The sequence below is a fragment of the Drosophila innubila genome, assembly GCF_004354385.1.
Source record: "Drosophila innubila isolate TH190305 chromosome 3R unlocalized genomic scaffold, UK_Dinn_1.0 2_E_3R, whole genome shotgun sequence".
Lineage (NCBI taxonomy): Eukaryota > Metazoa > Arthropoda > Insecta > Diptera > Drosophilidae > Drosophila > Drosophila innubila.
The window spans coordinates 19,623,482-19,764,470 of NW_022995380.1; the positions used below are offsets into that span (position 1 = coordinate 19,623,482).

At 37.9% G+C, this 140,989-nt stretch overlaps 16 protein-coding genes and 3 non-coding genes across 27 annotated transcripts; 6 read left to right on the forward strand and 13 right to left on the reverse strand.

Annotated features, from left to right (window-relative positions):
- Positions 1–3,660: 3,660 nt before the first annotated feature.
- On the reverse strand, positions 3,661–6,253 carry LOC117791391 (sodium-coupled neutral amino acid transporter 1). Its single transcript, XM_034631126.1, has 5 exons — positions 5,607–6,253; positions 5,434–5,543; positions 4,679–4,819; positions 4,233–4,439; positions 3,661–4,180 (listed from the first exon to the last, which is right to left on the reverse strand). The coding sequence occupies exons 1-5, from the start codon at positions 6,251–6,253 to the stop codon at positions 3,705–3,707; spliced, it is 1,581 nt and encodes a 526-aa protein (XP_034487017.1). The 3' UTR covers positions 3,661–3,704.
- Positions 6,254–6,784: 531 nt separating this feature from the next.
- On the reverse strand, positions 6,785–10,648 carry LOC117792372 (nicotinamide/nicotinic acid mononucleotide adenylyltransferase 1). Of its 3 annotated transcripts, XM_034632489.1 has the most exons (7): positions 10,206–10,643; positions 9,120–9,374; positions 8,645–9,042; positions 8,485–8,586; positions 8,121–8,272; positions 7,107–7,380; positions 6,785–7,045 (listed from the first exon to the last, which is right to left on the reverse strand). In XM_034632489.1, the coding sequence occupies exons 2-7, from the start codon at positions 9,220–9,222 to the stop codon at positions 6,998–7,000; spliced, it is 1,077 nt and encodes a 358-aa protein (XP_034488380.1). In that variant the 5' UTR covers positions 9,223–9,374; positions 10,206–10,643; the 3' UTR covers positions 6,785–6,997. The 3 variants fall into 3 exon arrangements, with proteins under 3 accessions (XP_034488380.1, XP_034488381.1, XP_034488382.1); XM_034632490.1 differs by lacking the exons at positions 6,785–7,045; positions 7,107–7,380 and adding an exon at positions 7,441–7,906; XM_034632491.1 differs by lacking the exons at positions 6,785–7,045; positions 7,107–7,380 and adding an exon at positions 7,956–8,050 and having other exon boundaries at positions 10,206–10,648.
- Positions 9,408–21,339, forward strand: LOC117792371 (protein phosphatase Slingshot). 4 transcript variants are annotated; one of them, XM_034632485.1, is made up of 9 exons: positions 9,408–9,982; positions 11,668–11,910; positions 11,979–12,385; positions 12,559–12,624; positions 12,686–12,880; positions 13,350–13,619; positions 13,674–15,804; positions 18,328–19,932; positions 19,994–21,339. In XM_034632485.1, the coding sequence occupies exons 1-9, from the start codon at positions 9,926–9,928 to the stop codon at positions 20,741–20,743; spliced, it is 5,724 nt and encodes a 1,907-aa protein (XP_034488376.1). In that variant the 5' UTR covers positions 9,408–9,925; the 3' UTR covers positions 20,744–21,339. The 4 variants fall into 4 exon arrangements, with proteins under 4 accessions (XP_034488376.1, XP_034488378.1, XP_034488379.1 ...); XM_034632486.1 differs by lacking the exon at positions 9,408–9,982 and adding an exon at positions 11,516–11,569; XM_034632487.1 differs by lacking the exons at positions 18,328–19,932; positions 19,994–21,339 and adding an exon at positions 16,839–17,005 and having other exon boundaries at positions 9,415–9,982; positions 13,674–16,103.
- Positions 21,340–22,693: 1,354 nt separating this feature from the next.
- On the forward strand, positions 22,694–24,790 carry LOC117789964 (oxysterol-binding protein 1-like). Its single transcript, XM_034629184.1, has 2 exons — positions 22,694–23,673; positions 23,944–24,790. Exons 1-2 carry the CDS (start codon positions 22,762–22,764, stop codon positions 24,691–24,693), a joined length of 1,662 nt encoding a protein of 553 aa, XP_034485075.1. The 5' UTR covers positions 22,694–22,761; the 3' UTR covers positions 24,694–24,790.
- Positions 24,791–24,888: 98 nt separating this feature from the next.
- On the reverse strand, positions 24,889–27,332 carry LOC117789963 (oligopeptidase A). The gene is made up of 2 exons (XM_034629183.1): positions 27,165–27,332; positions 24,889–27,094 (listed from the first exon to the last, which is right to left on the reverse strand). Exons 1-2 carry the CDS (start codon positions 27,242–27,244, stop codon positions 25,003–25,005), a joined length of 2,172 nt encoding a protein of 723 aa, XP_034485074.1. The 5' UTR covers positions 27,245–27,332; the 3' UTR covers positions 24,889–25,002.
- A 604-nt stretch (positions 27,333–27,936) lies between these two features.
- LOC117791358 (inactive non-canonical poly(A) RNA polymerase protein Trf4-2) lies at positions 27,937–29,241 on the reverse strand. 2 transcript variants are annotated; one of them, XM_034631086.1, is made up of 2 exons: positions 29,225–29,241; positions 27,937–29,155 (listed from the first exon to the last, which is right to left on the reverse strand). In XM_034631086.1, exon 2 carries the CDS (start codon positions 29,134–29,136, stop codon positions 27,991–27,993), a length of 1,146 nt encoding a protein of 381 aa, XP_034486977.1. In that variant the 5' UTR covers positions 29,137–29,155; positions 29,225–29,241; the 3' UTR covers positions 27,937–27,990. The 2 variants fall into 2 exon arrangements, with proteins under 2 accessions (XP_034486977.1, XP_034486978.1); XM_034631087.1 differs by having other exon boundaries at positions 29,229–29,240.
- Positions 29,242–29,603: 362 nt separating this feature from the next.
- LOC117791357 (CDP-diacylglycerol--glycerol-3-phosphate 3-phosphatidyltransferase, mitochondrial) lies at positions 29,604–31,818 on the reverse strand. Its single transcript, XM_034631085.1, has 2 exons — positions 30,525–31,818; positions 29,604–30,200 (listed from the first exon to the last, which is right to left on the reverse strand). The coding sequence occupies exons 1-2, from the start codon at positions 31,602–31,604 to the stop codon at positions 29,781–29,783; spliced, it is 1,500 nt and encodes a 499-aa protein (XP_034486976.1). The 5' UTR covers positions 31,605–31,818; the 3' UTR covers positions 29,604–29,780.
- Positions 31,819–32,426: 608 nt separating this feature from the next.
- LOC117790947 (serine/threonine-protein kinase svkA) lies at positions 32,427–35,000 on the forward strand. Its single transcript, XM_034630566.1, has one exon. The coding sequence runs from the start codon at positions 32,860–32,862 to the stop codon at positions 34,954–34,956; it is 2,097 nt and encodes a 698-aa protein (XP_034486457.1). The 5' UTR covers positions 32,427–32,859; the 3' UTR covers positions 34,957–35,000.
- Positions 35,001–35,627: 627 nt separating this feature from the next.
- Positions 35,628–38,711, forward strand: LOC117791942. Its single transcript, XM_034631880.1, has 2 exons — positions 35,628–35,785; positions 35,848–38,711. Exons 1-2 carry the CDS (start codon positions 35,708–35,710, stop codon positions 38,611–38,613), a joined length of 2,844 nt encoding a protein of 947 aa, XP_034487771.1. The 5' UTR covers positions 35,628–35,707; the 3' UTR covers positions 38,614–38,711.
- A 228-nt stretch (positions 38,712–38,939) lies between these two features.
- Trnak-cuu lies at positions 38,940–39,012 on the forward strand. Its single transcript has one exon. It is a non-coding gene; the product is annotated as a tRNA-Lys (tRNA).
- Positions 39,013–39,151: 139 nt separating this feature from the next.
- On the reverse strand, positions 39,152–39,223 carry Trnaq-uug. Its single transcript has one exon. It is a non-coding gene; the product is annotated as a tRNA-Gln (tRNA).
- Positions 39,224–39,416: 193 nt separating this feature from the next.
- On the reverse strand, positions 39,417–39,488 carry Trnaq-uug. The gene has a single exon. It is a non-coding gene; the product is annotated as a tRNA-Gln (tRNA).
- Positions 39,489–39,814: 326 nt separating this feature from the next.
- Positions 39,815–41,752, forward strand: LOC117792827 (sperm-associated antigen 1; the record flags this gene model as incomplete). The annotated part of the gene is made up of 5 exons (XM_034633113.1): positions 39,815–40,126; positions 40,190–40,617; positions 40,727–40,854; positions 41,061–41,188; positions 41,243–41,752. Coding segments are annotated over 5 exons (1,449 nt in total), but the record flags the coding sequence as incomplete, so codon positions are not given.
- A 1,413-nt stretch (positions 41,753–43,165) lies between these two features.
- LOC117792110 (uridine phosphorylase 1) lies at positions 43,166–45,321 on the reverse strand. Its single transcript, XM_034632097.1, has 7 exons — positions 45,211–45,321; positions 44,452–44,486; positions 44,249–44,369; positions 43,842–44,183; positions 43,631–43,772; positions 43,378–43,571; positions 43,166–43,319 (listed from the first exon to the last, which is right to left on the reverse strand). The coding sequence occupies exons 2-7, from the start codon at positions 44,460–44,462 to the stop codon at positions 43,230–43,232; spliced, it is 900 nt and encodes a 299-aa protein (XP_034487988.1). The 5' UTR covers positions 44,463–44,486; positions 45,211–45,321; the 3' UTR covers positions 43,166–43,229.
- Positions 45,322–45,947: 626 nt separating this feature from the next.
- Positions 45,948–47,580, reverse strand: LOC117789945 (uridine phosphorylase 1-like). The gene is made up of 4 exons (XM_034629158.1): positions 47,463–47,580; positions 47,202–47,404; positions 46,455–47,138; positions 45,948–46,218 (listed from the first exon to the last, which is right to left on the reverse strand). Exons 1-4 carry the CDS (start codon positions 47,512–47,514, stop codon positions 46,066–46,068), a joined length of 1,092 nt encoding a protein of 363 aa, XP_034485049.1. The 5' UTR covers positions 47,515–47,580; the 3' UTR covers positions 45,948–46,065.
- Positions 47,581–48,560: 980 nt separating this feature from the next.
- LOC117789944 (uridine phosphorylase 1-like) lies at positions 48,561–57,657 on the reverse strand. Of its 2 annotated transcripts, none has more exons than XM_034629157.1 (4): positions 57,586–57,657; positions 50,564–50,687; positions 49,554–49,901; positions 48,561–49,493 (listed from the first exon to the last, which is right to left on the reverse strand). In XM_034629157.1, the coding sequence occupies exons 1-4, from the start codon at positions 57,645–57,647 to the stop codon at positions 48,978–48,980; spliced, it is 1,050 nt and encodes a 349-aa protein (XP_034485048.1). In that variant the 5' UTR covers positions 57,648–57,657; the 3' UTR covers positions 48,561–48,977. The 2 variants fall into 2 exon arrangements, with proteins under 2 accessions (XP_034485048.1, XP_034485047.1); XM_034629156.1 differs by lacking the exon at positions 57,586–57,657 and adding an exon at positions 52,108–52,394.
- Positions 57,658–64,738: 7,081 nt separating this feature from the next.
- On the reverse strand, positions 64,739–68,343 carry LOC117791895 (tetraspanin-13). Of its 2 annotated transcripts, none has more exons than XM_034631822.1 (4): positions 68,146–68,341; positions 67,842–68,009; positions 66,707–67,072; positions 64,739–65,963 (listed from the first exon to the last, which is right to left on the reverse strand). In XM_034631822.1, exons 1-4 carry the CDS (start codon positions 68,203–68,205, stop codon positions 65,868–65,870), a joined length of 690 nt encoding a protein of 229 aa, XP_034487713.1. In that variant the 5' UTR covers positions 68,206–68,341; the 3' UTR covers positions 64,739–65,867. The 2 variants fall into 2 exon arrangements, with proteins under 2 accessions (XP_034487713.1, XP_034487714.1); XM_034631823.1 differs by lacking the exon at positions 64,739–65,963 and adding an exon at positions 66,475–66,633 and having other exon boundaries at positions 68,146–68,343.
- Positions 68,344–78,506: 10,163 nt separating this feature from the next.
- On the reverse strand, positions 78,507–80,653 carry LOC117792828 (membrane metallo-endopeptidase-like 1). The gene is made up of 2 exons (XM_034633115.1): positions 79,508–80,653; positions 78,507–79,442 (listed from the first exon to the last, which is right to left on the reverse strand). Exons 1-2 carry the CDS (start codon positions 80,651–80,653, stop codon positions 78,507–78,509), a joined length of 2,082 nt encoding a protein of 693 aa, XP_034489006.1.
- Positions 80,654–81,425: 772 nt separating this feature from the next.
- On the reverse strand, positions 81,426–92,145 carry LOC117790905. The gene is made up of 7 exons (XM_034630516.1): positions 91,781–92,145; positions 90,602–90,762; positions 89,794–89,995; positions 88,700–88,951; positions 87,688–88,631; positions 87,375–87,596; positions 81,426–82,612 (listed from the first exon to the last, which is right to left on the reverse strand). The coding sequence occupies exons 1-7, from the start codon at positions 92,143–92,145 to the stop codon at positions 82,350–82,352; spliced, it is 2,409 nt and encodes an 802-aa protein (XP_034486407.1). The 3' UTR covers positions 81,426–82,349.
- Between the last annotated feature and the right edge of the window lie 48,844 nt (positions 92,146–140,989).

The window sequence follows — 140,989 nt, forward strand, 5'->3', positions numbered from 1 at the left end:
ACAGTTTGGCTGCGGCCTTGCAGCTTCTGCCGCCCCTTTTGGCTGCCCCTGATCAAATTTATGGGCCAGCATCAATCTGTTGGCTTAATGCTGCTGCGTCTTGATTAGCATGACCAGCTTAGACGGGGAATGGGAAAGGGGGATGAGGAAAGGAGGAGGGCGAAGTTCACAACCCCCAAAAAAAAAAATCACCGTTGAATGGCCTTCAACGTCCTTGACGTGTGCATTCAACTATCAAAACGGGTCTATAATTATATTTATTTATTTGCCTATTATTGAACCTCTCAATTGCTGTTATTGTTGTTGTTGCATTTATTATTATTATTGCTTTTGCTGTTGTTGTTGTTATTGTCATTTGTTGTTGCTCACGTTTTTATTATTTTTCTTGCGCTCGCCAAATATTGTAATTTATGTGAATAATGCGATACGAATCTCCGAGAAGATTCGTCTACGTTTGTCTGCGTTCAGGTGTATTAGCAAACAATTTGTATTGTCTGATAGTTAATCATTGCTAACGTCATCGATTTATTTATAAACAAACACATTAGTTTCAATGATTATGTATGCTTTTGTGTATGCGTTTTTTGCAAATTTGCCACTACCTTTTTACTAAATGGGTCAAGTTGGTAGCAAGGACAAAACAATTACTGTTAAAAGGGGCGACTGTTAACCAAAAAGAAAAATACACAAAAAATATCAAAGTAACAAAATAAAAAGTAGGTAAACTTGAAAAGCACTTCATGGGCTGATTCTGTAAGTCAAAGATAAAACCAAATCAAAAAGTCATCATCGTGCGAGAGAATAAAATTCGTTGAGGGATCTTAGACAGTTTTTTTTTTTTGCACGTGTGAATGTGCCTAATGAGTATTCAATTGATGCAGAAAGATTGAACATAAATTATATTTCGATAGAGCGAGTGCCCGATTCCCAAATTCGATTAGCAAAAAGAGAATCCAAAATACAAAACAAAATAAAAATCAAAAAAATTATTGAAGAACTGCGGGGCACTTGAAGAAGCATGCTCAGCAAAAAAAACAAAAAATTAGAAAGAAGTGCGCCAATCAAATGAGGTCAATAGGAAATGAAAAGTGAAATTTTCAGCTTAAAGTTTTGACCAAAGATCAATTGTTCATTGTTGTGCACACACACACACACACATTGGCAAAAGGAACTTGCTATTTAAATATCATTAATTTCTGGGTTAAGCCTTTGTAGCGAGCACTTGAAAATTGCCACCGTGTAATCAGTCTTTGACAGCAGCCACAGCCTCGAGGCACAACTGTTGGCCACGTTAATAACCTATGAATTGTTTGACGAGTTGCAGAAAATATAATGTTAAAGCTATAGCTCTATAATCACATTTGACATGTGCCAAATCAGTAGAAAATGAAGAGCTCCTTTAGTAAAAATATCAACATACTGAAGAATGTTCGTTAGATTATAGAAATTCGCGCTTCAAAGGAAGCACGTAGGAGAATTACATAATAAATATTACTGATAACTTACTAAATATTTTTAGTATACATACACGTATATATTTAGACATCACATTTTTCTTAAGGAAATTCTTTAGACTTAAAGGTTCCTGACTATGACTCTATGACATTCTTTTAACAGCTTGCTTTAAATATATAAACACATTCAATTAAATATAATTTTAATAACAGTAATTAAATTTAATTAAATCTAATCATAGTTTTGTTAATTGAAATCACAAATGCAACTGATTTTAATATAAATACTCTTTTCTAGAAAATACCTCAAGCATATACTCATATCTTAATGCTTGTCAATTGTTTTAGGCAAGGTTATGTATTTGTTAAACTCTAGTAATTTTCAACATAAATTTGAATAAACAATAAAAGTTAATAACTATTAATTATGCTTGTTTTGTGTAAATTGTAAAAGAATGCTTGTCAAATGCTTTACGATATAATCAATTAGCACGATTTATGTTGCAGCCACGTCTAACTTGGAAGTTGGAAGTTGGAACTTGGAAGATGCCCCTGCAGCAGCAGCAGCAGCTACAGTTCCGTCTCCAGCGGCGACTCTCAATGGAGTACTACACTTGTACTTGCCTCAAGGGTGACTCATCATCACCGCATCACTGCATCACAGCATCACAGCATCTTCCACAGTCAAAGCGAGGTTCGTGCCAAACGAGACCTTCTGCAGTTTTGGCTTGACGCATTCGAGATGAACATAAAAAACAACTAGAGAAGACCTTAACAATAATAATAGTAAGCCTGTATGTAAAGTTCAAAACTCCGACGTAATTAAAAAGGGTGCGTAGAACGGCAGTTTGGGCTTTTTTGTGTAAACATTTTGGCCATAAAATCACAACAACAGCCAAGAATGAATAAAAATAGAAATAAAAAAAATAACGAGCTAATAAATGCTCGTACAGCAACAGGTGTGAATGTTTGAATGTGTGAATACAATATTGAGTATGAGTATGAGTGTTGTTGTTTTGAGTGTGTGCTGAAAGGGCCCGCTTGCCACATTAAATATGTGTCGACTGATGACGCCAACAACAACAACAGCCACAACAACAATTGTATAAACAACTTTGCTATCAATGAACAATGAGTATTAATTTTAATTTTAATAAATAATCACATTAGAAACATTACTTATACGATTGTGGTTTTAGCATTTGTGGCTCTGATTGGGGAGGTTATCTATAGAAAATGTTTGAGTCATCTCAGCATCAGCATCAGCTCATCTCGGAACATGGTTAAAAACGTATTACTGAAGACGGAAATAAAATGCCAGGAAAAAAATCAACAACAACAAAATATTATATACAAATACGCAAATAAAAAAAATTATTAAATAAAAAAACGTTATGCATGGAAGTAAACAGCTGCCAAAGAAAGAATAAATTAAATTTATGTATACAACACATTCTCAGAGAAGAATCAATGTGGAAGAATTTTTACACATTGGAAGAACGTAGCTGTGTTTAAATTTAAACACTGAGCTCAGCCTCTGTGGCATTCCAGAAGAAAGAAGACTTCAACTAAGACGCAGACTGAGACTGAGAAGACTTAGGCGTTATCAGCTCACCGACTGTTTCTATGGAATATACTTCAACTTTCGACTGAACTGGTCTCAAATTCAGCGTATAACATTTTTTTTTTTAATATTTTTAGATTTTGGTTTTTTAAGCACACAAAACATTTGCGACGCGACCGAAAGATGATAAATGATGCGTAGTTGTGCATTTACCCAAAAAAATAAAAACAAATAAAAAATAAATTATATTTAGTTGTGTTTACGTGTGTTTTAATAAAGCTTAACTAATTAAACACACAGAGAGACTGAGAGCGTGTGTTCATCTATTATAATATACTAAATTTATTAAATTTGTAGTTTATGTTGTACAAAACACTTTAATTAAATAAATATTGCATCAAATGTTGGCAATTGAGGTGTCTGAACTTATCGAAGGTCGGAAATAGAATTAAATTATGATGATGAGCTGTTGATTAGACATACAGTATATCAAGTAATTGATTTGGCAAACGAAAAAAATTAAAAGTTGTTAAATCCAATGGATGTTAATTATTTTTTTCTTGTTCTAAGAATTATATGCAACTAAAAAACAATTTATGTGAATTTTCTTATATGTCAAAACAGTTATTTGACAGACTGTAACTATATTTATAGATGTGATGAAAGTATTCAGCTAAGATTTTTAGTTAATGCATGCTCAGGTTGCCCATGCAGGGGGAATTGTTCGCGAAGAGATCGCCTATGGTGAAGAGATTCAAATAGGTGGACAGAAAGGTGGCAAGCAGTCCGAAGATAAGTACGCCCATGGTGCAGGACACATCGCACTCGAGGCGATGCAACAGACGCACCAAACGGAGCCACAAGCCACGTGGTGTATGTGGTTTGGCTGTCACCAGCAGTGGCTCCATTTCCACCTCAACTGGATCATAGTTCAAATCCAAGGGTAGACTGCCATAACTAGCCTCGGCGGCAATGCGTTGATGCACCAGCTCCATGCGTCGTATGCGACGATACAGCAAAGGTGGCAGGATAAACACTAAAGGACCGGTTATGGTGCCACCAACCACATCCATGAGTGCATCAAAGCTGGGCACAAACTCGGCCACAAGCACCTCCAAGGCCAGGACACAGGAGCGTATGAGCACACGCTTGCAACACAGAGCTGGAAGGGATTAGAGTGAGTCTAGAGCGTATTAGCTGGGATTATGACTTACTCTCTGGCAACTTGAAGTAGTTCTCGATCTGCAGAAACATGGCTGAGCTGGCCACAGTCACCGAGAAGCACAGCTGGAGCGACATTAGGATGAGCATCACATAGAAGGGCACACTGGTGGGCAGCGACTGCAGTAGATTATTGGCCACCATTGAGCCAAATTTGTAGGCGGCAAAGACGGAACCAATGATGGCCACACTGCAAGTAACTAAATTTATTTTAATATATTGCTACAAGAATTTCCTTGAAAGTTTATATTTTTTTATTACATTTTTATTTTATTTTTTTTTATATTATAATAAACATTAAATGTTGGGCATTTTCAAGTTGTACTTGGTTATATACACTTTTAATTTGTACTATTATTTTAAATTTCTGATAATATTCTATCGACTGCTTTTAGCTGAAGTTAAATAAATAAAATAGATATATAAGTTTTTTACTTACTGGCAATGCCACCAAGTGCTGCCCAAGACACTTGCCACTTGCGCTTCATATCAATTTGCAACGTGAGCAGCACAGGATGTATATCAAATTGGAAAGCCAGAATGCTATAGCCGTTCAGGATAGTTAGAAATCCAGGCAGCTCTATAGTACAAATAAAATTGTAATAGGTATACAACAATAGGCCAACAACAAAACAAAAGAAATATTTTCTCTGTAAATTTTAAAACTAAATAAAACCTAATATTTACTTACTATTACTTTTGTAACTCTATGTAATTTTAATATTACTTTAATATTTAAATTAATTTAATTTAATTCAAATACAAATAGGTTTCCCAAAATTCATTTTATATATTAAAAAATTCCACATTATAATATGTTTCCCAAAATGCATTTTATGGGAAAAAAAATTCCATATAATATTTTCCCAAAAATGCATTATAAGAGTAAAATAATTCCAAAGCTCACTTGATAAGAAATGCGATTAGATTTCATCAATATTAAATAATCTAATTATCACTGCAATAAAAATTAATTAGAAATTTTTGAATACCTCAAGAATTTTAAATCTCAAATATAATGAGCTCAAATAATTTAATAACTGAAAAAATTAGTGTCTGTAATTACATTTATTATTTTGTATTAATTTAATACTTATATTTTATTATTAAAGTTATTTTTGCTGTAAATTAAAATAGTTAAATAATATTAATTTTTGGCCATTTGAATGGCGGTGTGATGGAAGGAATACCCACCCATCGATACCCCTTGAAATGGTGATCCAATGGCAGAGGCATCCAGGAGGCAATACCACAGCAGCGCCACAATGATAATCAAACAACAAGCGGCAATAATGGCCAGTCCACTGAATGAAGAGATTAGAGGAGGTTGCAAGATAAAGAGAGGGAATGTTGTAGCTTGGACTTACCGCATGTGCTTGGGACTGCCCAGCCACATGAGCGGGCAGATGATGAGGCCCACAATGATCGCCCAATAGCAGTAAGAGAAATTATAATGGCCAGCACTCATGCGGAGCACAACGGCCTCAAGATTCTCGGCAGCCATGACAATGCTGGGCACAGCCAAGGCAAAGATGCTCAGATCCAGCAGCACCGATACCAATACACTCACATAGGGACCAAAGGCGAGCTCGGCAAGTGCAGCATAGGGATAATTCCGTTTCTGCATTATCGAAGGATCCAAATACTCGGCCATTGTCCAGCATTGCGAGAGCAGAAATGATGTATACATCTGCAGGAAGATGATGGAAAGCACGAGGAGCACCCCAAAGTAACCCAGGCGGATTAGCAGCGCGGGCAGCGTCAGAAACGGAAAGATGCCAAACAAATCCACCACATACAGTATAGCAATAAACAGAGAAAGACTCTCGGGTTCATCGCCGTAGGCACGAAAATGCGGCAAGGCACTGAACCGGGAACGGGATAAAAACGGCAGTTGATCATGTTGATGCGAGGGCGTAAACAGCACCGGACCACGACGCTTGGGCAGGGCGAAGGATGGGGCTCGCGAAGGGCGTGGCGCCGGCTTGACATTCGAACGTCGAAAGAAAAACATTCGCGTTGAGTATACGAACTTAACACGGCGACTTGGAACTCACAACTGGGCGCTTCTAACAGACAATTCTGAAAGAATGGAAAATGGAAAATTGTAAGAACAAGTTTCGTCATCTGATACTCCAGTCAAATGTGCAACAAGGGAAGCCCTTTCGCTGCAATGTCAATGCACGTTGTGGCAACACTGCAGTGGCCAGTAAAAAGTTGCAAGTTCATTGGCTTGCGACAGCCAAAATCTTTAACATAATTTTAAACAATTGACCTATTGGCCCTGACCAATTCACTGACTCATTGGCAATTATAATTTTAAGGAGCCAAAACGGTAAGAGCTAGAAGTCTAACATTTATTTCAAATTCGAATTTTTTAACTTCAGTTGTAATTTTAAATTTGTTGTTTAAAGTTATTTTTTAATTTAATTTTAAATTAGTTTGGCTTAAAAATAAATAAATAATAATAATGGCTTCATAAAATTAATACTGACAAATTCTTTACCTCTAGCGAGCTCAAAAAATGAGAAACAATTTTTATAAGTAGTTTTCTGCTCTAATATAATAAAAACTTCAGTAACATATTTAACAACATTAAACATTTTACATCGTACTTTATCGCTAGCGAAGCTGCCTATATGTTAGCTTGTATTTTATAGATTAGTTTATACAATTTGATATCTACAATAAGAAGAAAATCAAATCTCTTATTAGGATTCATCCTGTGTCATTCTTTCGAGAATTTAGTTTCAACATTTTAGAGCTGCTGCACTTGTGCTATCTTTTGCTTCTTGGCCTGGGACTCCTGAAGAAAAATATGTTATATGATAAATATAATAATTAAATTGGATACCTTAAAACTTTACCTCGTAGGCATCGCTGGTCATGTTGCCCCTGCCCTGCACTGTGATAACCTGCACTGCTTGGCCGGGTCCTGGGCGATTCAATGGCAACTTGGTGGCGCCACGCGGCGTCTCGCCACAGCAAAAGACACGCGGCTGCTGTCTGAGTGGACTGTCCGATTCATCCATATCCTGCTCCGTTCGCTCATTGTTCAGTTGAACGGTATTCTTATTGCTGTCCATGTATGTGCGATTGAAATTCAAATGATTTGGACGCACTGCATCCGTTATATACTTACTACGTTCCGATATTTAATGTATGCATGGGTCAGTACAACAATAACAACAACAGGTTATAGCATTTTTCAAACATTGCAAAGATTAATCTTTTAAAGGAATTAAGTGCGAATTGTAATGATACGTACACTGGAATACTGTATGTATAAATATAGGTTGTCTAATTTCTAAACTGATCTGTTTATGTATTTATAGGGATTGTATAAATATACATATTTACATGCAAGAGCTACAAAAACTTGGAAAGTTTCGCAATGTTTGTTCTTTCCGCTTTCGTTCACTCACACTCCATGAAAAGATGCCACTGCACGAGAAGATTTTGATTTGCATGCTGCGAGTGGTTCAAATTCTCTTGATGGTGGTGCTGCTGATGCAGGGGGTGGTGATGGTGGTGGTGCTGCTGCTGCTGATGGTGCCGTTGTTTTTGCTCCCGGTCTTGCAGTGCTCTAGGTGCAACACCTACATCATTATGGTGCAAAGTGCATTGGTTACAGCGTCAAGCGACGGGTTTGGTCGATCTATCTTGCCTTTATGTTTTGCAAAAGAGAGAGATACAAATAGTTGGTTGTGGTGGTGCATTTGCATGATACCATGAGTTCTGGAAGTGTTTCGTGTGTGGCGTGTAGCGTGTGGCAAGTATCTAGATGCATCATGTGGCGCTAACTAAGCCCCTTCAGTGTACGTATCAAGTTATAAGCAGATGATTTATGTTTATGAAGCTCATGCAACTGTTGCACTTACGATTTCACATTGTACAAGCCCTGTCGTATAACATAATTAAGCACCAAATCATCCAGCAAATACTTGACAGATTCACCGCGTCCCAGAAGTCGACGCACCAGAGAAGAGCTGACCTCATTGGGAACCCAGTTGGTAATTAACGTTATATTACGCTATAAAATAAAATCACATTTATTCCAGGGACTGTAATCATTATAAATTTAATTATGAAACTCAAGAAATAATCTTTATTCTATAAGTTTTATTGTTTTACTTATGATTACTTTTGAGCAATAAATAAAACTCATGAACAATCATTATTTTTATCAAAAATTATTATACCCTCCACAAGGGTATAACAAATATTAAGTGTTTACAAACTTACCTGGTATTTGGTTAGAATGTCTGATTCGAATATAAACTTTTCCGGACTGGAGCCACAACGTGAAATGACCACAAGTCCGTAGTTGGCCACAATTTCCTCAATCTGAAAAGGATTCGTTTAGATATTTGTTTAAAAATAAAGCAGATGAGCTCAGACTTACATCCTCATTGGCCCACAGACCGGGTACTGCAAAAGATTCGAGTAAGTCAGCTCCACAGAGCAGTTTTAGGCGTATGGGATCCTTGCGGTCGCGTAATCCAAGTGGCAACCAACCAGGTAGTACTCCATTGTGTTCCTCATCGCCCGGCGAGTTGATAAAGTTGTTCAGGTAGTTCTGATGATACTGCAGCACGGATTGTGTACGCATCCACTGCGGCTGATGGACTTCCCAGTCGGACAGGCGAATCCAGCTGGAGGATTGCACCGCCAGTTTGATCATCGCACAGCGATCCAATGAAGGTGCCAGTCCCTTCTTGCCATAGGAATCATGCGTGGGTGAGATGATGCCGCCAACAACCTTATGCGTTGAACGCATTTCAAAGTAATCTCGGGCTATTTCTGTGTGTTTACAAATGAGATACAATGTTAATGTCATTATCGATTATCCATTATCAGAAATAAACAAATACACTTACCGAACATTCGCAGATGCATCGGCGTTGGGGGGCTGAAGCACCCACACGCTATCAATGCTATGCGTGGCAACATCCTGTCTGGCTCCTCAATGTATCCGGACATTTGTTTAATTAAATAATTTCTACTGAAGTTTGTATTATTTGTATTTATTTATTTTCTGCGCCCCGTTGATTATTTCACCATCTGTTTTTGCAGCACCGCAACCTCAACAATTCGCCGCAAATCGATAACTACATTGAGCGGGTGCTGCCAACCTGTCAAAAAAAAAAATGACCACTTGATGTGTATTCGATAGGTCTCAGAACCACTACTGCTTGTTATCGACAATAAAATTAAATATGGCGTCGTCGTGCTGAACGGTCTTTGGCTCTGGCTCTTTGACGAAAATTTTTTTGTAATAACATTTATCATAATTGTTCGTATTCGTTGTGCGGTGTCAATCGTGTGAACGGGCGCGTGCTGTTTCAGCCAGTCCGTCGATCGCCCCGCCATATTCTTAGTGTTTTAAGTTAGACAAGACGAAGTGCCGAGTGCAAAAAAAAATAAAACAACGGAGAGAGGAAACGACGTCGACAAAATGAAAATGCATTTGTGAATTTTCGCCCCAACACTTGACTCAACATACACCCATACACCCAAACATACACACACACACAGACACTTGAGCCCAACGAACTCGGAAAAGGATTGGGAAGAAAACACGCGGCCCTAAACGAAGGCCTTGGATACGAAGGAAGAGACAGAGAATCAGAATCAGCAAACATTTAACATCCAACAGAACACACAACACAACAACAACAACACAATGGCGCTAGTGACAGTGCAGCGTTCGCCAAGTGTGGCGGGCTCATGCTCAAATTCGGTGAGTTATTCTCTTGGAAAATATGTGCACAGGAAGTGGAACTTGGGAAGGTGGCAAGGTGGATGCAACATGCAGCCTGCAAAATTGTCCAAGTTGCCCCATTTATGTGTAAGGTGCAATTTTACAGCTGCAACAGCTACGCGTTTATTTGCATGTGTATGTGTGAGAGAGTGTGTGTGTGTGTATGATTGCGGTAGTGTATCACTCTCTCGCTCTCACTTACCTACTCTCTCTCTCTCTTTGATTTTGCTTTGTTTTGGTTACGCGTTGTTAACGGAGCTTTGTTGAAATAGTTGGGTGGTGAGTGATGGGGGGAAAGGGCTTGGCCACCGCCTATAAACACTTCCTGTGCGTGTTCCGTTCTAGGCAGTGATCCTTTGTTGTATGAGCGCTTGCTCCATATGGGCAATTTTGTTGAAAATTACCTATAACATGCAAAGGTGCTCCACTCTCTGCCAGCTCTCTCTCTCCCACTCTCTCTCTGTCTGTCTTCCTCTCTTACTGTCTGCTCGTCTTGTTGTGGGCGGTTTGTCAGCGTCATCATCATCAGTCGCGCCACGATTCGCGCATCTGTTTATTGTTCGCTAGAGCTGGCAGACTATCGATATTAATTCCATTCGATAGTTTACGAAAATAAATTCAATAATAAAGAAATGAGCTTAAAAACTAAACAAAACTGTTGAAAGTGTTATTAACTAGTGATGTAAATCCTATTTGAATCTAGTTTTAAGTCAAAATGTAAAATTGAAAAAAAAAAAAGAATCGAGTTGCCGATATATCGGAATAATAATACAAATCTTACTTTTTTATATCTCTGTAGTGCGTACATGACACCTTGAAATTCTTTTAGTTCATTTAATACGATCATTCATCCAAAATTTAGCGACTGAACCTAATTCTGCAAATTAACTACGTTAAACTACGATTCTTCAGATATGTCGATTTAATCGCTTCAGCAAATTCTAGTTTTCGATACTTCGATGTATTTTTACATCACATCGATATTTCGCTCGCCCGATTGATAGTTTACCATCTCTATTGCTCGCCTTCTGCTTGTTGTTGTTCTTATTATGATTATTTATTGTTGTAACTCAAGCAAATCCGAGCAGACGTCGCGACGTCGCAGCTGCCACGCCATGTCACCTCCCCTCCACTCCCCTCGTCTTGTTTCGTTGCGCGCTCTCCCATTTCCAATATAAATTGAACATTTTTGCATTGCCTTATTTGTAGTTTTTGTCAACGTCGTTGCGATTTTTTCTACTTCTTATTCTTGGTCTTGGTTCCGTTAGCGACCCCGCCCCCAAAAATAGCTCTCAAAACCTTGAACGAGGAGGGAGTGTGGGCGTGAGGGGGTCTGCCCTTGGAATTTTATTCATCAGACAAAATTATCGTTTTGAACGGGGGAATTATTGTAAACATTGGCGTCCATCACATGTAGGTGTCGCCTCTCTATCTCTCTCTTGCTCTCTTTTATTTTTGTTTTTATTGCTTTTTATAAAGCAATTCATCATCAAGTTTGTTTGGTTATGAATTTCACTTAACTCCAAAATGGCAAAATCAGATATTGTGTTTTGTGTACAGTGTTGGGTGAGTCTGAGTCACCTGCCCAAAACCTCAATGATTAAAAAAAATATAATAATAAATAAATAATTAAAATAAAAATGGTACAAATGTTTTATTTGCAGGATGGCGAAGCCGAGGACGATGAGGGTAATAGTAATAACAAAAGCGAGAGGAGTGAATGTTATTTTGCTGGCAAGGGAACTGCCTTGGTGTTGGCCCTTAAGGACATACCACAACACTCGGAGCGACGCTTAAGCACGGACTCCACACGCTCCAGCAACAGCACGCAAAGCAACAACTCGGACATTCAACTGCATTTACAGTCCATGTTCTATTTGCTGCAACGCGAGGATACCTTGAAAATGGTAAGCTACCAAACGAAATACATTTCATTTGAATGAATAATTCTTAATACTTTTATTATTGCTTGCAGGCTGTTAAACTGGAGTCACAGCGTTCGAATCGAACGCGATATCTTGTGATTGCCTCGCGCAGCTGTTGCCGCACGGCGGCTTCCGGCGAGCGACGCTCTAAAATAATGCGTCACAATTCCGTCAAGTCGGCGCCACCCAGCACACCTGTTGCCCAACGCCAACTGTCGGTGGACAGTCACAAGGCGCAGCAGGCAACGCAGGAGGAAACGGCAAAGCGTCTGTCGGTTAACGCCAATCGTCAATGCCTAAAATGTGATGCGGATAATCGGGAGTCGGGCGATAACAACAAGAATACCTCGGGCATGGAGGAGTCATGTCTCTTGGGCATTGACTGCAACGAGAGGACGACCATTGGCCTAGTTGTGCCCATTCTCGCTGATACCACAATACACCTGGATGGCGATGGGTGAGTTTCCAAAATCCACCGAAAACTTATAGGGAAATTATTTGGGGTTTTCCACAGTCCAAACAATAAATGTTGAACCAATTCTTAAAATTTTAAATTCTTCTTTATTACCTTTGGTTAAGTGTAATAACCAAATCAACAATTCTAATTTAATTTTTTTTCTTTCACTGCAGCGGTTTCAGTGTTGCAGTCTACGAGAAGACCCACATCTTTAAGCCCGTATCAGTGCAAGCGATGTGGCAAGTCCTCATTTAAATAATCCAAAATCTTTATTTAATATAATCTATGTTTAACTTACAGGTCGGCTCTGCAAACGCTACACAAAGTGTCTCGAAAGGCTCGTGAAAACAACTTCTATCCAAGCGGACCATCGCACGATTGGTTAACCAGCTACGAAAGTCGCATTGAGTCGGATCAGTCGTGTCTAAACGAATGGAATGCCATGGATGCGCTTGAGAGTCGACGACCCCCCTCACCAGATGCCATAAGAAACAAGTAGGACAATAGAACAATTAAAATAATAGCTAATTTTGATTTTATTGGGATATTTGATGTTTGCTGAAAGAGAAAATGTGCGCAAGAGGCAGTAGGAGGCATTTCTGACCCCATAAAGTATAGATTATTTATCAGTAACAATAGCTGAGTATAAACACATAGATCCCAAAGACTATAAGAGCTAGAGCTACCAAATTTATTATGTAGTTACGGAATTTTATATGCAAGATGTTTCTTAAATGAAATTAGAACAGGCCAAAAAAAATCAGATTGGCCTGATAGAAACTAAAATTTATAGTGTTTATTATTTCGTGTGTGTGCTAATCTAATTCAATTCATATTATAAATTAATACAATAGTCATAAAGTATTTAGATAAATATTTTACTTTGCAGTTTACATTTAATTATTTTCTATAAACTTATTGCTTTATTTCATTTATTTTATATCTGTGTTATTGTGTTTTGCAGACCAACCGCCAAGGAGGAAACTGAAAGTGTCATTAAAATGAAGCTCAAAGCAATCATGATGTCAGTGGATTTGGATGAGGTGACCTCCAAGTATATACGCGGTCGCCTGGAGGATTTATTAGATATGGATCTGGGCGAGTACAAGTCGTTTATTGATGCCGAAATGCTGCTGATATTGGGACAAATGGATGCGCCAACCAAAATCTTTGAGCACGTCTATTTGGGTTCGGAATGGAATGCCAGTAATCTTGAAGAGTTGCAAAAGAATGGGTACGTTGAAGATAATAAACCATACAAATTCAAACTAATCTTTTTACTCCTTAGTGTTCGGCATATACTGAATGTAACGCGAGAGATTGACAACTTCTTTCCGGGCACCTTTGAGTACTTTAATGTGCGTGTCTATGACGATGAGAAGACGAATCTTTTAAAGTACTGGGATGACACATTTCGCTATATATCGCGTGCCAAGGCGGAGGGATCCAAGGTGCTGGTGCATTGCAAGATGGGTGTAAGTCGCTCAGCTTCAGTGGTCATTGCCTATGCCATGAAGGCCTACAAGTGGGAGTTCCAGCGTGCTCTGCAGCATGTGAAGGAGCGTCGCAGTTGCATCAAACCGAACAAGAACTTTCTTAATCAGCTGGAGACGTACAGCGGAATGCTGGATGCCATGAAGAACAAGGAGAAGCTGCAGCGCAGCAAGAGTGAGACGAATCTGAAGAGCACAAAGGATGCACGCTTGCTGCCGGGCAGCGAGCCAACGCCATTGATCCAGGCTCTCAATCAGGCCAAGTCAAAGTCTAGCGGCGAGACAACAACAACAACGGAACAACAGGATAACAGCAGCATTGGCGGAATGAGCAATCGTGGCCAGCATCGAAGGGGCAGCGCACAAAAGCAACGACGCATGCTGCGACGCTCGAGCAGCACATCGCCCAAGACGCAGAGTGCCGTGGAAGTGACCAAACAACAAAGTCAATCCATGGAGAACCTGACGCCGGAGCGTAGTGTGGCCGAAGAGCCCAAAAATATGCGATTTCCGGGCAGCAATGGTGAGAACTACAGCGTCACCCAGAACCAGGTGCTGCACATACAAAAGCACACGCCGCTGTCGGTGCGTACGCGTGTTCATGATCTCGAGGCGCATCAGGAGCCACCACGTCGCAGTCTGCCAACGCAGGCCCCGCCAGCGCAATCCCAAGGACCCGTATGGACCTCACTCTCCAAGCTGATAACGCAAACATCATTTACGCAACGCGAATCCAGCACAACGGAGGTGAACGTGCCCGTCGAGGAGCGTGAGAAACGTCAACGTCGCAAAACGCAATCGTGGACGGAATCGTTTGGACCCAGCGGTGGCATCATACTCGACGCCCTGCCTCACCACCAACCGCAATCGCAATCGCATGTTGCCCCCAGTGCCGTTGCCGCCGTGGCACGCAATCGTGGTCCTCGACCGCGTGAGTTGCCTTCACGTCATGCCAGCTGGGGATCGGGTGACAATCGCAGTAGTTTGCCGCTGCGCACAAGTTCCTGCAGTTACTACGACAGCAATCGCAACACAACGGCCATTTTTGAGGGAGAAATCCAGGATCTGAAGCGCAGCAGCAGCAGCAGTTGCGGCACAACTACAACCCCAAGTAACTGCAATGCCAGTGAATCGACGACAACAACATCGACAGCATCATCACAGCTGGGCAACGTGAAGCGCACCAAGCAGAAGCTCGAAGAGAATACGGCGTTGTTGAAGAAGCGCTGCCAGCAGGCGCAGGAGGAGGAGCAGGAACAGGAGCAGCTGGAGGAACTGACAACAGCTGAAAAGAAGTGTGTCAATCTGTATCGCAGCGCATCGTCGGTGGGCAGTCCGCGTCAACGGCAGCCAATACGTTGCAACAGCGAGGAATTGATGCACACCAGCGACATTGAGAACAAGAACACATCTTCGGATCTGGTTGTTGTGTTGCGTGGTGGCCAAAGCCAGGCCGTCACGGAGGATCAACGCATTTCCGGTAATGTGCAAATACTCAAGCAGAACTTTGAAGCCAAAGCCACCGCAGTGGTGGGCGTGTCGGGGGCGGGGGGAGGCAGTACAGGTGTTGCCACAGCTGGTGTTGCAACAACAGCGACAAACAAGAAGGCGACTCATCAATCGCTGCCCTCGTCACCAGTAGCTCAGCATGCGGATCATGTGTTGATCGACAATATGCCGACAGCAGCGGCAGCAACAACAACAACAATTGCAACTGCAGCTGCAACAAACAACTGCTCGTCCAGCACATCTGCCAATTCATCCGACTCCAGCGTAAGCGAAACTTGTGATCGTAATGTAAAAGGTCTAGTGCATAAATATCAAACCACTTCTCGTAGTAACAATGCCGTTGCCAGCACAACGACAGCAACAGCAACACTGCCCCCACCCACCAACAACACCACATCAGCAGCATCAACAACAACAACCGCAATCAGCAGCATGAATTGCTTTAGACAACGCCCACGCTCCTATTACGATCGATCGCTGTCAAATAAAACTCACGACTACAGTGAGAATCGTCCTCCGCCCGCACCTGCCCGTCACAATCTTAATCAGCAGCAGCAACAACATCAGCAACATAACAACACCTTGGCACATCTACAACAGCAAACGGAGCAGCAACAAGTGCAGCATCGACGTCTGGCGCAGCATGGCAAGACACATCCACTGACTAGGCTAAGTTTACCAAAGCAAAGCTTCAACACCGCTGCATACAATACCATGTAAAGGAAATACTATTTCTATACTATACACACACACACACACACACACACACACACACAGTTACGCCCACTCATAATAGTAACTAAGCAATTCTAAAGATACACAAACACACATTTTGCTTTTCAGCTCGCCACTTGCCTATTATTATTATTATTCTCTGTATTTATTTTATGTATTTTTGCTTTTATTCTACATTTGTGTTATGTCAATCTCTCTTCCTTTATGCCTTCCCCCATTGTCGCTGTGCATATCTATAAACTATTATTGTACTGTGCGTTTGTTTGTAAAGCTTTCGTTGCAGCAATCAATCAATTCCCATATAACCCATCACAACAACTCCAAATCCAAAATCTCTATAAATGTTTTTGTGAAAAAGTGCCGTCAGGAACTAAAAAAAAAAAATGAACTATGAAAATGAAACTGTATTTTGTATTTTTAAATTACTTGTAACTATATACATATATATATTTAATTTATATTATGCAAGAACTGCCTACGAATAAATGATTTATTGTATATATACATACATATGTATACACATATGTATTTTATGTGGTGACTTGTGTATTTGTTTACATTGTTGTGTGAATCGACCTGTAGTTCTGACTCAGTCGCGTTTTATATATGTATACATATATACCCTGTGTATTATTTATTTATGTGTGTGTGCTCGCGTGTATTGTCCAAAATCACCTTTTTAACGATCGCCTTTATGACCAAGTTTATATTTGCAGCCTTTACCGCATGATAGCCACGTTTCGATATTCCTGGGCCGAGTGCAAGAAGTGAATACCCCTAAGAAATCAACTTCATATTTGTGCTATTAATCTAACTACCTGTGTTTATTATTTAATGGATATCATTATGTAATTATGTTAGTAAAATCGTGACAACAAACTAATTGACTTATTTTACTACCAGTGTGAGTCACTTTTCAAGGTCTGTTTTTTTTAGTCACATGATTTCTTGAACTTAAAAAATCAAATAAAATATACACAGAATTCAATGTAAAAATTTCACAGCATTTAGTAAAATGATATAAAAGTAAGTAAAAAAACCTTGAATATCCAGCAAACTTGGCCGTTTTATAATCTTAATTTCAGCTAATTTACTCTTTAAATCTTCCTTGTAAATTATTTCAATATGAAAAATAACGGACTAAAAACACGCATACGATGTCTTTCATCGCAAAAACAAACAGTTATGAATTTTGTAGGTTGTTAAAGTATTCTGCCATAATATCAACACAAATTTTTATTAATTACTCTAAATTCGAATGTCATAAGCTTGAAATTTTCAATAAATAAGGCACAATTTAAAATAATTACTTTAAAACTGCGCGCCATAGATATTTTCAAATTTCTCAAGATATAAAAATATAGGCAATTTTACACCTAAAATATATCAGATCATCTGGTAATTAATAAATACTGACTCAATTATCTATTAGAACGGGTTATTGGTCGCGTGCGGCCACACTGGTAAATGTAAATTGCAATCCGAAAATTTTATAGGGTGGCAGCCTTTGGACCGGGTGGCAGTCCTTGGGCCAAAACAGTGCTGCCAAGTTTTTAGGAACAATAGCTGCTTCTGGCTGGAAAGCATCTACATTTGTTTTTGCGGGCACTTTTGCACAGCTTTACTAAAAATATCAATAGCAAAACTTAGCTGAAAATATATTTAAAATAGCCAGATTTCCGACTAATAGCAAATTTTGAAATATATCTACCAAGCGAACTCTGCAACTAACCAGAACTAGCTATAAAATAGCTAAGCGGGCAACAGTGACACAGACACACACACGCACACAAATGCGCACTTGACTTCCATAGTTTCTTTATTTTGTGCAGAAAAAAAAAAAAGAAAATAAGTAGAAGAATAGCGGCTAAAGTAACGAAATTCATAGTGAACGATTGCGATTGCAAGTGCAATCAGTATATAATGCAAACAGCTGCAGCCAGCTGCAGCTAATAAAAAAAACATTTGGTTTCTGGGGCCTGAATTCAATTTTGGAGTTGTTGTCATTCCCTTGCCCCCTCGCATTCCCCCGCTGTGTAGATTGTACGTGGCGTTTGCGAAACCGAAACAGACACGGAAAACGGAATAGAAACGGGGAATCATTTACAGAAGTAACTTTCAACAAGCGAGTGCTAATAAATATACATATATATATATAAAAATTATCACGGTGGGTACGAGAACGGGAACGGGAACATGGCTGAGGCAGCAACAACAACAACAGCAGCTGAAAAGGGAGGCGGCGATCCAGAAATGAAGGGTTGGCTCTTAAAGTGGACAAACTATATCAAGGGATACCAACGCCGCTGGTTTGTGCTCTCCAAGGGCGTGCTCAGCTATTATCGCAACCAGTCGGAAATCAATCACACCTGTCGCGGCACAATCTCGCTCCATGGAGCACTCATCCATACGGTGGACTCGTGCACCTTTGTCATCTCAAATGGCGGCACACAGACGTTTCACATCAAGGCCGCCAACGAGGTGGAGCGTCAGTCGTGGGTGACCTCATTGGAGCTGGCCAAGGCGCGTGCCATACGTGCCATCGAGAGCGAGGAGGAGGAGGCCGAGGAGACGGCTCAAGTGGTGCCAAGCCAGGAGATCAACACGGTGGTGCGGGATCTAACCGAACGACTGGAGAACATGCGCACCTGCTACGATCTGATAACGAAACATGGAGCAGCTCTGCAGCGTGCTCTCAATGATCTGGAATCGAACGAGGAGGAATCGCTGGCCAGTCGCACAAAGATTGTCAATGAGCGGGCCACGCTCTTTAGAATCACATCGAATGCGATGATAAATGCGGGCAATGATTATCTGCGCTCGGCGGAGTCCCAGGGCCACAAGTGGTCCAAGATGCTGCATCACGAGCGCGAGCAGCGACAGCGGCTGGAGGAGATCATAGAGCAGATGGCCAAACAGCAATCTCAAATGGAGCAGGCTGCCGTAAGGGTGCGTCGTACGAAACCCACGACACAATCCTCCGGCGCAGCCACAAATCCAAATCCAGGTGCGATACTCACCTCGGATGATGAAACGGAATTCTTTGATGCGGAGGAGCATGGATATACGGGTGAGCCGGGTGAATCGCCGTCGGATGGCACGTTTATCCTAAAGCTTAACAAGCGCCGGAGCAGCTCCGAGGATCAGGTTGGCTCCGAGGGTCAGACGGGCAGCTCCTCGGAAAGCGATGAGACGAAGCGCACCGTCCAGACCGTGCAGCAGGTTTGCCTTATAAGCGCCGCCCGCATGTTATCCGGTAAGGAGGATGAGGATCACGTGGATCGAGTCTCGAATCAACGGCAGGAAGACAACATCCAGCATAATCCCGGCCCCAGCAGCACAGAGCAGAAGGTGTCAGTCCGACGTACACGTGTCCCGGATAAACCAAATTATCCCCTTAGCCTGTGGTCCATCATGAAGAACTGCATTGGCAAGGATCTGTCCAAAATCCCCATGCCCGTCAATTTCAATGAGCCGCTTTCGATGCTGCAGCGCCTGACGGAGGATTACGAGTACGCGAATATACTGGACATTGCCTCCGCCTGCACGGATGAGTGCGAGCAGTTGGCCTATTTGGCCGCCTTCACCGTCTCCACCTATGCGACGACCACGAATCGCACGGGCAAACCCTTCAATCCGCTCCTGGGCGAGACCTTCGAGTGTGATCGCATGGACGATCTGGGTTGGCGCTCCTTGGCCGAGCAGGTTTCACATCATCCGCCCATTGCAGCGCTGCACTGTGAGGGCAGGAATTGGACGTGCTGGCAGGAGTTCTCCATGACAAGCAAGTTCCGTGGCAAGTATGTGCAGGTGAGTACTCCACATAGACACCTCCACCAGTCTTATTCACTTGTACTTTATTATCTTGTAGATCAATCCCCTTGGCGGCGCCTATGTGTTGTTCCCCAAGAGCGGATCTCGCTATTCCTGGCGCAAGGTGACCACGACTGTCAACAATATAATTGTGGGCAAACTGTGGGTGGATCAGCACGGCGAGATGGAGATCAAGGGCACCAATGCAGCCGAGGGCAACAAGTGCATTCTAAACTATATACCCTACTCCTACTTCAGTCGGGAGGTGCAGCGGACGGTGAAGGGCGTGGTTATCAATCGCAAGAACGAGGTCAAGTGGGTGGTGCGTGGCACCTGGGATGATAAAATCGAAATAGCACCTGTACTGAGGACGAATGGGTCAATGGACAGTCCGACCTACATAACTGGCGATTACAAGATCGCATGGAAGCGTCGTCCAGCTCCACCAGAATCGGAAAAGTTTTACAATTTCACCACATTGGCCTGTCAGCTCAACGAACCGGAGGAAGGTGTTGCGCCCACAGATTCACGTATGCGTCCGGATCAACGGCTGATGGAGGAGGGCGCTTGGGATGCGAGTAACCAGGAGAAATTGCGACTGGAGGAGAAGCAGCGAACGGTGCGTAGAGAGCGTGAGACCGAAGCCGAGCAGGCCGCTGCCGAAGGACGACCCTATCCGGCCTATGAGGCCATGTGGTTCAAGCGGGAGAAGGAACAGGGCAGCGATGAGTACGTTCATGTCTACAAGAATACATATTGGCAGGCCAAGGCAGCCCAAGACTGGAGCGGTTGTCCGGATATCTATTAATTCTAATTGCTACACCGTTATGCTAACAACAAATTAAAAACAAAAATGATTTCAAATATTGAAGATGAATCCTCGAAATCGCATCCGAAATCCCCGAGCACAGTTACAGTCAACTAAAACTAGAACTCTTTCCGAACTATCAACTCTAATCAATGTAATAACATTTTTCAACTACTTAGCGCATACAGATTTATTATATATACATATATATCTTTATATATATATAAAATTATTGTAAATTAGCTGCAAATGTTGGAACTGAAAATGTTTTTATGATGACGCACTGAGAGCGTTTATCAAATTGTTTATCATTGGTTCTTTATTTTTTTTTATTTTATTCAATCTATGCTTTTATCAATTAATTATGAATATGGCACATACACCTTACCATCCAGCATACATACATACATATATCTAATCTATATACTAAATATGTAGACGATGTGCAAGTGAAAAGCGATCCAAAACTTTTCACTCTAAACAAAAACACACAAAACAAGTTTTCCTCTTTGGCCGCAAAATGTTTATTGCCTTTGTTGTGTACATAAAAAAATCAAAAGCAAATAAATGGAAGAGAAGAATCTAAAAAAATGCAACGAGAATATGTTAAATGTTATAAATTTATGCAATTTATTATTAAAGTATTATTTTAAATAAAGCAAAACCAATGGTGTGTAGTTTAACTACTCAACGTTCAGAACCCAAAAATCCGTGAGCCGAAAATAATAGTGATGCATACAAATCTTGACTAATTAAATCAATGTGAAGGGGAGATATGGAAACATGGATTATAAGACGACAATATTGATCTTTCTTTTAGCATGAACCAAACACAACTTTCGATACAACTTTATAAATTGTCCTTGGTTAAACTAATTTGTTTAAAGAACATTTTTAAAACTGGCTTATATACCCGCTGAACCTGAGGTTTTGATTCTAAACTTGCTTAAATTTAATACAAAATAAAATTTTTATTGCTTGATTTTTAAATGAGTTCAATCTTTTAATACAAAGTATGCATTTAAGTGAAGAGTTTAAACTAATTTTAAGATTTTAATACGAAAAATTTTATTTATTTATTTATTTTATTCAAAGTCTGAAATACTTGTGCGATATAAGAAAACCACGAGCCCTAGGAAATATTTCTGTTTTCAACCGTGTACCTTTAAATTAAGAAAATTGTTAAGTAAGGCTCGCGGATTAAATAATTTTAAAGTTTCGGTTCATAAACAGTTTTAAGTAGCCCAAAAATCCGAGAGGGATAATGATAGATTATTTATATTGGAAAATAATTAGGGAATTCCTAAAAAATACTCAGATTAGATTTTGATTATGTAATTAAAACAATGAAAATTTTGTAAATGATGACTTAAGCCCATTTAATTTAAATTAATTGGAAACCCCGTTGTAAGAGATTTTGATTATGTAATTAAAATATTTAAATTTTGTAATTAGCCTATTGAGGCTATTACATTGTAAAAAAAATTTAGTTGATATTAATTGGCAAATTGGAAAAAGAGAGATATAGAAAGAGAGATTATAAAAATGGAAAAATTGGGCATTCCTGAAACTGATTTAGATTAGATTCTGATTATATAATTAAGAAATTAATATTTTGTAAATAATCTCTTGAAGCTATTAGGTACACTGTAATTAAACAAAAAAGATATTAAGAAAAAAATAATAAACCAAAAAGGTTAATTGGCAAACCCGTTAAGAGAGCGAGAGAGAGAGGTAAAGGCCCTAACCTAGGGTTCGTTTACTCCCAATTGTCCAAATTATCACAACAGCTTTCTCAGCACCCGCGATAATGCGCAATCTCTACTGACTCACAATCTAAAAGCACTGAGACTACTTTAATACGGCACTGTCAAACCTTATCGCGATGTATGGCTAATAATGTGTGTGACTGTGTGTGGTGATAAGAGCTCGAAATGTGGTCACAATCAATGGCAATGGCCCAGCTGAAAGAGTGAGTGAATTTTCAATAGTGCTTTGTAATTCGCAAGGGATTGAGCATGTCGAGCGAGCGAACACTACGTGGAAATCCCACAAACGGAAACGAGTCCAACAATAATAACAACAACAACAACAACAAATTGAAAGTCACCCAGAAGATCAAGAAACGAGATCGTGCTGAGCCGATAATGAAAGGTTGGCTCATGAAGTGGACCAACCTGGTCAAGGGATTCCAGCGACGTTGGTTTGTGCTCTCCAGTGGTGTGCTCAGCTATTACCTCGAACCGTCGGAGGTGAATCAATCCGAAGCTCGTGGCACCATCAAGCTTAAAGATGCTCTCATCGAACACGTTGATTCCTGCACATTTGTTATCTCAGATGCGAGCGGGAACATCAGTTTTCGCATCAAGGCAGCGTCAGAAGTGGAGCGGCAGTCTTGGATTATGTCATTGGAGCTGGCCAAGGGAAGCAAGCCCAGAGAAGCTACTGAAGATGCAGGAAAGGGCCAGCAACTGAGAAGACGACGCTCCCGAGTGCCAGATAAACCAAATTATCCACTCAGCCTCTGGTCAATTGTGAAGAACCTCATTGGCAAGGATCTGACCAAAATCCCCATGCCCGTCAATTTCAATGAACCGCTTTCGATGCTGCAGCGACTGACGGAGGATTACGAGTACGCCGATATACTGGACATTGCCTCTGCCTGCACGGATGAGTGCGAGCAGTTGGCCTATTTGGCCGCCTTCACAGCCTCCTCGTATGCCACGACAACGAATCGCAGTGGCAAACCCTTTAATCCCCTCCTGGGTGAGACCTTCGAGTGTGATCGCACGGAGGATCTCGGCTGGCGTTGCTTGGCGGAGCAGGTCTCCCATCATCCACCAATTGCAGCTCTGCACTGCGAGAGCAAGGAATGGGTTTGTTGGCAGGAATTCACCATGACTAGCAAATTTCGTGGCAAGTATTTGCAGGTGAGTGGTCTCCTAAATACCTTATAGGTTTTCTCATGCAGACTCCGAATACTTTTGGAAAAATTAAAATATTTAATAAAAAAGTAAAAGTAAAATGTAAAATAATCAAATAACCTTATTTATATTATTATAAATTAGCATTAAATTTTCAGAGTAAAAGAATAAGGTTACAAATCTAGTTAGTTAATACGAGTACTTATTAGAAAAAATGTATACCATATTAATTCCATTCTTATAGACTTTTCTCACGCATCTGCATTTGTTTTTTAGATAATTCCCCTGGGACTTGCCTACGTTTCCTTCCGCAACAGCGGGAATCGTTATTCCTGGCGCAAGGTGACCACGACTATAAATAATATTATAGTAGGCAAGCTCTGGGTGGATCAGCATGGAGAGATGGAGATTGTGGACGCCAATTCAGCGAATGGCAACAAGTGCATCCTCAACTATGTGCCCTACTCCTATTTCGGCCGTGAGGCGCAACGCACCGTCAAGGGCGTGGTAATCAATCGGAACAAGGAAGTGAAGTGGTTGATTCGCGGCACCTGGGATGACCAAATCGAAATAGCACCCGTGTTGAGGACCCATGGCACTCTGGATAATCCCAGCTACACCACCGGCGAGTACAAGACTGCTTGGAAGCGTCGTCCGGCTCCCGAAGACTCTGAGAAGTTCTACAACCTCACCACATTGGCCTGTCAGCTCAACGAACCGGAGGAAGGCGTTGCGCCCACAGATTCCCGTCTGCGACCGGATCAGCGACTGATGGAGGAAGGCGCTTGGGATGCGAGCAATGATGAGAAACTGCGTCTGGAGGAGAAGCAGCGTGGTGTGAGAAGGCAACGTGAGGCGGAGGCAAAACAAGCAGCTGCCTCCGGCAGAGATTATCCAGCCTATGAGCCATTGTGGTTCAAGCAACAGAAGGTGGAGGGCACCGAGAGTTCAATGCATGTGTACAACAATAAATATTGGGAGGCAAAGGCAGCCCAAGATTGGAGCGGTTGTCCGGATATCTATTAATAGCGACAATATACAATCATCAATAATATCTAATCAGGTTTTTGTTTGCTTTTTGAAATAAAGAAACGAACAATGAGTTTTCCGTTGAGCTGAGTAATTCAATGATAAATGTTATAAATTTATGCCAATTTTTATTATTAAAGTAATTATTTAAATAAAGCAACAATTGTGTGGTAAACAGTAAATCCAGGGGAATCACTTTTAGTTAAAAGTATTAATGCCAAACGTTATCTAAACTATAAAAAAATACAGCAAATAGATAACCACATTTGTTGGTCATCGGTTGGCATTGGTTGAACAGTAAATGATTCAATTGTTTTCTGTTGTTTGCGATGGTTTGAATATGTCCAGGGATTTCAGCAAGGCCTCCACAGATGGATCGCGTCCCTGGAAGCGTCGGAATACCTCGGCAGTGGGCACAGATCCGCCATAACTGAGGAACGTTTGCTTATAACGCTTTCCCACCGCCACATAGTGCTCGTCATTGTGTTTCTCCGCAAAGCTGCTCGAGATGTCGGCCGCAATCAGCTTGGAATACAAATGACTAAAGTGTGCGGCCGCCCAGTCGCCGGCAAAGATGTCCGTTAGGGAGCAGGGATGTGCATCCTTCTTGTCCAGTGGCATGCACTGATAAACTGGCCACATTTTCTTAACCACATCCAGCCAGAAGGCGTCGGAGCGATGCAGCTCTACATCGAGATCCGCCAAGTACAATTCCTGACAGAGATTGTAACCAGCCAGCTGAGTTTTCAGCAGACGCGTCTTCTGCGCCAGCTGCGTGTCAATAATTTGATCGTTACTAAAGTGCCCGGATACGGTTTGTAGAACAGCAGGATCATCCAGAAAATTGCTCATCACATAGCCCGACACCTGAGAGGCGTCCCATTCAATATTGGATAAGCCGGCCAGGTCACTGTATCCCGCCTGGGTCAACAGATGCTGCAGACCCGTGCCAAAGGTCTTGAATACCATTTGCAAATCATCGTAGCCCAAGAGCGGAAACTTGCCCTGCTTTGGCTCTGTAAAGTTGAAGATGAGGGCACAGAGAGGCGTCAGATTTGCCGTTTTGTTCCTGTTCCTAATGCCCACCATCCAGCCGTTGTTCTTGCCAAACTTGTGCTCCTTGGAGAAGCAATCCATATAGAAGCCACCCACTGGCGTCGAGCTGTTGCTGCTGTCGCCATCGTAGACATTGTAGAACTTGACAGCGGGATGCCAGACCTCCGTCTTGGGTTGCTCCAAAATGCGTATGTTGAAGAGTTTCTCGCTCAGCGCGAATAATCCGGAGAGCACGCGTGGAAGTGGGAAATACTCGCACAGTTTATCCTCCAGCAGCTGGTGCTCGGCAATGAGCTGCTTGCGCCGCCAGTAGCTGACGTCGTAGGCCTCCAGCTTATGATTAACACCGCTGGCAGTGGCGAATTTCTGCAGCTCCTCAAGCTGCACACTCTGCGCTGGACCTGCGAACTTGAGCAGCTTGGCAAAGATCTGCTTTAGATTGTCAACGCTGCCAATCATCTTCGTCTGCATGGACATGTCGGCAAAGTTCGAGTAACCCAGCAGATTCGCCTGCCGCTTGCGCAACGCACGAATCTTCTCCAGATGCGTGCTGTTCTCAAGAGATTTGTCCTGCTGCTGTGATGCCTTTATCGCATTCGCTCGCCACACGTTCCAGCGTTGCAGGCGATCGGGACAGTATTTGAGGAATCCCTCGACAATCTGCGGTTGCAGCGTCACCTTCCATGGACCCTCCAACGGCTGGCTGGGGTCACGCGCCGTCGCCTCCATCAGCGTGGGTGGAAAGTCACGCACCAGCTGGAAATCGTTGACCACATGGGCAAACGCATGCACCGCCATGTTGACCTTGTTTTTGTAGTTGCCACGCTCACGTCCCATCTGTGTGAGCACTTCCTTTAGTCCATCCTGTCCGTCCTGGCTTAAAGCCAGTCCATTTAAATTGCCCTCTAGCAGAAACTTTTGACGCAATCGTTGCTCTGCCTCGCCAGAGCCAGATGCTTCTTCTCCCTGCTCCAGCAGCGCCGTGTAAACAGTCTTGTTGCAGAACTTGGAGGCACGTGCATTGCGAGCACGTTCATGTATATTCATATATGACTTGGTGGGTATCAAGGTGCTGTTGCCGAGGTAGAGCGCTTTGGCCACACCCCACGTGGTCTCCAGCGGTGCTGTCACTGCATCCAGTTCGCCGTAAATATCGAAGCTATTCAACTTCTTGCCACTCTGAATGTCCTGCTCCAAAGCTTTCACGGATTTCTCCACGGCCGCTGCCTGTTGGCCAATCGCTCCCAGGCACATCTCGATGGTAATGTCACTGAATGCCGGCAAGCCATTTGGCGTCAGCAGCCCCTCCCCTAGTGGACTATCCTCGCCAATCTCAGGCACGCTATAAACCGCATAACACACAAAAAAAAAAGAGTTGACAATTTCATTCATAAATTTAATTCCATACTTACAGCACAATATAGCCCGGTCGACTTGTGGTCGTGTGTAGGAATCGTTGAGCCGCATGGCGTTGTCGCAATATATTCAGCATCTCTTAAATATCAATTAAAATCTACAATTATTTACAACTCGGGAAATGCGTGCGGCCAAATTTTTTGATGGCCTGCGTTTACACAACACTCACAGCTGTTAAGAGTAGGGTCGTTTCGTTCTGAAAAAGTTCAAATGAACGGGTCATTGAAATGACCGAGTGAACTTATTCAGCACAATGAACTAGAAATCCCAACTCTACAGCTGTTGTGCTTCTTCTTCCGCAGCAGCAGGCAAAGCTATTGTTGCGATTAAGTACTTGCAAACACTGCGATTGAGCAGTTCATGTAAAACAATTGAATTATTTAATTGTTGCATAGTGAAATACAGCTATTGCACGCTTAACTTGATTCATAAAATGCATTATTAACAGTGGCAATTGGCAAGCTAAAATTTAAAATTGATAACCTGTCTTACGCGCAGATTACTACACAATTATCGAAAGCTATCGGCCAATTGGGAAACTGAAGGCCGAAATCGATACATTTCTCAACTGCAGCTAACTACAACTACACAAAGCTATCGAATGAGAAGGTTTAGCGCGTGATTTTGAATTGCGATAGCCTTTGCTACCATTCTAAAATATATTTAAGTGTACATACAATAATACTAAATAGTAAAGTAAAAAAAAGAAATTACATATTTATAAGGAAATGCAAAAATTAAATGAGGTGTACTTAATGCAAAATTAAATGAAATTTACTTATGTTTAAAAAATTATGAAGAAGCATAAATTAAGCTATAATCCTAGGCTTTAGTATTTTGACAGCCTTTGTGTGCCGCAGTTAATCCATTCACATTACTTGCTGTCTCCTTCTCTGGTTCCTTTTTATCATCGGATTTTTTGGCTTGATATTCGTAATGCCGTCCATATCCATTGATTGCCAAATGCCGGAAGTTGTAGTGCACCCAATTACGATACTTTATCACTGATTGCGGCACTGTGATAATGGTGGCCAGCAGAGATCCACTAACTTTCGATGGGTCCAAGTCCACAACTTTCGATAGCTTTAAAAATGCCATTTCAAAGCATTGCTTCACATCCAGTGCTCCATATGAGCTGCGTCCAATGTCATTGGTCGGCGTTATGGGATCTTCAATAGTCAGCACCGATAACCAGCTGTCATATCCAAAGCTATTCTGCAGCTCACTCTTCTCCACACATCCGGCATTGTCCCGCACCGAAATGCCGTACTTGAAGTAGTCAAACTTGCGTCCATAATAGTCCAGAAATTTGAGAAGCAGTCGACCCAATCTGTTATTTTTACTGGATGTATTCTCGAGTGTCTGTTGTTGTAAAAAGCTGACGCACATCAAGGTGATGGCATATGACGAGATACCGCCGGAGCTGTAAACCTCATTTAATCCTTGAAGCATTAGAAATTGCTTGAGAACCATCACCAGCTTGGGCAGCTCCGGAAATTGTTTAATAAACCTCTTGACCAACTCCGCCGCCTTTACGCCCGACTTTGTATTGAATGATATATCGAACTTGACTTGCGATATCCGATCTGTGAACTTGACGACTGGAACAGATGCCTTGTCCAGCACATTGACTTGGTCGGCAACTCCACGTGCAATCAGTGCATTTTTTAGTTGAACCAGAGGCTCACCCTGCCAATAGATATTATCAACAGCAATATCAATATCCGAGATGGGCAGATTTAGTCCAGTACTAAATGAACCAAATACTTCGATGCAGGCTTCGGGCCAAGTGTGGAGCACAACATTCTCAATGCGATACACAGCCTCCATGCGCATCATATACTCCGTTGGAGTCGACGTTATATAGTTGTAGAAATGATCAATCTCTCGATGCAGTGCGAGAAGTCCGCTTCCATATTCGAAATTGTTCAACAGCCAGGGCTCCTGTTCACTTGTTGTGATACTCATATTGTTGTCTCCTAAAATGCTAAACAAGAGTGGGCAACTATTAAAACAGAACCTCTCAATCTCTTAGGATATTCAATTATCAGTTTACCTACTCAAAATATTGCAATTAAAATTCGTATTTTGTTTTTGTCAATTTCGCTTCAAACCGAATGTGAAGAACAAGACAAATGCCAAAATCAAGCACCGTTATACAGGGTTGCCACTCCATTTATTTATCGGCATAATCAAAGCTCCAGTGCTGCCTAAATTTTTTAAAATAGCTAATTAAAAAAATGTAGCTAGCGTTATATAACCAGCTATCTTATAAAAATTACATAATAATGATTTATATATAATGATTTTTAAGAATTTTCATCAATGAGTTATGAGTTGATTTCATCAAATAGCCAAGTCTAGCTCTAAAATACTGAAGCCGGAAAAGTGGAATTTCCCAAATTGCTCAAAAGATAAATAAAAGAAATTCCCAATGTAATGGCAACAATTTCCTGAATTATTACTGGGTAAAAAATGAAATTACAGCAATGTACACAATAACATAACTCAAAACGACACGTGAATTACACACTAGATTAACTTGCGCTTAAATTCAACAAATTGAACTATGTATGGATTGAGGTTTAGGGAAGATTACACTACGGTAACAACTAGAAAAAGTTTCGAAATATGCGGACAACAGCCTGGACCCAACGTGGCACCTGTCGCTGGACAATATCCCGCTCCGCTGTCGTGGACAGGTCATATAAGCGATCCGCCTCCGCTTGAAGACGTTGACTTAGATCCATGTTGTCGGTCACCAGGCACACTTGAGTTTCGAGGTCACGATTCACGGATCGTTCACCAAAGTTCGAGGAACCGATTAGCGTCAAATTGGGCAAACGGGCATTGGGTAAATAATACCACAGACCCTTGGCATGGTATGTCCAGCCGGGTTTTTGGTACTCGAAGAAATTGACACGATGATTTTGTTGTCGTCGCACCAAACTCTCGTAGAAACTCTTGGCAATCAGCGTATAGGCGGCAGGAATCCCACCCGCAGGTCCCTTGGCACCCTGGAAGCCATTGGCCTGAGGAAAAAAGAGGAGAAACCATTAAAAATCAATTAAATTTGATGAATACCAGGGTATCAGACCGAATCGAATATTGGGGTTCAGTTAGGTGTAAGGTTTAGTCGGAATTTAGATTTTCTTTACATTGCGGGAAATAATACCGGAACTGTTAACCAAAAATAACTGTTATACATGAATCGGTTTCTAAACGGTTATTTCGGTTTGGGAAAACAAATGCAGTTTTCATTTGGTTAGGGTTTCAGTACGGTTACCAATTTCAATCGGATAAGGGTTACGGTTTCGAGTACGGTTTGATTCCCTGATGTAAACTATTGTTATTACATTGGGATGCGCCATTAGAATGCTGCACTGCGCCAGGCACTTGTGCGTTATGGTGTCCATGTATTCCTGCGTCAGATTAAAGTAGCCCGTGGCAAGTTTGAGACGTGATCCGGCAATGCAATTGGACAGCAACTGTTTGGTCACCACACTGTCATGGTGTATGCCAATCTGTCCCATCTCCAGCAGCGGAAACACCCACGTGTCCGCCTCTGTGTCTAGTTCCTGGCGCTGCAGCTGACGTTGATACGCCTCCTGGACAAAGTTCGTGACTCGCTCCTTGGCCAGTCGAATGAACTGCTCCTTGGTGCCCTCGTAGGGAAGGATGCGCCAATTGCGATGCAGTCCCTCCGTCGCATCGGCGCTCACAGCCAAACTAAATTCCTGCACACGCTCAATTAGCTGGGCATAGAAATCGGCGAGTGGTTTGTCCTCAATGAGTATGTAGCGATCCTGGCGATTGGTGAAGTAGTCGTTGGACAAATTGGCACCCGATATGATGACCGCATCGTCAAACAGATACACCTTCATGTGCTGCAGCCCCAACAATTCGTTCCAACGTGGCGGGGCCAAGCGTTTGGTCATGCCACGCAGATCCGGCGTGTGGTACAGTGAGAACTGCACCTGTTCGCCAAATTCGCGGACCAGCGGTAGCAGCATTGTCTTGGAGTTGGCCACACCACGTGTCCCACGGGTGAAGTCCAGCAACACGTTGAGCCGCAGTGATGACTGTGCCTGCAGGCTGTGACGCAACGTCTGCACAAAGGCGTTCTCCAGCTGACCCGTGCCCAGATACAAGCTGGCCAGCACAACGCGCTTCTTGGCCTGACGGATGCGCTGCATTAGCGTTTGGTAAAAGTGCTGCGGTTCGTGAATGACCTGAATTTGATCACCACGCAGCGGGAAACATGGCGCCAGATTGTGTAACCATGACAGACTCTCGAGTCCGGGTGCACCCGCAAATCCGCCGCTCAGCAACTGTTGCAACTGTTGCGGCGAATGCTGCAGACATCCCATCAAATCCGTGTGCGTGACGGGACACAACTCTTGGGTAAATAGACGGCGCAGGTACATCATTTTCATTCCTTCTTGTTTTCTTAATCTTCTCTTATCTTCTTACTCCGTTCTCTTTTAGCCAGCCGTTGTGGCAGTCTTTACTGTAGCTGAGGTAGTGTTTCCATTTGACTTAATTAAATTTGAATAAACTTTACGAAAACATCATATCAAAATTACGTGCTTCTGTTTAGGGATTTAAGGAAATTTATCGATAGCTGCAACGCTATCGTGGGAAATAGGCATTTCTCTTGCAAATAGTATTCATAAATTTCTCAATTATTGTGCACGTTATTTTTGCATAAGCAAACAAATATACAAAAATTATGCAGCTTTTTCAATTATTTAGTAGAATGCTGTCAAATTAATTTTTTACATTTGATGTATCGATGACCAACATTATAAAAATACTAGCTTATCGATTATTCATCGTACACCATTGACACTAGTGCTGGGCTATTCAGTTCAATTTGCTAAGTCGTTCATTTCCAAATCGTGAACTGAGTCTGTAATTTTGTTCAGTTGTTCATGAGTGATATTCAAATGTTATTACATTAATTTATTCATTCATTCAATGATATCATCGTTGAATTTATTCAGTTGACTTGTTCTTAAGCCTATCACAGTACAATATTATTTTGTAATTTTAAATGCATGACAAGTGCTTCTTAGGCTTAGAATTTCTTTGTTTTTGTTTTATTTTTAATTTGGTTTGCATATATTTGAATACTGCAAGTCAAAATAAAAAAAATTTTATAAAATAACTCATCAACTAATCAAATTAAACGATATAGTTCATGAATGAGTGAAAAAGTTTACTCGCTCATTTTTATGACCCGTTCATTTGAGCTCATACTGAACGAAACGGTACAACTCTAACTGACACAACCAACGAAGAGCAGCAACAACAATCAAAGGAGAGAAGAAGAAGCAAGCAAAAGAAAAGCCAACGAAAACTAACTGCGAAAATTTTTAGTGCTTTCGTGCGCCACGAGATTCTTCCAAAGCACTGCACAAATATTGTATAAATGCTTATAAATGTGAGCGCAAAGGATCAAAAACGACAAATAGTTGATGTGTGAGTGTGTGTGTGTAGAAAAAGCAAACGAATTCCAGTTTTAGTTCCTCAATAGTGCAACGCAACCAACTTCAAAAGAGAGCCAGAGTGCGAGAGCGTGAGAGCGAGAGCGAGCCGTAACTCACTTTGCTTTTGGGATTTTGCTTTGCTTTTCGTTTTACAAAAATAAATTTATAGACGAAACCAAATTGATAGTCGGCAGCAAACATGTCCTGGACGGAGAAAGTAGATCCGGAGTTGATCTTCACGAAGCAGGAGCGCATTGGCAAGGGCTCCTTTGGGGAGGTCTTCAAAGGCATCGATAACCGCACGCAGCAGGTGGTGGCCATCAAAATAATCGATTTGGAGGAGGCCGAGGATGAGATCGATGACATCCAGCAGGAAATCATGGTGCTCTCCCAGTGCGATTCACCGTATGTGACCAAATACTATGGTTCATTCTTGAAGGGCACCAAGCTATGGATCATTATGGAGTATCTGGGCGGTGGCTCTGCCTTGGATCTGATGAAGGCGGGCTCCTTTGAGGAGATGCACATTGGCATCATATTGCGCGAGGTACTCAAGGGACTCGACTACTTGCACTCGGAGCGTAAGCTGCATCGGGACATCAAGGCGGCCAATGTCCTGCTCAGCGAACTGGGCGACGTCAAGCTGGCGGATTTCGGTGTGGCCGGACAATTGACCAATACGACATCCAAGCGGAACACATTTGTGGGCACACCGTTCTGGATGGCACCGGAGGTGATCAAGCAGTCACAGTACGATTCCAAGGCGGACATCTGGTCGCTCGGAATTACAGCCATCGAGTTGGCCAAAGGTGAACCGCCCAATTCGGAGTTGCATCCGATGCGTGTCCTGTTCCTCATACCCAAGAACAATCCACCCCAGTTGACGGGCAATTACACAAAGTCGTTCAAGGACTTTGTCGAGGCGTGCCTCAACAAGGATCCAGAGAATCGGCCCACAGCCAAGGAGCTGCTCAAGTATCCGTTCATCAAGAAGGCCAAGAAGAATGCTTACCTTATTGATCTGATCGATCGCTTCAAGAAATGGAAACTCTCCAAGGGAGACGAAAGCGAAACGGAATCCGAGAACTCGGACTCGGATTCAGATGCCAAGCAGAGCGGCGGTGGCAACAGTCACGACGAGCCCTGGATCATGACCGTCAAGGGACTGCACATCAATAGCGCACCACGTGCCGGCGTCAACAGCTTCCAGCTGCAGGAGCACGAGCTGACCATGCAGAAACTAATGGCGACCACACACTCGCCCTCATCCTCGGGTGGCAGCAACAGTGGGAACAGTGGCAACACTCCCACCGCCTCGGGCAGCAACAGCAGCAACAGTATTGGCGCCGGAGTTAAGGCCACGGCTGCCACGACTGGAGCGGCAGCAGCTTGCAGCGATTCATCCGTGATTTCCAGCAGCAACAGCAACAATAATAATAACAACAACAACAGCAACAACAACAACTTGAGCAGCAAGCATGCCACAACAACAACAACCATGTTGAATGCACCGCTGAGCGGTGGAGCAGTCACTGGCAACAGCACAGCCGCTGGCGGAGGAGCAGGTGGTGCCGGCAAGCTGCTTCCAGTGAGCACATCCTCATCGGCCAATGAGTTGATGCAGAAGCGTGCCAGCTCCAAGCCAGAATTGCGTCAGTCGCGTTCCGTTGCCACATTGGATCAGGTGGAGGAGCGTCGAGCCTCCTTGGGGCTGCCCTTGAGCCTGGACCATCATCATCATCATCAGCAGCAGCAGCAGCAACATCATCAGAACCAACAACAGCAACGTCGCAGCAGCAATCGTGAATCATTCCATGCATCAACCGCCAACAATGTGAGCAACAACAGCAGCGGGATTAATCCTTCAGCTGAACACAACGATTCCTCGGCTTCCAATCCATCCAATCATGGTGGTAAACTGACAACTGGCCAGCTTCAGCAGCAGCAGCATCCACATCAGCATCCGCATCCGCATCAGGGACAGCATCAAGGACAGCATCAGGGACAGCGATTGGTGCATCATACGAACAGTGCTTGCCTCAACAATGTCCTCTTCCCTGTGCTGAACGATATACAGCGCAAGTACAACAGTAGCAGCAAGAATTTGCAGGGTATGCACGGCGTCGGTGTTGGCAGTGATATTGGCGATCTAAAATCCGTATTCGAGCTGGCCGAACGCTCCAGTCCGGGTGTTAGTGATTTGTTTATGAAGGAGCTGATTCACATGCTTGTGCCGGGTTATTCGGAGACGCGTATTAATAATATAATGGAACGCGCCATACGCAATCGTAAATAGGCAACCAAATTCCAAAACAAAACAAAACACAAGAAAAACAAAAATATACATATACATATACATACATATATATTCTATATACTATTACTATACATGTTAAAGAAGAACCCGACAAGCAAACAGCAGCAACCAACATAAACATATTCCGACTTAGTGGCCAATGGAGCAAGCAAGAAGTAAAACAGCGTTAGACTTATGAAAAACGAAAGTTTATCTAGATATATACATATAAATACATAAATATGTACGTATTTTCAACTGAGCCATATGGCAAATGTTTATTCAACAGTTATTTAGGCATATAATATGTATTCGTTTGTTTATCTGCAATATTAATATTATTAATATAATGTAAAACATATATGCAACTTAAAAATAAATTTCAAATGCAAAATTATCGAACTTTCAATTTTGCATTCAAGTGTGTGGTGGCGGAACGATAAATCAAAGTGTAGGGATCGATAGCTGATCTGGCAGCATCAAAATGAAGTAACAAAATAGGAACTTAACTAGAAAAAAACTATGAAAATGTTGAGGTGCATGGGAGTTACTGAACTACGAGTGTTCCAAAAATTGGTCATATTTAAACTGCAAAAAATAAATTGCCAATACAATCGATTTCCAATATCAAGTGTATAGGTACAAAAGTAATCGATAGCCAATCTGGCAACTCTTTTAAAAAGAAGCGTCAAAGCCGACAGAATTAATCAAGTTGGCTGTGTGGTTAATTTAAATAAAATAATCTGAGAAAATGTCGCACTTGTTTGACGAGGAAGTGTTGGAGTCCCTGACCTACGAGCGTTCCAAAATCTGGTCAAGTTTTCTATCGGTGAGCATTGCTTAGTTTTTAAAATGAACAATAAAATTCGAGGATTTCAATTTATGTTGCAGATTTATGAGGAGAAGGAAGATGGCAGAGAAATTGATGTTGCTAATTTGGAAGAGATATTCAAAGACGAAGATGATGACGAAGTGCTGGACGCCAAGTACGAGGCCGAAGAAAGTGAGGCAGATGAAGACATCAATAACACAACACAAAGCATGACAAAAGCGGAATTAACGTTAATGTTGTGCAGCGGCGATAATAAAGAAATTCTGGATCATACGATGCCTATTGTGCAGGAGCATGAGCGTAAGTGGAAGGAGGCTGGCCTGGATCGCATATTGAACACATTCGACTCGGAGCAGATTGAGCAGCATGTGGGCAACTGGCTGAGACGACACAATAGCACATATTGTGAGAGCACACTGCTACAGACGACACTGCCTAAGACGCACCACAAACGCAATCAAATATATACCACAAGTGACAGCGAGCAGAGCGATGATAAGGCCATGGAGACGGCACGTTACATATGCAAACGGAGCAGCAAGTGTCAAAGTCCCAGGACAACAATTAAGATGTATCGCAGTCAGCCACGAAAACGTGTCGAAATGCGGGCCAAATACGCCTGCCAGGAGTTCGATGAGGATCATCAACATATGCAGTCGGTAATATCACGGCGGAAACAGCTACACCGACGGCAGCGGGAACATGAGCTTATATATCATACAAGTCCGAGACATTATCCATACAAGCGTCGCAATCTTTCCCGTTTCTGTCACTCAGCATCTTCCAGTGGGGATGAACTTGCTCCCAGTCGCTGTGCCTGTAGTCCATGTGCTAGTAGTGCCATCTCCAAGACTGCCTATCCATACTATACATATCATAGCTATCACAGTCGCGGTCACAGTCGCACTCACAGTCACAGTCGCACTCACAGTCACAGTCACAGCTATCGTGACTATGATAAACGCTTGGAATTGGGTTCCAGATCAATGGCTAGCTTGGTGCACTTCAAGCGCAGTGTGCGTCAGTTGAGACGTCAACATGCTTTTGAGGAGGATCTGCGTCCAAGATTGGTAGAGAACAAATGCAGCTGTTGCAACAATGATCGACTGTGCTCCAATGTGGTGCACATTGCCAATAGCTCCACAGAGGATTGGGTGGTGGAGAACAAGAGCAGTCCCGATCCACCGCAGTTTGAAACGCCCAAGAGATGCAAGGCAGCTTCTTTAAGTCGTCCCAAGTCACTGCAGAAAAAGATGCAGGAGAAGCTGTTGAAAAATCAAACAAGTTCGATACCCAAAAAGACACCAGCTAAAACCATAAATTTAACAGAAGAAGATAAAGAAAATTTAAGGGAAGTAAACTTTAATATTCCGAAATCGTTGCCGAAAACTAAAGCAGCTGTAACATTCTCAAATGTAGTACCTACATCATCTAAATCGCTGTCGAGCAACAAGAAGCCTAATCTTAAAGCCACTTCCTCGAAATCTACAACTTTGTCTGAAGTCAGTAACGAATCGAAAAGTGTCAAAGAACTTTCTACAAAAACCGTAGAGCCAACTTTCTCGAAATCTACAACTGCGGCCAGTGCCAAAAAGGGAAAATTGCTTCCAACTTTATCTGAAACCAGTAAAGAATCGAAAAATATCAAGGAATCAATTGTTAAACCTGATATTAGCAAGGAGACTAAACCGAAAAAGACAGCAACTAAATCTGCAAAGAAATTGACCAAAAGTAAGCGAGTTGAAAGTAAAAACTCCGAGGAGCAAACTGAAGTTATACCGAAATCTACAACTGCTTCAATTGAAAAACAGGAAAAGTCGCTACAAACTATTTCTAGTTTAGCTAAAATCAGTAGGGAATCCAAAAACGAAACACTTAAAGATGATATCAGCAAAGAGACTAAACAAAAGAAAAAAACAACTAAATCTGCAAAGAAATTGACCAAAAGTTCACGGATTGATAGAAACAACTCCGAGGAGCAAACTGACGCTAGGTTGAATGTAACTCAGAGTAGAAAGCGAACTCAAATAATTGAATCATCTGAATCAGACGATGATTTAAAACAAGCCCTGGCAATATCGAGAGAAACTTATGTGATGGAAATGGAAAAACTGAAGATAGACGCAGAATCTCAAAAGATAAATAAGTCGGCTACAGACTCACCACAGCTACCAGAGCAATCAATGTTTAACAACCACAGTGTGGCATGCAACTCAACGGCACTCACCAATGACACCGCATGCGGTCGAGCACTTCAACCCAAAAAAATGATAAAATCCCAACAGCCCGTTGTCGTCGCCAGCTCCTCGAATATTGTAATCGATCTATGTAGCTCCGCTAGTTTCAGTAATCAGCCGGAAGGTGATGCTGACTGTACCATGGTTACTTCAACAACAGGTTGCGAAGCCGGTGCATCTGTTCCAGATCCAATAATTGCAACCGAAAAACCACATTTAAAAATCTCGAAAAAGGGTGTTCTATTGTATGAACCGTCACAATTATCCACAGGAACTGGACAGAATCAGAGCATTAGCTCGAGCAATAACAGTGCAAACTTTACGCTTACGGAACAGATTTTAAGTCCTATTATTGGAGAACGTAAGGCACGCAAGTTCCTTAAATACTACACAGGCAGTTGCAGCTTTGACAGTCGCTACTCTGTTTATTATCGTCCGCCGGCAAGGCTCTTGGCTGCCTTGAGCAGCGGTACCAAATCCCTTGATTTGGATTCCTCCAGTTCCAGCGGGAGTGAAGATGACGTCTTTGAGATTGTTGCGCGTTATGGAGTAATTCACACTGTGCTAGAGAAGACCAGCGAGAACTGATATATATATATAATTATAAGATTTGTTATGCAAAGTAAAAGACAAAACCAGTTTCAATGTGTATGAAGTTTTATATAAAACAAATTTGTGTTTATAATTAAAAAAAAAAATAATGTTCTAAATATAGTTATTAGTAATAAACTTAATTTTTAAAATTTTTTTTATATCTTTTTTAAACATGTTTATTTGGTTTATATTTGTAAAATTACAAATTTAACAGCCAACTGGTTTCGCATCGACTTTTATTAACATGGTCGGCTGCGTTGCTCATAGGTTGTTCAACGATGTTTTATACTTGTAAGTATTATGCCGCTCTGCTCGCAAGTGCCCGGCTAGCTCAGTCGGTAGAGCATGAGACTCTTAATCTCAGGGTCGTGGGTTCGAGCCCCACGTTGGGCGAAATTAAATTTTTTGTTTTTGTTATTTTTAAATAAAAAAAATATTAATGTGTAACAACTGTTCCACGAAAGTGGATTTTATTTAACTTAAATAAATTTGTTGCCAATTCAAAAATATAAAAGTAAGGTCTAGGATACCAAGGTTCTACCGAGATTTGAACTCGGATCGCTGGATTCAAAGTCCAGAGTGCTAACCATTACACCATAGAACCGTGTTGACTCCCCAGCGCTTAGCGAAATAAATTTACATTGGTACCATGAGCGCATTAAAAAAAATAAATTAAATATTCGATTATTTAACTAAAAAGTATTTCTGGGCTAAATTCTAGCTTAAAAAGAATATAATTATCAATTAAAAATGACATAAATGTGCAAGAAAAAAAATTATATTTTGTATTTTCATACAGGTTCTACCGAGATTTGAACTCGGATCGCTGGATTCAAAGTCCAGAGTGCTAACCATTACACCATAGAACCTCGTTAGAGAACGCTTGCTAAAACATACTTTTCTTATTTTTAGCATACTTATAGTGTTGTACAATCAATTTTGGTATGCAGTTGACACATGTTTTGTGTTATGGTATGGCGCGCCATTTGAATTTTTACAGTATAAATTTAAATTTATCTAAAATTTATTAATTTGCAATAACAGAATAATGTCTGTGTATAAGATAAAAGAAATATCAAAAAAAAAGCAAAACATTTGAGTGTTTATATTTGATATTCGTTGTCAAGCAACAATAATTAGAATGTTTAATCAATAACACAGAGAAACTTAAATTGAAAACAACTTGAACGTGTCAACTTTGCCTTACATATTATTCTTTTGTGAAAATTTGATTATTAACATGGAGAAAAGCAAATCTCTTTTGGAGAAATACGAAATTCCTGTGGGTCATCTGGATTTCGCTTACGTGGAAAAGTGCGAAAATGCACGTGAAATGGAAAAAATCGTCAAGATACTGCGTTCCGGCGAAGAGGGCTACTTTCCGGATCTGACTCGTTGTGCCGAAGAAAAACTAAAGCAGTTAAAGCCTGAAAGCAAATTGTTTCGCTACGAGGAGGCAATACGTAATAGCAGTGTTCTGGATAAGCAGGAACTAAAGCCGATATATGCAAGTATCTTGAGAGTATTAGTGGGATAATTAACTAATATAGCTGTTACCTTCTTTAAACAGGATTGGACTAATGATATAAAGACCAAGGATATCGCTCTAAATGAGCTAAAAGAAGAGGAAAATGTAGTATTAGAGGATTTGCCGGCCATGCGAATTCCAAGTAAGATTGATATTGACAAACAGGAAGATGTTCCAAAGCCCAAATCAGACTCAAAGCCGGATGTGCAGTCAAAAGTGAAATCAAACGATCAGCGAATTAAGTCAACGGATTACAACAAATGGGACAAGTATGATCCGGATGAAGAAATTCTACGCATGGATCTGGAAGAGGAACGTACCAAGGAGCAGGCACAAATCAAGACCCGTCAAGTGAAAACAACTCCAAAAGAAGAACATATTAAAATCTGTGAGCAATCTGCTGAGGAGCAGCGTCTTCAGTGCCAACTAAAGAAACTTAGTCAACTAGAGCGGGAACAGTATGGTGAAAAGTGAGTAGCTCTTTATATATACTTATTTATTAAACTTCATTTAAGAGCAGTTGATTTTTAATAAAATTAAAAACTAAAATTTAAAGCTGAATCTATTATCTCATGCCAGGTATCGTCTTCGAGGCAATGAGTACTTTAATGCCAAGGAGTATAATAATGCCATAAATGAATATACTCGCTCTATAGTTTACAATCCGGAGCATGCTGCCCGTTCCTATAACAATCGTGCCTTATGTCGTGAGTAATCAATTTTTAACATTTCACTGTCAAATTTTAAGTTCTTAACTTAACTTATATTTAAAACAAATTTATTAAATTTAATATCGCTTGTCACAAAATTGTATATTTTAAACTGTGTGTATTGAATATGCTTTTGGTACTAGACTTTTATCTCGTGTATATGTTTTTGTTTTTAATGGAAAATTTCCTTAATTCCTCTATAGATATAAAGCTACAGAATTATATCGCGGCTATAGATGATTGTGATGAGTGTCTGAAACTGGAACCGGACAATTTGAAAGCTCTACTTCGTTTGGCCGATGCCAATTATTCTCAAGGACGACGTCGTGAGGTAAGTCGAAATCTCTTTCTGATTTCTTGATCTTAAAAGTCTTTATCTTTACAGTCCTATGGCGTTTATCAACGTGTGCTGGAAATTGATTCCAATAATACTACTGCACTTAAGTCGTTGGAACAGCTACGTTCACAGCTGGGAGAGCTCGCTCCTGCTCATGCCACACGCATGGTCATTGAGGAGCTGCAGTCGGAGAAGCCAGCCGACAAGAAAACTCTAAAGGAAAAGCCAAAGGCAGTTGTAAAAGCCGTCCAACCAGTGAAACCTAAGGAATATGATCTGGCCGAGTTGGTAAAACCGAACCGTGTGGTTAAAAGTAAAATAGTAAGCGCTGCTGAAGCTCTGGGTGGTCAACTAAAGGGAAGTCATCCCACTGGTAACCCACAGAAGAAGCAGCTGCCTCTCATGATGCAGGAGATGTCCTCGCCACAGCCAGCTCTGCGTCTGCCACACACCAACAACAATAAATCTGGCAACAACAAGCTGCTCATTCAAGAAATATAATTAACTAGATGTTTGTCAAGAAATACAAGTATTATTAAAAGACTTTATTATTGTTTATTCATAAGTATATTTTTAACAAAGTTATGAAATCTTGAAGATGGTCAAACCTTTGACCTAGGAACTTTAAAAGTCAAAATTTTTGTACAATTTTCCATGATTTTTTACAAAAAAATTAACAGTGTCGGAGTCAAGGTTAAAGTGTTGGTTTATACTAATTACGATATCAGGAGTTAATTAAAGTGAAAACTTGTGATTTGAAATTTTGAATTTTCAAAATTACAAAGGGGGGACCCTTAGCACCGAAATCGAGATCTAGATTATTGAAATCCTCTATGGTTTCCGGCGTAATTTCCACCTGAATTGAGTATTGTGTATTATAAAGTTTCCCAGAATTGCCTGTCAAGTTATTTTAAAAAAAAAGGTAGAGTGGAAAAATAAAAAATATGTAGCAAATCAAGATCAAGATTTGTTTTCTAGTAGATTTTGTAAATATAATTACTTATCATTAATTTAAAGCTTATGATTTTCTTGTAAATGAGTACATTTGAAAGTTGTATCGGATATTTTTTGAAGTTTGGGAAACTATCTGCTTGATGTGAAACTCAAGATGTAATTGAGTAATATATCGATGTATTGTAACTGTATCGATGGTGTCTATCGAAATGTGCATCCACAAACCTAGATCAAGTTCGATGACTGGCTGTTACAATAAAACTCTTTAACAACTTGAAAAACTGGTTTTATTCACGAAACACATTTGCATTTCTTATCTGCATTCCATTTGCCATTTCTTGGAACTGAGGTGCGCAACGATAAGAGTTCAAATACGCTATCGTCTGCTTAAGTGCTTCAATATTTGTATTACAATGACTTTCTTTAAACGTTTTGTAAACGACTTTCAATTGATATTCCAATCGGCAAGTACCCTGTAAGTCAATACACAAAACGATCAAGACGTCGGCAAAACTTTCATTTATATACCAACTTTGCACTTACATTAACTATATACATATATTAGCAATATATTTTTTAAGAACAAACTTTTTACCGTTGAGTTGTTATGACAACAAGCAGCACGAAGGAAATACTATACAGTATAGTTCTATAGCTGCCATAGGAACGATCTTTCTTACGATTTCTTAACCAAACTTAAGAGATATTTCCTAGATATTTTTAAAAGTGGTATCATTATATCAGAATGCTGTCATAGGAAAGATCAGAGTAAAATTTAATATTTGTATTAACATAATTTTCAAGACAATAAACTTTTATTTATTTAAATAAATGATGTATTTTCTGGCTAATACTTACTTTGGTTCGATATTCATTGTTCAGCTAAAAATAAACAGAGATATTTAAGAACTTACCGTGTGAGGTGAAAAGAAAATATGTCTATACTTATCAAGATCAAAAAGTATTGTATTAAATGCATTTAAAATGGTATATGTATATAAAACAAACACGAAAATATAAAATATTTATAAAATAATATTAATATTGATAAAATGGTTATTCATCTCAAGTAAAATATAAATTATTTTGAGAGCAGACCTTGAATATAGCGTCCAATAATTAGGAATGGTCGTTGCTCGTAGTCCGCTTTGGTTTCCGGTGTTATTTCCACCTGAAAGAAGTATTATGTATAATGAAAATGATGTTCAGTTAAAATATGTGGAACTCACCTGATCACCGTTTAGACGATTTATGAGTGTTACACAAACGTCAGCAGCTTTGACCCCAACTTGTTGAGTCATCGAAGCGAACATTGTTGCCTCCATTTCGATGTTGCGTATGCCGAGATTATGGCATTTTTGAAGGAATTCCATCTTGGCGGCTTCGTCGTATTCACAAACGGCACCATCTGTGCGTCCTTGACCTAAGTAAGGAATAAAAGATGAGTTAAGAGTGTACAGACAGATTTACTTGAAAACTTGCCCTCATAGAAACAGTCTGTGGACATGGTATTTGCACTTATGGTCTCGAAATTGTCTCCACTTAAGTTTCCATATGCTAAGATATCCTTGATGAGATCGTCGGCAAAACTCGCAGGTCGCACAACACGTTTTCCCAGAATTGGCTAAGATCGATAATAAAAAGAAAGTTAAGTGGCAAGTGTAGACAGTGCAGGTAGTCAATATGTACTTACGATCTCATGCTCGTTGCGCAGGTAACCGTTGTAGGCATCCTTGGTGACCACAACGGTGCCTGGTGGCACTCCAACACCACCACATGTGCCGATCCTTATGAATTTGGGATCCGGGCACTTGGCATACATCACCAGCTTGAGCAGCTCGTGCAGCACGACTGAAAATGTTGAGGATCCTACTCCATGACTGACACACAGCACGGGACCCACTTTGTATACGGCGTAACGATGTCCCGCCGCAGCCAAATCCACGGGTTCGCCATCGTCCGACACAGCCACTATTTTGCGCAAATATATGGCCAGATCTCGCATACGTGAGCTGGTGCCACCCATGCATAGCACCTGAAAATATAGTTCGCTAATGAAATATTTAAATGTTTATATAACCAAATATACCGAGAACATACCCTAACATCGCCAAATCGCTGTTGAATATCGCTAGTATCGGCGGTATTGGGCACATTGATGGCCAAGTGGTACAAAAAGTCTGAGCTCATTCCACTCAAATTGGGGTTCTTTAGTTCAACGCTGAATTTTCGAAAAAAATTAAAAATATTACATTATTATTTACTTTGAATTAGATGTATTCTAGCTTTCCCGATCTTCTTACCTCTTCGACATATTGGATAGTTCTTCTGTGTAACTGTTTTAAAAAAAATGTAGCCAGAAAATTTAATATTAGTCTTATTATTTAAAGTTGCTGATTTTCATTAAATGTGAAGCGAGCGACATTTTATTATAAGTGGCCATAGAAAATTTTATTCAAAATGTACACTTTTTTCTACTATTTCTTCAACTTTATTTCTGAACAGTTTCACTAGGCATATAATAAAATTTTCTATCTTTTATTTTTCTGTCGTTTTTTAACTTTTAAGCACATTAAATATTTTTCAAAATTATCTTGTAATGCATTTGAAATTTTTAACGGATATTTCTGACAGTGCTATTTTCGAACTGTTTGCTACGAAACTGAAGATGTAATTGATTAATGTATCGATGTATTGAAACTCTATCGATTATGTCCACCGCCATGTGCTTTTCCAAACCAAGTGTAGCATATCTACCCTACCATTATCATAAATCAAGGGGTATCCCTTAATACATTGTGACACGTAGTCATAATAAAAACAAACATAAGATAAACATTCCAGCGCACAAGCAATACGATCCATCGTTTATATACAAGCCGATCGCTGCGCGTGAGAATGCTGAGCATGCACTTTGCAGCTCAAGTGGTCATGCCTTCTGCATAAATATTAATAAGTATTGCATTACAAAATTAATAAGTAAATAAGTTGATAAAGCTATAGAATTCGCGCTCTCGACGACGGCAACACTTTTATTAGCTTTATCTTTATATACGAACTTTCGCAGTATGTTATATATATTTATATTAATATACAAACTGTATATATTGACAATATATTTTGCTTTGTAGTACGAATGCTGTGCCGCTGACTTGTGATCACGACGAACAAATGCGAATAACTGACTGATCGCACTGTTTGCTGATGTTTTATATGACAGTGCTATACAGTGGAAATTGTGCTTAAAATAGTATGTAAAAAATATAAGTTTTTAATTATTAAGAAGGCATGGCAGACCTTATTATGTATATATTTTTTAATCAGATTGACGACATTATTCGGTATAGGCGATAATATATTGTTAAGTTCAATTAAATTTACAAGTGAATTTATTCACAAAAAAAATTGATTCACCATCTCATATGTACGTAGAGCTGTCGGATATTTAATTTTGTATTAAATTCTTTTTCAAGGTAGCATACATAATTTAACTAAATTAAATAAACGTTGCCCTTTTTTTTTTAAAAAAATTGCGCAGATTCTTTGTTGCATAGAGTGTTATACATTTTACGTAAAAATATCTCTGTTTCTTAACTAAGACCCGTATTAAACATTTTGACCTTAACTTTACCTTATATTAAAACTTTTCGGTTACTACAGTGTGCTAAATTTTCGGCGTAACGAATCCAACATTTCTTTTATTTAAAGACCGATAAGGAGTGCAAAGTTAATAGAGATAACGACCAATAATTTAAAGTCATTTTTATTAAGCTAAAGGCAAGTGTAACCGTGTAAAAAATTATTTAATCTATTTTGACAATATTTATTTGTGACAGCTTATCTTATAGACGAGTATTTCAACGAGTATGTCAACTTAAAATACAAATTTATATAATATGATGATAATGATTATTAGGTCATTCGGTAGGTTGTGTCTGATCCCCACCAGCGCAATCACAAGTATCCTCATCAGTGCAATCCTCACTATAGAGCACTTTTCGCATATAGCGACCTACTAGAATTTGTGGTCTTGAATTCCATTCAGTGAGTCTCTCTTCGGGCGCGCTTATCTATTGGATAGATGGAGTTAAATCAATGATAAAAATATCCTTGAAAATAAAACTCCTTGTCCTGACTGATTGACTAACTCATTGATCATTGTGGAGCCCAAACGGTAAGACTTAGGAGGCTGAAATTTGTGCACAACATAGCTGAGACAAATTTATATTGCAATACGATGGCGTTTGGAGAAGTTTAAGCTGCAAAGGGGTCAAGTTGGGAGGTATATAATATATTATTGACCTACCTGATCGCCTTCTAGGCGATTTATGATGGCCACACAAATGACGGCAGCCTTTATGCCAGCTTGACTGGTTATGGCTGCAAATGCTGAGCTCTCCATCTCCATATTAACCACGCCCGCATGTGAGATGCGTGATAGAAATTCCATTTTCTTCGCGGACGTATAATCGCAGAAAGCACCGTCCAAACGGGATTGACCCTCATAGAAGTCATTGGCACAAAGGGTTTTACCAATGATGACATCAAAGCCATCGCAGCAGGGATCAGACAACGATTTGAGATCTTTGGCCAAGTCTGCGTCCAGTTTGGTGGGTCTCAGCTCGGGAGTAGTTTGAACGACGACCTCGTAAACGGGTCGCAACTGACCATCCAATGCTTCCGATGTAATAACCACTGTGCCGGGTTCAACGCCAATGCCACCACAAGTTCCCATACGAATAAAGATCGGATTTTGGCATTTGGCATGATGCACTAACTTGATGAGCTCGTGTAAGACTATGCTAATCGATGGTCCACCAATGCCATGACTGGCGCACAACACAGGTCCGACCTTGTACAAGGCATATCGATGGGCGTCCTCAGCCAAATCCTTTAGCTGGACGCTCGAATTCATCTTAAGACCGATCTCCTTCATTATGAAATTGGCAAACTTGTGCATTCGTGACGGTGTACCGCCCAAGCAAACAAACTGTGGGCATGGTCAGTCAACATATACACATAAGCGATAAGGAAAAATTAAAGTTTAACATACGCGAACATCGCCAAAGACCTTGGGAAAGTCGGTTGTATCGGTGCTCAAATTTAGGTGGTATAAAATATCGGGATTAAGGCATTCAATGTAGGGATTCAGGCCGGTCATTGTGCTTTCCAATTGCACTTCCTCTTTCGCCTCGCAACCTTCATTAATATGCTTGATAAGCTTATCAATTCGTTTATTTTGCGCCTTGACCATTGCTGCATTCATAGTTGAAATTATAGTATGACTTTAACCACTGTCCAGTCTCTTACTCACCCTTCAGTTCATTGACATCCTTGGCCAGCTGACTTCCACATGCTCCCGACATTGTTGCAAATGTTTGTTTTTATTAAATTTTGTTTGGGTTTGATCGAAAATAAATTTTAAAACAACTGAATTGTTGAACATTTTGAGAGCTCTCGAAATTAGTAATTTTTGAAGGAATTTGCGCAGTATTACAGTGGGTGTATTGATCAAATTAGCGGCAGTTTTCACTTGTGCATGTTATTGTATCACAAGAGCTAAATATCTTATACACTGGTATCAAAATTGCAGAAAGTGAAAGAAAGAGGAACTTTCAAATGACGAAAAGGGTCATTTTTTTCCAGGGTCAGTAAATAATGATTATTTTGTTTTTTTTTTTTGAAAAACAAATTTTTGAAAAAATCATTCACTTCTAGTAACTGTAAAAAAAAACGTGATATCTACCAACATTTTTATTTAAGGGTAATCTGCAGTTTCACCATGATCTTAAGATATATGATTTTCAATATTTTACTAATAAAATAATCGTTTTTTTTTAAGCAAAAAAATAAAACTTAAGAAATAATAATTATTTTTGATCAAAAAAAAAAATAATAATAAATAAATTAAACTCATACTATAATGATTATATTTTGAGTTTTATTTTTTTTGAATCAAAAATAAAACTCAATGTATATGTATGTAGGGAAGTAGATCATTTGTTTTGTGAATAGTTTGAACATATTTTTAACGATTCGATTCAACTGTTGTAATCAGATATAATGATGCCCAATTTCTTTTCGATATCGCTAAAATTTTGTTTAAACCTTGGTGCAAAAATAAAAAAATTATTTAACTTAATTTTGAAAAACAAATTTTTATTGTTTCAGCTTTTTTTTCTTTATTTGTTTTTATTTTGTAGAATTGAATAAGAGTAACTTTTGTTGGTATAGTGTAATGATTAGCAACATTAACAAATGTTTAGGAATTACAATACAATATGTGTAATAGAATAATTTATGAATTCTTATATTATGATCAGAGATACATACATACATACATTAGTAATTATTATTAATATTTGGTTTGCCTTATTTCATTCTAGAATATGCAACATAACAATTAACAACATTTTTTATTTTTCGTTTATATTTCATTATGTATTATTGTAGTGCAATCAACAACAATTTCGATTTCGATTTGAATGCATTTTGAAACACAACGTCACATTGAGTTTATTTGTAAATATGTCTTCATTCAGCATGTTATTCATTTTTAACTATGTGTTGGAGTAAAGTAAACTAATGAGAAGCTGGATATACATACAGAGATACTAACATATACGAGTGTACATATATTTATTTATGATAAGGGAACTTAAAGCGAAATTAACTTAAGGAATGTTGAAACATCTTGTATACGTAAAGATTGGGTTGACATTACAGTCAAAGGTAACTTGAATATGAAATCATATATAATAGAATTACATATAAATATTATATATGCCCCTGATCCGTCTTTTGTTGTTCTGGTATTTGGCTGATAGCTTTAGTCGTGGGCCTGAGATTCCTGCTGGACCAACTTGAAACGCCTGGGCGATTTTATCGAACCCTGATGACCAAACAAAGACTTCAGTGGTCCAAGCTGTTGAAGTACTTTGCGAATATATCTCGAGACAAGTATCTGTGGACGCTGTTGCCACTCATGCATGACCTCCTTGGGTGCATTGACCTGGTCTCCATTGAGGCGATTAAGTAAGGCGACACAAACAACGGCCGCTTTGATACCCGCATGATGAGTCAAAGCTGCAAAAATTGTGCTCTCCATTTCGATGTTGACAACTCCATGGTCGCGGAGTTTCTCCAGATATGCCATCTTATCGGATTCACTGAACTCACAGAAGGCGCCATCCAGACGACCTTGTCCCTCATAAAAATCATTTGTGCACAGTGTCTTGCCAATGATGGTATCATATGGATCATCAGAACTGGCCAGCGATTTCAGCTCACGTGCCAACTTCTTGTCCAGCTTAGCCGGACGATGCACAGTCTCGCCCAGAATTGTCTAACAAATTAAATACCAATTAGTTAATTATATTAATTAATATTAAAAGTGATCTCTTACAAACTCATGCGAATTGCGCAATTGTCCATCGAGAGCATCCTCAGTGATGATAACGGTGCCGCCCTCGATGCCAACACCACCACATGTGCCAATCCTGATGAACACGGGATCCACACACTTGGCATGATACATCAGCTTGATCATCTCGTGCATCAGAATGCTCACGGAAGGTGTTCCCATACCATGGCTAACACATAGCACTGGACCCACCTTATACATGGAATAGCGATAGGAATAGGCGCTAATATCCTGCAATTGTGTGCCAGCGGGTAGCTTGTAACCAATCTCTTCCATGATGAAGTCTGCAAAGTTCTCCATGCGCTTTGGGGTTCCACCCATGCAAACAAACTGTAGACGAAAAAATCAATTAAATATAATTTTAACAAAGGTTTTTGTTCCAATAAATTTAAATGTCTTAAAACTTTTATTTTTTGTTCTTATCTTATTATTTTTTTTTTTCTTAATATTATTTAGTAATTAAATTTTAAATCAATCGTTATAAGTTTAAATTTGCAACAAGAGTGTTTGGTTGTGGGATATACCAAGAACCACGAACAATAGTTAAATTCTTAACCAATCGATTCATTGAAAGCAAACTAACGGCTGTCAAATTTAAACAAAGTTTCGCCAGAATGTATAAAATATAATTAAGATATCTCAAGAAACAACAAAGATTTAATTTTTTTTAAACATTGATTTCGACCGAGATTTTGAAGGTAAAATTTAAATACCCATTAGAAGAGAATACTGAATGAACGAGAAATAAAGTGAAATTTAGATTATTCATATTGAAATCAACTTGATTTTCATTATCATGGTCTATTATATAAATTTAATTAAGTTTGCAAATACTTGAAAAACTTGTTTTCAAGCAACTATTTTCAATAATCTGGCAACTAATTAGCGTATTAGATTGCAAGCTTATGAGTTAATTAAAATAAAAATTTATTATCAGCAGCAATAATTTAATCTATATATAGTTTTGTTGTTATTTATATAGGTTTACTCACCTTTACGTCACCAAACATCTCCGGCAAATCATGACTCTCACTGCCCAACGCCAAATGATATAGAATATCCTGATCCATTAACTCAATATTTGAGTTGCGCAGCTTGACGGTGCCATCGGAATATCTGAGGGAAAAAAATAAAAGATATAAATAATCAGATGCAAACTCGTAACAAGAAATCAATCAACTATAATTGGGTTGCACAAGTGGCACTTATAACTCAATAACCATGTTCGCAGTCTATAAATATAAAGTAGTCATAAAAGTTGCCACAAAATTCTCTCAATTGCAAAACGTAAGCAGAAACTAACACTCGGGTGCGATAAGATTGTAAGTTCCGAGAATTCTAATGAAATTGTCAGATGAAAGCAAGACAACAACGTTTGGGAGCGGAGGCTTTTGAAACTTGATATGAAGGCAATGATCCAAAGAATTGGTTTAATACAAACTCCCGTTACTCAACGCCTTTAGCAATTGCGTCAACGTAATATATTAATAATAAAGTAAGTAAAAATAAATAAAAATGTATGTAAATATGTTGCCCGTGTTGACCTTGATAGCAGAAGTTAAAGAATGATTAGATTATTATAAACATCTGATCTAATGCGTATGCATAAGTATATAAATCTAGAGGTGCCAAGTTTATCAACTGTTTTCTGTTTATTAATTTAATGAATGAAATCATACACTTAAAAAAATCGTACGCTAAAATCGCCCAAAAAAGTCAATTTGCATTCTACAATTTAGAAAATCAATCTAAAAAAGGGTAATTATAATGTTTTTCAATTTTATAAATACTGTTTTAAAAATGTAAACGGAATTAACTTTTTATAAGCCTGGACCTAGTTATCTAAATTGTAATATTTAGAAAAATTAACCCTACAAATTTTATTATAGGGCAATATTTTATATTTTTAAGCAAACTTATTCTTCATGTAAGAAAACGTTTATAAATTTTATGTTGAATTTCTTAAATATAGATAATAAATTTTCTGAGTGTATTATTTATTTATATGATGCACTCAAAAAACAATGAACTTGAGATTTTGGAACTGCTGAGAGTCTTAACTTTCGACTCTGAAGGTGTCGAGGTCTAGTTCTAGGTCTGGTGGCGGATATAAGTATTATATGAGGCTGACACACCCACCACAATAAATGTGAGTGTGAGTAAGTATAATTAGCTCAAGTGTTTTGCCAATTCCACTTTAATCATAGTGTTTTTATCTCTCTCTTTCTCTCTCTCTAGGTCGTTAGTTTTCACTTCTGTTTTGCTTTGGCTTTTTGGCAGCAGAGACTTTTGCGTCAGCTGCCAACTCAGCGTAATGTTTTGAAATTATTGCAGATACTATTTGGTGCTGACCAAATTCACGTGTATTTTTGGACTCGTTGTGCTGCTAATGATTCAATGATTCACCTTTGGCAGCCCGCCAAAACAATAAAAAAAATAACAAAACTACAACAAACTAAACAACCCCTATTTAAGGGCAGCTGTGCAGTATTTTGACCCCTGATAAACCGGTTCTGCAACGGAATTGCATTCTTACCGCGTTATGCGATGCACATATGCATCGTTTTCATCATCGTCCTGGACCTGAGGCCTGCAATGAGCATTATAGTCATGCGCCAGACTCGATGTGATTGTGGGCGGCATGATGTCAGCTTATGTGTATATATATTTGTATTTCAATTAATGTCCTTGAAGAATGTCCTAACTAGGTCTCTAATAGTTTTAACGACAGCTGGCAACGAATTTCACGCACAACAAAGTTCAAAAAAATATAACACAACACAAACGTATTGTACACGTCAATGAATAGCGAGAAACTAAAAAAATTTCTTATGTCGCCGACGGCTTTATATAGGTGAGCCTCACACACACACACATACAAACAGCGCTCTAATCACGCAAACTCACACATGCATGCATAGGCAGTTAGAAAGCATATACCGGTTGCCTGCCTGTTAACAGCGGATGTTAGCAGCACTCTGTTAGCAGCACTGCTAAACTCGCAGCTCTGTTCAGCTCGCTGTACAGCAGAGATATGAATTAAAATTAGTTCAAATGTCAACATAGAACGCAATTTGATTGGCAAACATGTCAACATGGGCGTATTTATGGGTGTGTGTAAAATGTTTTTGCACTAAAAACGTGCTCTATGTTACAAGGTTAACTGGTTGACTGATTAGAATTCTATATAAATACTATGTTAACTGCATCTTGTGTGCAATTTATTTCACTTGAATTAAGATTGCAGCATGGCATACATAACTGTTTTGCGTAATATGTTCACTTGTATTTTCACAATTCAATTGCAGCTGAGAGTGCAGCTTATACAGTAAGTCTAGAAAATGTTTTGACCAAATAAAAATGCAAATAAAAATAGTTAAATTTAATGATAAGTACATTTTCTTTATCCCCTGATTTAAATATGTTCATAGACCAAAATAACAAAATAAGAAATAAATTTTAAATTTAAATTTTAAACATTTTTGATAATGTCAAAACAATTTATTGATTTACTGTATCTAATTAATTCTACAGGGTGTCTCACTGTCAAAACTATGTATGTTTTTGCCCCCCCAATGCTCTCAAATCTGTTAGTTATTTCGCCGAAAAAACATATGCAAATTAAATAGCTAAATCAATGTTTAAAGCGTATTTTAACCGGTCTGCGTTTTGAAAATTTAATTAACATATTCAACTTTGATATTTGCGAAAGAGTTTTTGCCAAAAATAAGATGTGTCTGCATATATAATGTGTTAAAAATGATTAAACTTCTCTATTTAATTTTTGATAAATAATAATTGTCACATATGATTGTAAATGAAATGTGATATGTACAATACAACTACAGTTCTTTTGATACCACAAATTATTTATTTAATATAATTTTAGCTTGTTTTAAAAACCAATAAATGCCAAGAAAAGTCAAAATTTAATACCTTTTTTTTAAGCAGAATACCCTGTATAAGTTTAACTGTCATGGGTTTCTTTTAAAGCCATTAGTTTTTTATTGACAAGCCACGGAATTCGTTTCAGTTAACAGTCTGCGTCAGTGTCTGAGGCTTTGTTTATTTCAGCCAAGTCATATAGTATATGAAATAGTTACATACATGTACATACATACACAACTATTGAGCCTAATGCTATGTACAAATATGAAAGAAAGCAAAACTTAGTCAATGAGAAGCTGAAAAAAACTAGCGTAATATCAACAAAAAGGGGGCTCGACTGCGCACAGTCAAAACCGAAAGCAAAGAAAAAGAGAGAGAGGGAGACAGACCGAGAGAGAGACAGAGACAACACGATTTGGGGAGTACATGACGTTGGTCTGGAGATCCACACATGAGTTGCAACTAAAGCTACGTGACTTTCGACCACATTTGGAGGTCGCAGCCAAAGTCCACTTGAGCAATTGGTATTTACACAAGTGCAATAGGCTTAAGATAGTATCATTTATTAACTTGGTAAACTCAGCGGAACTGGCCAACTAACTCATTCGTTTCAAGTGAGATTTCGTAAGTAAATATAACTATATTTAAATATAAAAAGTTTAGGTTTCCGAGTTTATAAGTTTCCGTCAGATGAGCGTTTTTCACGGCAACTTTTTTACCATCGGTGAATCGCTATTGGTAAAAAAATTAACCATCACTTCACATTGTACCTTATGTGCTTAATTGTAACAGGTAGCTAAATCACAGAATTTTTATAATTATTCTATATTTTTAATCAACACAGCAATTATATTTTACTACTTCGTTATACTGAACAAAACAGAGGTCATCAAACCTCAGTAGTATGTCCTCAAAGTAAATAACAATATAATAAAACATACATTGCACTTCATTTAATCATCTATTGGATTGCTGAGAAAACTGATCGTAACCCCACACAAATGCCGTTAAGATTAAGCTGTATACAGATTAATTAAAGTAAATGTATTTATACGGGGGCAGTTTAACAAGTAGCGGGCATTTTAAAATATTGATTGTGTTAATTATATTCTGCTTAAAACTTCTTTCAAATTTTCAGCAAGTTTATGATTGATGGAACGATAATTGATTAAAGTGAAATTTCTCAAAAATAAATTCTGAAAATCTTCGAATATGGAAATGTATAAATGAAATTCCTTATAAATTTATCCATATTTTTTTCAATATAACAAATTATATATAATATATTGCGTAATAATGTACTAATAAAAAGAAAGAATAAAAAGTATTACAAACACAGTTGTTGTCTAATTTAATTACATTTAAGTCCTTGAATTGATCTGTGTATGGGTGTATAAGTAGATGTGGGTGTTTATGTGTGTGCCTAAGTGTAATGTAATTTCTTTACAAATTGTCAACAAAACGCTTGATAGTTTTGGCCTTGACTTGTAAAACTGTGAGTGGGAGTAGTCTTATAGACACTCATAACTACTTGAATGCAGCATGCATTTGCAGCTGTCTATGGCAATAAAAATTAAATTTATCTTGAAATTGAAAACTCTTTGCCATCCATTTGAAAATGTCGTTGATGTTATGCAATTTCCTTTTTCTTATCATCATAAATCAAGTAGAAAAGCTGTGTAAGCATTATATGTTATTAATGATGTAAACTATATGCTACAATGAACAGCAGCAGCTGCTAAATATCACTTGGCTTTTTTATCATAGAGTAGATAAATATGAGTGAAAGCTTGCTAAAGGATTTATATATTTGTTATTTTTTTTTTCCTTAAGAATATTGATAATTTCTTAGCATTGCTTTGATACTATTACATGGAAGAAATTGAGATTGTCGGAATTAGTATACTTGGAAGAATAACTATTTAAATTTTCTGCGTCCTATTTCCAAATTCAAACTCAGAATTTTTATTAGACGCAAGCTAAAATATAAAAATTTTATAAAAAAAAAGATTAAACAATAGTCTAAATAAATAAAATCAGATTTTAAGAGAACTGTTCTTGAAAAGTATGACTATTTTCCAAAGCACACATTTTTTTATTTAAAATAATTGGTATTATTATTAAATTTTAATTAAAACTCTTTAAATTAATAAAAACATTACAAGCAACACTTTCCCTTGTTTCAAAGTAGTCATTAGCTACTTCCAGGTATATTTGCGTCACAATTGTTGATTGCCCAGTTTCCCGTCGAAGTTGTTGTAAGTGCAATAAAATGTAAATACCTAAGGTTAAGTGAATTAAAAGCCATGTCTAAGGCCAGTGGTGAAGGTCATGACACTTAACAAAAGAAATAAAAATAAATGATGAAAGAAAATGATTATGAAAATGGGAAAACCAAGTTCTTAGAAAACAAATACGTTTTCTGAAAATGCCAAAGTAATTGTTCTATTCAGTGGAAAGAATAAAAATCAATGCGTTTCCCATCAACTGGCAAGTGTCATAGTCTCATCTTAATCCTATTGACTCAAATTGCATTACTTTCGCCTGACTGCGGCTGAATTGAAAACAACATTTTTTTTTTAGGCCAACTGGCTGATGAGCGAAATTCGAATACCAATCGATATTAATTAAATAGATTTATTATTTATCAAGCTATTGAAGAGTTTCTTATAACAGTTCTGTATGCATTCATTAAATATTTAGAAGTGTTGAGCTATGAGTTATGAATATGCGTAATAGAAGCTTTATTATGTTCATTTATTTAATTATTGGCGCAAGTGACAATAATTAATGTAATCATATTTGTGGTTTGGTTTATAACACGCTTATGCGCAATTCGCAATTTGTATGGCTTACAGTTTACAATATTTCTGATTTTCATTTAATTAAATCGTTTAAGCCGAAAAGTATGCTATAAAATTGATATATTATTTATTTCCCTCTTTTCCATCTTCACCATTAAAGTTCAATGTTATTATAATTTTTGAAAGCTTAAATTAGAGTACTATAAGAAACAACAATAAAATTTAGCAGATGTTTATGTGTAGTATAATGGGTCTATTTGCCTCAGTCTATATTCTTCAACATTTTTTTGAGTAAATATACTTGTATATTAAATACAGCCAGCTTATTTACTGATAACGCTGATAATATTAAGCTGTAAGATAAATTTATACAAATATGTACTTATAACATGCATCTTGCTTTAAAAGTAACCACATGGTAATAGTTGAGTTCAGTAAGAATCCGTAATCAAGAAGAAAGTGAATTGTCTAGTATACTGTTACTTTTAAATTAAATAGACCACACAACGCTGTCAAAATATGTTAATTCTGGAATACTTAGATCAGGATGCGGCGGAAACTACCATAGCATTTATCGATATACAGGACGTTGTAACCTATCCACCAACACCGTTAGCTGGCATTGGCATCCACTATAAGAGTAGTAAAGGTTATGGCGGCTTTGTTGCTCCCAAAATTATCACCTATGACCTTTCAGCTTAGGTGTCAGAAAACAATTCGAACAAAAAATTTTTAGCATGGAAATCGGCATATTATGCATTTCATTCAATCAATGTTAAGTACAAAGTTGAGAAGAATAAAAGGTCTTTTAGAATATCTGTAATATTAGTAATAGCCACTGTTATAATGTAAAATTTAAAAAAAAGTATAACATTTAACATTTAATTAAGAAATAAGTGTTTAAAATTAATTTCAAATCTTTTTTTTTTTTCAAAGAATACACACAAATATTTTGTTATTATTTTTTTAAACAAAAAATAGCAGTCTGAGCTGAAAGATTTAAAAAAATAGAGTCGCCAAACTTGTTAAGAAAGGTCGTTTTCCAAAATCAAAACAAATCGCTTGAAAATATTTATTTGTCTCTCGACAAAACTTTTTTTTTTTTTGAAAATGCTTAGTTTGCAACAAATACGTTAAATTACTTCATTGAAATTATGTAATGTTTGCTTATATTTGTTTATTTACACAATATGTTCAGGGTGTCTCACAGTCAAGTTCGTTCTTTCTGTCTTGTTGTTTTTCCCAACGAATTGACTTAACAAAAGTTCGTGCCTTGTACTTTAATTTGATTGGCAAAAGTTTTCAACGCCTTGTCTACTCACTCATCGATTTCCTCCTCGGACAGGGAGTGACTGTTCCCAGCGAGCAGCGAAAGCGACATCATGTGGTGGGCGCTGCAATTCAATCAATATAAGAAGAAGAAGGTCAATTATTTATTTTTATTTTGCATATATTTTTATAAAAAAATTCTAAAAAAAAAAATTATTATAACAGGTTTGAGGTCTAGAATAAAACTTAATGAGCTATGTTTTAAGTTGGTCCGGAGAAATACGGCGGGAAAGTGCGCACAAAGCATTTTGATAGCTTTTAATTAAAAACCAACGATGTAAAACGTCACGTGCCATGAGGGTTAAGTATAAGTGCGTTTATGTGTGTGTGTGTGTCTATGACTTTGGTTGCTTGAGTGACAGGCTGAATTGGGAGTCGAGTCCTTCAAAAGTTGCACAGCTGCTTCTCCCATTTTGCTCGCGGTTTAGTGACCAACGTCCGAATATCCAAAATGTTTGAGTTGATTTATTTTGAAGCTTATATACTACCGCATTTGGTATGAGGTCGCTGAGCCAACAAGATGTTGGTAGATTGAGCACGTTCCCATGTGTGCCTAGCGGCAACTAAAGCAAACTGCGGTGCTTTTCACTATTTTTGATAGCTCAAATATCTTGTATTTAATATTATAGGGTATATACTATTACGTTCAAAGTAACATCGATGTTAAATTATTGATCATTCTTTTCAGTACAAGAAATTGCTGCTTTTTCTTAATTTTTAAACTATTTTGTACAATGTACACTATCGAATTTTTTTTTGTTATTTCTTTTTTATTTAGCGTTGAATCCGTAAAATGCTAAAATAGTATCATAGCAACACAAGTATGCCAATAAAGAACAAAACCAAACCTCACGCTAAAAATAATTTAAAAATTTAAATAATTCCCTACATGTAAAATAAATACAGGCAATAAATAAAGTTTTCTCCATTCTAAATATTACTTTTATTTTTTTCGGCTGTTTAACCTCTTAATTTAACAGTTGCCAATTTTCTTTTAAAAAGAAAAAAAAAAAAACATACAAATCAAAGTGTGAAAAAAATAATAAAAACATTTAAATTATGATTTATTAATTTTTACAGAATATCAACCAGTTGCTAAAGCTAAAACTTGTTGTTGTTATAGATACAGTTGCTGCTTTTTAGTAGCAAAGTTCAAGGCTGCAATTAGCTAGGCCAAAAGAAAGGAATGCCGGAAATTGTGTGTTGTTGACTGGCGTTTTCTGGTTCAGCGCCGTTGGCCATTTGCATAGTATATATATTTTGGAAAAACAATATTTACTAAGAAGCTCATTACTTATGCAGCAGACTGTAAATACTTAAGATGGGTTATAATCCTTGTCTTGGGGATGTCTGCCATGGTTTTTCACGGCTTTGCCAAAAATTGTTGCATACTTAGCAACGCTTTTAAAATTACTTTCGATTTTCTTGGCAATTTATGATTCATTCCATGAGCGTATTTTATAATTTAATGATGATTTTTTAAACCTGTTAAAAGTTATTGACTTAAAAGGTATAAAATATGTAAATGAATAATTTAAAATAATAATTAAAATATTAATTAAATAAAGAGTGAATTGAGCGATTTTTAGATCCTTTGGATATTTTTAGTATACATAAATGGTCTAACAATTTTAATAATTTATTATTGTATATATTTACAACAAGCTTAATTACATTTAATGTATGAGTTTTGGGATAAATTTTCAAATGTTGATTAAACGTGTTTTTAAAAACATAACATTTTTATAAATTGCTTTAAGAAAATTAAACACATTTTGAATAAATGTGGCATTTGGTTGAAAAGTCAAAAGTTTACCACAAGCATTATACACTATTATTTTTTTTAATCAATTTTAAACAACAATGTATATTGTATAGTCATGGTAACAGTTGCTTTATTTTTTAGCGAACCGAAGTTTATTTAGCCAAAACATCCTCTTATATAATGTGTACCTTTTTTGGTTCAACAATTTAACAATTTATCACTTTCAAGCGCAAACAAAAGAAATACTTGCTGTATCCTGCGACATAACGTGTCAAGTGCTTGAAGCCTTCTGCAAGCTGCGAATGACCCAATAAACGAATCAGCCTTGAAAACGTTTACTGAACCGTTTCACTGGCCAAATGCAAAGTCATCAACAATTGCAAATTTTTCTCTCTATCTCTCTGCTGTTGTTTGTTGACTGTTTTCACATTTTTCGTAAAGGCTGTCAAGAACTTTTTCAATTAGTCCAATAAGCAAACAAACAACAGCAGAAATAAAAAGATAAAAATATATTATATTTAAGTGGAAAAAAATAGTCAAAGGAGCTGTGCAGGATAATGAGCTATTGATTTTCTTACGTGGAAAAGTCAAGCCGCGCGCTTTATTTTATCTAGGCTAGCCCAAGTAAAATACGAATGAAAAAAAAAAACACACACATTTATTATTAATGCACTGAAATGTACTTACGTAAAAGGTAAAGCTGCAGTGACGCGGTTGCTATTTTATTTCTTTTGTTAGGTCGGAAAAAAATGCGCGTAAAACGCGTTAAATTTGGCGTCTTGCTTTGCGCTTTTGCTGCTGCTTTTGTTTATCTGCTGCTGCGACTCACGTGCAACTAGGTAAGCAGAGCTCTTTCTCACTCACTCTTTCTCTCACTATTGATATTCTTAACACGCGACAGTCACACACACTAACACACAATGGCAGAGAAGTTAACGTCCGCAGTGGCGCGTAGTTCACCGTTAACTGACTGAGAGACGAGACCAAAAAAACTTATTTGCTGCCTCTGCTCAGTTGCTGACACAGCCGGCATCGCAGTCGCAGCGCTGCTCGCAAGTAACTCAACTTTCCACAGGAAGAGCTTTGTGCTGTTGTTGTTGTTGTGGTTGCTGTTCTGCGGGCGTGAAACTCACTCAAATTTGCCAAATAATTGGCAGTGTGAGTAAGAGTATTTTTTAAATTGTTGTGCGCAACAAACAATAATTGTAGTTCGTTTTCGTTTTCTATGTACTCTATTAACCTCTATGTACTTCTATAAGTTTCAGTCTGCATCAACTACTGCTTATTTATCTAATATAAATAAAAAATAATAAACAATAAATACATAATATATATTTTTTTCGAAAAAGCACAGATTTTATTAATAATTTTCCTTTTTTTTTAAATTATATTTACATCATTTATTGTATACGTTCGTCATTGTTCCTGATATTTTAAATTTATATAAATTTGTGGACAAGCTTGAAAATACATAAATACATTCTTTGCAACTAATTTAAATTTATCTATTAATAACCCGATGTTTAATGCAATATATGACTTTTTCTTAAATTAATTTATTTTTTTTATTAATGACCTGCTGTTATATCGTTTAATTAGAAATATCAAAAAAAAAAATAATGGTACAACAATAACAGCAACTTGCAAAGCAAAATTAGTTTTAATTTTTCTAGTGCTCAGTTTTCAATTTGCGCTCAAATTTCGCTCAGCTTCGGTCACATGTCCGGGTTAGTTGGGGTCGCTGGGGTGTTTTGTTGCCCTGGTTGCGTGCAACAGCTGCGCAGGGAGGCTGGGACTCGGTATCGCTGCGTCCTTGCCGTCATTAAGGCCGCACACTTTAATTATAGGACATGCAGCATCTCTAAAGCAATGGCCATTAATGCCGTGGGTCTCTTTAATGCTAATTTTAAAACAGTTTTGTTAAAGTCTCTAAATATGCTCTGTTAATTGAATTACGCATTTGTTGATGTCCATTCTGGCACCTCGGGCGAATGCTTAATATGCGGGCGTTACGCATACGCCGCGTGATTTCATTTAGAAATATATATATTTTTTTAATGCTACCTTTGAGATGAATATTTTTCTTACAGCTCATAAAACCAAAAAAAAAAACTAAAACAATGTTTCCATTTATTATGCGCCATAAAACGGTAAACATTCACGGTGATTTAATATGCATATTCTGTGTGAGTTTGTGAGTGTATTTGTGTGTGTTTGCAAGAGAGTGTGTTTACATAAATTTGTGTGTGCTTTGGCATTTCATTAACGTGCTGTTTTTTTTCCTTTTTTGTTGTTGTTTAAAAGCTTAGATAGTATTGATAAACGAATCTGGTCTACAAAGAGAGATTATCGTGATTGTGAGATATTGCAGAGTTTATTATTAACAAATTGTAATAGACGTTACTGATAACAGACTGTCTGACTCTTCCTGGTTAGAAAACTGTATTATCTAGCAATTGAAATCATCTGCATTGAATTAAAGAAGCCATTTCCAATTTAATGGAGTGCACAGTTTAATTTATCAATGATTGACAGTCAAATTTTTAATTAAAAAAATGTAAGAATTATTAGTTGTTAATTATAAACCTTTACGCTATTTTATCTGTGAATTAACTATTTTTCCCATTTCTTATTATTCTCTCAGAATATTGAACAGTCTGTTTAATTCAGTGAAATGAGAGTTGAAGTTTTTCCGATTTTCCGATATGGTTTTCCTTTTCCAGCAGCTTTAATAGATATATCAATTTATAAGCTTTTCTTAGTTTAAATTTATCATATAAGTTTGACCAATATTTCTAACCAATATTTATTAGGTAACATATTATATTTAATCTACAAAATTATATAAATGTACATATGTGAACCATTTAATTTTTGTTCTTTTTTTTCCCCACCGCGTTTTGGTTTCTGTTCTACAGCATTGCCCAAATGGATTTAATTAACCGCATGACTTTAATTTGACATTGACATTCAAATTTTTCCTAGACTCGTTTTTATTTATTGCTTAATTTCTGGTTTTCCACACAGCCGTTACGCTACGACACCGTTATAGGCAGTAAATTCGAATTACGAGTGAGCTGGACAGACTCACATGCATGTATATATATTCTATGTATAAATGTGCGCTTATATATGTACAAGATCCGGCGTCAAATCCGATATGACATAAGCCAAAAGCAACCGAGTCTCGACGTCTGCCAATGTGGTAGACAATGATAGAAGAGACTGTGTGTAAGCTATTGATGGTAGGCATACATATATAAATAAATTTATTTACTACTATGATATACAGTCAAAATTCACAATGAAGAAAGTAACATTAATTTTGCTAGTTGTCTAACAACAAAGTGAAAATGTTGCCATTAAATTGCAAGCTACATAATTCAGTTTCTAAATAATTAAAATAATTTTCCGGTCCAACGAAAGTTGACTATAGAGAAGTTTGACTGTAATAATAGTTGTAGAAAACAAAACAAAAAAATTAAGTCTTTTCAGATCAACGCATGTTCTTAATTAATGTAATTATAAAAAACATTTATTTTGTTATTGTTTTAACCTTGTCGTTTGTGGCGAAAAGTGTGACGCCCACTGTGCGCTCATGACTCAAGTATGTCATAAAAAATGAGACGCGTCAAGATGTTCAATCACACAATCATTGCTCATACGCCACGCTGGTTTCATATCAAGCATAAGCTGGGTAATAAACAGATAGGCAGCTTTAAGGATATTCTCGTGCAGGTCCTTAAGCATGGCATGCCACGGCATTCCTGCCTCTAATGCTTTTATTAATAATTCAAAAGCCTGCGGGAATTTCCTTCCATTGGGCCAAACAAATGGCTCATGTCTGCTGAGCTGAAGTACATTTAATTTATGTGTTTTTGTTGTGCATTGTTGAATTGAAATCAATATTACGCACTGTTGAACGCATGTCTTCAGGTGGCACGCGTCATCACATGCGCATAAGTCCATTTACACACACACACACATATATATAACAATAGCATTTAAATTGAAGCACATGTGTCTTCAAAAGGATATTTGCATAATAGATACATTGCCCTACAGACGAAGAGATACAAATAGATTTGGTATTCAGATGTCCAATATATTTATAAATGTAATTTTTCAACAATGGAAAATATTGTGTAAAAACGCACAAAAACTAAATTTTTTTATTAACAAGTATAAAGCTAAAATAAATTAAAGCATGAGTTCTTTATTAATTAAATGCTAAATATATAACAATTTATAATAATTTTTTATCAAATAATATATTATAAACAAAATGTTTTTCATTATTAAAGTTATTTATGTATTCAATAACTTACTTTAATTTTAATTTAAAAAAATGGTTCTTATAGTTTAGAATAAATAATGGCCTAGGATTATAATTTATTATTCATATACATATTTATGTTAAGAAAATGAAACTTATTTTATCTGTGCAGTACCTGTATCTGTATCTTAAACGTTATCTGCATTTGTGTCCATTTGACTAACATGACATACCAGGCACATTTCATTTTCGGCTAACACAAAACTATGGGAAAATGTTGTTCCAAACAGTTGTTGACCATTTCCGTTGCTGGCACAAACGAATTCATCACCGAGTCCAGAATTTATTCTACAGCAATTCTCAGGCAGCTGAGCCGGCCACCACACCCACTTTTCCTGCAGACAGAGAAATGGAAACTCCATTTCCCCTACTGCGCATCCGTTACATAACCAAAGCATCTCCTGTTGTGGCCCACTCTCTTTTTCTCTCTATTCCGCTCTGTTTCCCGCTCTCTTAGAGAACTTTACCTCTTTGAGTGCAGCAATAATTCCATTGCTCTCTGAGTACGTTGAACTTGGCCCTGTTTGAGCTGAGTTTTGAGTGGAAAAACTTTTGTCAGCTTTTCACCAGCATGAGAAAATTTGTTGGGTATTTGTTTGGGCTCAAACCATGCCACCACCACCCCAGACAACGTTGTCGAGATATTATTTGCACGCCAAGCGGCTGACACTTCCGCCGACTCCCCAGGGGAAGTGTCAAACAAAGTGCGTGCGTTAATCTTCTGGATGACGCTTGATGGGCACAGTGGTGCAAATTTCCATAAAGCGACAGATTAAATAATTAAAGTTCACTTTCGACTCAGAATTATATTTAAAATAGGTCTTCAAATCGTAATTGAAAGATGACTGTGGACATCGTTCACTTTACGACGTTTTTGCTCCACTGTGCCATCTGCAGACGGGACACATAAATAAGGGAAAGGATGCGTCGTACATTTGTGCTGAAAACTGAAACTTTTTTGCTAAGAACGCCAACCGCAGACAACGGGTTTTTCCTAATTAAGGAAGTATTCAGTAAGGGGATTTGCAAAATGAAACTCAAAACGTTATTGTTGCTTGGTTTTTAAAGATCATATTTACTTCAATCACAGCACAGAATACAGAGAATTTTATTTAATGTCGTTTCTTTATCGCATTGAAAAGGAAATACGAAACGCAATACAAGAGGAAAACTATATCAATTTGTTGTGTGTATGTTTATAGTGTTAAGGAAGAAAGGAAAAGGCTTCGTGTTGTTTCTTGCGTGGGTGCAAGTTAAGGCGAGTAATTGAAAAATATATAAGAGATGCAGAAAGAAAGTATACAGATAAAACAGATAGGCAAACAGCAGGGTAAGTGGAAATTTTCTTGGAAGGTCAGTGTGATACATTAAGACTTTAGAATTAGTTGTTGACATGTTTTCTAGTTTAGCCATTTGAAATTTAAGTGCTAATTTTAAAGTTTTAACACACATCTAACATCTATAGATTTCTCATATATTTTTTATGTCGTTTCTTGTTAACTATGTATATTTATATATGTATAATATATGTATATAAGTTTTTATGTGTTATGTATATGTTACGCAATTTGTTTGTTAAAACACAGTTACCGTTGCTAGTTACATTTGACTTGGTTCTACATTTAGATCAGGTTCGAAATGTTCTTTCTTATTACTTTGTTTATGTTTTTTTTTTAAGTGTGGTACAGCAGTTTTTTTTTATGATTGTTGCCAGTTGCAAACAAATATACATAGGATTATTAACAATAAGCTTAACTAAATAATAAAAAGACGTAAAATGATTGCACAATTAATTAAAATATTCACAAAATTGTTAACATAAACCAAATGAACACACAAACGTAGTATATATATAATAATTATAATCTCAATTGGGGGGAACTTTAATCTCTTTGCATAATTAAAACTAAGAACTGTATAAGCAATAAAAATGCTCATGATATCCAGAGAACTCATTGCACAACAAACTGCACGAATTAATGACAAATTAATTCATTTACAGCCCATTTGACAGTGAATTCTGGTTGTGAGCACATGTTTCGTTCCCTTCCCCTTCATGCATTTCCAGTTCATGCTAGGAAGTTTTGTGTAAAAATTATAAATCAGCCTTCGTCCCTTTGACTAAAAGTTGCCTGTTCTGTTCGATTTATTGATATCCATCAATGCAGCTCCACTCAGTACTGATAATTGTGTGGAAAGACGGCCCGAGCGGGTAAATAGCAGGGATCGTGCTGATTGCGATAGCGACGTGCCAGAAAAACGGCCAAAACCTGTGAAAATATAACAATCATTAGAGAAATGTATCAAAATGATATGGGTATTCAAATATAAAAATAAATTATTGTAAGAAATAAAAGCTATAGTATAACATTTAATTATGTCTCACCATATTATGCTTTAGCCGTGCTTAAATTCTTTAGAGGATTAAGTGAAGTTATGTCGCCATAGATTTTTTGTTAGTGGTTGGGAAATATGTATGTGATGTAAATATGTTTCATGTTCAGTTCGAAAAGACTTGATTGCTTGCGTTTGTTAAAACGTTTAAACACGTAGCTATATCTTGTATATATGTGTATATATATCTGAATATATATCTTTTATATATAGTATTTCTAAAGTTTGTAAATGTAATGCCTAATGCGTTACTTTAAGTTAGTTTTTAGTTGATGCTTGTATAAATATAAATTATGCGTATATATGATGTATGTATGCATTAATGTATGATCTAAAAGACCCACGATTATCGTATGAATATGAAATTTACACATTGACATTAACATATTTTTTTTTCAGAGAGAGAGGGACACAATCTATTTAGTTTTAATAGTGTGTCTGCATTTTGTTATTGGATTATGTGTATGCAATTTAAAGGAAGGCGCTGGGCAAACCACGCGGATCCTTTTGATTGCGATAGCGTACTGTTAGCCAGACACCAACGAACTGAATGCATGTCATGGGAGAAGATTACAGATTAGACTTAGTCAAAGATTAGGGCATTAGTCCAAAGACTTACCTCAGTGAAGCTAAAGAAAATGCCTAGACCGCCGCACAATTTGAAGGCATAATCAATTTTATCCTCCAACAAGGGGCCACAAGGACCGCAGTGACATTGAGGATCCTGAGAGTCAGCACAGCATTGTTTATTCACAATGTCACAGCTGGGCTCGTTTGTATTAACAATTATAGTGTTGCTGGTGGTTGTAGTGGTGGCATTGAATCCGCAGCAAAGGAATTTCTCCTGCACCTGTTCACGCAGATTTTTCGGTACCGTTTTCCAGCCTTGCTCGGCAAATTGTTGTTGTTGCTCGGCATTGACGGCCAGGCAAGAGCTGGCAATGGAGAACTGTATCAGGAACAGCATGAAGAGAATAATCATGTACTGCAGCGGATAGATTAATAATTAAGGGCAACCAAGTAATGTAAGTAACACAGATTTGCTTATCAGTTAATAAATGTTTAAGGGGAACAACGTTTAACGGCTGACTGATTAGCTGATAAGCTTCCGCTGACGCAATTGTTGAACCTGCGGAAGTTGCAATGGGCCAAGTTATTATGATTCACGTCACTACGAAGATCGACGGACATACAGACAAGTGCAAAATAATAGGAACAACTTGAACGTTTTTATAATTAATCTATGCTAACATAAACGCTTCTTATTTGTATAGCTTCTAAAATTCGTAATGACATGTTTATATTCTATAAATCTGCTTGTTGGGCTTATTAAAATTAAAATACGAACTAAGATTCCAAATGCAGCTTTGTCATTTTGTATATATTACTTTCGATTATAGAAACAGCTTCTGAAACTGGCATATTTTTCTGAGCATAAGATCTTCTACTTTTTTTTGTTAACATCTCTCTAATGTTGCTCTATTGGAAAAGGATCTGCTAATTGAGCTGTTTACTCAATAAATTTATTAATATGGGAAGGTGTGCTTATTATTTTGCACATATGTGTACTTAGGCACATACTAACGACAATCACCCCTGAGGTGGGGTTGAGGAGGGGGGTCTGCATGTATAACAAATGCGCGGAAATATGTAGTTAGAGCAACCTCGTCATCGACAAGCGTTGACCTTCAGCTGCGGCAGAAAACTAAAGAGTAGTTGTTGTCGTTGTGCGTGTGTGTGTGCAAAAAGGATACAAAGAAGAGCATCACTTGATGATGCTTGACGGCACCAGCGAGGCCCAGCATGGAAATGCAGATGAGAATCACACCGCAGGCCAAGATGCCACCAACAATTGGCAGATTCGTCACAACAGATGCTGCCCTTGCATAGACACCGACGCCAATCAGCAAGAAACCAATCATCTGAAAAATACATAAAATAATATAATACACAACAAATTTACAGCTGCAGCAGTTTGAAATAATTCGTTTTCTGTACTTTTACTGCTGTTTTTAACGACATTTTCATCTGGTTGTTTTTGTTGTTTTTGCTGCTTACCACATACAAAATGTTGAGCGCAATTAACGCATTCTTCGAGCAGGTAAAACCACCACACATTTTGCCACTTGTTTTTAGCTGCCTCTTTGCTATGCAAATTTGTTAATGTTTGAAGTTGTTTAATTCTTAAAATCTGAACAATTTAGCCTGGTATCTTTACTTTTCTATGGCGCAGGTTTCACTTTCACTGTATGTAATACAAATCCACACATACAACATACACACATGTTGTTGGAAGATTGCCCGTTGCAAAGGCTGCCACCCTGTAAAATTTTCCGATCTGGTTTGATTTTTTGTACTTAAAAAAGTACATTTCCGAAATTGGGTGTTTTTCATTTTTGTACTTAATTTCGGTTATTTTTTGGTATATTTTAAATTTTTGCATACATTCTTTTTAGAATTTTCTTGATTTTTCGATTTAATTTTTTTTGTTTTAAATTAAATTTTCTAACTTTTCTTATCGAGGGCTGACGAACTTCAAAACTTTATAAAAATTAACCTTTATATAAAGTTAACCTTAATTTTGTCTAATTTTTAAATTTAAATTTTAATCAAATTATTAATTTTTTATTGAGTTTCTTGCATTTTTAAATGTACAATTTTTATCAGCGCTGGCGATGTTTCTGTTTGCACTAGATTGGCAACGCTGCATTCAAGTAGTTGGCAACAGTGTAGATTGGCGAATACTCAAACCCAACTTTTGCGCACTATTTTCAAAGTGCGCGTTTTTATGCTTTCTCAAAGTGCAGAAAAATTGTCAAACAAGTACAAAGTACGAAGTACAATTTCTATGTATTAATTTCGCTGTAATGGTGTATGTTTGTCGTATCGTGTTCGGTTCGGGCCGTGTCACAGGCAAAGCAACAAGCAAACACAACAACGACAACAACAATTTCAATGCAACAAGTGCCGTTAATTGCATTTTTATACCAAAGAGAAAAAATTTCGAGCGCAAAAACAAAAAACAGGCAAAAGGCAACGGCAAACAACTTCATTGCGTGTCATGGCAAGTTATTGGCCTAGGACCTCCAACTTGGCAATATTTGGCAACACCCGAACACAAAGACGAAAGAGACGGAGAAGAAGAAGCACTAAATTTATGGGCAAACGATAAGCGCCGCTTGCTGCCCAAAATTGGACAAGGAACGTGCGTCGAGTCGCGAGCGCGCGCTTTAAGTAGAATTTAGAATTTAGTAGCTGTCAAAGCCATCAGCTGCTGCCCGGGCAACACCTACAGCAATATCACGCAAGGTAAGAGTATGCTACTCACACACACACACACACACACTCACACACCTATACCTCGTTTATACGACGCATTTCATGAACAACTTTGATCTTTTTATGCGACACACTATCAGTGTTGACTTTTCAGCTTTTTTATAGCTGCTCAAACTCAAACTCAAACTACTCTAAAGCCCGTATTTTCTAATTCCACTCAAATTTTATCTGCAAAATATTTCGGAATTTGGTAGTTGAATATTTATGTAAATCCAAACTTTGAATGAAATATTTTATACTAATTGCGGTAAAAAGAGTTCATTAAAAGTGAAAATATGAGATTTAAAATTTTCAATTTTCGAAATTCCAAAGGGGGGATCCTTAAAATCAAAATCAAAACCGAGATCGAGGGGAAAATTTTTTTTTTATTTGAATGCAGAATGAATTAAGCGGCCAAACCATGATCAATATGACATTCAGCTTGAGAATTGGTTAAGATTTGACAAAGTTATGCACAAATGTTTAAACAAAGGTAAGGGCGAAGGCATGGTATGGAAGGTTAAAGTATGGCAAAAATGGACAGTGATGGGTAAAAATAGAAATTTCCAATTTTAATGCAGGGTTAAATAAGAGGCCAAACAATGAAAAAATTGACATTCCGCAAGAAAATCGGTTAATATTTGCCAAAGTTATGATTATTTGAAGTTTTGGAAAAAGCGGCAAGGGGAACTATAGAAAAAAACGATCAGTGACCGTGTTAAAAACATTGATTTTAAAAAGATTGTTTTCGTTGGGAATCGAGCTTTTTTCGACCTATGCTCCACTAAAAACAGATAATTTGGTATTTAAAAGTTGTCAATTCGCAATTTTGACAGCGTTTCATGAGATGATTTAGCAAAATGAGCTTCGTATAAACACAGGGTAGCACACACACACACACACGCATACAAATATAGATATGTACATCTGGCATCTCTCTCTCTTTAGGCTTAAGCTTTGCGTGCAAATGGGGAAAATGCAGAGCCGATTGGCTCTTTGGCTCACTTGGCCTGTGACTTTATAAGGCTGCTTGGCTGTCAGTTGTCAGTTGTTTTTAGTCAGGCTCATTGGCAGCTTTATTGGCCATGGCTTGCATTGTATGTGTGTGGTCCATTGGCCGCTGGCTATGACAACACGGACACCATGGACACCATGGACACCATGGACAACAACAACAGGAGACAAGAAGCAAGCAACCTGCATACCAATCATAAATATCTGTACGTGTTTAATACGTATACGTACATATATATATATATATACGACAGATTGTGGCATACTCGTAAATATGAATCGCATTGCACTTGCATCATGCGGCATGCGGCATTCAACATGCAGCATGCGGCATGTTGTTGCATGCAGCTCGTTAGTCTTGTGGTGCGAAGATGCAAAACGCTTTTGCCTGCACTACTAACTGCTTCTAACAGTCCTAACAAGATGGCAACACATGAAATTAGACTGCTCCGATGCACGTCCGGCGATAGAAACTGATCGTGCCCAGGCAACAACGACAACGGCAACCACAAAACGCTTGCAACATTGCTAAACTAATTAACATATTCAAATATTTGTCGCATTGTTTCGCCGGCTTCGTCTCAAACTCAAACTTGACTCAGACTCCAACTCAGGTTCTGGCTTAACCCTTTATGTACCCAAGTGACATATCTGTAACATGACGTTTAAGCGTGCGTAAATTTAAAAATAAATATTTTTATAGTAAAGTAAAGTAAATAGTCTGGTATTACAAAAAACATAACGCCTATAGATCTTGTTAATAGCATTTGTAAGCATATCTTAATTTATTAGTTTAGGTTTAAATTTGTAACCATAAAAGATAGGTTCATAATAAATGCTCTTAACACAAGAGAACGTTTTTTTTTTTTAAGTTCTTTTAATATTTTATCAAAGTTATGTACATTATTTTCTATATATTAACATCAAAATATCTTTAAGTTGTTATAAATATAAAATAAAAAAAACTCGGTTCGATTCCCATCCTAAAAGAAATCAGTCATAATTGAATAATATAAGTCAATGGCATCATAATGGTGTTTTCAAGTTAAATATAGTAAGAATGAAATGCAAATTTGTCTTCTCTGAGGAAAAAAAGTTATTATCAAACCCCAAGTCGTAAACAATGTTAGGTAAGTTTTTTAACTTAAGTCTATTTTCTCTTATTTTTGTCCCAAGTCCATTATATTAGTTTATTTTAAAGCACCAAATTTTAACAAATTTACCCTCCTCTTCTTGTACATTGTTTAAGGTACGTATATCAAAACATTGTTAAAAAAAATTATTTTAGGAAAGTTCAGAAATAACATATAGGGTTAAATCTCTCACTCTCTTTCTTCCTTTTTTTGCGGTCTGCTTATTGAAAAACCATTTTACGGTTTCATGCTTGGCAGTCATTGTGGCAAAACGCCGGCTGAGCGGCCAAACGCCCTGGCCACGCCCCAGTTTGGTGTGTGCAGCATCTTCGGTTTTTAACTGATATATATATATGTATGTATTTTTGTTTTTGTTTGCTTGAGCCCGTTGGCGCTATTTTTATCGCATTTTAAATGGCTATTTGTAGTTGTTCCACCAGGAAGTGGCATAAATTCGCAGCGCATAATGGCTGTGAATAAATTATTTTTTTACCTGAGTGCAGCAGCTTCCTCGCGCCGTTTGATTCTGATAAGCCTGGCCAAGACGAAGGAGTCTCTTCACAGCATTGCGTTGTTCAATGAAATAAAAACGCAGCCCGAAAAGAACAATGCACTGGTTACGTAATCACTTACTGCGATTGTTGTCCTGAACCCGAGACCAAGACCGAACCTTAGACCTCGGCCTAGACCTGGCCACGGGCCTGGGCCTGGGTCTGGGCTGGGTCCAACCTTTGCCAATCGTACACAGCATCCATGTTGGCTTCGTGAGAGAGAAATGCCAGCGGCCTTCCTTGTGCATCCAAGTCAATTTTCACGCACGCCCTCAGCCTCCGCCAAGCATTGTTATTGGCCAAATTGAATACGCAGCCGGATTCGGTGTATCAGAAATTCGCACAGTTGCCAATTGTTTGGCAGATCGGACCAACGGAAGTACTCGTAACTCAGCCCAGGGTTGCATCTTCCATTCCATTCCGTTCCAATAACTAAATATGCAGCCAACAGCCTTAAGAAGTGCTTCCATTAATCATTAACCGTTAAGAAAAACTGTAGTTCAAGATATTTAATAAGAGCTACGGTACAGTAAGCTCTCTGAAATGCTATTTATTATAGCCGATACCCAGGGAAAATTGTGTGAGGTGTATGCTTAACAGGAGACAGGCTTGTAGGAGACAGGCTTGTAATTTGGTTGAATTCTTAATTGATTTTTTCTATATTGATTTTTCAAATTGAATTTATTTTACGTTATTTAAGGTTTTCAAAAAAGTTATTGTTTAAAAAAAATTAATACTAAAATTTAAAATTTGTTATAATTATGTATTATTTTTTTTTTATGTAATAATAAATATTTATTTACTTATAGATATAAGTACATACTTTAATTGCGTTAAGGTAGACAGGGTATTTCCTAGTCGTGCCTTTTATGATAGAAAAATTACAAATTATTTAGCTGCCTGCACAGCTTTATTATGCCGTTATAAATGGACGCCATCTAGATGTTATATATTGTAATGCTCTGGTTAAGGGTATTCCCACATATATTTATCCTTCAAATTAAGAGCTCAACAACTGCAGACAATTTTAATCTTCTCACAACGGAATTTGGAGACCGTTTTGTCTCAATGGCCAATACCACGAAGCAGCTAACTGAAGCATTTTTGCAATTTCTAATGGTTTTTCAACTGTGCTCTGCAACGGTTTGTCTGTCCCACAGTCTACCTAAATGTCTGGCTATCTCTTAGTCTGGCTATGGACTTGCCCTGCCTGGTCAATGTCCTTTGGCCAAGAGCGCCTTGCATGCGCATTGCGCCGCACGACGCGTCAACAGATGTTATCCCACTAGGCAGTGACCCCGGCAGGGCCATAAATTCTCACAGCAACGGCGACGGCGGCGGTGACGGCGGCGGCGACTGCGACTGCGACTGCGCAACGCTCCTACAAATGTTCCAATTTGTATTTTTGCAACAAATTGTTGTAGTGCCTCGTTGTTAGCCCATTACCCAAAGGCTACAAAAGGCTTATGGGTGTGTGACGATGTCTGTTTCTTCAGAGAGAAGAGAAACCAAATTTGGTGACAATACTCGTATAATGTAAATGCAGATCTGGTTTAATTTTAAAGATGCGGCTTTGACATTTGAATCAAGGAATATGTGATATTTTTCCATCCTTTGTTAAAAATTTTATATCTGAAATAAAGTTGTTATTGTAATCAATCCGAATTTGTATTTATTGTAATATTTTTTTTTATTAAATTTTTAATTTAAGAGTTTTATATATTATTCACAACTTGTTTTTACTTTTTTGCAATTATTGCTCAAATATAAAATAATAATTGCGATTATAAACTTATTTTTGTTAAACTCTGTACTGCATACGTCTGTGATCGGGACGTTTTGAATTTAAATCCAGGAAGTGTTGTATATTTTTAATTGTTTATTTTTTGATTTTTTTTTTGTTAAATTTTAATTTTTTAAATCGAGTTACAATTACAATTAAATCGATTGCGCTCGAAAAAAAAGATACTGGGCAACTAAATTTCGAGCTCCTCGATCGTGGCGTTCATACATGTTGTTGTTGTTGTAGATGCGGCTGCCGTTGCCGTTGCAGTTTGCCGGTTTCCGTTGCGCATTGCGCGTTGTTGTTATTGTTGTTGTTGTTGTTAGTCTGGGGCTGTATTTAATTTAATTTGGCCTGCCCAATTGGGCAATGCTGCAATTAGAGACAAATGTTTTGGGTGCATTCCTTCTGCTATTTAAACCCCATGTTCGAGGCAATTAGTTTGGCCCAGCCCCAACCTCAACCTCAAACTAGAAATCCGCTTCATTTTCAGCTTCAATTGCAGCGATATTCTCTGTTGCCAACTGGGCGAAAGTTATCAGCAAGAGAAGAGGTGTAAGGAGTGGGGATTCGACTATACGTAGGGGTTGTCCATTTCCCACACGTTTTGTTTGCTTAATTAGGTGAAAACTGGCTAACAGCTGTCGACGTCGTTTTTGTTTTTGTTGTTGTTGTTGCCAAAGACACCGCGGTGCACCGCTGCCTGGATTGCTAATGAGCAGGACAAGCTGGCGAAAAGAAAAGTAACCAGGCCCGTCCTCGCTTTCAGGCTGCCAAAATGCAAAAACGTTTTTCGTTTGAAGTGCTAAAATTCCAGCTATTATCAACTATGCTATACACTGCTTCCGAAATGGAATATCGTCAATGTCGGTCAGCTTGTTAAGCATTCCATGATCTCCACTTATTTGCCAAATATAAATTATACTGTTGTAAAGAACTGAGTGAAAATTAAATCAATTTGTAAATAATATACGTAAAATTCATTTTTCTCATTTATTCATAATATTTTGCATATTTGGAAAAGTGTATTTATTTATTAAAAAAACATTATCACTGTTACATTATTGATAAGTTAATTTTAAAATATTAAAGCATAATTTTGATAATAATCATTAAATGAAATAGGTATCGATAATTAAACAAAATCGATAACTAATTTAATGTAATAAAATGTAACTACAATATCTACTTATAAGAATATCTATGATCTCAATGCCAATAAGAACTTTAACAACCAGAAGATGTCAAAATTTTCTCTGCCAATTGAAATATGTATTTGTTATTCTACCGATATTTTCGCAACACTTTTAATAATGCCAACAACAACTATCGACACGATAGCCTGTTTCTAGTGTCGATAATTGTGCAGCTTTTATATGTATGTATCTATGCCAGATTAGGCATATAAGGTTCGGTGTGCCGTTTGTGGAAATTTCACTGGTCTCTGGTCTTTTTAAGCGTTTGGCGTTTGGCATTTGGCATTGCCCATCGTCATGGCAAGTGCATAATTTTTCAATCAATGCGAGCAGCTGTAAACAAACACAAGCTGAGAAAATCAAGAAAGCAACAGGCGGCCCAGGTCTAGGCATTTCAGCCAGGCCAGGCCAAGACAAGCCAAGCCAGAAATCGTGATGCAGCCAACATGGCTAAAACAAAAATAAGAAGAAGAAGAAGAAAAAGAAAAAAATCTTAGTCGGATGCTTAGGAAGCGCTCGAAGAAAATCAGCTCTGCCAAAAGCATTTAAATGCAAATGCAAATGGCCATAAAGCGTGAGGGTGTTCAATGCGAGCTTTATATGCAGCGATGTGGGCCAAATGCGAGCAAACGTTTGTCAATCGTCGGTCAGAAGTGTCAAGAAGTGTGGGTGTTACTCAAGCTCCTAGCCAGCCTATTGTATTTATTTAGAAAGCTAATCCTCAGCTAACATTTGCACCGTCTCAGTTTTTGTTATAGGCCACAGAGCATAGCGTTAATTAAAAGACATTGCTAAATGACAAAGTCTTAATGGCCAGTTATTTGCATAGCTGTCAACGCTAATGCCCACACTTGGCCAACATCGTGCAGCCACATGGGGCGCTCATCGGTATCTATATGCAACACTGAGAAAAAAATTTCGGAATTTCGCAATTTACTTAAACCAAGTACAATATAGTTCAATTAAGCACGATTTTTCTCAGCAATATTTTGTTTTACGCGATTTTTTAATATTTTTATATTCAGATTAAATATATTATATTATATATATTATACGCATTTTGTCTAAATTTAACAATATTCTGAATACATAATTAGAAAAATACATGCTGAATTTAAGAATTTTAGGCTTAAGTTTTATATAATTTTTTTTTTCCTGTGTAGAGTTGGCCAATAGGAATACCAACAAGCTGGTTGAACGCCAAATACGCACTAGACTCGCCCATAAAAATTGTCAACGCCGCCTGATGCTTTTTTAATAGAGGCATTTTATTCAAGGCAACGCACGACGCACATGCGTCTTCGCACCTGAATTGGACACGGTTTCAGGTCTCAGGTCTCAGCACTCTCATCTCAGAGACCTCTCTGGTCTCTGGTCTCGTGTCTCGGGTCTCTAGTCTTTGGTCTTTCAAGTGAGATGTCTTCATTGAATTGAGGCAACGGCACGCGTCCATTGATCCTCTTTTGCGCATGATTAATGGATGCCGCCGCCTCAGTTTTCTTACGTTTTTCTGTTTTTTAAGTGATTCTGATAGTCTGAATTTGTGATCAGTTCTTGAGAGTTCTTAATGGCGTGCGTAGCTGAAGCGTTAAAGAGATCGTAAAACGCCTCGCTAAACTTGTTGCTATGCCTCTTAATTTGATTAACACTTTTGTCTATGCGCTCTCGGTCCAGCAGCCAGAAAACCCGCAGAAATACACACAGGTGTTTTTGTGATATGGCAATTCTCTTACACTCTTACACTTACCTGCGAACGTACTTTGTCATACATCAAGCTTAACTGCTTGACAAACAATACAACAAATTGAGCAGGCACTTGCTAATGAGCTAAAGGTCGCTACTGTCAACACTCTGTCAATCCATCCATCAATTTTTGACAACCCATTTGTATTGCCATGTCTAAAAACGTGTTAGCTGTAATTACTTGAATATGTTTACAAATTTATTGAACACATTTATTTATCGTTCCAATGAGCGTGTGATAATTTTAATGAATTCATGTTTTGAGTTGAGTTTTAAAGTGTATTTCAAATTATGGAACAAAATATCATTATTTACATAAACTGCTTTTATTATGTTGATGTGTATTGCCATGTCTAAAAACGTGTTAGCTGTAATTACTTGAATATGTTTACAAATTTATTGAACACATTTATTTATCTTTCCAATGAGCGTGTGATAATTTTAATGAATTATGTTTCGAGTTCAGTTTTAAAGTGTATTTCAAAACAAAAAAAACCTCTAAACGAGGTAAAAGTCTAGTGACGAAAGCAATTTCTAGACCCAAAATTTCTGATATTCAATTTTGTGACGAACAAAATTCAGATTAATCTAAAAATTTTAAATAAAAATATAAATTATTATAAAAAAACGAAAAAACATATATATTAAAATTTAACAAAAATCGTTAGAGCCGTTTTGTCAGAAATCGCCAAAATGTAAGCTAAAAAACTTTATTTCACCTGTAAAATGTTACCTGAGTACTTCAGTTAAAAAGTTTAAAGGTACGCCTAAAAGCCCTCAAACACACCTTTCTAATGATATATAGAACATATCTGTAGCTTCTATGGTTTGGAAACTGTTGAGATTTCAATTTTGGCGGATTTAGCGTTTTCCCGCTAAACTGGCGGGAAATTGAAAAAGTCGTAGAACAAACATTTCTAGATTTTTGAAAAGGAATCAATCCCCATCATTACATTTAAGCTTCTTTAGCGCTTTGATGCAAACAGACAAACAGACAAACAAACTGACTTTTCATTTCATTTTGAGAAGTCCACTAAAATTTTCAAATTTATTTATCTTTTGAATCAGTTATCGGATTTGGGTGATTGAGGTATCAATCGACGCGTATTTTAGGGTAGAATTTTTAAAAAATAAAAAATTTTACCAAAAAGCCCCAGCGGCCTCATAAGCTGCAATTATCAAAATTTTTCCCCTCCCACTTACACCCCCGTATCTCATGACCCAGGTTGGTTAGAAAAAGTTTTAGTACGCCATTTTGTAAGTTAGAACTAAACCTGTCGATCGGTATATAACTCGATCTGATCGGACAGTCGTAGCAAATTTTCCAACTTAGCTGTATATATAGTTAGTCGCCTTTCGCACCCTTCGTGCTGCTTTCGTCACTAACGCGAACTGCCGTCCGCAGTGATTATGGCATGAGTCAAATAACAATATATCATTATTTATATAAGCTACTTTTATTATTTTGATATATTAGTCCCTTGTTTATTTTAATTGAGGAAGAATTTTCGATGCTCATTGTACATTATCGACTAATTTAGCTGTAGAGTAATTAAATATAAACTAATGTCGATTAAATAACCATGCAGGCATTTATTCACACATATGTTCATATTTATTCAAAGTTACATCAATAATTAAATGAACCCGCTCATGCTTATCAGCAGCGTTTTACGCTACACTACCAGATCCGACATTTTTTAGAATTCGGATTCATTGGACTGCCAGACGGGCAGTTGAAGGACTGTGCAAAATACTCGTCGTTAGTGACAGTGCCAAGGACTCGGTACTTTTCCATGACGTGATCATCAGTCCATTCCTCCCAGTAGGTTTCCTCCTTGTAGTCGGCACAAAGGACCTGTGCAAAGCCCACGTAGAACAACTGCTCTGGTGATAAATCCAGACCGGGCATCTGTTCGTTTTTTAACACATTTGAGGAGTTATTTTCGCTGATCAGCTGCTTCATGTGGCTTCGATATGCACCCATCGCCATACGTAATCCAACACTATCTGCAATATTCTCATTCTGGGTCTTATAGCCGTTGATCGTGCGATTGATCTCTGGTATTAGAATGTTATTGAAATGATTTACGTAGCAATTGAAGCGATCAGTGTTGACTTCAAATCCGTGTGCCAACTCATGACCCACGACGTAACCGATGGTGCCGAACTTAAGCGAATTGGGCCATGCCTCATGGTACATTGGTGGATGCAGTACTCCCGCCATGATATTGATTGAATTTTCCCAATAAACATAATATGAGTTTGGGACTATTCCTAACAGTAATTCCGACGGTTTCGTTTCACTGGACAGCTCTTTGTGATGGAATCCATGGTAACGTTTCATGTATATACGGAATTTCCTTAAGTTGATGTTGTTAATGGCGTAACTGCCTGGGACGAAAGTTAGATTGTTCATCTTGCGTATAATGTTCTCAGTGAGATTGTCATCTATATATGCCCCAATTCGCGGTAAGATCTCAGATTCTAAGAGTAGCGTGTTCCTACGAGTATCCTCGTCTATCCAATTGGCATTTTTTAAAAGATATACCAAACTCTTCCGCAACTCCACGATTATATTCGCAATTTCCGTATTGGTTTTGTCCGTAAAGTGTTTCTGAATACAAAAAGGGTTATTGTTAAGAATGATTCAAAAATAGAGATAAGTAAATCAATACCCACCAATAAGTAAAACTTGTTTAAGATATAAGGCACCGAGGCTAGTAAATTGAGCATACAACTATCGCGCTGGAACTTGGAGGTCTCCAGTTTAAAGTCCATGGAATAAAGAAGCTTCATGGCCAGATAATTGGCAACTCCCGGCTTGTGTTTGGCACACACCTTATCCAACTCATGGTAGTAGAAGTCGCAGAAGGGATCAATTACTTCATTGAAAATGGGACCGGCCCACGCAATATCATAGTAGTTGTTCCATAAGGGGAAGGGCTCCTCATTAGAGGACAAAGCAATGCATTTTGTTTTATCCTCATCAAATCGATCGGCGATCTCAAGAGCTTCCCGCAAGAACGCAAACACTCCGTCAATTACGTCGGCGACCTTTTCATCGGATAGTCCATATGTCTTAAGATAACCCCGCATACGCTTCTCGTTCATTTTATATCCTTTGGTGACGTTGGTGGCAATGGTGTCACTATGCAAGATATAATCAAATCCCAGCTCTGGCAGCTCAAAGTATGGCCTAAATGGATGAAATTGCAGAATTCTTTCTTTGATCAGTCCATGTGCACCGTAGTTAGTCAAGTGGCAGCTCATGTTAAACCAACTAAAATTCGAAGCATGCCACGCATCGCCGTCCACAGCAGGAAATCCACCAATCGACCTGATAAGGGCGAGATAAGCGGGATCAGCTGCTGGCATCGGAACGAGCTCAGCACTGAGACATGCGTTATAGAACTGTTGTGCAATTCTCATTTCTTTGGCGTAGCCTAGATCCTCTGCCAGCGTCGAGTTAGATAACAGCAGCTGCTCCGTCTTATCGATCAGGGTATACCAAATCTCACCATGATTACTACGTTTGGATGCAGATTGTCTTTCCGGTTTTACCAGCTTCCAATTGCCACATGCATATTCATAAAAATTATCGCATGGCGACACAGTGAGATTCATATAGCTCAACATCTTGGCAGCATATGATTTGAGATATTCGCTATTGTCATCTGTTATCAGATTTTCTTTAATTTTATCAAAGTCAATCTCCCTTTGGTTTAATTTTGGCTCATTCGCTGGCTTGGCCACACATGTTGCCACTAAAACACTGAGCATTAAAGCACCGCAAATTGTATATACACTTTCCTTATTCGTCAACATTTTGAATCTTATTATTTGAAACTAGATTAACATTCATTTGTGTGTATGAAGCGCAACCATATATATTATTTTGAATTATTGAAAAATGTTTCGGACTTCCGCACTTCCGACTGCTTTATGTTAAACCCAATTTAAAACTAGTACGGTATTGCGGATACAATAAATTGCTAGCACTAAGCACTAAGAACACTCTCACTGCGAAGCTGAAAATACTTGAGGTACTGATAACAATTTAAATCTAAAACATGACCTATTCTAAGTACCATAGATAAGGTTTATGTTAAACCCAATTTAAAACTAGTATGGCAATGCGGATACAATAAATTGCTAGCACTAAGCACTAGGAACACTTTCACTGCGAAGCTGAAAATACTTGAGGTACTGATAACAATTTAAATCTAAAGCATGACCTATTCTAAGCACCATAGATAAGGCTTACTCTGACTTAGCGAGTAAACTCAAACATTCAATATTTTTAAAATCTGAAAAATTAACTTAAATTGCACGGTTGGAAACCTGAACATCATTTTCCTAAGCTCAACCCAATTCTTGATATCTGATCAAAGAAATTCATTTCATTTGTTGACTTTAGAATTTGGTGCCTCTAGCTCTTTACATCGATATTGCTGATTTTGCTGATTATATTTGAAAACTCTTTCCAATAAATTGATTGTTTCTAAAGATCTGAAAAATAAGTTGAAAAAATTTGTAATTTTATACTCGTTGTGAGGTAATTAAACACAAGTAGTTTATTTGTATATTGTTTATAGAGTTTATTATGCGTAGAGTTTATTGCTTTACTTAATCAGTACAATTTGTTTAGAAAAAATAGATTCATATATGAATGCATTGTCTCGTATAATCTAAAAACTTAAATGTTAGCCTTTTATGCTGATGTTGCATGTTTAGCCCCCTTACTAAGCACCTAAAACTTAGCACCTCTCTGCGGTTCGGCAATAAATTAGCAATAAATATGTATGTATTAGCAATAAATAGTTAAGTCAATAATAGTAAGTAAGTACGTTAAATAAATAGTTGTTTCGAGAATTTAAAGACGCCACCGATTGCAATTGAATTTGACACAAATATTTTGATACAAAATTATTTGGCAAATATGCGGAAATGTTTTTTTGGCAGCGTCTATTATTAAAGCAGCTCGAATCATAAATAAATAAATAAAATAGATAATAGTTATAAATGCACATCATTTGCTACAGTTTTAGACTTAGATTTTAGATACTCGCATCCAAGAAATATATGTATATTCACTTCACACAAAATTAGCCTAATTTTTGCTAGAAGAGAGAGAAATAAACTGTTACTAAAAACTTAAAAATTTGCTAGAAATGTTTTGATGAACTTTCATTTGCTAAATTCGCAGTTTATCTATGCAATGCGCAGTTTTAAAATGCTGGAAAATGCTGTGGGATTTTCCAGTGCATTTAAAAGCGCGCATTTGAATGGTTTTTTTTTTCTTTAAAGAAAATGTTCGTAATTGATAGTAAAATTAATTCTTAATTATGCTTAAGCTAAGATTACGTAAAATTAAACTAAAATTTTCAAATGATTTTCATGGATCGCTGCTTGGCGAATATGTGCTAAGTATTTCAAGTCTCATCGAATCTTTTGAAGCTTTCGAGGCATATTGCGATTATTCCCAGCTAATTGTGAGAGCTATGTATTCTGGCATCCACATCTAGTATTGTTGCCCATAGCGTCCATTGATGCCGCTGTCATAGAGTTTGTTCAGCGTATCCTTGGCGCTGCTCACATGCGACGCACCCGAGGCTGTGGACGGTGGTGGTCCGTAAAGAATTGTGGGCGCACCGTATGTAATAGTGGGCGTGGGCTCCTGCTGATAAAGATAACGCTCTTTACGCGTGCGACGCTGCACAGTCTTCCAAATGCCAAAGATGCTCAGCTGGGCAAGTAGAAATAGTGAGCCGGCAAAAATGAGACCTGAAATGAATAAGAGAAAGAAAGAATAGTTATCAATATCGTTATATTTTTTTTGATCAAATTCTGCATGTGGTTTGATTAAAAAGTGGCTAAAATAATTAATGGAAAAGGTTTTAAATTTTTAATAAACTTATTGTGGCGTGTGGAACTTTTCAATGTTGAGGTGTTTGAGAATAAAACGCTTCATATGAACAATCTTATACCAAAATATCTTAGAATCGAGCTATGATCTGGAATAAAACGTAATTTTGTATGTTAACTGACTTATTTTCTTAAGCTTAATTTAAAAATATAAATATTATTGAAAGTGAGTCAGTGAGTCAGGACAAAGATACAAATTTTTTTATATGATGCTAAAGTATTATATATTTTTCCAACTTAAGGTTTTTTTTTAAATTCGATTTTATACTATTTAAACTAACCGACTTTTGTGTATGATTCTGTGAGTGTTAAAAAATTCAAAATCAAAAAGTTAAAAAATAATTTCTTTGTATTAATTTTTATCGCCTTTTAAATGTTGAAAAACACACAAGTTTTGATCGTTGATTTATGCCCTTTCTTATGAATTTTCTTTAACGTGTTTAGAATATATATATTTAGACTTTCGACCGATATTCCACCTAGTTCAAAAGTTACAGATTTTTTTCACCTAGTTTTTTGAAATGATCTAAAGACCGATATGCTTATCAAAACAGGAAAATGAGCATCAAAGCGAATGAGCGAAAGAGAGATAATGAGGAACTAGGAAACGACGAAACGACTTAGTTATCAAAGAAAACAAAAGTGGACGGCACTTGACCCAGTTTAAGGCCATAATATAATGCTTAAGGCGAACAGGGAAACGAAACCAACGACCGAACAACAACGACCAAGTGACCAAGTTTGACAGCAACAAGTTGAAGATAAACAAAAACAATGAGAAATAAAACAGCGACAATTTAATGCATGAGTTGCATATTTCGACTTTGGTCATTGCAGCAGGCTTCACTTTTAATGCTGCTACACTTGGTTCTCAAAAAGTGCAACATGCCACATACAAACATACATAAATAAGCCGCAAGTCGAGACCGAAACTCAAAACTCCAAACCGGAGATAGAAGATTGCTGCAGACCGAGAAGAGCAGACGGTAGACGGTGGGATCAATGGACAGAGGAAATTCGAAATGCCAATGCCAATGGTAGAAATCGGGTGAAAGTGCCGCCAAAGTGCACAGAGCTTAACTCGCATGCGTTGTCGTTGTCGTTGTTGTTGTTGTTGTTGTGGTTGTCGTTGTCGTCCAGTTCACGAAATCAGAATTTAAGAGCAACGACGTCGATGTTACCTGATGACTATCACAGATTACAGCGTACTCCATATGCATGTTGTTGTACTGTTGTACATCAAATGCCCATAAAAAGTAAGCGCGAACAAACAAAAAACAACCAAAACTAACCCAAGCAACAACAACAACAACAACAACATGAAGAAAACAACATTGTTGTTGTCGTGGTCTGTTGGCAATGACTTTAACGAGTTTCAATAACAAAGCGCACGCACTTGAGCTTTTATTTATGTGCTTGCTTTGCCTTTTATCTGTTTGTCTCTCTGTCTCTCTGTCTGTCAGTCAGACTCGACTCTGTGCGTAGACAACAGCAACAATGAAAACAACAACAGAAAAATATACCCACAAAATTATTACAATTACGTTAAACGTTAAGTCTGTAGAGCGCCCACAAAAGCAATCAAATGTTAAACAATTTAAAAATAAACTCAAACACACAACAGATTCAAACTTAGAACAATGAACATACATTTGTTACTGCACGATATCTTGTTTTTTTGATAAATAACACTATGGGAACTGGTGCACAATTCGGATGTGCATGTGCATCTCAGATGAAAGCGAAGAAAACCAATTGGTCATTGAAGAAATGATGCGAAATGTTCGTTTTTGTATTTATACGAAAGTGAAAGAAACTAATCAGGTCAAGGAACAACATTAAACTAAAGTAATTTTATTATAAGGTTACTTATTAACAAGTGAATTCAAAAGTGAAAGCAAAAGTAATAAAAACAAATGTGATTCTGGCCAATTTATAATTAGCACTCGAAATACTAGTATAAATATTACTTAAACTACAGGAATAAATCTATGTTCTGACAGGTTTATGTATTTTAACGAATGAAAATCGCCCTTACTTTTTTTATTTATTCTTATATTCACTTTATTTATTTCATTTTGAGCAAAGTGTTCATTAAAAAGTGACTAGAAATAATCAGGAATAATATCTAGTTAGTAATAAAACTGTACTATGCACTTACATTTTGTTTAGAATTTTTTTTTTAAAGTGTATTTTTAATTGAAAGTGAAGGAAACTAACCAAAAATATTAACATGAAACGCATGTAGTAGAACTAACGAAGTTTTTGGGTAACTTTTTAATTAAGATGCTCGTTTAACTAAGAAAAATAAACGCATGAAATTAAATCTAACCGGTTTTTTGAATTATTCTTGAAGTTAATACTCAAACATTTTAACCTGAGTAATGTTCCTTTAATGAAACTAATAAGCTTTAAACGAAAAGCACTAAAAAAAGTTATGATACTCAATAAGCCTGTCAGTTATTTAAATAGTAGGTGTGTAAGTAGGTTCTTTAAATCATTCGCCAAAAGATGGGGTGAACATTTTGGAGATTGAAAAGGAAAAAAATCATAACATGATAGTAATATTTTCTTAAAATAACAAATTCTTATTTCTAATAACAATAGTAATATCCGGCTATAAAAACTACAGCTTCATGTAAGATCTAGAGAATTATGATATTATTTTCAATTGGAATATCATTCGTTTAAGATGAAGTAATTTCCCATTGATTAAATTGATCAAAGCTAAGAAAGTAGATGCGTTTTGGATAAACTGTAATAGCAGTCTTAAAAGTTGAACAGTTTAAGCTTGTGGCTTCAATAATAATTATGGTTAGAACGAAATTAAGCCTGAAATGGAGCTATGAATAAATGCATAATTCGAATAAATTTGGATGAATTATGGAGTATGATGGGAGCAGCAGCTGGCCTCTGGATTGATTGCCACATACCGCTTGCCGCATGCCACATGCCACATGCCACACGCATTAATATTGGTCGGCTCTCGCACTCGCTCCCGATTCACAATGTGTGTGGCAAATGAGCTTAAACTGAGGAGAAAACCGTTGCTCTAATTGCGGACAATGAGCTCGACGCGCTTCGCTTTGCTGCTGCAACGCCGCGTAATTGCAACAGAAATTAATGCGGTTTGCTGCTGCTGCTGCAAGAACTGGAGACCAAGTGCGCCTAATGCAACATTGGCAGCAGCGGCAACTGGACCTGCTGCCGTCTAACAAGCTGTAAATTTAACGCTTCAACGCTGCATTTGTTTTAATGCAGCATGGCCAACGTGCATGGCAATTGCTCTACAAAGCAATGACACATGCAACAGGAAGACCAAGGCCATGGATAGAGGGAAAGAGAGTGAGAGAGACAGAGAGACAGAGGAGAAGGTTTCAAGTTGCAACTAACTGTGCAAACTTTTTCGCGCCGCACGAAAATGAGGCGTGCAGTAATGCAGCGGCAAGAACTCATCCTGGGCACAGCTGGCGAGGCACATCACATTGAACCAGTGACCTGGTCGTGAGCAACGTCCAACATTCAACATCATAACTTGAGCGGAACACGTTCTGAACATGAGCCATAGAGCAATCACATCTAGTAAATTCAAAATCCAAAAACCAATTTATTTCTCATGCAATCGTCAGTGGCAATGATGAAAAATTGATTCATTATCAAAATTAGCGAGCAGCCAAACAATGGCCAGAACAAGCCGCTGGCTCACGACGCAACTGCAACTGCAACAGCCAGTGGACAGCTGTGCTGCTGTTGCTGTTGCAGTTGCAGTTTCAGAACGCATTTGAATCCTCAAAGCCGCCAAACTCCAAACTCCAACCGTCATCCGCTATCCGCCATCCGCCACCCGCTGACTGCAACAGCACGACGTCAACAACGTTCTCTCTGTCTTGTCTATGCAAATCAGTGAAGCAGCAGCAGCAGAAGATATCGCCAGCGCTGTCATTTTTAGCTATTTTCTAGCTATTTTGAAATTGCTAAAGCTACAACATTTTAAGAAATTCAATTAGCTTTAAACTCTAAACAACTCTTCCAGTATTGCAGATAGTTTCAAAATACTCTCAATATTATATTACTGATAAAAAATTAGAGAATAATTGAAGTATAAAATTCTTTTAATAAAGAAATAAAATTCGGTATTAAATGGGTCCCAAACATTGTAAAAATTTCGAAGATACAAGTACGATTTTTCATTTCGCTGCCAGGTCAAAAATGCCAAGGTCAATAATTTGTTTTACTTTGGCAGAGAAAACTAAATTGTTCCACTTTTCAGCATAGTTTTAAAAATGTATGATATGGGCCAGGTTAAATATTATATAAAAAAAATTTAAAAAATGTAAATGCTATTTGGCCATAGGATTGTCTACGAGTATTACAATTTAAAGTTGTGTAATTTTAAAAAAATGATGTACACTTATGATGATATGAGCGTTATAAATATGTGCAAAAGAATAAAAGATAAAAATTTTAAATTTTCTTTAACAAAAATGTTGAGAATTTTGAAAACAGTTGTGTGATATTTTTAGCTACTTCTATTTCTGATCTACGCAGACAGCACTGAATTTAGAAGCTTGCTTTGATGCGCTCTTGATTGGGCATTTTCACAGAGGGAACAGGAACTTACCATAGCCATTAAGACAAGTGAGCTTGTCCTGAGCAACGCCCGCGTAGGCCTTCTCATGGGGCTCGGCAGCGTTCATGCTGGCAAGATCGCTGCCATCCTCGGCCTGGAAGCCAAACTTGTCTGTGATTTGTATGGACTGCACGAGCAGTATGTTATCATCGGCTGGGGTTGGGCTAACATCTCGACGCTGACGCTGCTGGCGTGTGCTGACCATGAACTCGGCTGTGAATTTACAACTAGTTAGTAACGTAATGAGCCATGGCTAGAAGCCAAGAAGCCAAGTAGCCAGAAGCCAGCTGCTGGCCACACTTACCACCATCGGTGCCATTGAGAACCGAACGCTTCCTGCGGCCAAAGGAGACAAGAGATTTCTGCTCACCGCTGGCGCCATCTTCGCTATCACAAATGACGGGCTCACAGCGTGGAATGCAGGGTGTAACCAGTGCACGGAATTGTACCACCTCACTCGATGGGAACTTGAAGGCATCAAACTGGGAGAGAAGAACTTTACGATTGTGCGACAGCTTCTGTATGGTGCCCATGATGTATTGATCGGTGGGACAACCATTAGCATCGATCAGTGTAATCTCCGCGCTGTCCGATCCGTCCATGGCAACAAGTTCGCGTACAAAGATCTCATATGGACTGTTCTGTTCAACAATTTCGAAACGCAATGCCAACGGATCACCGACCTCGGCAATACGCTTCATATCGCTGCCATCGCGTGACGTGATCTTCATTATGACATTCGGTGAATCGATGGTAATCTCTTCGCTAAGCGATGATTCAATCTCGCCAGTGACACCCAAATCAACATCATTCAATACTGTTTTGTTGGTCAAATCATATTGACAGCTGACAGCGAGTCCCAGATCGGATGAGGTGACAATCATATCATGATGCTGTATCACAATATCATTCATATAGCGACCATAGGCACTTTGACGCACATTACACTCGAGATCATTGTAGCCCATGCGGAAATCAAACTCCAACGAGTTGTTCACATTCACAGCACAAGACTTGGGTGCTCCCTTGGCATAGACCTTGCCGTCAAACAGTTTGGAGGTGCGAATCTTGGTGATCATCTCACCGGAACGGCATTCAATCGACACATTGTAGCAGGCGGACAACTCGTAGGTGGCTGCCTCTGGCACATCCAAATAGGGATCATTCACATCCGTCAACGTGGCGCGACTGTGATGCGACAGACGACAGACCATATCGCCAGTGTCATTGTAGTCATACGAGTGGCATCTGTCAGAGTACGTGAAGAACTGTTGTGTGAGAATCAATCGTTAGTTGTCACATAACAAGAGTCTTACCTGTATGGTGAGTTCAGGCAGAGATCACGGCACTCATCAATGGTGGTAATATCCTGATAAACGGAATCCACTGTCTTCATAATCTTGCCCGAAATGCGCTTGAATTCGCACAGTTTGCTCGGCTCCTCAGCACAGTTGTTCTCCAAGTAATCAGCTCCCTCATAGGCCTCAACGCTGTTGCCAGCTGACAGGGTTATACGATCCATGTCCGACAGTTCACAGAGTCCCGAGTGACGATAGAAGTTGGCCGAACTGCGCATGGGGAGAGTTATGAGCGGCAGAGGAGTTCGCATTGATAGAGCAGGAAAGTTGAAAGGTGGAAAGTTTGTAGAGAGAAAGAATGAAAGATATAGCATTAAGTACAGTGCAAGGAATAGAGAAGCTGCTTAAAGCAGTTGAAGACTAAACAAGTAACTTAGAATCTTAAACCTTTTCAGCAAATCAACTTCATTGCATAAAATTTAGAATATTTTGCTGACAATTGCATTTCCAAAAACCAACCAAAATAAGAGATTTCATTTTTCGTTAATATTTAAAGAGAATCTGCTGACAAAATTAGCACCCCCATTTCCCTTAATTACAATAAAAACAATACAATACATAAGTTATTTTAAAATATAATTGCTCGACTTCTCATTTAATTTTGAAAGGAGCTTTGAATTCAAAAAGAATTAATCTAATAGCTAAATACCAAAATCTGGTGAATTGGAAGAAATATTAAAATAAATACATTTAAACTCATATTTTTAATTGAAGTAAAACAACACCCGAAAATATAATAAAACAACACATTTTTTTAGAACACAGCTGCTAAACTTTTCAGTGTGTTAAATGTCTACCAATTATCTTGATCAGTGCTGCAACTAAATCAATTTGACAGCTTCATCTGCCACACTTTGTATCATAAATAGAAAAAGCAACTGAAATCAGTTCATCTGCCTTTTTACACTCGGATATCAGGTTTCTCATTTCATAACTGGATCAACTTGTATATACTGGATACTCGTATTATGCAATCGTAATAAACAAGCAAAACAGCTGACCATCTTCAACTTACTTATGTATGTATGTAGTTACAGGTTAACACTACTTACCGGCATGTAAACTCCGTTTCGCCCAGGCAGAGTTCCAGGCAGTCGCGACGCGACAAGACCGTCTGACTAGATTTGACATGTTCGGGGAGGCGGTAACCTTGAACGCGATCAACGCACCAGGCCTTGGAGCAAGGACGCACGCCCAAACACGATTTCTGTGCGTAGATCGTGAAAACCGGAAACTGTGAGCGCGAAAGTGAGCCTGCAAAAAAAAAACAAAACAAAATTAAATCGAAAACCAAAACACCCATTAAATAAACGGTATTCGGTGTCGTGCGTGTTTTGTGCGTGCGATGCGTTTTTTACGCACACGCCCCTTCACTACAAAGTAACAGGCGTTGAGAAAACGCAGCAACAGTTGCAGCCACAACAGCAACAGTTGCAGCCACAACAGCAACGACAAGGCTGGCTTGAAATTATGCGTTACCGCAAAACGCAAGGCAATGCCAAAAGCCAGTTTGCAGAATAGGCAAAATCTAGTTTTCCTGGGCCCAGGCCAACTTGGAGCTCCGTTGTTGTTGTTGTCGTTGTTGTCGTCGCTCTGTCTATGCCTGCCAAATCATGCGTAAAAGCAAAAGGCGTGTTTCGCATTCAACACTGACAACACTGGTGATTTATGCGCCATGGCCACCATGAACTAGAACTCAGTAATTGAATGAATGAGTGGCCAACTAAATTATTGAACTTTCTTTGGCACACAAAACAGCAGCTGCAGCAACAACAACAACAGCAACAGCAGCAACAACAACATTAACTGCTGCAGCAAAACAGTTTCATTTATTTGAAATTCTCACACTTTCTAACTCACCTGGCAATTTATCGGCGGTCGTCTTGAACAGCACACACAAGCCGGTTTCATAGTTGACAGAACTGCAGGATTCATTGCTCTGACATGCCTCCAAACAGTCCGTAAGCATCAGAGTACCGGCAAGTGTATCCAACAATTTTGAGGGTGCCGACAGCACATAACTGTAAAAACAGACAACATATTCATCTATTAAATTGAGCAACCAATTTCAAAAAACTTTTTGTTATCTGCATAAATCAATTTTGTAACTAGTTTTAGTTAAGCGTAAAGAATTTTTTTATTTTGGTAAGACTGGTACAATTTTATTGTGACGACGGCGATTAGAAAGAATTTCTTAGATACGAGTATTATGTTATGTATGAGTTAAGCCTACTGTCTGTAAATATAAAAAACTAACTTGGAGTTCACTTGTTCCCCCATTTCATTATACGATTATGCTGAAGCAGAACTACAATCAAAAATAGATAGCTGTCACTATCTTTCAACCAGTTTTTTTTCAATTCATCTATTTTAATAGCATTCATCTCGTTTAATAGCATTCACAAGCATTAATTAGTTCGAGAATCCCATTTAAAGCAATTTCCTGTATTTTCTCAAAAATCGAAACAAAACTATCAATTTAAATTAATCAATTCATTAACTTTTTAAATCCAAATTGATGGGTAAACAATAGCTGATGCCGCGTTGAAAATAAAAAATGAAAGTGAGACGAAAATATAACGTCATGGGGGCCCCCGCATAACTGGCTTATGAGTAAGCATCAAAACAAAAGACTCAGGCAACGAACTTGCTGCCGTTAGCTGCCTGCGCTGAGTGAGGAAAGCTCATAAGCAGCTGCTGTCGGCGGCACTTTGTGTTTTTGTTGTCTGGCACCCAAAACAAACTATACGATTAGACAAGCCTCGTTTCGCCCACCTGACACGCCTACAAATGAACTCCCACTTCATTTGCATTTTGGGTGGGCAGTTAGCAATGTTTCACGTTTGTTGGCTGCTTTACTGCAAAGACCGTTAACACCGTTTGATTCTATGTAAATTGCCTAATTGGCCAAAAATTGTGAGACTCGACTCATTAAAAAATGTATTAAAAAAACTTGAATTATGTTTGTTGAAGCACCAAAGCAAAAGTGAAAATAGATTGTGAATTTTGTTTATTATTAAGTGACTTTGTGACACTTACCCTGTAATTATTTCAAATCCAATCATATCTGGATCGCATTCCTCGTCCGTCTCTGGCAATTTGTCTGTCTTGGGCTCAGGCTGTGCATCAATTTGTGGCACCAGGGGTTTAGGCAACTCAATGTTGTTGTTGTTGCTGCTGCTGCTGCTGCTGGTGGTCAGTGGTGCCACATCGGCGATTTGTTCGCTGGTGGTGCCGCTGTTGCTACCCGTTGTGGCAGCTAATGCCGCAGGCGCTGGCGTCACATTGGTGCGTGGTATTGTCTGCTTGGCGGGCTTGACAGGACGCTTTGTTTTGCGCGCAGCGTTCGCGTCACTCGCAATTAGGCAGAGTAACAGCAGAAAAGTGCAACGGCGTAGAAACATTTTGCCTAGAAAAGATAGAAAAATAGCAAGAGAGAGAGAAATGCATGCGGTTAGTTAGAGAATTAGCGAAATGTTAATGAGTTTAACTAATTCCACGTTACGAGTACGCGTAATTTATGTTATACCTCTGGTGCATTTTATTAGTTGCATATTTGATGGGGACGCTGCATGTGGCGGACAACGATTGGAGAAACGGCATTTTGTGTTCCTGGTCTCCATCTGTGCCCCCCCCCAACCACTAACTCGTGTCTCTGTTACTATTACCATGTTTCTGGTTAGATGTTGCACGTTGTGAGCAAGCATTAATTGCTTGGCTTGTAAGGTCTTACAGAGTTTAATTAAAGCAACAGTTGGAAAAGCAATGTTGTGCTTCTTATTGTTGTACAACAATCAAATGAAAATGTTTTGGCCGCCACAGCCGCCGCTTGATGTTTTCAATGTGTGAAATGTGTTGACGCCTGGGAAAGGTTATCTTATTTGTTTTGTTTCTGCGTTATTTTATATTTCAAAGCTTGCAATGAGAGCAGCATACTGGGAAGACAAGAATCTGGAATAATATGTGTAGGCACTTGAAATGATATCATGCTAAGTGCCAAGCATTTTCACCCGCTATCAAATCACAGCGTACATAAAAACCCTTTAAGTTATTACCTTAAAAAAAAAGGTCTCTCAAAGATTTTCTGTCTATGTGCTTTTCAATTTCCTTTTTTACTAATAAAACTTTTTTAAATAAACTAAAATTTGATATATATTTAACGATTCATATTATATGAATTTTTATTTATAAGTTTATATAAAGTCTATCAGTTTAATTTTTATTTTTTAATACATGATTTACTTTTTGCCAACTGCTTTTAGTCTTTTATAATTAAATAAATACAAAATAATAAATGCAAAATCATTTTTTTGTCGACTGATTTAAGATGTCGTTGAATAAGTAAATAATCAAGTTTATAAATAGATACCTCTAAGTTTATCAGTAAATAATTAAATAATGAATATTACCTATCTGTCTTATCTATATTAAAAAGATGAAAGCATGCATAAAAACACACTTAAGGTTATCATTTAAGAAAAAAATATCCAATAGATTTTTTGTCTTCTATCTTCTCATTAATCCTTTAATAACCCTATAAGTTTTCCTGTCGTTTGCACGTTATGCAAAAGAATCTATTAAATCACCAGCTATGTGCACTTAATGTTCGTCATCAATTACATGCCAAATTCGAAATGTGCGTGAAAGTGAAATACGAGCTGAGAGTTTGCGCTGATTATGATCTGCTTCAATTGTTTCTGGCAATTTTGGCCATTAAAACTTAACACGTATAGTATACAATTCATCTTGTTAAGTTTGAAATGTGTTCGTCTTTATGGGTAACACTTAAGTGCCAATTGTGTGTGTGTGGAAAGCAAAATAAAAGAAAAAAATAAAAACAAAAAATCTTTAGCAGGTGTTGCGAGCAACTGTGAGATAATCTTTGCTCATTATTTGCAACAGGCAGCAACAAAGAGAAGAAGAAGAACATTAGCTTTTAATAAGGGGGTGGCGTGAGAAAGATTTTTGCTTGGAATTTTTTGATTATGTTGGGCCTTGCGCTCGTTCGTTACATAATTAATTATGGGGGTGCGTTCAATGCGCCATCTAGCGGCGTGGCATGCAAAACAAGTGCACCGCCTGCTGCGCTCACACATAAATTATGAAAGCCAAACAACAGCACCGTGTACCGTTAACTTAATCACAGGCTTTAAGAGCTGCACTGAAACACACCAAAAAAAAAAAAAACACAAGACAAAACAAAAAAGAAAAAAAAATTGGAAAAACCTTAAAAAAAAAATAGGGAAAAAAGTGCGGGCAGCGAGGCAAGTAAACTCAGCTGTCAGTTTGGTTCATTACGGGAACACTCACTTCCACTTGCAATTAGTTCTATGAATGAATTTATGCTAATTACAGGCTGCCAAGCGGCCTCAACGTCCCATAGACCGACACGCTTTTAATAAGCCACTGGCTGGCAGCGTATTTTTGGACAAGATTTGTAAAAGTTTCATTGTTGCTTCGGCATTGGCATCACCTGCTAACCCACAAAATATAATAATGATCCATTGACCGAACCAGAACTAGACGTAGAATAGAATAGAATGGAAAAGAAGAAGAAACAAACGGTAAAAATGCGTGGCGAGTGTGTGTGGCATGTGGTTGGAATCGAATCTTGCGGTTACCGCTTCAGCTGGAGGCCTCAAATTTCCATGCGAGCAAGCATATCAAAGATCCGAAAGAGCCCAAAACATTTTAATTAACATCTAAGTAATTTGGGGTTTTACATTTAGATTTTTCATCATTTTTTTGTTTTGTTTTGGATTCTTGATTCTGTTATGGTTTCCGTTGATGTTCCTACATAGATATGTCTATCAATTTCACTAATTGTACGTTAACAAGCCGCCTCGCTCGCCTTGGGAGCCGGTAGCCTTAAAGCCACGGATTTCTGATCAGCGCATCTATCAATCATGTTAACTAGTCTGATTTTCTCCACCCCATAAGCCCGTAAGCCGCTTAATATTCCTGCTTATTAGGTGAGGAGTGTAAGAAGTTTTGTTTTCAGTTTGCAACGATAATCATAAGTGAAGGGATTACAATGTAAATGGTTTTGATTTTCTTCGATTATACGATTCGCATTTGAAATGACTTAGGCAACGAACTTGCTATAATTTATTGGCCTTACAATTGTCTAGTTAATGGATTTGTGGTGGTAGAACCATTAACCCAATTGCAAAACCAAGTCAGAGGTTTGGCCAATTTAAATGGAAATGGCGAAAATTCTATTAAAAATGCGGCTTAAGTTCATTGAAAACAAATGACTTAGACAACGAACTTGCTTGCATTTGGTGGCTAATCAAAACTCTTTTAATTATGCCCAACATAGCTAACTAATTGTATTTGTGTGTCAACTGTCTTGCATTCGATTGTCTTTTATCACCGAGATGCATCCAAGATGGCAGAAAGAAGAGAGAGGAAGAAACAGAGAGAGAGAGAGAAAAACATGTTCGAGTTCTTTAACCATATTTGCCATAGTTTCTGCTATTGTGAATGACATTATCTATAAGCTAAACAGTGCTATTTGCATTGCTAAATGGCTTCGCAGTGCTCTCTATCTCTATCTCACTCTTTCTCTTGCTCTCTGTCTATGTGTTTGTCTCTCCCCGCATAATCTCAGCACATAGCTGAAATTCTTTTGCATGTCAAGCGCATTTGTGTGGGGCTCCCGTTACTCTGACTATCAGTTGTTGTTGTTGCTGTTGCTGCTGTTGTTGTTGGACAATCGCGCTATGTATTTATGCGCTGCATACATTGTTAGTTATGCAACAACAGCAAACAGCTAACAGCTGGAGTCCACTTATGCAGCATGACAACTGCAACATCGACGACAACAGCAATAGCTATTGCTATGCAGCAACTGCAACATGGAGGACAATCATTGGCGGGCATCAATGCCAGGCCTACATTTCAATGTCAGCCAAGTGCCCAGCGCTACCAATCAAGTTGTTAACTATGCAAAGCAATAAATTGCAACGACCAACAACAACAACAGCAACAAATGTTGCAGCAAGCAGCAACAATTGTTATGAACTGAACTTTAAATAACAATCAGCCAAGTGCCGTTAAATGAATGCGACATTGTATGCCGGCAGTGAAGCCAGCCAAGCCAAGTTAACTACTACGTTAAGTCAAGCCAAGCGAAGCCAAATAAACTTAGCCAGCCCAGCAGGTAAGTCAGCCCAGCATATTAATTTACCAGCGCAAGTTAAAGCTGAAATATTTGCATAATAAACGCCAACGCCTTGGCCATGGTCATGATCATGGCCTGTCTTGGTATATGCCGCAGTCTACACGCAGAGAAAAAACGCATTGTACAAATATATACACTCTAATTTGATTTTTTTTGCATTCATTTAAATTGAAATCGTACTGATAATAAATAGAAAACACTTTGATTTAACTTTAAGCATACTTAAAAAGCATACTTAATGTTAATGTAGTAAGACATCTATATATTTATAATAATTTTAGAAATTCGCTAAGTTTAATTAAATATTACATAAATTAATTGTGATTTAACTTAGAGTGAATGATTTTTATAGTTTATTTAAATATTTAAGTCAAATATTTTTTACACTTCAATTTTTCAATTCAATTTTTCTTTTGACATCTGTAAACATATTGAAATCGAACTTTAAAAACATTTGATTTTAAAAACTTTAAGTTACGTAGAAAATCATTATTTTATATCCTTAAATCAAGATTTAATTCTTTTTCACTCGTTAAAATTTCTGATAAGTAAATATGAATTAATTAAAACTTTATACATACATGATATTTTTATATAAATATTTTAGATCAGGCCAGTTTTTTATTTAATTAAAGAAAATTAGAATCCTTTTAAAATTTTATTTTTGTTGTAATTTTATTAATGTATTTCAATTTTAGATCATTTTTCTTTAAGTGTAAGACTTGCCCTGGGTAAAGGCGCATTCTCATTGTCGGCAATAAGTTTAGCGTCAAGTGAAATGGTAACACCGTGGACCCGTGAGTGCACTCGGGCATTTGCCACTACCAAGTTTGTGCACCTCGTACATTTCCGAAAAGTAATGGCCAGCCAACAGTGATAATTTATCACTGGCCAGCAGCCGGACATGAACTGTAGCTGACGCTTGTTGCTGCCGCTGCTGTTGCCGGTCAAACGGTACTTGCAAACAATACTGCAGCCGTTCTGCACTCAATTTGCTGCCGGCGAGACCGCAAATCCCGCACAATCAAATTGATATTTGCTGCTATATTTAGTTTATGATAATGCCGCCGACTTGTTGCACTACAACGTTCTGTTAATACGATGCTTCCTTCCCAGGCTTTTCTCAATTTATTATGGGCACTTTTTGTTTTTGTTAAGCCTTCGTTCATATCTCACATTCAGTTCGTTTGGGGGGCTTTTGTGAGAAAAGTTCTTTTTTAAGGCAATTCCTTACATGCGGCATTGCAAAGGCCAAAAATTCAATTAGCATTTTGGCATTAATTTAATGTTAATTTAAATTGAAGTACCATGGGCAATGTATGCAAATCGATTGAAAATGCACATCAATATAAGAATTACATCTACTATATTAATCTTATGTTGATTGCTTTTTCCCTTTTTTTTTTTATATTTCAACACAATGTTTTTTTTTTAATTTAACTGCTATACAAGTATTCTATTAACTTTTGGAAAATCAATTAAACAATTGGTTACAGTAAATTTATTACCGTTTTTTTTATGTTTTATCGCAGCTTAATTACGTTCTAAGAGTTAGCATATGAACCCTTAAAGTTTTTAATATTTGAAAAGAAAACAAAAGCTTGGTCTTTTTTATTATTATTTGTTGATGCTAATGGAGAAACGCTTTAATACTTTATGGGGTAAAAAATGTGTCTTTATACATAGCTCTCGTATTATACACGTACAGAACTATAAATAAATTTGCCTGATAGTAAAGTTTATACAGAACCCTTTTATTGTCAATTGAGTTGGCTAAATGTGTTTGCCATTTATAATCATTTATGATCATTTGTGATCGTTTATGATCATTTATCTTATTTATCTTATGACACAGAAATGCCGAGTGGCTTCTCGTCTGGTCTCGTGTCGTCTTGACGTATGCCCATAAACATAACACTTGGAAACCCATAAAAAGTCACCGGCTACAACTTAATCTTCATCTTCAGCCACCAACGAAAGCCGCCCCAGACACAGAGACACGTCCATACGATGGCAATTAACACTTGACATTCTTTTCACTTTTTTGTGAACATTATTTGTTGTTTGTCGTTGTTGGCGTTGTCTGTCTGTCTGTCTTTGTTGTTTGTGATATGCTTTAGGCAGTATAAAACCCATCACTAATCGCGTCATAAAAACACATTTTATTTGAGGTACGTGACAAAGAACTTTATGACAACTGCTTTTTTTTCGAGAGAGGTTCTCTGCGATCTTCAACCTGCATTCTTACAGCTTGTAACTGGTACTATTGTGTGTGTGCCACATGCCACACACTTTTCGCTTTCCTTTAACTTGGCCCTGGAGGTCGATGTCGGGGTCTTCTAAAGAAAGTTGCAGCCTAGTTTATTTTTAATTTTTTTTTTTGCTTTTTCTTTTACTGAAATCTATAAATGAGTTGACACTTTCGTTTTGACCGTCTGTCTGTCTGTCTGTCCGTCTGTCCGTCTGTCGATGACATCAAATTCTAGTTGAGCGTTAATTCAAGCCAATAAAAAGGAAACGTTTTAATGTCTTTATGCGTAATTAAAAATTCTAGATAAGTAGAAAAGTAGCTCAAATCGAAGCCCATTATGCATAATATTTAGAAAGCCGGCAAAACGGTTGGCAAAATCAAATTAATTATATGGAAAAATTGTTGGCTAAATAGTGTATATATATTTTTCTTCTGTTAACCGTTTGCAATTTGTAATCGTTGTTGCCTGCTGGCTAAGCACGTGTCTTATAATTAGTTAATGCTACTTTTGTGGCTTTTGGATGCTTGGCCTAAAAGTAAAAAATAACAAAATGCATAATGCTGAAAGAGAAGAACCAAAAAGATGACAGCACACATAAATCCAAAAAAAAAAAAAAGGAAACGGCGGCCAACAAATTGAAAAGCGCACGCCAAAGCCGCATCATCATCAGCAGCACCAACAACAACAACAACAGCAACAACTGTAACAGCTATAACAACAACAGCAACCACTGGCTCCGGTTTACTGGAAATGATGCTGTCGAAACCAGGTCGAAACCGGCAAAGTTGCAGCCATAAATGTTTGTATTTTTTATTTTTTTTCCAAGACGACGAAACGGGTGGCGACTCCCACAGTCAAAGATTTATGTGCCTGTGCCTCCTTCTACATTTATGTGTGCGTGTGTTTGTTTGTGTGTGTGTGTGCGTTGCCAATTTACGACTCAATCAAATGCAAATGCATTTTTAAGCACCTGCTGTTGACCCATTTTCAGCATTCAGCTCGGCAAACTGTTATAAATTGCGTGAAAATGCATTACGCAAGTACAAAAGGTTGTGAATTGTGGCAGCACAGCTCCACCTTAACCACCTGCACCATCTGCACCACCTGCACCACCAGCTAATACCACAACAATGACGCCGTTGACTGCTTGCTCCACATTGTTTGGCTAATTTATGCAACAACGTTGCTGCTCTGGCTTCTGTGGCCATGTTGCAGGTGGCAACGGAGCACGTAACTGTCAACATCATGGCGCAAACTAACTGTAAACTGTTGCAGTGAGCCACCCACCCACCGACTGCGCAGCTAATTGCCGACTGCCTTGGCATTTAAGCCAATTTGAGCGCAATATTCACGGCCAACAACAACAGCAACAGCAACCATATGCTGAACCTGAAGCTGACTAATAAATTTGTTAGCTGCAATGACGGCCTGCCTACATTCTTGGCCCCGAACTATTAGAATGTGCCATTAACCCATTTCGAACTGTTAGTGGAAGAAGAAGCAGAAGTTGGCATAGAAGATGCACAGCATTTGCTTCTACAAAAACAAACAAGCGACATAACTTTCAAATTGCATTCTCGATTTTTTTTGGCCTCAACCGTTTGACTGACAAAAAAAGCATATTTTCAAGAATTTTCTTTTGTAAACGATATTTCATTTAACAAATTAACATAAACCTCAATTGGCAAACAATTCCCATTGATTTTTATGTCCAGATCACTTTTTCTCAAATGCAATTAAATGGTTACTGCTTTAAAATTAAGTATACGCGTAGTTAAACCAGTCAACTGGCAATATTACAATCGTACTAAAAATAAAAAAAATGCAACACCAAACTTTTATTTCTGGAGAAACTCTATTTGATGTAGAAATACAAACAGAGGGTATCTGGTGGTCTAAGTTCTTTAGAAAGGTCTTGAATGCAAAGGAAAACTTTTGTCAATAGATTGTTGTTCTTCTGTGGCATTTGATGGGTTAAGCGGCATTCGGCAGCTCAAACAAGTTTGTTTGTTGTCTACTTTGTGCAAACAAACATTAAGATTGGCCTCGTCCAACTGGTAACAGGTAACAGGTAACAGCAATAACAACAAAAGCTAACCATTGCATTTGTTTTGTTTGCCAGTTGCATTGACTGATTGATAGACTCAAGTGCTGACTGCTCGGCTCAGATCGGCTCGGCTCGACACGGCCTGTTGTTAGCCTGGCCAACACAGCCTTATGATTTTGCCTTGCCGCCGTTGCGCTAATTTGTTGGCATTTGCAATGGCGCAGGAAATGCAGGCGCTGTGAGTTGGCCAGACAAAAGATGCCGACTTGTGTCTTGGCCACAGTGCAGATTCCAGGCAATCTCGCTTGATTTATTAGCCATCATTACATACACTCGCTGAATCTCAGAATCAATAACTCAGCTACAGCTGCCACTTCCTGTTCAGGTGTCTGGCGGAAGAGGGAAATGTTCAAGCCAAATATAAAAACAAATATAATAAAAAGAAATGAAAATTGAGAACAGTCAACACTTTGGTCCTGGTTGTAAAATGTCTTAAAATGGCCAGTAGCCCAATTGCGGCCGGATAAGTGCAACAGTCATTATATAATTTGCACATAAAAAGCCATTGGTAGCCCAACTGGCTGAGATTTATGGCCAAAAGGCAGCTGGCCAGAGTCAGCAGCAACAGTTGCCCATTTGTGGGCAACTAAAGCCACCGTTCTCAATGCGTCTCTTAAAACGCAATAAATATTAAAGTCACTGCTCTGCGTGCTGCTTATTGTGGAATACGAGACGAGCACCACCAGCACCACCAACATCAGCAGCACCACCAAGCAGCAAGCAGCGAAGGCCGCTCACAAGTGGGACAGTCAACGGCTTTGCAGGCGCATGCAATCTTGGCTAAGAAGCAGGCTTAAAGAGCACTCCACGTTCTTTCATTCTGCTGATATTCATTGCACAATTACGCCTGGCCTTATATATCCACGTACGTAACAATATACATATTGTTTATAAAAGCACGCTAATTTATTCAGTGTGTCTCGGTGTGCGAATTTCTAAAAGAAGAAATTACTCCAGTCTCTGACTCGGCCCACGCTAAATTATTTTCTATTTAACTAAACAGAGCCCAGTTAGCACGCCGCTGAGAACTGGCCAAAAAAAAAAAAATGAATAAAATAAAAATAAAATAGAGGAAAAATAAACTGGGTCGATGATATGCACCGGGGCCGAGTGGAATGTTGCAGCCAAAGCTGCAGCTACTAAAGCAACTAAAGCCGGCAAACATTTCCTGTCTGGGATAAAGAAGTTAACCAAAACCGTTTTCACTTTGTTTTTGCATTTAATAAACATTATCGATGGCCCACAGATTGGCGGAAAAAACGTTTCTCAGCTAAGCTTGAATTACCAGCTCATCAGATAGCCGATCTTCACTCAGATCTTCACTTTGTGTTCAGTTTTGTATAAACTACAGAGTACGAGTATTGGACTGTGCCAATATTCATGGATAGACCCACGCTCTGGGTTATAAAAACGGTTTAATATTTATGAGCAAATGCATAAAAACCTCTTTCTTAGAGGTACTTTCATGCCTTCAAATTGAATTGTTATGAATAATAAAATTAGCTTTTAATGATCTATAAAGTTTACTTTTTTGCTAATGTTGATAATGGAAGTATTATTATTGATGGATGCGCTGATTGAGTTATTATAGATCATAAAAAGGTGTTATAAATAAAATCATTTGTAAGATAAAGTAAAGTATTTATTTCACCAAAATGTCAGCCAATCGTTATATCACATGATCGAACATGATTTAAACTTTAATCTATGATTTTTATGCTTTGAACATACCTTAGCTATTGTGTTGTTGTTTGCCAAATAAATGTTTCTTCGCTCTTCTTTCTTCTTTTCTAACTGAGAATTCGTTTATATGCTGTGTGATCTGTAAGTAAAGAAATGAAAATTGTATAAATATTAGCTTTAAGTCAACAATGAGAGGGGACATGAAAGCCGACTCACATTTTGAGCCAGAAACCTACTTAAGAGTTTCAGCTGCACGAAAAAAAAAAAAATAATATACAGAATAAAGGGAGGGAGCTAAGGAATTACAAAGAGGGGGAGTGGATAGAGCGGGAAGAAGAGGGGATTTCAAGTGTCTCTTCTGTTATCAGAGAGATAGGCATCTGTAGTTCAGCAATTGGGTTTAGTGTGACAACGTTTAACGTGAAAACGAGAACTAAATAAATAATTTTACCACTGCCAGCAACAGACAAAATCTGAGATAAGAGCAGCAAGAAGAAGACGAGGACAAGTCAAACAATAAGATGCAGCGATAATTTCATTATAAGAGAAAACTTAAGGCAATTGCAACGTTGAAATATCCGTCATGACAACAACAACAATGACAACAGCAACAACAACAACAACAACGATGAACCGAACTGAAGACGAAGACAACGTTCATTCTTTTGGATCGCTTATCTCGACTTTGAATCATCAGCAGGTGACATTGAAGTAATTTACTTGCTGCAGTTGCTGTTGCAGTTGCAATGTTGTTGCTGTTGTTGCAGTTGTTGCTGCTGTAGCTGCTGTAGCTGTTGCTGCAGTGTTGCATAGATCTTTCGTCGCTACCCACACAATTTATTTGCAACTATTTAAACGAAGCAAGCCAGAAATGAGAAGATGAAACCCAAAGCTAAAAAAGCGGCTTTTCAGTTCGTGCCGGACAAAAAAGGCTTGAGCTCTTGAGTATTATTAGCTCCCTGTGGCAGCCTCTCTCAGCCAAGTCAAAGCAAGTCAGCCAAGTCAGCCAAGTCAGACAATGTCAGTCAGCCAGAGCACTTCTTTTGCTTTATTATTGGCTGGCTAGATGTCGCTGTTGTTGCCGCTGTTGTTGTCGCTGTTGTTGTTGCTGTTGCAGTTGTTTCTTGGCTGTTGCATTTCGCATTCCATGCTAGCGAAAGTTGACCTAGTCGACGGTGTCGCTAGGCCTTGGTTGGGGCATAACTCAGCGCGGCAAATTTGCTTATAAATAACGAAATTAAATATGGCCAGCAGCGGCAGCGGCAGCCGCAACAGTTGCAACAACTACTTGCCACTTGCCAAGTGCCTTAAAAAGGCTGCCAATTTTAACACATTTGCAGCTTCCAAATCTTTGTCGAGGACTTTTTGGTTAGTTTCACTTGGCCAAGTTGCCAACCAGCCAGCTTGACTTGGCTTTATCGAGCCAAATAACTTAAAATGTATACAATTAAAGATGCAACGCACGCGCCGACAGCAGTTCGTGTGTTTTCCATGATTTTGGTGTTTTCTTGATTTCTGATTTTATTTTTAGGTCTTTTATTTTTATTTTTATTTTCATTTTTTTTTTTTTTTTTTTTGGCAACTTTCTTTTGTAATACAAATGCAAATTAGCCATTGGTGCGGCATTCTAACGAGTTGTTTAAACAATTTTGCACTTCTGCTTTTCCAGCGTTAAGAATACATTTTGGAAACTAGCTGAAAGAGGTATTACCACGGAAGCAGCAGACATTGAACTGTAACACTTTCTATTGAGGTCAAAAATAAAATAATAGGAATACAACAACAACAACAGCAACCACATAATGAAGAAGTATGCTCGAAAAAATGCCATTGAATGGGCGTTGAATGTTGTAAAGAGCGTGGAGAAAAACTTGTGCGTTGTGTTGTGTGTTGGGCTCAAAGCCAAAGTCATAAAAAGGCGGCCAAGTGCCAACATGCATGGGTAGCACCACAAAGCATGCCACAATACCACTACAAATAAAAGTCTCAAGCGGCAAGTTGCTAGTTACCAGCTGCCCCAGCAACGAGCCAACGCCAAATGAATTCCAAGCAGCCTTAAAGAAGAAGCATCTACTGAGCTAAACTAAGCAGAAAAAAAATAAGAAAAAAGAAATATAAAAATCGAGCTTATTAATGTGGGCCTTGGGTCAGCCAAGAAAAGTTTTAATGGAACGCGGCAAATGTCAAAATGTTAACAGCGCTTAAATGCAACCAACTACAACCGACTACAGAACGCTGTGAACAGAGGGGGGCAAAGAGTTTAGAGGAAACACTGTGACTTTGACTTTGAGTTTGGTTGGCGCTTTCACGCCGCGCCATCGGATTTTTGTCACGACCCAGGCACATTTTAACGTTTATTGGATTATTGCCATTATAAAGTATTATAAACGTGTACGGAGTCAACATTTTTTGAAAGCGAAATTGGTTGTCGCCAAAAGAGGTGAAACCTCTTAACCACATTACTGCATTGGTGTTCCCCCGAAAATGTGTGAGTCACAGGTTAAGCTTAAATGCCAGCTACTAGTATTGAAATGTATATCCATTATGATAACGTTGAATAATTCTTTAAGCGGTTTAGCAAATTTTTGTTTACTTATAATTTACTATAGTACTTTTACATTGGGTCTAACGGAAATTTGTATAAAAAAGGCTGTTGAGCGAAGAAGAATACGTACCTGTCTAAAAATCACCTTTTTTGAACCACTACAAATTTAAAATGAATCTTTCTTTAAATATGACAAAGAAGAAAAACATAAAAATTGTACGCAGATTTGTTCAATAATTTTTAAACTTGAGGAACATATTTTTATTTTATTTTTATATGTTATTTATAAAATGTAGTGGGTCAAATATCGTAGATTTATTTTATTATTTATGATTTTTTTCTTAAATTTAACTTTGTAAGCTGGATAGAAAATATGTATAACATTTACTATATTAAATATAGATAATCTGTCTTTAAATTCTACAGCAACAAATTTTCAATCTTTTTTCTATACCTGAATAGGTGAAATAGGTCCATTAATGTATATTGTTTTTATTAAATTTGAAAAAAGTTAGCTAAAAGAGAAAAATTCTATATCTGAAAAAATTAACCAAGATTTTAATTCAAATGAAACCATTAATATGTGAAAAATTTGAGGCTCAGATGAATGTCATCTATTATAGATAAATTCTTTAAATCTCTGACCTTTTTTCCCAGCAAAAGATAGATTCCTAATCTGTCATCTATTTAAGTGCAGCTTTTCAGTTTACTTTCAATTCTTTATCAAGTGATTCATTTCGACTTGTTGCAATCTTTCATCAGTTAAAGCCACATGTGTTACTGCAATACGAGTATAGGAGTGTTGCTTACTTTTTGGCCAATTGAGCTGCATCCTTGAGTGGGCTTTTACTTTTTCAACTGGCATTTGTTGCTCCTTGTCCATGTGCACGCCAGCTGCCAAATGTCAAAGTTTAAGCAAATACAAACAAAAAAAAAAACAACGACTGGGCATCATTATTACCAATATCTATAGCCATTGCCATTGCTATTGCCAATGCCATCGTCGTGCCATTTGTGTGTTGCAGCCCAAAGCATTTTTATTGTTTTTTTAGTTGCTGTTGGTTTGGCAATTTTTCGCGCTTTTAATCGGCGACAATCACAAATCTTTTGAGGGGGTCTTTTTATTTATGGCTGAGCCGAAGACAAGCAACAAGCGAAAGTCAAATTCTTCCGGCGACGATAATTTCTTTGTAATTTTTGTGGCAGCTTCTGCCGAAAATGTCGTGAGTATCATTGTAGACGAGTTGGGAGGAGGATTTGAAGGCGGAGGCAACTCCTGCCATTGTGTGTGGAGAAGTTCAGCTGCAAAGTTCATTGATATTTTTGAAAAGTGAAACTCAAAATTTGAACTTGAATGTGGGATATGTGTACGAGTATTTATATCTATCCGTCTGTATTTGTATTTCGCCGCCAGCTGTGCTGCATTTGGCATTTGATCGGTTGTTGTGGCATGAAAAACTTTTATTTTTCAATTAATATTCAATTAAAATACTAAGAGAGTTAATCGAAAGCCAAAAGCAAAATAATACAACAAGCAATAACAAAAAAAAAAAATACTTTCACAGTGGTGCAAATTATTTCGGGCAGCACTTCTGGATGAATTAGCCAAACTGCATGTCAAGTCGAGCAAGTGAAGCTGCAACAGCAACAACCCAGACATTTGGCAATGGCAATGAAAGCGAAGCGAAGCTAACCAATCAAGTGGCAAACAAGCAGCTTCACTCTCAGCCTCAAAAAAAGAGTTTCTCAGCCTCAGTTTCAGCCTCTCAGTTTCCAACTCCTTGGCAGCCTCCGTGCCGTGAGACTGACAGCTGAAATGTGGGTTGGTTTCTCAGCCGGACTGTTGTCCATCTGATTGCCTTAAGCGGCGGCTGCAACGCACAGTGACCCAAAGTCTGGATTTTTTTAAATTTCATCATTTAATTTATTGATTAACATTACTTCAGAAAACTTTGTTTTTGGATGCTACAACTGTATTTTGTGAAATACAATTAAAAACTTTTATAAATGTTCATGACTGATGCGTTGTTTGCTTTGCTAAATTATTATAGTAGCTTACTTTTAAAGATATTTTTACAGTAAAATAATAATATCAAAGAAAACTTTATTATTTGTAAAGTTAATAATTTTTTTAAGCGAAATCAGCCAATCGGCCCACTGTGCAGCAGTGGCAACTGCGGCAACGAACCCGTGTGACCTCATTGAAGTGCGAGGGCAGACTTTTTATGATTCATCAAAGCTTTCCGATAAGAGTGAACAAAACACAGGACTATTTAAATGCAAATATTTAAATGCTGAAAGATTAATAAATTGTTGAGAGAGTTTTGTGTTTATATTGTTAAAATTGGCGCGGCTTTCTCTGACCACAACTAGACCTCAAGTCTAAGTCTAATTGTTGTCTTATGCCCTTCCTGTCATGAAACGAAAGTTTTTGCATATAAATGAACCACAATTTCAAATCGTCAGTCAATTTCCTGCCAAAAAAAAAGTAAAGAAGCATGTTTTCCGCTAGTGCAAAGTTTATGCATAAATTAGCTACTGGCCAAAATAGCTGGCCACTAAGGGCCATGGCTGAAATTAGCATTAACCTATTTGGCGACAAATCTAAAGATATTCTCCTCAAAATCTTGACAGTTAGCTTGCCAGACATCTATTGTTGACACTCTTTGCTAATTGCTGAGGCAAACAGCTACCGTTGTATCAACTGACCCAAAACTTGGCCAACTATTTGAATAAACGAAACGGAAATTTGACACACAGCAAACGAGGCAAACAGTAAATAAATAAAAATTAAGAAAAATATATATAAACAAACTTAATAAACTGCGGTGAAAAGTTTAAGCGAAGACTTGTGACTTGTGTGGAGACTTTCCTGATTTAGCCGGCAGCTCAATCAATTTTCTTTGATAAACTGAAACGGAAGCGGTTTTTGCAACATAATTTGACCAATCATGACAATTGCCGCACACCGTACACTTTACTATTTGCTGGCTGGTTGACTGCCTTTTACTCAGAATCCATGCCGATTTCTTTGACGACAAGTTGATTAGTCCATTTGATTGTCATCATGAGCATTATTAGTTGGCAACAGTAGCCGCAAAAGTAAATTACAACTGACAGAATTATTATTGAAAAGCGGTTAATAATAAAAAATGAGCAAGAAGTTAAGAAAGAAGATGACCTAGCTTTACCTTGTAATTAATTTTCGACTGATTGTTCGAAATAGTAGTCCGACTTTAGAAATTTTTTTAAAATTTCGGGAAAAATGCAATCTCATATTTTCTTATAGACAGTTCAAAATACCTGATTCAAGCGTTATTTTTCTGCTATATTTTGATTTTGGGTATTCTGTAAATTTTTTATTTTGGTTAAATTAAATGTTTTAGACTTTGACTTTTTTAATATTGAGGCGTTGCCACTTTATTCGCATATTGTCTTAGTTCAACAAAAATATTCTGAGCACTTAATCAACATTTTTTAAGTTAAAATATTGAAACATTGAATTTTAGACTTTTTTTTTTTGCTTTTTAGAAACAGAAAGACATGGCTTCATCAACTGAGCTCGTCGTTCTGATCAAGTAAAAATATAACTCTGTAGGATCTGTCACTCCTCAATACGTCAAACATTCTTCTCATTCTAAGGATATAAAATGAGAAATGAAATCATTCAATTTCACAGCAGAACGCCTAAAATGCGGTGGGTCTGTTCTAAGTTCTATTTTTGTGTATGTGTGTGTGTGTGTGGACATTTGAAATTGTTTTGTTGACTGACAGCTGCTGCGTTAAACGCTGCCCAAGAGGCGTGGCATTTGACCAACCACAGCAAGTATAGCAGCTGCAACAGTTGCAACATGGTCCATGTAATTGCTATGAAATCTGGACTCTCGGCACGCTAATCAACGCTAACTGCAACAAACAAGCTGGACAAACAAAACGTAAATTGTTTGACTCTGGGCAAATATTAAATGCACATGACAAATTGCCCAGGCAGGGCCAAGTGAAGAGCGTGTTGCAGATTTGCCCATTTGGCGGCAATTAAAGCGCACGCTTCGTCTAATCAACAGCGACTTGCTGGCTGCGTAAATTAATAGCTGCCAGGCAGGCAACCAACCAACAAACCAACCGACTGAACCAAGGAAGCATCCCAACAGCAGATAAGATTACCCATCGGGTTTTCTGTGTTGTAACTGTCATGTCATCATGACGATGATGCGACTCCGACTTCAACTCCAACTCTAGCGCAGTCATGGCCAGTGCAATTATGTGAGCAAATTTAAATACCAAAGTCGTTGTTGTTGTTGTTGCACTGACTGGGACAGGTAATGGAACCCTAGCAAAAAGACAGTAGCTGCCTGCAACTGACAGTCAATGCATCATTTCGGCTGGTGGTCTCTTCGTCTCTTCTCAGTCTGCATTTTGTGCTCACATTTTGACACATTTCCTTGCAGATTTCACACTACATCAAAAGGTCTGTCAGGTCTTGATTATTTTAATTGCCCAACGACTTGTGTTGTTTTAATTACAGGCCTCGGTTTTAACTTGATTTAAGTATAATAGAGAAGATATCTGAGAGGGTGCAATAAGCAATTAATTGGAGCTGCTTTAATTGCTTTAATTCAAGGTTAAATAAAAAATTAAACATGAAAAAAGATCCTTAACTAAACTGTAGTATTTAAAAATTAGTTTTAGACAGAAATTGCACAAAAAAATAATATATTTGACAGCTTAAAAAATGTACTGTAAAAACTGAAAGCACTCACTTGATATTTGCAAGAATTGCTTGCAATTTTTCAATGTCACAATTGACAAATATCCTTAAGATATTTTTGTAGTATTTTGTCAAAAAATATTTCCGCTTCAATTTTTTTCTGAATAATTTTAACACTTTTTGTTTATTAAGTTGCTTTGTCACTTTGCACTTTAATTAGGATTTAGTTGCTGTTACAGTTGCACTTGAAAGTTATAACGCACTTCCTGGCAATATATGTGCGTATATATTTAGCGCGTATTATGATTTTTATTTATTTTTTTTTTTGTCGAGTCGCGCTGCGAACTTGACCGTCGAGAGTAGACCGAATAACTGAAGTAAATGTTGGTCTAATCACTCGTTATATAAGTTTGAAGAATTTTGTTGCAGTTGCTGCTTCAGTTGCTGCTGCTGCTGTTGCTAATGTTGCTGCTGCTGCTGAGAGTTGCTCCGGCTGGCCGTGCGTTCGCCTTGACAATGGCAGTCGTTGTGAGCTGGTGTTGAGCGGCGAGCGTTGCTTTTGGCCACAGCGAAAGAAAGCCACAAAGCAAACCAAACAAAGAAAGCCAAAGAAATGAGCGCGACGCGCACACGCAAAGCGCTCAAAATGCCTTTGAGTTTGAGTTGCATTTTGCGTTTGTTTTCTGTCTTTGCTTTTATTTTTTGTCTTTTGTCGTTGTTGTGTTGAGTGAGGAAAAGTTGTACGCTGGCTTTTCACTCGAAAGCTGTTTTGCTTTGGTCTCTCTCACGTGTGCTCTCTCTTTCTCTCTTTGTGACTCTCTCTCTCTCTCTCTTTCTTTCTCTCGCTTTTCCATATGCCTGATTTCATTCATAATTTTAATGCTCATAAACTGATTACAAAATCCACTTTAAAAAGTTCAAAACGGGTACACGACGTTCGAAATCATTAATTAAATTGAAACCAGCGCATGGTCTTTGGTTTTCAGAATCTAGAAGATACAGCCAGCAAATACAAGAAAATCAATTTCTCAAGATTGAGATACTACTTAGTTGAGTTATTGGTACATGAAAATTATAATTATGCATTTTGATTTTTGTTGTTGCAGTTTTCCTCAGATTTTTGCACATATTGTGTTGGGCTATGGGTTTGTGGTCAGTTGATGTGGTCGTTGTCGTGCGTTTTATGCTCCACAAAGTTACAAAACTGCACTAAATTCAATCTGTCCGGCAAAGCGCCGTTTAAGTGAATTAGGAGCCCAAAACGAAGTCAGCTGAGTTGAGTTTTACCTTGAAGAGAAAGAAAGGTAATAGAACTGCATTTGCATTAAAGTGGATCATAAATTTGCATAGATTTATTTATAAGCATTTTATTGTAGGATGCCAATGCAGAAGAAAGTTGATATACTTAGTTATTTACATTAATCCCTGTTTGAAATCGAAACTTCAATTGTTTGTGGGACGTCAAATAATTCATGCTTTAAACTTTGTTATTATCAAACATTTCAATTATGACATTAGCATGTTAAGCTCATAAATTCGATGATTAAACTCGTAAATGCCGAATGTAAACATCGCACATCAAAAGCATCAAATCAAATCAAGAAAAGTTTATAAAATGAATCAATTTGAATTTGATGCGAGATTACACGGAGACCTTTCGCTTTCAATGAATGACCGCGACAATGGCCCCGCATACTGATGAGCTCTATGGGCTAAAATCCAGCATGGCATAGCACAGATGCTCATCACGATCTGGAGAAAGTAACGCCAAGGCGAGAATTGCTCAATGAAATCGAAATGGAAATGAAAATCATCTTGCAAATGGAGATTAAAAATGTCGCCTAAGGAAATGCAAATCTTAAGTACAAGATGAGCTACGATTTAGCCAAAATGTCACCGGAAATTTGTCCAAAAGTTTTCATTTGCAAATATTTCATTTTGTATTTGTTTGTATCTTTGAGAAAGGCAATTTGCATTTCACCAGCAAAAATGCCTGTGACAATGACAAAAGGCAGCTGCTTAAAGCCGCGGCGATTTTGTTGATGAGCTTCAAAGATTTGACAACTGATTCGCCAACAGGTGCATCATTTGTTGTTTCTCGTTGTTTCCAAAAGAATCGCTGTTTACTTTCGTTTTTTGGGGTGAAAATGTAAATTGCGGCGCTTTCGGTTAGCAGCTGCAAATCTAATGGCCAATAAAGTGCGATGATCTTGTGTCAGTTCGTCGCCTAAGTCATTTGTTTTCTTGCCACAATCAGAGCAAACGCTTAACTCAAAATTAATTAGTCGAAAATACAGTTAATCACAACGCGTTGCTTTTGCATATGTTTTATGCAATTAACGTTTCCCAAAGAAAAAAATGAAAAAAAGAAACTGTCTTTACCAATAACTCTTTGGCTGCAAGATCTGAATTGTTGCCTGTGGCCTGTTTTTGCCAGCCTTCTCTGAATGCCTGTATGGCTGGTTGGTAGAACGGTTGTATGCTTGATTTTATGGTTGTTTGGTGGTATGTTTTTGTTTTTTTTTTTGGATCGTGGACCGTCGAGTTTCCTGGCCTGCGCTTTGTTGCCGACTCTGTGAATTCTAAAAGCATCCGTTAACGTTTTGCCTTCGCCTGCTGATTAAGTTGCCAAAAACATACAAAATGAGACAGACAACAGAGTGCAGAGCCCCGATGGAAGAATACCCTTTTATACTTCTATATATTTTAATAAATTCTTTATATTTTACAGTCAAATTGTTGGTATTATTTACACAAATAAAGCAAGCACTATTATAATTATGTATTCGCCATATCGTTTATCCTATAAGTTAATCAAAACCTCTTTAGTTTGTTTTTACAGGGTACAAGAAACAAACAGAGCTAACGTTGTCCCATTGTAACTGCCTGTTGTTAACAAGGGTCTCCAGCCCAAGACGTGTTCCAGCTCCAGCACCGTTGCCAGCGCCAAATTGGGCGTAATATTATGCTTAACCTGGGTGAAATATGAGCTGAGAAAATTTTATTTCAGCTTTGTTCTGGCCAGCATTGAATTTTAACTCGCGAAACCCTGAGAGCCTTTTTAAGTGTTATCGTCGAGTTCGAAAATCTTAACACCTTAAATTCTGAAAAGAATATATCTTTAATAGTTTTCAATGCTGGAAGCCTTCACAAATTTTTAGAACATTTGATATTTTTCGCAATTTATAAAAATATTATTTGATCTTAAATGTTTTTTTATTTCTTAAAATTGTTTAAAAGCACATAAAATTACAAAGTTTTGACCAACTTTAAACTGTTATAACTTTGTCAAAACCAGACCGATTTCAAATTTTATTAAAAGGAAAGGAAAAATTTTACATAAGCTCCAGACATTTCGTATTTTGGTTCGGCTTCACTTTTTGGCCAAAGTTTGCAATGATCGAGAATCATGTTATTCTTTTTTTTGGCGGCAATTATCAAAGCATTTGGCATATTCGAGTTTGAGCTTTTTGTTAGCATTTGTAAAAGATCATTGAGGCTTAATTAACAATTGTTGTCGATATCGCTGATTTGAGAGGCATGAAATCGTTTGGCCTTAAAGTTCTATATATCAAATATTTGCTATACTCCACATACTTGTAGTAAGCCATATATTGTCCATTGTCTGCTGATTAAGCGTCCAATAATAATTGAGAGCATTTATAATTGAGTAAGCATTTAGCACATATTTTTTGTGTGTCTGTCTGTCTGGCTTTTAACCAAAAAAGGGCCGTCAAATTTAGTGGTTGTTGTTGTTGAATTCATAATTGAAGATTGGAATCTTTGGGTCGATTATAAATTGTCTTGAGTGTGGAGATTCCATTTGAATGCTGTGGCAATGGCAACGCCTTTTGCCAAATAAGTTCAACGTACCGCAGGCCAACTGAAAAAATAAAAACCTAAATGCTACGAGGAGAAAAACCCTTTGGCGTCTTCGATGTTGCGTTAATTAAAGCTGATTACTGCGTGTAATTTGTTTGTGTCCTCGGGCCGGCGCGGCCCTTGAAGAAATGCTGCATTTGTTGCCTTGGGTTTGTGCTGCAAAAAAAAATTTATTGTCGTGCCCAAAAGGAAATTGAATACATGGTGGGGGCAGTTGAGGAATGCGCTGCTTTTCTGGTTAAATGTGCGTGTGACCCGGAAACATGTGTTGTTGGCCCTTTTTTCTCTCTTTCTCTCTCTGAAAAGAGAAATCTTATCCAGATAAATGATGCAATTTTGGTTCGACTAATTAAAGAATGGTTAACCGAGGTTCTTAACCAATGGCAAGTATTTGCGCATTCTTATATAGATTCATACGTACTCGTTTAAGCAACTGGAAACTAGAAATTCTTTTGATTGCCCCTTCAACAATCTGGCGTAGATCTTTAGGCCTTGCTTGGAAATCTGCAAAAAGCATAAATACTCATAAAAGAAATTTTTGCGGCCAAAAGATGTCACTGCACAGCATTCTAAGCTCGGTGAAAGTCGTTTTACCAATGACAAGAACTTCTGTGCTCAATACTGCGACAAATGCCATTGCTTGAGCACTTCATCTCTGATCATCATTATCATCATCATCTCTGGCATCATGATGAGCATCGCACGTGGAACTAAGCACAATTTGTGGCATGTGCGAGGCGGTTGTCGCGTAGCTTAACACAGAAATAATAATAGTAATAATTCGTACAATACTTGTAAAGAAAATCCAAGAATGACAATAAAAAATTTGTGAGCACGCTGCAGCGAAAAATGATTGATGAGAAAATACCCTTGCAAATGATTTCATTTTGCTTAGAATAGTTAAAATTAATACAATATGTGGAAAGGCTATATGATCATAAATAACTATATAAATTGAATCCACATTTATACTATTTATGGAAAATTAAAATTTAAGTTTGTCTATAAAAAATACTCAACTTTTTTGTGACAAGTGGGTACTAAGTACATAGTAATTCTTATATGGTCTTTCCATACTTTCAATCAAGTCAAAATTAAGATTTTTTTCAACAATTACTAATTTAGTATATTTATTTTTTTTAAATTTCTAAGTCATTGGCTTTTTATATATATAATTTTTAAAACTAAAATTATTTGTTGGCTTTTATTATTTTTTAAAATTTATTTATTAATTTTTTTTATTTATTATAAAAATTGGGTCTTCATTCATAATAAAATAAAGGTCAAAAAATTGACAATATGCTAACAATTGAGATGACTTTAGATTGGGTATGAATTGTGGCCAATTTCTTGACGTTGGAGGCTTCATCAATGAAACTATTCAGATCGAGCATTAGCTGTCAACTTGAATTTGGCTCGGAATCACGTTTGCTTCAGCTGCTTGGCCAACTTCGAGTACTATTTATTTGCAATGCAGCTCGAGTGACGCACGAAATTAGCCCAAAAAAAAAAGAAAAGCAGCAGTGCACCATTTGTAGTCACGTTTTAGCCACCTGAGATTGAAGGTGGATTAGACGGCTGGCAAAGTGCCCATTTGCCTTTGGTCTATTCGTTTTGATTCATTTACGCTAATTAGGTGACACAATTCTCACCTAATGTGGTCTGATAAGCGCAGTGGAATGCAATACAACTAGGGTTATTGGAATATCGTAGTTAGCCAACTTGTGGAAGAAGGCAAACAAATTGTTGGCCTGCCAAATTGTGTGAAACTGTGTGATGCTCATTTAAATTTTACACAGCGCACACAGAAGTTTGCTTAGCCATTTTTGGTGAGTCTTTTATTTTTGTGTTTTTTTTTTGTTTTTTTTTTGTTAGTAGCCTGCTCCCGAAAACAATGGGCACTCGTATATCATGATAATCATAAAAAGCCAAGCACAAGCTTGTTGCTCTCTTCCATATGTGGTTGACTGTGTCCAGTGGACATATGCAACTACATGAGTACTGGTATTAAAAGCGCCGCACTCGAGTGCCACTGGCTGTGGCAAGCACACTGCACTGCACTGGGATGCTGCACTGTGGCCTGGCCATAATTTGTTATCATATTAAAGTGCAACAGTGCAACAGTGCAACAGGAAGGCAGTGTGCAGAGTCACAGTTACAGTCCGATTTCGGGAACCGATTTCAATACCAATTTCTATTCACAATGGCGGAAGTTGTTGGAAATACTTAACCAAGTCTCTCTCTCTTTCTCTATCTGTCTCTCTCTGCATAATCGTATCGATGGGTATTTGAAGTTTATGGCAGCATTTGTTTGCCGATTTCTTCTTTTTTTATTTTTTTTTTGGATCACAGCTCGTTAGTGAGTCGACACCTTGTAGGGGTATTGCGATTGCGCCCTTTCGCCAATTATTGTGCAATCAATATTGCATAATCTGGGCGGTGCAACAACATTGCAGCAGTTGCAACAGTTGCAACAGTGCAACAGTGCAACGCCCCGGCTAACGGCAGTCACACTTGTGGCACATAAATCAAATTGCAATCGGATAGCCAAGAAACTGAAGCTGATCGCTCTGCGTGCCATGCAAATGTCAGAATTTTTTTTTTTTTTTGGCGTGTCGTGTGTGGCTTCTGGGCATTGGTTGAGTGCCACTTGTGCCACAAGACTCCTCACAATCAGATTCAGTCAAAGTCAGATTTATAGTCAAAGTCTCAAAGTCAGTCGCAGTCATAGTCAAGGTCAGTTTTGTGCCTCGCATGCATCAAATCAACTGGCTGCAATCAACGGCAACAACTGCAAGGTGCCTCGCCCCAGACGTGTTAGCAACTCGTAACTCGTAACTCCTAACTCCTAGCTCGCAACTTGTAACGTAACATGCAACAGCCACTGTAACTGCAACTGCTACAGACTCCAATTGAATGCTTCTCACCTCAAAATGGAGCAGAAGGCACTGTTCTATCGTTTTTCAAATTACGACCATATGCTCTCTCTCTTTTTTACACGAGTTGCAAAAAAAATAGGATAAAAATGGCAGAAAAAATTGATCGCCTGTGATTAGCAGCGATTAAGATTAGAAGCCGGAGAAGAGCACGAGGAGACTCTGTAGCCAGACCCGGACTAGACCCGCGGTGTTTTGTCAGTTATGTGCAAAGTGGCCAAGAGCCGCTAACATTTTTCAATTAAAAAGCAAGTAAGAAAATCTATGGCTAAAATTGAGAGTAATCGACTATGTAATACCTTTTTTATTCTTAACTAAACAGCTATGGGCAGTATCAAGATAAATACTTAGATACAACTAAAATAAGGGCAAAAAATACACAAAATAAAAACCATTCTTATATTTTAATTTAAAATTCTTGAATTTAGCATGTAATTTTAAATTTTGACAAAATGCTAATATAATGACAACGAGTCAACATTAAAAAAGTCAAAGAAGCCTAGTCTATTTGATCTAACCAAATCAACAACCAAATTGAACAGACCCCGAAAATAAAAATATTAATTGATTTAAGAAAACCCTTTATTTGCGAACTTCTGATTGGATTGATTTCATCCTGGAATCCGGATTTTTTTTTTCTGTGCATCGATAGTGACATCGGGAAAATACCGTATTGAACATATAAAAAATGGCATAAGATTTTGGACGTATTGCATTGCATTTCGATAATATCCATAAAAATCATATAAATATAAAATCTTTTTAAAAGATAATCATTATAAACAATAATTATTTTTTTTCGATAAATATTGTTACGTCTAGATAGACAGAAATAAAAAAAAGTTAGATAGATAGTTAAATAAGAGTATCTCTATATCAATATCATTTAAGTTAACTACCTTAAGGTTACGAAAGTTTAAATTGGTGTGAAGTATATGCTATTATATTGGCTTAATATCGAATGGACCCCACAAATGCAGAGCATAAATGGTTAACAAGTTGGCAGATCGCAGCTGCATCTGGATTAGATGCTGGATTGCTCATCAAGGCGTTAATCATAATCGCCTAGAGAGCGAGTGTGCGTGTGTGTGTGTCTGTGTGTGTGTGTGTTTGTTTGGGGATTTTGTAGGCCTGCCATTAAACTTTCACATCGAAATCTATATGTTTCATCAGATCGAAAAGTCAGCTCACTTGTTGTTTGGTCAATGATTAAAGAGATTTCACGCTGCAATGAATGCTGTATCTTTTGTCCCTCTGGATATCTGTGAAATTATTAAAAGACCAAGACATACACACAGCCACACATACACTCACACTCTTAGCCATTTCTCACGTCAGTCAAAAGAAAGTAAACAAAATAATACAAAATTTATTTACGATTATTAAGCGCCGGCGCGTCATGGCACGCGGCTGGCTAAAAGACCATGCTAAAAAGGGTTTGAACTATAGACATACATACTGAAATGTATTTAAATACGAACATATGAAGTTAGGTACTCATAGCTGGTCGCTGACAATATTTGCTTTACTTAAAGCTCTGCACTTTCTTCTGAAGCGACTTGTCAATCGCTGAAAAACAAAAAATAAGAAATACCGAAACTGCCGCTGCAATTAGCCCGTCTTTTTTTCTGTGTTGTCCATGTCTCGCTGTGCCATAAAAGATTAAAGACTGGTACACGCAATTTGGCTTAAATATGTCCATTCCGTCCATCATAATAAACTTATATAGAAAGAAAATAATTTACTTGCATATTTAGTTAGCTGGGCATTAAATTTATGATTGTCAAAATTGTTTTGAGTGCATGTTTTTGTCTTATATAACTCCAAAAGACAACTAAAAATTGTGTTGTGCAATTACCACGAAAGAAAAAAAAGGTATTTCAAACACGTTAATTATAAACACTTTTAAAGCATTTAATTTGAGGCGATTTCTGAAATTGAACTGAGTCTCAATTGAATGCTGGTTTAATTTCATTTAATTTGCTTTGAATATTGCTTTGTACTTAACTCTTCATGCTTCAACTGGAGCCTAAGAATTGCTGAATCATTTTTGGCGCATTTTCAGCCATAAGTGGGTACTTAAAAACAAAATTGAATACACTCATCTTGAAATTTATTGATGCTCACAAATTTAAATAATGTTGTTGGCTTAATTAGCATGATTTCAATTTTCATTGTTGGCAAATACAAATTTGTAAGAGATTAAATTGTATTGAATGAATTAACTCTGTCTCTCTTATCATGTGAACTTCTTAATCAGTTCGATAGCTCATTATCTAAATATATTTATTTTTTATGTGATACTCTCTATTCTATCAATTCTCAAGTGTCACAAAAGCAGAAAAATATTGAGTTTTACAGCTTCTTAAATAGAAATTCTCTCACGTACCCAAAAAATAGAGAGGAATAAGTATCACATAAGTGGAAGTATGTACAATGCAGACGTAAATTACATTACAATACAACTTGACAGCTGTCAAATGCAAACATATGATACACAGGTGCAACTGTAGACTTTGTAGACTCTGTAGACTTTGTAGGGGTCTCGTTAAGGGTCTCAAGTGGTCAGCAAATGATGAAAAAAGTGAAAATATTGTACTACGCATGTTAACAAACAACTCCGGAAATCCAATTTAAATAGAATGCGGCGAGTACAATTGAAATTTCCAGTTGTGTGTGTATGAACATGAAATGATAATGAAAATGTTGACTATTATTTTTTGGGGTTACTCTAGCATTTGAGAGGGAGTTTGTCACGCAACTTAAGATCTTAATGTGAATGGAATCTCATGTGATCTCATCCCATATCAGATTGGCAATCCAAAAACTAAGCTAGTCCCAATGAAACATCATGAATAATGAATGGCGCTGCTTTACGGCAATAAATAAGATTTTAACAGCATTTTACTAATGCCAAAAAAAGAAAAAAACAACACAACACAAACAACAACGAGGTGTGAATGAAAGTGAATGAAATGAAAGTTATCAGCTCGTTATAAATGAAGGCAATCCAATGTGAAAAGTGTAACATATCATCCGAGTATCCATCAACAGATCAACTAGAGATCCGTTTAGAATAGCCCCTCGTCTTCTTCGCAACGCAATTAAAATTCTTTTGTCTGCAACTAATGGATCTTTTACTTTCGGTTTGGATTGTGTTTAACTTGATTTCAGTTTGATTCGTTGTTGTTCACACATTGAGAGTTTTGCCACCGAAGCGAGCTGAACTCAACATCAGCTTATGATTCAGCGCATTTTGTAGATACTCTTATACATGTGCTTTTCTTTCATAAATACAAATTACACTCGATAACACAATTAATTTGAAATTTTCTGTTGTCATTGCAGAAGTTAAAGTACACGATGCGAAATTAAAGTAGCGTAGAACTAAAGCAAAGCCTAAGCCACAAAATGTATCTAATATGTTGTTGGCTTTCTTTTTTGCAACAATCACAGCAACAACAACAACAACAACAGCAAGTGCCCAAGTTTCTCTTTTGTGTGCCAAAAGCAATGCTAATTGCTGCAATCATTTTCGACAGTCCGTAAACGGCATTAATAGTGCTACTTGATTTTATTTAAGGTTTTCAAGGTTAAACAAACTTTAAACTCTCTTAATTAGAATTTAGTTTCAACAGTATTCATCAGTAAAAATAAAAGGGTCATAAGTAATTTAAGTGCAGGCCAAACCATAATTTTTTTTTAAAAAATTGATCAAATTTGAATGCATGATGAATTTTGAGTTTTAGATTTGATTTTTTAATAAAATAAATTGAGCTGCCAGTCAATTGTATTTGTAGTTATTTCACAAGCGTTTCCATTTAACAACCAGTCCAGGCAGCTTAGTTGCAACTGCTTCAAGTTGCATCAACGCTATTAACACATAATTAACACATGTTGTCGCACAATCAATTGCACACTCATGGTCACACAGATATGGACATGTGTACATGGAAATGGATATGGCGGCGACTTAGTTGGATATGTGGTGCAAAATGTGGCTGTCGTTCCGCCCAACTGACAGTGTGCTACTGTCCACTTGTTCATTAGCCGCAAATGTCGCACTGCATTTGAGTTGAGTTGAGCTGCGAGTTGGGGTGTGGATGTTGCAAGTATTGGCGGTGGATCAACAAACAGTCGAAGGATGAGAGAATTGAGTCTATTGATGCAGTTACAGTTATACTTATGTATGATTTAATATGGATGGATAGATGATGGCACAAAGTCTTAATTGAGTTATGAGACATGCATGTTGAGACCATTTTGACCATTTGAATGACAAGAAACCTTAATCGTGGCAACAAACTCATGGGAATTTGCCGTTCAGATTCTGGGTCGCATTAATACAACAAGTTCCTCAACATTTCTAAGAAACTCATCTCTATTGGACATGAAGGCTGCGTGCCGCGATCTTGACAACTTTGTCGAGTGCCGTTTCTGGATCATGAATGCACCACAAATGGTCTAATGAGTAAATTAATTGCACGACTAAAGCGTCGCAACGCATCCAAGACGGTTTTCAATGACTTGCACTAATTCGCAATAAAAACTCAATTAACAATCGATGCACCTGATTAGATTATTCGCCTAACCGAATAGCTAAAAGAAAACTAAAAATTTACCTGTCTCTCAGGTCTATTTAGCTGCTACAATGAAAGTGCTGAGATTTGCTTTGATTTCTTTGCTTATTTACTTTTCACTTTCATCGCATTCGAACTACTTAATGATGAATCTTCAGGTCACTCAGTGAACTCATCAATTAGTCATTCACTGAGAAATAGTTATACACGTACGGTGAAAACTTTCAACAAAATTCATAGTATCTAAAGTATCTGCAAAAAGAAAAAAGAATATTTTTTTTATAAATAATTTTAATTTGTAAAATCCTGACTCGTGCCTTATTAAATTGTCATAAATAAATTTAAGGGCGCATGCTTACAACTGTAAACGTGTCCGAAATGGCAACTAAATGAAGACATTTACGAGTCGTTCAGATGGGAATCAATAATGAAATGGCCATGCAAAATTCTAAACACTACAAACGGTTTAAAGCCGCCCCTGGGAATGCCGCCGAATGGCGCAACGGTAAATCCGACCAAAGCCCAGACAATGGACCCGACTTTGGACTGGAACGGGTTGAGCTCATGACTGCAGATACTCGACTTTAGATTAGAATGAATCATTTTCAAGCATCCTAATTGAGTTGACTGCGCTGTTGGCAGCTGGCAGCTAAAAGGCCAAAATATTAGCAGCCGCCTTGTCGAGGTGTGAGACGATTTAGCCAAACTTAAGCTAAGACTAAGCCAGTCTGAGTCCCACTCTGAATGTGAGGCCAAGTAGCGGCGATTAGTCGCAGTAGTTAAAGCTGCAGCAAGCTGGACGCGGAAGGGGCCAAAACGGGACAAACGGGATGACAAAGGGCCATTTATCAAGTAGACAAGCGCGAACTGCTCGTGTCTCGTCTCTGGGCAAGTTAACCGTTCCTTGACTGACTAACTGACTTACTGACTGACTGTTTAACTGAGTAGAAGACTAAAAGGCTTAAAGACTTCCCAACTCCTCCACTTTAATTACTCATTTAATGCTGGAGAGCTGATCTCACACTCCAAGTGCTATTAAAAGTCTGTCTCGCTCTTCAACCTCACATAGCTGGAGAAATGTAGTTCTCTGGGTCAATGCGAGCACCTTAACTAATCAAAGCTATGGCGAGAGAAGCACGCGCTCTGCTCCCCCTCTGTCAGTGTCTCAGTTTCTCAGTTTCTCAGTCCCTCAATCCCCCATTCCCTCCATCAGTCACTCAGTCAGACATTGTCAATAAATACAATTTTTCGCTTTTACTGTGGCAGCTTTCACAACACAAGTACGAACATGTTGCAAGTGTTGTACGCACTGGAGAAGCTGCACAGTGATAAAGAATCTTCTTTTTGGCAGTCGAAATGAAAGCCGAAGAATCGCAAAGAATTTCATGGCTTAAACTGCGTTAAATGAATGCGATTTGTTAGCCAGAGAAATGTTCACAAATGAAATGTATAAAATAGGCGAGTGACAACTCGAAGAATCGATAGGAGGAGATACTCGTACATACATATGCTTATTTTATTTGCCAGGAGAAGATCTTCTCAGGTTGAACCTCACGTTCTCGGTACCATAAAACACAATGGAGCGTTACGAGCTGAGGCAAGAGATGTTTCTGTTCTATTGTTCAACAAAATTTTCGGCTGCTTTTATGTTTATGCATGAATTCCAACATGAAAATGCAACAAGGAAGAGGAAAATTCGCTGGCCATAAATCAAATTGGCCAAAATGCTCCTAGATCCAGCACGCAGTCATGGCCAACTGATTGAGCTGTCGCGTATTTGGGTGAGATCGCCCAGTGTCTAAATGTCCCCATCTCCATCTCCATTCCCAGCTGCAACTGCAACTCCAACTGCATCCTCAGGTTTCAGTCCTAGTTTCAGTCTTTGACTTGCTGCCATTTGGTTTGTCATTTGAATTTCGTGCCTGTTTTTGCCTTTCTGTCCAAACCTGGCCAAACTCTTTAGGAGCCAAATCTTCTCTTTCTGGCCAAAAAGTGGAAATGGAAATTTTCCATGGTTTTCCTGAGCTCTGTCACCTTGTAATCCTATATGGCCCTCGATCGCTTCCATATTAACAGATCTGTGTCATATTTAGAGGCGTAGCCCGCCCACAGATTGTTTTCTACTTCATGTTTGGAAACTAGGTCAGTTTTGAGATTGGGACAACAACGGAAGCGACTGAAATAAGCTTGCGATTAATAGTTTTCAATCTAGTTTAAAGCTTATGGTATTAACAAATTGCCCAATGGCAAAAATTGGAAATAATTTTTGTGTAACGCGCTGTTTAACGTCGTATTCTCTTACCAATTTTATTACACCTAAGTGCAGGGAATAAACTGAAATGTGTGTCATGAATGCAACGGCGGAAACTTATCCCTGTCGGGGATTTTCCATTATGATTGTTATTGGAATCGCTAACGTTAAAATAATACTTAAATTTGAGGTTGAGGGTTACTAGTTGGCTGTTTTAAGACTAATAAGTTGCAGTAATGAAAAGGCGTTAATTGATGTTATATGTTTAAAACCGAAAATTAATGCCTGAAAAGCTATAAATTTCAATTGAATCCGGGAACTCAAAAAGTTTTCTGTGGGTCAGCGCTGTGTGCAGTGAAATTATTTGTTAATTATTGCCAAATAATGCTCAATCATAAGTATTTTTTTTGTAAACTATTTTTACAACGCACAGTGGGAAGTGCTAAAATCTTGTTATCCCCACATGCAGGTCAGCTTTACGAATATCACTGGGTAATCAAAAAGTGACTGTTATCTGTGACTAATTAAATGTTCCATTAGATACCATTTAATTCCATTAGATATTTGCGCATAAAGAAATACAGAAAAATTAGGTTTCTGGTGCACCAAATTCAATGGTCCATGGCTATTTATAGCCGACGAGGCGAGCACAAACAAAAGACTCAAGCAGCGAACTTGCTCCAGCTTCAGCTTTGGTTTGGTGTGTGAATTTATGCATAAAGATTATAATATTTTGCGACTCGGCTCTTCTCTCTTCCCTACTTTTGTGCTTTGCTGCGCACAGTTAGCTTTAACCGCGGGCTGCGATACGTTCAATAATTCAAATAAAAAAGTAGCCAACAAATTTTGTAGTTCACAACGCCCACTAAAACTGGCTAAGAAAATGTGCAGCCTGCAACTGAATAGCGGATTGAACGCGTTATCCGCTTCGCTCTTGACCAGTCTCAATTCCTGACCAGCTTGATTTTGTGCAGTTTTCTTATTTACTTTTTTCCCGTGCCGCCGCTTTGCCAATTTGTCTTGCAATTAGTCAAAATTATTGTGCAATGTTTATGCAACATGCAGCGAGTGACACTCTTTGTCAATAAACAATTCATTTGCATAACTGTACGAGCATTGCCACTCACGATTCTACCAAACATGCCAAACGGTAGGTTGTTGTAGACTGTTGATGATGTTGTTGTTGTTGGAATTGCCTACGCCAATTTCTTGAGTGCAACTCATCTTCGCACACGTTAAAGATGCAGCATGACTTTGCATATTATTTTTGTGCAGTTTAGCCAAGTATGCGGCATAATAACTATGTTATGCCGCTTGCTGACAGTGTACTTAAGTAGTTTGCCAGAAATGTAGTCAAGGTATGCATTAAAATTGGTTGTTTGCAAAAGCTTGCTAAACTCTATAATCTGTACATTTTTTTAAAAGAGTGTCTTAATTAATAATAATATGTACTTATTACAAGCATTTGCAAAGACTAATCACAAGAAATTTAGCACTTACGAGAGCAAAATGCCATGAGAGATTGTTTTCCAGCATTCGTTACGATCATAATTAAAACTTAAAAAATTAGTTACAATAAAATTAGAGTTGAAATTAATTTTTAAATTAACAATTTTGATATTTTATTCAAAATAAGTATATCTAACATTCTCCTAATCATCAGCCAACTAATTCGATTATATTAAAACAATAACTCCTATTTCCGTTTTTTTTGGTTTGCCAGCTCTGTTTGTCACTTACACGAGTAGAGTATTTACAATTCGTAACTTCACTCTATCATCATTGATGTCAATAGTCAGTCAGCACATGAAATCAACGACAATTGCAGCGAGCTGAGCTGAGTGTGAGTTGAAGTGATGCAATTGACGTCAGCTTGTCTGCATCTTGATTAACTCATAGATGAACAGCTAAATGATCGTCTGGGTCGGTCGCCTGCCAATTGACAGCATGTATTCCAATTTGTATACCATAAATCAAAAATGTAAGAAGGAAAAAAATGAAAAACCATGTACAATGGCAGAGCTGACGGTGCTTTTCTTTTCAACACAAAATAATTTGAGCACGTTAACAGCTTGTTGCTGGAAAATATGCAACTGAACCTGCACAAATAACATTAACAACAAACTAATCATGTTAGTTGAAGCGATTTCAATGCTGGCACATTATACGCATCAATGAAAGTGAGAGTGAGAGTTGGAAATCAACAAAAGGGGCCTAAACTAACCACCAGCTATGAAATGTTGTAGATAACATTGAATACGTATCGATTTGAATATGAATGCAGTTGGTTAGAGAGCTATCTCTCAAACGACTTTCAAACTCTTGGTGTTGAAAACTTTCATTTGTACGGTTAGCATAAAGCTTTGTTTTCAATATTTTAGAAGATTTGATTTGATTTGTAATAATAGTACAAACATATTGTTCCCATATCAAACATTGCGTAACCCTCATGAGCTAAGATCTATATATAAATCTTAAACTTTTTAGAAACTTTCAGTTTTCATATTTTGACGACAACAAAAAGTCACTGAAGGTCACTCACTCACATTTCTGACCAGTTTGGTTAGTTCTTAGCCCGTCCAGCAAGTTGGCCCAACCTACTCCAATATTCTCATTTAATGCGTAGACATTTTAGAATATTTTACTTTTCCTGAAACTAGAATCATTTGCTGTCAAAAATTGAAAGTTGGAAAGTGTTTTTAGTTTCGTTTCGCTTTTCCCACAGTCAACAAAATTTTGTGTAAATTTAATTATGAAAATGAAAGCTAAAGCATAAAGTCATTAGTGTCATCACTTGGCTGATGTTCTCGGAAAACAGTTTTTGGTTGAATAGTGACGACTTGACAAGCTGACGAGTTGACAAGTGGAAGAAGCTGTTCATCTTATTGTTATTCTATCACCTAACTGTAAACATGTCGTTCAGCCACTAATTTAGTCATTTATGCAACTCATTTTTAATGTTATTCACTTCCGTTGGCCCAGCAACGAGTACTTAAATAGGTCTCAACGAAGGCCCGAAGAGATTTTCAACAAATTGTTATTGATTCTCATCTGACTGAACGACCGCCTTTCAAATTGATGGCCAGTCCACGTGCAGCTCTTTGAGCTCATTCAGTTGTTTATGTGCTCCAACTGAAGATCTATTGATCGATTGTCAACATCATCAAATACATATTTCAAGTCTTATCTCACAAACAGCAGCGGCATCTCGGCAGCAACAACAGGAACGGCAACTTCATTGCCCAGATGGACAGTAAAGATCGATTCAATGCCATTTATAGCTACTGCTTGACTCTAAACGATCGACTCCCAACGTCCTTTTCAAGTTTATGTTACAATTTTTACGCGCTCACTAAAATCGAGATCTCGATACAAGACGAATTGACGTCAAGCATTTTGCCACCTCCATAGGAGCCGTTGGCGTTACGAATTTCGACTCGCCTTATAGGCAGCTTTATAAAGTTAAAATATATATATATATATTTTTTTTTTTGCCAACTTATACAAACGCTATTTTAATTATTGGGCTTTTGTATGTCGACGACCACCCCGAGTGACTTCTAATGATGAGACAAAAGCCCGCATAGATATCAATGAAAGCGGCAACTTGAAAACATTTCTGTTTCTATGTCTTTTTGGCACTTTTGTTAGCTTGTGTTCTGTGAATTAATAGTCATATAAAGCGATTAGGAAGAGCGGTAATAAAATACCAAAAAATGACAAAAGAATCGCAGAAACTTGTGGGAAGAACTTTGGAAATTTAAAAAAATTTGTAAAAATTTAATTTGGAGTTTATTTATATAATTTGAATTTAAAGAGAGACACGCAATAACGTATAAATAAAGGGGGTGTTATTAAAATTTAAAAAAGAAAAATTAAATAATTATATATATAGTGGGATGAATTTGGAAAAAATTAAATATATTTATTTAGTATTTGTATCTTCTAATATTTAATTTTGGTTTTAGTTTATTATTTTTCATAAAACTGTATATATTCTCTTAGAAAAAGAAATTGTTTTAATCAGGGAATAACACCGTAACCGGTATCGGAACCGTTAACCGAAACTAACCGTTTCTATTTTAGTACCGAAACTAAAAACGTAACCGAAATTAAAGTGTTGACCAACTTCAAACTGTCATAACTTGATCAAAACTGAACCGATTTTAAAGCGGAATGTCACTTTAATCATTATTTGGCATTATAATTTATTCTGCATTTAAATTTTATTACATTCTTAAAAAAAAAAATTGTCCTCTAGATTCTGCTAGATATTGATTTCGATGCTAAGGGTCCCCCCTTTGAAATTTTGAAAATTCAAAATTTTAAATCTCAAGTTTTCACTTTTAATCAACTCCTTATATCGTAATTAGTATGAAACAACACTTTAAACTTGATTCTGAGACCTTTTATTTTTTTGTAGAAAATCATGTGAAATTGAACAAAAATTTGGACTTGTAAAGTGGCTAAGTCCGCAGTCTGACCAACTTCATACTGTCATAACTTGATCAAAACTGAACCGATTTTAAAGCGGAATGTCACTTTAATCATTATTTGGCATTTTAATTCATTCTGCATTAAAATTTTATTAAATTCTTAAAAAAAATATTTTCCTCTAGATTCTGCTAGATATTGATTTCGATGCTAAGGGTCCCCCCTTTGAAATTTCGAAAATTCAAAATTTTAAATCTCAAGTGTTCACTTTTAATCAACTCCTTATATCGTAATTAGTATGAAACAACACTTTAAACTTGATTCTGAGACCTTTCATTTTTTGTAAAAATCATGTGAAATTGAACAAAAATTTGGACTTGTAAAGTGGCTAAATCCGCAGTCTGACCAACTTCATACTATCATAACTTGATCAAAACTGAACCGATTTTAAAGCGGAATGTCACTTTAATCATTATTTGGCATTTTAATTCATTCTGCATTTAAATTTTAATACATTCTTAAAAAAAAAAATTGTCCTCTAGATTCTGTAGATATTGATTTCGATGCTAAGGGTCCCCTTTGAAATTTTGAAAATTCAAAATTTTAAATCTCAAGTTTTCACTTTTAATCAACTCTTATATCGTAATTAGTATGAAACAACACTTTAAACTTGATTCTGAGACCTTTATTTTTTTGTAAAAATCATGTGAAATTGAACAAAAATTTGGACTTGTAAAGTGGCTAAATCCGCAGTCTGACCAACTTCATACTGTCATAACTTGATCAAATCTGAACCGATTTTAAAGCGGAATGTCACTTTAATCATTATTTGTCATTTTAATTCATTCTGCATTAAAATTTTATTAAATTCTTAAAAAAAAATATTTTCCTCTAGATTCTGCTAGATATTGATTTCGATGCTAAGGGTCCCCCCTTTGAAATTTCGAAAATTCAAAATTTTAAATCTCAAGTGTTCACTTTTAATCAACTCCTTATATCGTAATTAGTATGAAACAACACTTTAAACTTGATTCTGAGACCTTTCATTTTTTTGTAAAAAATCATGTGAAATTGAACAAAAATTTGGACTTGTAAAGTGGCTAAATCCGCAGTCTGACCAACTTCATACTATCATAACTTGATCAAAACTGAACCGATTTTAAAGCGGAATGTCACTTTAATCATTATTTGGCATTTTAATTCATTCTGCATTTAAATTTTATTACATTCTTAAAAAAAAAAATTGTCCTCTAGATTCTGTAGATATTGATTTCGATGCTAAGGGTCCCCCCTTTGAAATTTTGAAAATTCAAAATTTTAAATCTCAAGTTTTCACTTTTAATCAACTCCTTATATCGTAATTAGTATGAAACAACACTTTAAACTTGATTCTGAGACCTTTTATTTTTTTGTAAAAAATCATGTGAAATTGAACAAAAATTTGGACTTGTAAAGTGGCTAAATCCGCAGTCTGACCAACTTCATACTGTCATAACTTGATCAAAACTGAACCGATTTTAAAGCGGAATGTCACTTTAATCATTATTTGGCATTTTAATTCATTCTGCATTAAAATTTTATTAAATTCTTAAAAAAAAATATTTTCCTCTAGATTCTGCTAGATATTGATTTCGATGCTAAGGGTCCCCCCTTTGAAATTTCGAAAATTCAAAATTTTAAATCTCAAGTGTTCACTTTTAATCAACTCCTTATATCGTAATTAGTATGAAACAACACTTTAAACTTGATTCTGAGACCTTTCATTTTTTTGTAAAAATCATGTGAAATTGAACAAAAATTTGGACTTGTAAAGTGGCTAAATCCGCAGTCTGACCAACTTCATACTATCATAACTTGATCAAAACTGAGCCGATTTTAAAGCGGAATGTCACTTTAATCATTATTTGGCATTTTAATTCATTCTGCATTTAAATTTTATTACATTCTTAAAAAAAAATATTTTCCTCTAGATTCTGCTAGATATTGATTTCGATGCTAAGGGTCCCCCCTTTGAAATTTCGAAAATTCAAAATTTTAAATCTCAAGTTTTCACTTTTAATCAACTCCTTATATCGTAATTAGTATGAAACAACACTTTAAACTTGATTCTGAGACCTCTCATTTTTTTGTAAAAAATCATGTGAAATTGAACAAAAATTTGGACTTGTAAAGTGGCTAAATCCGCAGTGTGACCAACTTCATACTGTCATAACTTGATCAAAACTGAACCGATTTTAAATCGGAATGTCACTTTAATCATTATTTGGCATTTTAATTCATTCTGCATTTAAATTTTATTACATTCTTAAAAAAAAATATTTTCCTCTAGATTCTGATAGATATTGATTTCGATGCTAAGGGTCCCCCCTTTGAAATTTCGAAAATTTAAAATTTTAAATCTCAAGTTTTCACTTTTAATCAACTCCTTATATCGTAATTAGTATGAAACAACACTTTAAACTTGATTCTGAGACCTTTCATTTTTTTGTAAAAAATCATGTGAAATTGAACAAAAATTTGGACTTGTAAAGTGGCTAAATCCGCAGTGTGATCAACTTCATACTGTCATAACTTGATCAAAACTGAACCGATTTTAAAGCGGAATGTCACTTTAATCATTATTTGGCATTTTAATTCATTCTGCATTTAAATTTTATTAAATTCTTAAAAAAAAAATATTTTCCTCTAGATTCTGCTAGATGTTGATTTCGATGCTAAGGGCCCCCCCTTTGAAATTTCGAAAATTCAAAATTTTAAATCTCAAGTTTTCACTTTTAATCAACTTCTTATATCGTAATTAGTATAAAACAACACTTTTATCTTGATTCTGAGACCTTTCATTTTTTTGTAAAAAATCATGTGAAATTGAACAAAAATTTGGACTTGTAAAGTTGCTAGGTCAGAGGCTTGAGCAACTTTGAACTGTCATAGCTTTGCTAAAACCCAACCGATTTTCAAGCGGAATGCCATGTTGATCATGGTTTGGCCTCTTAATTTATTCTATATTCAAATTTAATTCATTTAGAAAACTTAATTTTTTTCGACCAAGACTCGATTTTGATGGTAAGGGTAAAAAATCATGTCAAAATTAAGAAATATTTCGACTTGTAAAGTTATTAGGTCAGAGGCTTTGTTTGAGAAGCTATATTTGTTTCGGTTTGATTCCTTGGTTTTAATACAATACAATACAAGGAAGTGATAAAAAAAATCATCAAAAATGTATTTACTTGAAAAAATATCTTTATGACATAACTATATTCCTACAAATACAACAATTTTACTTTTGCTTTATTTTATTCGTGTTAAATAAAATATTCATTTATAAAAAGGAGCAACACTAATATATAATTTCAGGGTATTACAATGCAATAAGTGCAATTATTGGGAAGAGGTTAAAAAGAGGATTATATATTTATTATACTAGTTTACTTTATTTGATTAATTTAATTTAACTGGTGAAATCGGTTCACTTTGGCAGCGAATTAAGCTCTAGATGTACTTTTTGGCTTTTGGCCATGATTTCGCTAGTAAAATAAATGGCTAAGTCTATTGGCTTGAAACTGTCGCTGAATCAATTAGCATATTGCAATTGCAAGTTATTTTAATTGGTTTAACTGCATTTCTTTAAGTGCCACTTAAGCACATTGATACGAGTAAAAAAGTGGTCAAATGTAATGCAATTTCTATGGTTTTAATTACCAAGCTGGTAGTTTGTTTGGTAGATAACCGAATGCTAGACTGACATAAATTGTTTTGGCCATTCTATGATCGCTTTGCATGTTTTAAAAGGAGTACCGTTAGTTAGTTGTTTGCGATTAAGTGGAGTGGAGGGGGAATTGTTGTTGACCCTTTGCCATGCCCCTGACATTTATTCTGTCGTTAAAAGCCATTTGTGTGGTCCCCCCAAATACAGTCGACTGCCAACTGACAAGAATTATTCTTAAAGCAAGTCCCGGCAATTACCAAAATCCGCTTAGTAAGTTATGTGTACAAAAGACCAAACGAATGGCATTAAATTCTTTGCTTGTGAGCAAAAATAACAACAAGAGATTCAAGACGAATAAGAAAAGGAAAAACACAAATTGCCAAATCATCAGTTGGCCCTTTAAGCCGTTGGCCATACCCAATGCGATTTGCATTTGTTGTTGTTTTTTTTATTTATTTTTTTTTGACCCGCCTGCGCTTTAAATGATGTTGTCTTGCCCAAATCTCCGCCAAAAATTTTGTTTCGTTTTTCGTCGACTTGCATAAATTTACCAAATGTTATCGAAAGTGTGCATCTTAAGCCAGTTGCAAGCGGTTAGTACAACCACTCGAAGGTACACCCACCAAAAAATATAAGAAATGTGAACCACAAACGTCCAAATCCAACCATTTTCGTGACGCCCATTCAAATGCTTCGCAATGAAGACAACAGCAATAAAAACCAGCTAAAGCAACGGGAAGACCACTGTCTGTCTGTCTGTCCGTCTGTCTGTCCTTCTGGTCTTCAGGAATTGTGCCAGTAGTGTAAGAGATGTTGGCTGCATTTGTTGGCCAGGTTGGGACAGGGGCATTTCTAACAGGAGCAGCAGGATCAAGTCTTGTTACTGCTCTCCATCATTTGTTGCATGTTCTTTGTTGCCTGTTGCCTGTTCCCTGTTGCCTGTTCCCTGTTGCCCGTTTAGACGATGTCAGCGCTGATAGGCGACGCTTGCCGGGATTGTGGATGTGTTTGGGTCATGCAGCGTCGGCGGTATTGACATTGTGCAGCCAGCTTCCAACGGGGCACAAAGTTCACGACACTTTGTCTGTCTGTCTGTCTGTCTGTCTCTTTCTCCAAAAACATTGTTGTAAATTGTGCTTGTATGATGTTCTCGTCTCGGAAGATGTTAGATTAGCAAATTTGTGTAAGCTGATTGTGAGCATTCTCGGTGTACACATCATTAATCTTGTAGTTTGCCTTTCGTTTATTTAATTGTTACCCCTTCAAAGACATGCAGTTAATTTAATGCTGCGTTGCGCATACGCCCCGTCTGCCATTCAACTTATTCGCATTGACACAGTTTCAATTTCAGAGAGCACTGCAAATGATTTGACTTCATTTATCATAAATCATTAGACAGCTAATTGAAATTTATGCAAAAAGAAAAGCAAAAGTTCTCGGTAACAATCTCTCAATGTCTCTGTCTGAGTCTCAGTGTCTCAATGTCTCACTGTGGGTCATTGTGGGTCAAAGCAATTTGAGCTGCACAAATTTGATGGTTATTTGCATAGATCTTGACAGGCAGTTCACGTGGAGAGCATCAACTCTGTGCGTGAACTGGAATTTCAAGCAGCTGTGAAATCGCAACCTGATGAAAGCCTCGGGTCGAAAGTGGCAGAGAAACAAATGACATTGTGGGGTGTTAATGATACTCAGCCACGACTCGTGCCTCTCTCACATTCTTCTAAATGCTCGTTGATTATGTGCTATTAGTGTTTTCACTTTTAGCCATAGATCGCATTTAGTCAAAATAAATGCCTATAGATTTACTAAACTTTCAGTTATGGTTATACTGGAGTCTAAAGATATTCGACAGTTGACCAATAAATAATCGCATTCAAAGTAATGCATTGTCAATGCTGACGAGGTGCATTCATCATCTGTTGGCTCTGTGGTCAAAATCGTGACACGAATGTGCAAAATGGGAACATCAGAGTCACATTCAGTGGCACAGTGGCAAGGATGCTTGTGAATAGAGACCTTGAAGACTGTCCAAATGTGTGTCGATCCACCGATTTTGATTTAGCGAAGAGTCTTGTTAGCTCGACACTCGACATGGAATTGAAATTGGCAACAAGTCTGGCCAAGACTAGAGATTCTACTCGTACATTCTCCTTTTCGCCTGTGGCATTATTTCATTAAATTCATGTGATTAGAATCACTTTCGAGTTCGCTGCGAAGTGAAAACGCAGCACGACGCACTCTCGATGGCACGTGAGACACAGTCGGAGATTGCAAGTCGGAGAAAGAAGCAAAGTGCACTGAGAGATGATCAAATGACCGATGTCAGAGACAGAGTCACATGAGAGAACCTTTGGTAAAGATTGCATGTGGAACGTTTTATTGCCCAACAATGAAATAATATGGGAAAGGCCCTGGGACAGTTGGTCGAGAGTCAAACACTTGGCCAACAAATAAATAAAATGAAAATTGCAATAAATTTCACTCTTGTGTGAAGACGAGCGGCTCTAATCAGAGTGTTTGCCATGGGGCAAGGGCAACTTGCAACAGGCAACTTGCAGCAGGCAACTTGCAACTTACAACGGGCAACTGCAACTGAAAACGTTGCCAAAATGCAACGTGAGCCACATGCAACATGAAAGCGAATTGAAACCAGAGAAAAGGGATGGGAGAGAGAGAGAGCGAGAGAGGGGGGCAAAGTGGCAATGGCCTGGGAATTGGGCTAATTGATGCTTAGTTGCACTTTTACCTGAAACCGTTTATAGAACTGCCATCTTCAGTAGATGAGGCTTCTGTAGATCCATATCAACGATACCCGAAGAAACAATAACATGTCTCTACATTCGATGCCTCTTCTCTCTCTCTCTCTCTATCTCTGTCTCTCTCTGCGACACGAATGCATCTTAATTAAGCCAACAAGCGGCTGCTTGGCTTTAACGTGTTTTAATTGAATACAATTAATTATTGACACATTTCCTATGGAATTTCAACTCCTTCTTCGCGGATAAACGAAAACGTGATCAGCCTTTGGAGCAGAGCGAATTTGGTGGTCAACCGTTGATGAGATGCATATGGAAATGCACTTTCTAAGGCGACTTTGAAGCAACAACCGCTCCCACAACATTGCTAATTTCATGGAAATTGAGAATTTAACCCAATTTGTGGAATAAACTTCTCTTTATTTATCCATTGACATAGAGAGAAAATGCAGTATGTAGGAAAGGCTACAGAAGAGATTTATTTATTTGTTATTACTATTTATTCGGTAAAAAATTAAATAAAAACGTAAATGGAAAATACTGATAAATCAGACAATTACTATAATTCATTTATTGTCTCTGAAATGTGTTCATACGGACAGACAGACAGATAAATGTTATTGATACTGATTAAGAATATTAATTTAAATATTTTAAGAACATTAGATTTTCATGGAGCTTATTTGACGAGTTGCATTTGTTGAAAGAGTCTCTTTTCGCACTCCCTCGATAGCTAATTGAAGTGGGAGATTAATCTTCTTAGTTCTCTCCTCTCTTTATTTCTCAGTCTACTGTTCAACGGGACTAAAGATGTTTGCCTTCGACACACATTCAAACACGCACTCGCATCTGCTGACAGGTGCCATGGACATTTTTCACTCCATTCAACTGGAAATGAAAGAGATGGAAAGAAAGATGAGATGGAGGAAGAGGAGAAGGAGGAGGAGGTGATGCTGCAGCATTGACAAAGTCGCGCAAACATTTCAAACATCTGCTGCCAGGTTGCGTTGGAAGGAGAAGATTGAGGCAGCAACGGTTTACTTTTCTCACCCAACCACGACAACGACCAGAGACGACCACAGGCATCCACTAACATGGCCAACAATCGATTGGAATGCCAGTTGCGGGTGTTGCTTGGATCGAGCCACGTTGCTTAAATCTGGCCAAAAAGCTGTGACAAAAGTGCAACAAGTGGAGGTCGCCCACTTCCCTCCCTCTCCTTGCCCGCATTTTCCGCCCCCAAGTGTGTCATTTGAATATCAACATTTGTCATCGTGTGTCGTGTCGCATTCCGCGTTGCGGGTCCCGAAATGTGCCCAAAAATAAACAAAATCCAATTAAAGTCAAGTGGAACATGGCAACAGTTGCAATTGTTGTTGTGTTTGTTGTTGTCTCTTGTTGTTTTCAGTCTTTTAATTGAGCATCTCTCATGTCCAATGCAATGCAAATGTTTGCCAAGTACTTGGAAGCATTGCATTGGCCGGACAGAAGTTGCAATTACTTTGTGCAACAGTTTCCAACACTTTCCCTGGCCCCAAGACAAAAGAAAACTGAAGATATACGATCGCAGCTTTAAGCAGTTTTCTATCTGGCAAATATCAGACTCAGACTCAAAGTTAGACTCAGAGTCAACCCAATGAATTTTGGGACTTGTAATTGAAACGCATTACCGCAAAATGGTAAGAGAACTGGGCTGTGGCTTTGTCGCTGTCTGGCTCTAATGGGCGTTGGCAAGAGATCTGCAATAGGACAAGAACTCAACATCTGAACAGTTGAACCACTGAACAACTGAACAGTTGAACAGTTGAACAGCAGCAAACACGACGACAATGTAGGCGATGACAGCGTCGCAAAATTGGAAATTGGAAACCACAGATGAGGTGAGTGGTATCCGAGGGGGGCAGAACGCATAGGGGCAACTTGGGGGCCGATCTGCGACATGGCAGCAGCGAAAAGTAGGTGAGGCAGCCGCTAACGAACTGGAGACTATCCAACTGCAGGACGGTATCAATGGAAGCCAATCGGACATGTGCCACGCATTGGCAGCAACCAGAGAGACCAGAGGGGCAACTAGGTGGGCAGTGGGAGGCACGCACTCGCCAGGGGAGGAAGGTATGAGGCAGATCTAGAGCCTGACTGGACTGGACTGCCTGCCTACGAGTTGAGGCTTATAAGGCAACGCGGGCAACACAATGTGCCTCGATTTGTTTGCGATTTGGTTAACGCAAATTTGAGGCAGCTTTGCAAGTGAATGTGGGAATGTGTGGAATTCACGCAGTTCCCTCATAATCCAGCTAGGTGGTCTTCCTCTTCCTTCTCTTCTCTCCCTCTGCCCCTCCTTAATGGCATTGCGGATTAGCGAGCTATTAAACCAAGCGAATCTAATGAATCTCCTTCAGAATAGTTTACACTATTCCCTGGTTATCCATTTGTCATATGTATGATCATTATACTACCCTGTCTAACGGTGACTTTGTCATCAGAAATATGCACTATGGGAATAATTGTCATTAGCTGGAGAGCTAGAGACAGAAAAAGAGGGAGAGGGAGAGAGATGATACTCAATGGTCACGCGTTTGAGAAGTGAACGATTTAACCTTGCGTGGCATTTGACAACCAAAGCAGGAGACAACATGAAAACGTGGACACATAAACGATCAACGATCAACGTTCTACCTTCAATGTTCATAGATCAACACGTGGTCCCTAGGGATGGGAGAGGATAGTCTGGGATGGGAGGGGACATGTCCAGAAGTGGGACATAAGCAGAAATCTCTTTTAAAGCATAAAATCAGCAGGTTGCCAATGTCGATAAGAGCACGAGCAATTAATTGACAAGGATGAGGAAACTTGGCTAACAAGAGGAGGAGCTGCAAGTTGCGTTGTCGTGACACCCTGACGAAGATGGAGAAGGAGACAGAGAGAGAGACTGGGATGGTGAAAGAGACGGAGACTGAGTCAGTAACGGTTACAATGATTTCACGACGGTGCCTTATTGGTTAACCAGGGAAGAGTGTCACATCGGATGCCTTGGATCGTGATGAGTGTCTAATCTCCCATGTCCCGTTCGTCACTTGTTACCCACTTCTGGAGCAAATCGGGTTTACTTAAATGCCGTTAAAATGAAACGATTTTACAGCAGTTTCGAGTCTCACGAAACTCAACGAAACAAATGAAAGACAGAAAGCAGAAATCATAAATGGAATCAGAATATCATTTGCAATTATTCTGACCCCTCCACAATTCGTTAGTTTTGTCTCTGCTGAGAAATAGAGATCTCATCAGCGACTACCACAACCACATCTAGAACCACATTTCTATCTCCATCTGTATCTGCATCTGTAGTAGAAGAAACACAAATGAAATTCCCCCACCGATGATCGAGAGATGACCCAAATTCTGCATAATTGTTTCTCCGATGGCTGCTGCAGTTTTCTTGGCTTGGTCCACATTGTCTTGTTTCCCACCAGATCCAAGAGAACCACCAGACCAAACATATCGCACTAACTGCACTGCGAGTTCGCCCCAAACGCGAGAAAGTTCATTAAGTCCAGCGATCATTTCATGCGGATCATTTGCGTGGCGTCGTCGGCTTCTCAGATTCTCAAATTATCCTGACACTCGGCCCCAAGAGTCCGGTCTGGTCTGGTCTAGTGTGGTGTGATCTGATCTCTTCCCTCATTCCGATTCGTTTCCCACTTGACCATCCGTTGACTTGCATGTGTTTCATATTTCTCGACTCTCGTTTCGTGCTTTGGCCTCCACTTGAGACGACAAAGGCGTTAGGCGTTATGTCGACTTTGATACTATAACTGCAATTAGTCGACATGGTCCCGAGTGCTATCACTGGCATCTGCACTTGTCAGAGTCCTCTCTCCGCCCCCGACTTTGTCTCTTTCTCTTGGGTTTTGGTGGAGAAGTGAGTGAGAGTTTGACTCGATTTGATTTGCTTGCATTCTGCACACTCTCGAATGTCTCGAGTGCCTGATGATTGGACACAAAACATTTGCACGTGGACAGACCGAGGAAAAACCCCAACGAGACACAGACAGAGTGAGAGACAGAGGCAGGGAAACTTTCGATTGTACTCGAGATTTGAGTAAAATCTGCGTTGCGGGTCAACAACGGGAAACTGATCTCAGATCTCAGCCAGAGGCAGAGGATGCCATTGAACCCGTCTCCAAGTAAACAGTCTTCTCGTTGTCAAAGTGGGAAGTTCTTAATCAAAACCAAGATCCAAGCCAAGACTAAGATAATAAATATGGCTATAAATAGCACGAATCTTGGCAACAGTTAAAGATGCCAATTGGTTGCCTTCATAACAATTTCCTGTCAATCAGAGCAACGACTGCGACTATGGCCACACCCATTCTCTGTTCTCTATGCTCCACACTTTAGCCTCCTTCTTCTCTTTCTCCATCTCGGCATTAGCGGATTTCGGGGCCCTTGAAGTGCGACCGAGTCAAAGCACGCAATTAATTAGTAGATATGGCCAAGGGCCAGTTTCTGGGCTGCTGAAGCGAGGAGAACTCCAACTTCAACTCTAGCTTAGCTCGACTGACCCAACGACCGATCCAGAAAGCGACACAACGACAAAACGGCAGCAGACCTCATCAAGCCACCTACGCTTACGGTACTTCCATGTCCACGTCCACGTCCAAGACGACGGCTGCAAATTAATCGGGCTGTGCAGTGTCTCGGAATAATAACAGACCCAAGGCAGAGAACCTACTGAGACTTGGACTCAGACTTGGAGTTCGACTTGGACTCCGACTGCGAATGGGAATGGGCCTTAGGCCTGCCACACTTCTGAAGTCTTTTTTGAAATGTTTTACAATTTATCATCGCGTTATATTCCAGCAAGGAAGGGGAATAGGAGAATTGAAGAGAAGAGAGAGTGGAAGAGAGAAAAAGAGAAGGAGATAAAGATGTCAATGGAGAGTCCTGGATGTGGGTCACTTTGAGTTGAGTTTTAATTAATTTGGATTAAAATGTTGAAAATGCTGAGAGCTTGACTGGGATGCTGTCTGATATGCCGAAGAAGGCGTTGGCGGTTTACCGTTTTCTGGACTCACCTGAGCGGTTCCATGGCGGTGTTGTGGTTCTGCGGTTCTCTGTTTCCGCAGCGGACCAAAGGCCAGGCGAATTTTGATATTGAAATTGCTACCTTGGCAGAGAGCACAGCAAACACTGAGGAAAGCTTCTGCCGGAGGCGAGGCCTTGATAACATCAGCTCAAGTGCTTGAATGGAAGAAGAAGAGGGAGGCAGGGAAATTCCAGCTCCCACAACAACTGAACTGAAGAGAACAAAGACAACAATTCCATTTGGTAAACGTTTGCCCCGCGAAGAGGGCGGGAAAATTCAACGCCAAGAAGTTTTCTGCGAAAGAAAATCAACGGAATGAAAAATAATCTAAAGTTTACGTTGGTTTTCTGCTTGTGTTTGGATTGCTTTGAATTTGAGTTTGGCCAAATGTAACTACAATTTAAATGCTAATCTGGCATCTGTTGGCGGTGGACTCGGACAAACGCTCCAAACAGCTCCGAGTGAGGGTGGAGACAGTGTGACCAGGGATGGAGAGCAGAGAAGAGAGGTGCACTTAGCGGTTGGCCCATTTGCTCATTAGTTGACTACGAATATTCACCAAAATATCCAACTATTCCTCTTTTCCTCTCTCTCTTTCTCTCTCCTGCCCTTCATGGTCTCTAATTTATTGTGTAATCCGACTCCTGTCCAACTTCTGTCGGTGCTCAGGCTGCCTGACTTTGCTATTTGGTATTTGGCTGTCTAATTAATGTTCACGCCTATAAAGTGCCGACTTTATTTGCGGCGGATGCTTGCACTGAATTCTCAACTCCGAGTTCTAAATTCTTCAACTGGGAGAAGAGATTCGCCGCAAAAATGTTGCGAATTGTTGCCGTCTGGCGACGAGGCTCATAAGTTCAGCGGAACAAAGTACCGCTATGCCTGCTTACCACTTCTCTCGCCCCACTTTCGAGGGGGTAACCGCGACAGTTCAGATGCAGCCCAGAAAATGGAAATGGAAGCAAAATCAAAACCGAAAGAACATTTGTAAGCTGCCAATTATTATGAAATGAGTAGACAGCAACAACAACTGCGACAAGATCCACAACAACAACAACAACCACAGCAACAACAGCAACAGCAGCAAAGACAACAGCGACATTCGAACTTAAACCAGAATAAGTCTTGGCCCAGAGTTCTCAGTTCACATTTCTCAGCTGTGGACTTTTAGTTCTCAGTTCTCGAGACTCGAGCTCTGAAATCGAAAAGCGCGTCACGCCGAAATCCGTTGGCTCGTTACCATTTGGAGATTTGAGCGCCGGCAATCGGAAGAATAGTCTCTGTCTGTTAGTTTCCCATTTTCCCAGTCCCAGTCCCCAGTTCCTAGTCCCCAGTCCAGTGTTGTCTTGGCCGCCTCGCGTGCTGCCAAACCGCCAATTACCGAACATCAAAAAGCAGTTTCCCTCAGCTGGTCCCAGCTTGCTTTGCCTGCCTAATAATTTGCTTTCTGACTTTGTGTGGCTTTGTTTGTACCTTTGCAGATCGCCAGCCCTTCTCTCTCTTTCACTGTGTAAGTAGGAAACTTACTGGACACCCAAAAAGGTGTTCGAAATGTTAAGAATCTTTTGTAGAATCACGCAATGTCTGAGGTCTAAGGTTCAAGTAAAGGAAATGCAAATGCAAATGCTCTTGAAGAACTTTCCTGGCTCACGCTTCGATACAGTATTTGGGCAAGTGCCCCGCCCCACAAGCATACCTTTCGTATGGTACGAGTACGAGTTACGTTTTTTGACCGAAAATTAATTTAATTATATTAGGTATAATAAATAACGAGAGTTATCCAACACGCTCCCCTTTCGGGGCCACTTTGACATTGTAATCACGTCAGTCAGTGGCCTATTTATGAGGTGTCTGGGTTCGAGTTGCCCTCGGGTATTCTTCTTCTTACTACCGAATTAATAGAAGAACAAAGCGTGACAACAAAGTCTGCTGACTGCTCTTCCATTTACAAAAGTATCACTCTAATGCTAATATTATGTATTATGATTCTAAGCACACTCTTCAGAATAAAATAAAGACAGTTTATGTAGTTCTCTGAACGATGACATTCGGTTCAATAATAAGTGTAATAACTATTATTATTATTATTATTATGACACATTTGCAGTGATAATGACCAGTTGATGATCAATG

Coding starts and splice junctions, on each gene's coding strand:
- LOC117791391 (XM_034631126.1), bottom strand. CDS start 6,253: ATGTTTTTCTTTCGACGTTCGAATGTCAAGCCGGCGCCACGCCCTTCG. Junction 5,544..5,606: donor GGCAGTCCCAAGCACATGCG/GTAAGTCCAAGC, acceptor CTCTTCATTCAG/TGGACTGGCCATTATTGCCG. Junction 4,820..5,433: donor ATTTCAAGGGGTATCGATGG/GTGGGTATTCCT, acceptor TTTGTACTATAG/AGCTGCCTGGATTTCTAACT.
- LOC117792372 (XM_034632489.1), bottom strand. CDS start 9,222: ATGTCCGGATACATTGAGGAGCCAGACAGGATGTTGCCACGCATAGCA. Junction 8,587..8,644: donor GTCTGTGGGCCAATGAGGAT/GTAAGTCTGAGC, acceptor AATCCTTTTCAG/ATTGAGGAAATTGTGGCCAA. Junction 7,046..7,106: donor TGACCAGCGATGCCTACGAG/GTAAAGTTTTAA, acceptor ATTTTTCTTCAG/GAGTCCCAGGCCAAGAAGCA.
- LOC117792371 (XM_034632485.1), top strand. CDS start 9,926: ATGGCGCTAGTGACAGTGCAGCGTTCGCCAAGTGTGGCGGGCTCATGC. Junction 12,625..12,685: donor GTATCAGTGCAAGCGATGTG/GCAAGTCCTCAT, acceptor TTTAACTTACAG/GTCGGCTCTGCAAACGCTAC. Junction 13,620..13,673: donor GAAGAGTTGCAAAAGAATGG/GTACGTTGAAGA, acceptor TTTACTCCTTAG/TGTTCGGCATATACTGAATG.
- LOC117789964 (XM_034629184.1), top strand. CDS start 22,762: ATGTCGAGCGAGCGAACACTACGTGGAAATCCCACAAACGGAAACGAG. Junction 23,674..23,943: donor TTCGTGGCAAGTATTTGCAG/GTGAGTGGTCTC, acceptor TTTGTTTTTTAG/ATAATTCCCCTGGGACTTGC.
- LOC117789963 (XM_034629183.1), bottom strand. CDS start 27,244: ATGCTGAATATATTGCGACAACGCCATGCGGCTCAACGATTCCTACAC. Junction 27,095..27,164: donor CGACCGGGCTATATTGTGCT/GTAAGTATGGAA, acceptor TGCGGTTTATAG/CGTGCCTGAGATTGGCGAGG.
- LOC117791358 (XM_034631086.1), bottom strand. CDS start 29,136: ATGAGTATCACAACAAGTGAACAGGAGCCCTGGCTGTTGAACAATTTC.
- LOC117791357 (XM_034631085.1), bottom strand. CDS start 31,604: ATGAAAATGATGTACCTGCGCCGTCTATTTACCCAAGAGTTGTGTCCC. Junction 30,201..30,524: donor TTCTAATGGCGCATCCCAAT/GTAATAACAATA, acceptor TTTTTTCCTCAG/GCCAATGGCTTCCAGGGTGC.
- LOC117790947 (XM_034630566.1), top strand. CDS start 32,860: ATGTCCTGGACGGAGAAAGTAGATCCGGAGTTGATCTTCACGAAGCAG.
- LOC117791942 (XM_034631880.1), top strand. CDS start 35,708: ATGTCGCACTTGTTTGACGAGGAAGTGTTGGAGTCCCTGACCTACGAG. Junction 35,786..35,847: donor TCTGGTCAAGTTTTCTATCG/GTGAGCATTGCT, acceptor TTTATGTTGCAG/ATTTATGAGGAGAAGGAAGA.
- LOC117792110 (XM_034632097.1), bottom strand. Junction 43,572..43,630: donor CACAGACTGTTTCTATGAGG/GCAAGTTTTCAA, acceptor TTCCTTACTTAG/GTCAAGGACGCACAGATGGT. Junction 43,320..43,377: donor ATCGTCTAAACGGTGATCAG/GTGAGTTCCACA, acceptor TACTTCTTTCAG/GTGGAAATAACACCGGAAAC.
- LOC117789945 (XM_034629158.1), bottom strand. CDS start 47,514: ATGTCGGGAGCATGTGGAAGTCAGCTGGCCAAGGATGTCAATGAACTG. Junction 47,139..47,201: donor AGGTCTTTGGCGATGTTCGC/GTATGTTAAACT, acceptor CCATGCCCACAG/TTTGTTTGCTTGGGCGGTAC. Junction 46,219..46,454: donor ATCGCCTAGAAGGCGATCAG/GTAGGTCAATAA, acceptor TCTATCCAATAG/ATAAGCGCGCCCGAAGAGAG.
- LOC117789944 (XM_034629156.1), bottom strand. CDS start 52,214: ATGCCGCCCACAATCACATCGAGTCTGGCGCATGACTATAATGCTCAT. Junction 49,902..50,563: donor AGATGTTTGGTGACGTAAAG/GTGAGTAAACCT, acceptor TTTCGTCTACAG/TTTGTTTGCATGGGTGGAAC. Junction 49,494..49,553: donor TGCGCAATTCGCATGAGTTT/GTAAGAGATCAC, acceptor TTAATTTGTTAG/ACAATTCTGGGCGAGACTGT.
- LOC117791895 (XM_034631822.1), bottom strand. CDS start 68,205: ATGTGTGGTGGTTTTACCTGCTCGAAGAATGCGTTAATTGCGCTCAAC. Junction 67,073..67,841: donor ATCAAGTGATGCTCTTCTTT/GTATCCTTTTTG, acceptor TATCCGCTGCAG/TACATGATTATTCTCTTCAT. Junction 65,964..66,706: donor TTTTCTTTAGCTTCACTGAG/GTAAGTCTTTGG, acceptor ATATTTTCACAG/GTTTTGGCCGTTTTTCTGGC.
- LOC117792828 (XM_034633115.1), bottom strand. CDS start 80,653: ATGTTGACGAATAAGGAAAGTGTATATACAATTTGCGGTGCTTTAATG. Junction 79,443..79,507: donor TAAACAAGTTTTACTTATTG/GTGGGTATTGAT, acceptor TTTTGTATTCAG/AAACACTTTACGGACAAAAC.
- LOC117790905 (XM_034630516.1), bottom strand. CDS start 92,145: ATGTTTCTACGCCGTTGCACTTTTCTGCTGTTACTCTGCCTAATTGCG. Junction 87,597..87,687: donor TCTCAATGGCACCGATGGTG/GTAAGTGTGGCC, acceptor GTAAATTCACAG/CCGAGTTCATGGTCAGCACA. Junction 82,613..87,374: donor CACTTGTCTTAATGGCTATG/GTAAGTTCCTGT, acceptor TATTCATTTCAG/GTCTCATTTTTGCCGGCTCA.